Here is a 121,896-nt window from a genome sequence, read left to right as displayed (position 1 = left end):
TTAGTGTCTTGACAGCACTCTGTTTGCCTGCTTAAATTCCAGTTTGGCAATCAAGGTTGCATAAGTATTGGTCCAGTGCCTAGAAAACATTTTATTTTAAGAGTACTCTGACCTGCCAAGGTCTCTTGCACATCCCTTTTGCTCTTCTTTCAGAAAAAAAAAAAAAAAGTAGTGATTTATAATACCACAGTAGCAAGCATTTGCTCTTTTTTTTTTTCCTAATCTTTTAATCTGTTTAAGCCAGGAAAGCTTCATAATGTACAATTTTAAACTGTCAAAATTTACAAAACAAAAAGAGTCAGATTTAAAACTGGTCACAACGCACAAATATCCCCATCAAAACTGTATAATACAGACATTAAGCTTCTTGTATAACAAAATTAAACCACAGGTTACTTTGCTATTTTAAGGAAAGTATGCAAAGAGCTAATTGTATAGTACACCTAACTGTTAAAAGTTACACCATGTTAGCAGGTCTGCTCCTGCTGCTATAAAAATATACAAATATAAAATTACTTCTACAAAGTTGTTTCATTGGTTTTGTTGCTTGTCATAAAAAAGTAGACTTTAAGAACTTTTCTTTTCAACAAACAACAATATTTTGAAACCAGTAACTGTAGCTGTTATTTACACTGGATGAAACCTGATTTAGCTACATCAGAGATGGTAAGGAGAACTGCTTCTTCTGGGACATACATTTGAATGCATAGGTACACTGCCTGGTGGCGTACTTTTTGAAGAACACAGTGATTATACTACTGCAGGGTGGGATGAATGCAGGTGTTTCACAACTGCTTTCTCTGATATCACGAAAGACAACCTAAGGACCACAACACAGTCATTGAGCTACTCAAAACATCACACCTTTCTTTGCCATTTGCACTGATGCACAACCTTTGGTGTTCACTAAACACTTAATGGGTAGAGGGGACGGTTCCTACAAAAAATACTCAGTTTGGTTTGGTCAGCAGAGAAAGAAGAGGAAAAATGTTCTTTTTTTTTTGAGGGGGGGGTCCCCTTGGCTCTGTCACCTTCCCAGATGGCAAACATAGGCCAGCCACATGCTCAGCCACACACACAAGCACACGACTGGTCCTCAGCACCGCGATTCCTTTCCTGTCACTTGGTCCCACACGTGTTGATGTTCTTCCCATCAGCAGCATCCTCCACCAGCGAGATGTGGTAGTCAGTTGACAGCGTGAAGTGGGAGATGCAGCCCACCAGGCCCCGCAGGTACTGCCTGTTCGTGTGCAGGGCAATTTCCTTCATGCCACCTGGAGGAAAGGCAGCGATGAGAAGCTCTTCATGGACATGGAAGCCTGCTCCTGCCTGGCAGACTGCATGCCTGGTAATGTCATTAGCCTTCCTAGCGCACCTCAGAAGTGAATTTTAATTTACAGATTGCTCTGTGGGGTTTTTTTAAATACAGCTTTTAAGCTCTGTAAAGTACAGAGGGGATAAGCAGGAGATAATAAACTAGGATGACAATTATTTATTACAGAAATTATGGCTTCAGTAAGAGCTGAATAAGCTTGTGCCCAGATTCCCACTAAGGTGCAGGGTATGCAGATGACTTTTCCTGTTTCTCTCTGTACCTGTTCGGGCTAGCACAGTGCACCCCATGGTGCTGCTCCCTTCTCATGGCTGTTGCCCCCATCCCACCCAGAGAGGCCTCCCCACAAAAACCAGGCTGTGGAGGACCAGAGGCTGCCACATGAAACCTTCACCTTGAGATGGATGGAGCTGGGGTGCCCTGCCTTGCAACCAGCCTCACGAACAAAAATGCACATGGGTCTTGAACAGGAATGGTGAACACTCACCTACATAGAGATCTCCGTTGATGTTTAGCTGCCTCATCTTCCCAGGGGATTTACCAGTCCTGGCACCATAATCATCCACAGTTACTTTGCCAGACTGTCCATCCCTGAAAGGAAAAACAAACTGTTCTCATGCATCCAGCCTACAACTGGGCAGGAGGAGAAGCAGCAGCATCTCCTCCTTGCCAGGAAAGCAGGGAGATAGAGTGCTCAGCAGGGTCCATGGTGAAGGCTTGGGACTGATGCTGGGGAGCAGCAGTGTACTACAGCAATCCAGACCCTATAGGGTGTTTAATTTCCAAGGACTAGGATGCCAGAGTCCCACAAAGGCTGAAGGACATATTTGCAGAGGAGGAAAAAAAAATGGAACAGAAGTAAATTGCGCAGGTAGGGGAGAAGATGTACAGGTTCTAACATGTTGTTAAAAAATCAAATGTAATATAAAAAGTAAACAGCAAAAGCTTCAACATGAGGGAAGAAATAGGCGAGCTAAAGCAGAACATACTTATTAGCAGTTTTGTTTCTCACTAGAGCGTTTATGCCGCTTTCATTTTATATATGGTCAATAATTGCATTAACAGAAGAGCCACTTGATGGGCTCCTCGCTGAATTTGGTGACAAGCTGTGCTAATGTTAGCCTGCGATTTCCAGGGAACTGACATCCATGGAGAGAGGGACGCATGCTTTCTCTGCTGGGCACACTTGCCTCCCATGAGGTAGTGAGTTATAAATATGAGTTATATATACACTGCAAGATGTCTGCACCTCCTCCAAATAGAAAAAGTAGGCATATACAGTCTGCGTTCCAGTGCTTGTGCCAGCCCACAAAGTGCTCACTAGGGAATTTCAAAATGCAGACATTAAAGAAAAATACTCTTAACCCAAACGGTATGGGTTTAAGAGAATGTCTGTCACAGCCCCAGAATAGCCCTGTGTGACTTTGGCAGCCTGCCTTGAGCTGTGCAGAGTTTCAGAGTTGGCACTGTCAACTCTAATACAATAATCTTTGTGTATATCATCCTGAAACAGCCAAGTTGCTAACAGTTCAACTCCTAAGCAATGTGAGAGCGTGGAGCCACAGTGATTCACACCCAGCCAACATCCAGACGCACCAGCCAGCACCTTTAGCAGCAGGATGGCTCCAAAACATCTCCCAGATGAAGCATGGCAACTTACCGAACAGCCTTGACTCTGTGCCACCGGCCATCGCTGAAAGAGCCATTCACCGTGATGGAAGCAATACCGCTGCCCAAATTGTAGCTACAATTACAAAAAAAAATTTAAAAATGTTATTGCCTCCCTTGCAAGGACTGTCTTCCTACCAAATTGCTCAGACATCCTTACTCTGTGCCCCATTCACCTCCTCAGCCCCCAGAGGCAAAGCTTACAGCTCAGATTTTGGGGGGACTGGTGGATCCTCTGGAAGTCCAGCAGTGATGCACTTATTTTGCAAAGTCAGGCTCACAGAGGAACAGGCAAAACTCCTTCCTGCCCAGGTCAGAGTGACTACAATCACCATGATCCCATGGGAACAAGGAGGGTGATTCTGCACAGAAGTTCCTCCAAGAAACAGGAGGTTATGAAGGTCACTGACCTACAGACTTTTTGCCTAATGGGAGAGAGCAGCGGGAGGTTGCAAATAATGGTTAATAAATAAACTATTGCAAGAGCAAATAAACATGTGACCTATAACAGAACTACAAATCATCTGAATTAGAGGGAAGGTTGAGACCTGTGATGTTAGAAAGGATGAAGTCTAATAAATAAATGCAGAGACAATAATGAAATTCCCTGCTTCAGTTGCAGCGCTGATTATTTCTTTGTGTTTGCTGCTACTAGAATTACTCAGCAGATATAATGTTCTTATCATGTTTACACTTCGGGATCTTAATTTCTAGGTCCCAGAAACCCGGTTCAACCTTCACAAAGGGGAAGCAGATGCCACAACACAGCCAGCTGTTAGGTGCTCAGATGCCTAAACAAGCAGGATGAACCAGCCTGATCTGCTGGCCTTCTGTCTGTACCAAGCTTGAGAGTTTAGAGCCAACATCATTACCTCTTCAGAAAAGACTGAACTGGGAATTAAGTTCATTGCCAGGGTTAGGTGCTTGAGAAAAGCATATTGTTAGCTGCCCAGAGCAATATGGTTGTTCTGAATTTCACTCCTCCCCAGAGGCTTCAGTGAGTCTCAAACAAGCACCTCCTTTAGCCCAGTATGCAGATACTAGTCTTGATTGAAAGCTACAGAAGGATGTGGGTGTTCAGGATTGTGTCCAAGTGTTAGACCTTTGGTTACAAAAATGAGATTCATGTCCCTAATGAATGGGGATCCCCTACAATAGTGATAGAACCTTCTACAGAAGCAGGGAGCAACAGAAAGAATTTACAGCAGCAGCTGCAATCTACATGGAATTTACTCTGCTAGGCCCAAGGAAATGAGAAAGAAATGGTGCGGTTTTGACTTTACACTGGCCCAGAGCACAGATATCTAATTTTGGGCTGCAGGAAAATATTTCTGATCAATTCACAGCCCTAGATATCCTCCTGACCCGATCAAAAGTTACAAAAGTAGCATGAGGGTCAATCCTTGTGAAAGAACAGGATGCTTTTTTTTTCTGCATTTATTTTTTCACTGTCTTCTTAAGTTCTTCTTTTCAGTATGCAGTAAGTGTCTATGAGAGTTTTTATTTAGTATTTTAAATTTTGCACCTTCCTAAATGTGTGTGGAAGGTACAGATGTTTGAATAAAAATCGGCTGTTTCAACATAAAACCTCTGTGTATCTTCATCTTTTGGGGATAGCAACAACCCTAATAAAAATGCGGTTTGCCTAGAAAAGAGACAGAATAGACTGACCAGTCACTACTCAGCATTCTGGAAATCCAGTCTCTCTCAAAGATGTTTAAAAAATGCACCATTTCTGCAGAATCAGTAAGGAAGCTAAGAGTTTTTGCAAAGTTAACCACAGAAAAACACATTTTAAAAAGCTTTAAAGAAATGAATTTAAACAGAAATGTGCAACTTTACTGTGTGTCCACAGTACCAAACAACAAACAGGTAAAAGATAGCTTAATAGGTAAAAATTAGCTTAAATGATTAACAAGATCTTTGTTATTTAATCAACAGTGTCTCACAACAGTCCATAATAAGGATGGCATTTGTAGTTTGGTGTTTCAATATTTGTATTACACAATTGAAAAGGCTGTCACGAGGAAAGACAAGGGCTTTCAAAAAGGAGGAGTCCCAAAAAGAACCAGGCACAAAGCTGCAAGGAGTCTGCCCATGTATCTGCATGGAAGAAAATTATTCTGGAGGGAGAGAATACGAGTTCAGCCATTTCCCAACACTCCCCAGTTTCAGCTTTTTGATGCTAATATTATTTGTTTTTCAAATAAGTGGTTCTGCGGATGCTGGCAGTAGCAATGCCTGGTGCCAACTGGGTTGATGTCACAGGATTTTGAGGAGGTGGGATGGATAAAGATGGATGTTGCATGAAGACTGAGCCTGCGGGGAGCAGGGGCATCAGCAGGTTTCCTTCCTTGAGCCCTGCTCTCTCTGCAAACCCCACACCTGCTCTAATTTACTGACATGGCAAGGGCTTCAAGAGGCATGGGGGCAGTCACTGACAGCACTTGCACCCTCATAGGGTGGCTTTTAGAAAACCATGCTACCTACCTCATGTTTTAAGAACTGGGAGGGAGGTGGTGGGAACGATGCAAAGCTTGCAGCATATTACCTCTTCAACTCACAACCTTTCCCAGAGAACAATGGGACACAGCACTGAAAAAAACTTTGAGGATATAATTGTCTCACACTATTCTGAAGGACAAATGGTTGTGTTGTGGCAACTCCTTCAAGCCCTGAGTGTACTGCATGCAACACAAATAAGGGAGTGACAGTTTACCTGAATATTAATGCTCCTTCTTGAAGGCCTAGAGAAATGAAATCACTGTTAGGTCGCATGGGACTGTCTCCTCTCCACATCAAAAGACCTTCCTTCATAGTGGTTTTAAACCTCATGAACACATTTGTTCTTGATCCTGACACCCTGTTTAATGCAGAAGGAAATAATAGTAAAATATTGAACTGGGACAGTCTTCTTTCAAACAAACCTAAAAGATGATGCAGTATTTTTTCTCCACTGGTCTTGCTGGTTGCTGTCTTACAACTTTGCTACATGTTGATGTGTGAGTGACTCTGATTCACACCCCCATTTCCAGCATTTTCGAGTGGGGAAATTTAACTTGTCTGTCCAGAATCTCAAATGCAATAGCTACTGGGCTCCTTCACACAAATAAGAGGAAATTCTTTTTTTTCTCCCCAAGCCTAGTGTGAAATCTAGTCCAGCAGGCAAATTTTAAGAAAGTCCAGTAGATGGTACCCACAGAGGCGAGTGGAAGAAGTATAATTAGGGCAAACTATAAAGTCCTTGTAGAGAATAGGTACCAAGCTGCAGGTGAGGACATCTGCAAAGCCCCCCCTAAGCCAGTGGCTGAAATACAGGCATATTTGTTGGAATAACCCAAAATTTGCTGGAATTTTGGCATCTTCTTGGGTACAGAACAGCCAAAAATAAGTTTGAGGACCTACATTTTAGGGTACAGAAGGGGTTAAAATCCTTAGTTCCTTTACAGATACAGGCTCTGTGAATCTTTCTTTGTTCTCAGAAAGCACACACCAGTCCTTCTCCATGTCAGACGTATGTTGTTCATGTCATTTCTCTAAAGGCTGCAAGATGCCCAGATATTGTAACAAACTAAACCATAAGCATACACACAAAAAATGTATTTTTTCCTAAAATTTAGAAATATGGCAAGTATATCTTAAAACACCTAAACATACAACATCTATGTGAGGTTCCTAGCATTACAATGGCAAACAAACAGCACAATCATTTATGTTCACAGGAGATAAATTACCTTTTCAGGATATCTGGATTATCATATGTGAGGTAGCTGCGACCAATAAACTGTGGGATTTCAATTGCTTCTGTGATGGCTGAAAAGCATATAAAAAACACCACCGACCAACCAAAATCAAACAAAACAAAACAAGGACAACAAAAAAACCCCACAAAACAAACAAACAAACAAACCAAACCAAACAAACAAACAAAATTCCCCCCAAACCACAAACAAACGACAACAACAAAACAAACAAGAAAAAAAAAGAGGACTGTCAGTTAGCTTACATGGAAATGGAAGGAAAAAAAAGACGAAACTATTTCATTGATTTACTCCTGCACTGGCAGGTACCTGCTGGTGGCACAAAACTGAGCTGAACTCACAGCCAGTTTGTATCTAAGTGTCAGGGCATTAGTTAAGGCAGTTTAAGCAGCCAACAGTCCCTCTACTTATGGCCTTCGTGTCATGGGCCTAGCGTATTGCCCCACCACAAACGTTAGCACAGCAAAATATGAAGTACTGGGAAAATGCTGCAAATTTTATTTTTGTCCCTGTTTCCACATCCCTTGATTCTCCGTGTGGTTCAAGCCACCTTCCTGCCAAATCTTATGCATTATCCACCCTTTGTTCTTCATCTAAGAAACTCCTCCCCAGCTCCTAATGGAGCATCGTGTGGAGAGCACGTGCTGGGACCTCTCAGCCCTGCAAAGCAAAGCTGGGGAGCAGCACAGGCAACCGTTAAGCTCCCCATTTTTTCATTCAGGGTACGTGACTTTGCTCGGAGCAACTGCTGCCACACAGGGCTTACCCCTGGGGAGCAGTGCAGGGGAAGGTTAACTCTGGGGAGGCCATACAGGGTGCACCTAATCACGTTAGGTTTATTAAAAGCAGATGAGACTATGCTAAAGGCTGTATGCCAGAGGCTGCAAAGCCTCTTGGCACATGCATTCGACATGCTGCAGTGCTGCCTCTGGGGTGTTTTGCTCAGAGCCTCCCCAGAGTCCCCCACACAGCTTCTCTCATTTCTCTAGGGACAGCCCCTGATAGAGCTGTAGTGTACAGTTGCTGGGATGGCAGCACGCACTGCAAACAGACCTGGAGCTGGAGTACTGCCGATGGAGGAAACTTCAGCAAAATAACTCACATGTGTGATGTAAATCACTGAACATCCCTGATACACAGCCTTTGGTAGGCTATGAGCACCGGCCTGAGCAAATTTTCTTCCAAGTGAACATCCTACAATTTGCTGCTGACCACTCATAACTGACTGCTGCATTAATATAAGCTAGTTTTATAAATTCCTTAAAATAGCTGCCTTCATCCAATTTTCTTGCTGAGAACTAATCCCTTTAACCCACAGCTAATCCCATCTATATAAATGTCAAGCTTTTCACTGCACGGATGCTTGCTTTCTTTGTGCAATGCAGAGAACGGCTTGGCTTTAAGAGCTCACTGTAACATAGATATGCAACAATTGGTGTAGTCTGCCAGCCAAAACCAGCAATATGAAATTTAGATTCAATTGCCAAGACTGAGAATTTTAGATAGTGACAAATGCCTGTTTCCATCTGTGCTGAAATCAGGAAAGCTGCCTAATGTGTCTAAAGAAACCACCACAGGCGGCCTCCAGCCTGCAGCCTGCCAGCATCACTGGAAGATTGCAAAAGTCATGTTACACTAGCAAGGACATTCCTCACCGGGTCTGATGCTTTCTCCACTGGGCAGTCTCTGACCATGGTGGGTGGTGGCAGAGTGTGAAAGGAGCCCTTCTTCCCCGTGACACCCCACAGCAGCCCCACAGCCTTGCTGCGCCTGCCTTTGGCAGGGGAAGGTGCCCATGCCCTCGCTGTAGCATTCTGATTTCCTCTACAGAGCTTGATGGGCATTTATCTCCGCTTGTTTTTTTCATATGCCCTTCACTTGCTGCGTGGAATTTGATCAGAGAAAACCAAATAAATTTTAGGAGCACCCTTGATGCATGTAGGGTCTTTCCATCTGGCAGGGAACAGGGGCAGTAAGGAGATCTAGGACTAAACACTTTCATTCTCTGCTCATCATGGTTCAGCAGAGAGGCACCTAAGCTCTCATGACAAGGAGGAGTGAGGTCTGAACTGGAGGACAGCCTGACATAGCACCTACCCCTACAAAGTGCTCAGCCGGGTCCTGGCCCCGCTGCTATGTGAATGCGAGGACTACCTCTGCAGCCACTGCTCTGCACTTGGCAGGTGCTCTGGATACAGTTTAAAATATCAACAGAACAAGGTTTAAGGAAGTACTGTATAATCCCAGAAAATATTTTCACTTATTGACCGAAGCTTGCCAGGCTGAACAGAAATCCAGCATCCAGCTTGCTGGAGCAGACACAGACACACAATGACAGAGCAGTTTTCACATCATTTGCAGTACTTACTGTTTAGGCAGTAGCTTCCACACTCTGCAGTGAGTCAGCACAAAACAAAATAAGAACATTCTGGTTTTATTTTTCTATAGCATAGAAGCTTCCTTTCCAATGACTGTCGAGTTTCATGCCCACCTTTCTGCAGATGTGTGATCCCCACTTCCCTTTTGCATAGGCAATTATGACCACCTATGAAGGCAGCACTCTTTTATTAGTGGTTTTCCCAAGTATTTATATTTGCCCAGTCAAAACACAGAAAGGTGTAGACAGGTACAACAAGCACCAAACCCCTTTACTAGTTCTAGTTTTCAAATTCCAGGAGCCCTCCGTGGTTTATGTGGGGATCTGCTCTAATGAGGGCAAAGCAACAGTTTTCTGTTCCACTCCATCTTACAACTAAGTATAAAAATACCTTTCAGCCTTCCCACAGCTTGGACAGAAGATTTAAAACCCACCAATGCCAGCAAAAACTCTATCGAATCGTCAGCCAACGAGCCATTATATTATAGATCAATATCTCATATACCTCATAAAAACACCATTTAAGTTGTATAACTTTGGAGAAAGAGGTGCAGTCCCTCACAAGGACTTTGTTTTTTAAGAGTATGGCATTACAGAAGCCCACCAGCAAACAAGATGGAGACTGCACCTTCAGCCTCTCACAGACCCTCTAAATGCGCAAACCAAAACCCTGTTCTGAAGGAGAAGCAGACACACACATGCATTCTGCCTTAAATGTGCCTACACTCTACCGAAGTGACCTGAGGACTATTTTAAGAAATCTGCTACAGGTTTATCAGAGCTATCCTGGGCTGACTTTCAGGACGAGGTAAGGAGGGACATCCATGCTCTCTGTGCATCCAGCAGCAAAAACTTGGATTTTCAGTGCTAGCTGAGGCTGCACAAATGCAGAGGGGTGTTGAGGAACAGCAGCCACAGGCAGCAGGAACAGAAGGCAGATGACTCATGCTTTTGGACACTCTTAAAAACGAATTAAGGTTGGATTCACACAGGAAGCAACACCCAGGATCCAGCCTAAGCCAAAGGCCCTTCAGACTGTCTTTGGAAGCACAGGCACTCGTTCAGGTTATGACAGGGAGGAGAGCAGCGACACACCAGATGAGCAGCAGCTCTCCCAGTGCCACTAGGCAGCTCCAGTGATGGGCAGCTCAGACCACTGCCTTTGGGGATTAGCGTAGGTCAGGAGCAGACCAGCAGTGAGAAGCTGAGGCCCAACCAACATGCCAAAGCTCATTGAAAAGGTCGGGAGCCACACACCCAAGCTGCAAAGCATTCACTTGTTTTGACTGAAGACCTTAAAGCAGCCTTCCAGTACCAAAAGGGAACCTACAGGAAAGCTGAGGGACTTTTTACAAGGGTATGTAGTGATAGGACAAGGGGTAATGGCTTTAAATTGAAAGAGGGGAGATTTAGATTAAAGAAGAAATTCTTCCCCATGAGGGTGGTGAGGCACTGGAACAGGCTGCCCAGAGAAGCTGTGGTTGTCCCATCCCTGGAAGTGTTCAAGGCCAGGCTGGACGGGGCTTTGAGCAACCTGGTCTAGTGGAGGGTGTCCCTGTCCATGGCAGGTCCCTTCTAACCCAAACTGTTCTATGATTCTATGATTTTATAACTCCCCCTGGAGATCTCAGTGTTGCTGCAGATACCATCTTGAAGTCAGGAGTTAGCAGCCTGCATGTACCTAGAAAGCCAAAACTGTAATTCTGCCTCCTCCCCACAGAGAAGGCAGGATAAATGACGTTGGTCCAACTATTAGTTAGACCACGAAAACGTAAGCAAAGGGCTTTCTTGCATTGTATTTTAATAAAATGTTTTTGTTCTAAGATATTTTATTTTTTGGAAGAAAAGGCCAATCTATTCATCAACCAAAACCACTACTTTTAAGTTTGTGCCTTTGAGAAATGAAGGAGGGGGTGAAGACAATAATGTCAGTCAGCTCTTCTGAGTTCCTGTTACATTACAAACCCTTCCCTTAGGAATTCTTCAAGAACAAGCCTGACAGAAAGGAAACATCTCCATCTAGTGGAATAACCTAAAGTGCAGTTTTTTTAACATGCCATCTGAACACTTTCCTGAATCTAAAGTTTGAGCTATTACAGCAGCTCTGAGGAAAGAAGAATAATGTGCACTTGGGCAGGTTTTCTTCCTTGGTGGTCTCCATTAATGTGTCAAAGCACAGTTTGTGCAGATGGTGAAATTACCATCAGAGTAGTCAGTGCCTAAAAAAGGACTAGACCTTTCTGTATATGAGAACAGCATTTGTTGTGAGCCCTAGGGAGTATAAAATTACAAGGGTTATCAATACTCATGCTTCAGGACGTAACATAATCACTGGTTGGAGGTCGTTGGCAGGAATTCCCCCTTTGTATAACATTGCATAATTAGGGAGGTGTATAAAGTGTTCAGTGTTGGCTACCACAAGCTACTGGATACCAGGCTGCTATCTATGGATCATGGGTTTGTGCTGGGGCAACAGTTATGATGTTCCTAAATAACAAAATGAATTCTTCCCTGGGCATGTGGGATGTGCACAGATGCAAAGGGAGCTCTGGTTTCTATTTCAACGGATGTGTACAACAGCAGTTGTAGGTGCTAAATCTCTCTTATTTTTGTGATCAACCCTGGATCTCTGAATTTAAATGCAGCCATTGTTACCTTTTTGGCAATGTTGCCCATCGAAGCCCAGAGGACAGTCACATTCATAGCTGTCCTTCTTGGGAACGCAGGTGCCTCCATTTGCACATGGTGAGCTCACGCAGGGGTGGGCAGCATTCACTAGGTTGACTCCAAAAGTGAAATCACGTTTCACATCAATTGTCCGGTCATTCAAGATAATCTGTGTTTAAAAAAAAAAAAAAAAAAAAAAAAAAAAAGAGGAAAAATTCCTGCTGAAACCTAGCAAATTTTCAGTATTGCAGTGCTAGTCAGGAGACTTCTCAGAAGTTTTGCACCCTCAACATAAGAAAGACATTGAAGCACTAGAGAGAGCGCAGAGAAGGGCAATGAAGCTGCTGAGGGGCCTGGAGCACAAGTCTGATGAGGAGCAGCTGAGGGAACTGGGGCTGTTCAGCCTGGAGAAAAGGAGGCTGAGGGGAGACCTTATCGCTGTTTACAACTACCTGAAAGGAGGTTGTAGCATGGAGGGTGTTGGTCTCTTCTCCCAGGTAGCAGGCGATAGGACAAGAGGAAATGGCCTCAAGTTGTACCAGGGGAGGTTTAGATTGGATATCAGGAAAAATTTCTTCCTGGAAAGGGTTGTCAGGCATTGGAACAGGCTGTCCAGGGAAGTGGTGGACTCACCATCCCTGCAGGTGTTTAAAAGGCATTTAGACCAGGTTCTTAGGCACATGGTTTAGTGCTAGAGTTAGGTAATGCTTGGACTCGATGATCCTGAAGGTCTCTTCCAACTGAAATGGTTCTATGATTCTACGATTCTAAAAGACTTCAGACAAAGGTAAGCCTCAAAACTTGGCCAAAAGCCTATATCTTGTGATGAGTGTTTTCCAGTTGCAGAGGTCCAATTCATTCTATTGCTCATCCTGACCCAGTGGAGATGAATTTTTGTGTTTTGTGACCCAGACTTAAGCAACCCGCACACAGGGTGAAGCTGTGTAGGATTTACCAGTTGTGTCCAAACACCAGCACAAAGCTTTGTAGTGCAGCCATGAGCTAGGACTGTAAAATTAGACATGTACTGCTGTGTACACTCAGGAGACGCACGCTGACAACAGAAATACTAAGCTTTTTCACATTTTCTGTTGCTTTCTAGTATGTCATCTTGCCTGAAAGAAGTGAGAGTTAAGAATGGAGGAAAAACATAATGACTTCACAAAACTGTTTGTATATAAATTGAAAAGAATTGTTAAATATTGGGGTTTTTCCAATGTGACAGGAACATATGTTTTCCAACACAAACTGTCATTTGTATAATCTCAGCTGTTATCTTGGCAGAGAGATTACATGTAGATATGGCTTCTGATCTCAGCCAAATCAAAATAAGAAGCCCATCTCCACAAAAAATACATTTTTAAGGCCAGAAATAAGAATGGCAACAGTTACTTTGGCTCCTGCATAATTCAGACAATGTACCCCAGGGGGTGGTCTATTGCAGGGACAAATTGCATCAACCTTATACTCTGTTTGAAACAGCAATAAATAAGTTTATCAGCAGAAAAACATGCAGTCCTATCATAAAGGTGAATCAACAAAGCATCCACTACCTTTTCAGCTTCTTTCTAACTTCTGGCTATATTGTTCCAGCTGATAACAAGCCCCCCCTCTTAAAAATGTGTCTCTTATTTTCAGGCTTAAACTTACCTTCAGCTTCCAGCCATTGTCTCTCATTGGCCTTTCTCTGCATCATCTCAGAGCCAGGTACTCAAAAAAAATCTCACGCTCGTGTAGGAACTAGCAGACCACAATAAAGTGACTTAGCCTTATCTGTGTAAACTAAATATGTTCTATACATGGCATGCTTTCCAGTACTTGGTGATGTTTGTAGCTTTATTTCTACACAATTCTCCAAAATCCTACTATGTGTGAACACAGCAATCAACTAATCATTCATGTCTCTGGGAAGGTAAATCCATCTTCTTAACTACATCACAGAAGTAATTAGATCATACTCAGCATTTCCCAAACCTTATCAGTGCCTCTGTACTCTGGGATATAATTCTCTACCTTGCAAGTGTGACCTATGTTAATTGCTCCTAGGCTGCCTCTCTTGCGCTCCAAAATGCAATGTATTTAATCAAGCCACCTTTCCAAAGATATTCATGTACCTGACTTGTTCCCATCACTATTACACACTCCTCCAGTTTTCTTGAAATTCACATTTTCTACTAGTCAGCTGACAAAAATAGTGACAAATGTTGGACCAAGTGATGAAACCATTTACATTGAATTGTGATTACCTTTCTGTCCTTGATCAATTGTTCTGAGATGCACGATTAATTTTGTTGGTTTTTATATAAATTTGATGCAATAATCCACTCACTTAAAACTCTTTCAGGGCTAAACTTTCAGCTTTATCCAAATTATTTTAAGTATGCCTAATTTATGGAAAGCAAATGTTAGATAAGTTTTAACTTTCTTTTGAATACTTATTAGGACTTATTATGAATTTGCAGATTTGTTCTCCAGAAAAGAATCACACCCGTGCACAGCTGACCCCACTGGAACATCATCCCTAATGTCTGCCAACAATGAAAAAGATCATCTCCCTTCATGTGGCCCATATAAAATTGGGAGAGGGGAAGGCAGTGAGGGTGTAACTGCTGTCTGGTATAAGAATACATTAGCTGGACTGAGATGCACTGCAATTTTCAGCTTCTTTTTCACTTATTACTCGGTTATATCAGACATTTAGCTGCCTCGTGTGCATACCTTGAAGTATTTGAACATTTGTTCATTTATTCACATATGATGCTGAAGGGCACTCTGAGGGCTCTGATGTTGATATAACTTTACGTATTATTGTGAACTCAATCTTGCTTGGCTCCTGCTCACTTATTTGTACAGTATGGAAATTATGGCAGTGATAATATTTACTGGCTATTAAAGTTAGAATGGCTGTTCAGTGTGAAATATGTGTTTAAGAAGTTTGTGGTGAGTTCCTGAGGTGAAATCCTGGATTATTTTGAATATTGCCAGTGGTATAAGGGCAGGTTTCCACCCAGAGTGTGCACTGGATGAAATGGAAATAAATGCCTCCATTGCATTACTCTGGGCACTTACCTTCTGGATGCTCCCACTGAAGGGCCTGAGGATCCCAGAATTCTTCTTCACGGCATCATAACTAGGGACTCCACCAATAAATATTTCAGAGCTGCACTTTATCTGTGTGAAAGCCCCCTGCAAGAAACATAGGAATAAGATTTTATTAGAGTAGCTGGAACCATGCTTGTATCTTCAGATTAGTTTACATGAGATGTAATAGCTTACTTTGATCCTTCTTTACTTCTGTTAATTGCGTTTCTTTGTACAATTCTCTCAAGAAAGCCATTGCAGGACACTCTCTACTCATTGTGTTTTATCCTAATCACAACTAGCTGAAAAATGTCAAGTATTTCAAAATGGGAATACTGAAGGAAGAAAGAAAGGAGACAGACCCATTCTGACTTCTGACTGCGCATCTAACTCTATTTGCAATGACTTGAGGGACATTGATGTGAACCTAGAACCAGAATGAGGTTCATAAATTTAAAATCAGAGCAAAGTCCATGGAACAGAGACTCATTTATTGTTTCCAACATCTGAAAATTTTAACCCATAGCAAGATATAGGGCCAAATGGAAAAAACATTGAGTTTGCATCAGTTACCAGAAGCAGTTGCTCAGGATACCTGTGGAACCAGTCAGGGTCCTGGAGTGAACTGGAAGACATTTAACAGCTAAGGATGGGATAGCTGTGTAATTTCAGTCCTGTAGAAGCTCCTGTGATTTATTTGTTGGCAGCTCCCAGCCAATCTCCTTCTCTAGCTGCATTGCAGCACTTAGAGAAAAAAATGACTCTTCTACATTGACTCAGCTATTTAAAATAGTCTCGACTGCTCAGTTTGAATGTTTACCACTCAAATGTGTTTCTTGACAGACAACTGGAATATCAATTTATTTAGATTTTTCAACTAAAGTTTAAGCATTAAACACTTTCCTAGTTTGCAGAAAAAGCTGCAGATTCTTCTGCTAACAAAATCTGGAGTTGGGGTTTCTGGCCAGACTTTCCACTAGGAGAGAGTAAAAGACATTTTCTAAGCAGTTCTAACCTCAGGTTCTTGGGATTAAAAAAGCATGTCTGCATATGCATTTGAATGTTTGGAGTGAATATCCCGCTCTGGACAAGCAAAATTTCACCTTATTAAAAACTTGACCTCTTGGTGAGTGAAGAATAAAATGCAAGTCATAAACTATCTGGCTATTCCAGCCCTTACTCTGTCCTGAAAATTACTTTTGGAAGGAAAAGACAAAGAAACAATTATATTTTGGCCTCCTTTTCAGGACAATATCCAGAGAAAGGTAAAACCAGGACTTTCTGCGCATAATGTTTGATTTCATCCTTCTCCGGATGATGCATTTAATAGTGCATACGTAGTTCAATGGACTTAGCCACAACCAGCAAGTATCATGAAAACAACTGCAAGAACACGTATGAACCAAACATAAAAATGTGATTCTAGGTATATCGCAAGAGCAGGTAAATTGTGGTTTCAGCTGCTTTTACAGGATCCCTGTCCTCAAAGGGAAGACTACATGTGCAAATTTCCAGTTTTGGGCTCAATAAAATTTTGTTCTAATATATATACTTTTTTTGAGCTTTTTTTGAGCTTATAAGAGCTTTAAAAGCAGCCTGTGTAGTTTTCTACTAAATCATTCTATAGTCTTAGCAGCCGTATTCATGACAACCCATGCTGTATGCTCACCTCTGCCATTCCTTCCACTGGCTTTTGTTTGTCCACTTGTAAGATACCATTCTTCGCTGTGCGAGACACTCGCAACTCATGCCATTGACCCAGACTGACAGGTTCTTCGCTCCTGTTTTAAGGGGAAGAAAACTGTCAAGTATTTAATGCTTTTGCCTTTCTGATATTTTCAAATATTGTTGTCTGTTAAAAACTAAAGTCCTCTGGGATTATTTTCTAAATAAAAAACTAAAAATAAATCACTGTGTTTCTTTCCTTATAAGGAAGTAACATTTTCTGAGTCCAGTCAGCAAAGGAAAATAATACTATGTTCCTGTAGCAAATAAAAAGCACTCTGCTTTTACTCGTAAATGAAAAAATTTATAAACAGCATGTGTCGCATCTACCTGTGATCCATTTTTTTGGCTCAGTGATTTATAATGCATAAAGACAAAATTTTTGTCTCAGCTGTACAACCTTATTTCACAATGACATAAGCCTAGAGATAAAGCTTCTCACTTGATGGTCAGTCTAGTCTCACATTCTTTGTCCTCTTTTAAAACAGAACTTTATCAGCTCTATGTATGCAGCCTGTTACACTGACACCATGCACACACACATGCACAGAGCCTGTCTGCTGTACATTAAGGAGAAGTAACTAAAATATGATCCTAATGATGTGATGAGATCCTGGCTAGGAACAATAATCCCCAGTTATGCTAAGTATTCATCAGTCTCAAAGGAAGCATTTTAAAACTGTTCTTACAATCTTTATTGGTTCAGCACTAATACGAAGAGCAGTCAGTATAAAAGGAAAAAACAAATTCCACTTTATAAGTTCTACAGAAATTTGTATCTTGTTTTCAAATGTCATTTACTACACTGGTTAAAACATTTTGTGACTAAATATTATCTTGTAGTCTTTCCACCAGAAGTAATGAAAACTTGTGTTTGATTTGCTGGTTAAGCTGGAAAAATCAGAAACTGCATTATCTGGGATACCTGGAGACTTTCTAGCTTTCAATCAAAAAATACAAAATTGTTTTGAGTGAAATAATGTTTTGTATTTTCAGGCTACTTACATACAAAACTGAAAAAATATATATTTCAAAATGAAATAAATTTTAAAAATTGTGATTTGAAATAGTGAATCAATAGTGCTGATTACAAAAGGTGTGTCATTTTTAAAATGTGAAAATAAAAAATTCATTTTTTTCTTTTTTTTCTGAACAAACAACATGAGCTTTGAAATCTTTTTGTTGTATCTATTTTGCTCCTCCAAATTTTCTCAAAGCCCATTTTCATCTATTTGGGCAATGCTGGCAATATTACTTTGACACTTGGTACAGAAAACCCCATCAAAAAAATTCGCAGAGCAATGCCATTCACTTGTCCTTTTTCATATGTAGTGGCATTTAGGGTTTAACTACCTTGGGTAAATCAATAGGTAACAGAATTTAATCACCTTGAAGGAGTCAATATATACATATGAAGGAACCAGATAGTTTTGGCTGCCTAATAGGTGGTAATGCATACATTTTATCTCCTCTGCTGAAGAGGTCATCATCATGCTAACCCTTCTGCTCTACTAGATTTAATTACAATTAGGGATGATTAAGTCTTGCAGAGTCATCAGTTCTGAATTGCACACTATTTCTTGGTTTCACAGGCTTTTGGAAAACAGCCTAAGCTTGGCAGATATTTGAATGCTTCTCGCTCTTCAGTTGCTGTAGGTTAAGGGCTACTTTTCCATGCATAAACTGAACCTTAAAAAATACACCAAATGATGAATATCTTGATCCTGCCGATGACTGGCCCAGGGAAATCCCAGGGGAAAACAAATTCTTCTCTGACGCATCTTGGTAAATAGCTCAGGTTTTGCATCCATCTGTCCATCTACTTGGCATCCCTGCTTCTCTCTCTTGTGCACAGTCCCAGGACACTTCAGGCAAAAGCTTCACCAGCGTCAGCTTTCCTACTGTGCTGCTGACATCAGTAAATGAGTTTGCCTCATCCTTAATTATAAAGACAGTATAATTGTGTTCTGATCATATTATAATATTTAGCAGCCTGGTCCTATGGAAGAGATAGTCAGGATGACCAGAGTTATATCCCTGTTTAGGACAAAGGGTAGGCATGAAGCAGTATGATGAAGATCAAGGCAGATTCTTAAGTGGATATTGGCTAAGCAGGCACGAAAAACAGGGTATCTACCTATCTTATTTAATCACTGAGAGAGCTGATGACAGAGTGCAAGATGCACACATCTAGAAAAAGGAGCTGAACAGGACATCCCAACAACTTTCAATGAAGCCTGTCAGACTCATGGGTCTCCTCCATGACCCAGCTGTCACACCACACTTTTTCCTCGATGCACAAGACCCAATTTCCAATACAAAGGGGCATTTTCCACTTTCTGGGCACACGCTTCTGGCTCTTGACACTTTTCACAAGCCAATATCAGTTAAACTTTTGTCCAACATGTTTTGAAACACTATAATATTGGGGGGGAGGGAGGGAATGATGTCTACTTTAATGTCTTATGGCTGCCAGAAACAGGAATTAGACGGCTGTAATCAGAAAAAGATTGAAGGCTGTTGTAAGAAGAGCCATTTTGGGTCAGAGCAAAGGTCTTTGACATTAGCTATTTCTGCTTCTTTTCAGCAAGAGAAAAGAAAAGGGCAAGTATGGAGGGATTCTTCCCTTGATATATCCTCCCAGCTTCTGGCAACTCATCATTTAGCAATTTCCTGAGTCAGAGGCTGCATCCGTACAATTGTGTTTGATCTCCCTCAATGGAGCTTTCTTCAAATTTGTCTAATTTTTTTTAACCTATTTATAGTTCTGGCATCTGTAACATGCTGTGACAATCAGTTTCCACAACCTATTTTTATGGTGGCTGAAAAAAAAAAATCTTATTTTCTTAATCTGCTATTTTTTGGTTTGTAATTTCACTGGGCTCCTTCTAATTATTCCATATTGAAAAATACAGAATAATCATTATATCCATGTCATTCACAATTTAAAAATCTTTATCATACTTCTACCAAACACTTTATTTTCCAGGTTGAAGAGCCCTGTTGTATTTGTGGAAGATGTTTCTTTCTCTCCTCTGCGTATCGACACTACTTTTTTTTTTTTTTTTAATTTATTCTGAAATGAAGTGACCAGAATGGCAGTAATTTTTCAAGATAGGGTGCATTGTGGATTTTTGAAGAGGCATTGTTCCTTATTCCATTCCTGATAATTCTCTGCATTGTACTTGCATTTCTGTATTTTTCTCCAAGCCATTAGCTGTTGCTTCCACAGAACCATTTTTGATGACTCCACGATCTTTCTCTGTCTGATAAAACTAGTTATATTGCCACAGCTGTGGATTGATAGGTTTGTGTATTATTTTGCATTTGGTCCCTTGAAATTTCATCTCTCACTTCGTCATCTGAAACGGTTTATTTGCTTGAGTCCTCATTTAGTGGAAAATCAGTACATTTCTTCTAATCACAATATAGGCAAAATTCCTGACATTCAACCACAGGGAACATAAGGTATGCAAGACTTGCAGGCACTGTACACATTTTCCATAAGCTTTATATAGATTATTTATAAATATTAGGTCAGCCCACTCAAACTGGCAGTGTCTTGGACCATATCCAAGGCGCTGAGTGCCTCTGTTCAGCCCATTGCCTTTCCAGAAGAGCCCAGGGAACAGCAGCCTGGAAACAGGGTACTCTGTTACACAGAGAGAGAGAGCAGCCTTTTTTGAGGTATTTCATTGCTCCTATACTAGATATCAGTTTTAGGGTGTGATGAACCTTTCTCAGAATGTCTGTCTTTGTCTGGGAGCCTGGATGACTTGTTTAAACCACATATTTTTTTCTTAGACTGCTTAAATTAGGTAATTTGGATATTAGGCTCAGATTGCCTCAACAAACAGCACTATGAGGAAAGAGGGGACCTGGAGGTATATCTTCCAGTGACACCTCCAGCCCATACTTATTGCCTGGAACTGGACACCAGGCAGGAGGATGCTCACAGAAATGCCAATATTGTGCAATCCTGTGGCTAGAAAGTATATACATAAAATATTATAGATCCCCTAACTAGCAGTGATACTATGTTGTGGAGGCAAGAAGGGAATAGCTGCAATACCATACAGAAACAAAAGTAACATCCTCAGTAAGCTGGTGGTATGACACAGTAACACTGATAATAAAGCTTTGAAACATCAATTTATGTAGGGCGGAAATCCTCTCCCCTTGAATACAGTTCTAGTGGTCCTGTGCTTCCTTAGAAGAAGTAGGAACAAGAGATGGATGGGCTCCCATACCTCATTATAGGCTATTACTCTTTCCAGCCCACTCCTCTGCTGGATCAGCACCATGACACTTGGAAAGGAAGTACAAGCAATGCTGTTTACCTGATAACAGCTGTTCCTGAACCACAGTCGAACCTGAACTCCACGTAACCAGCCACCATGTTAATAGAGAGGAAGTCCTTGCTGTCTGTGTCATAGCTGTACAAAAGGACACCAGTCTCTAAATCTGGACGAAATGTAATCTCAAACTCCATGAAGGACAGGTAATTCTGTGGTTCCAAGGGCCAGGGTGTGCTAGCAAATGACCTTAAGGACTCGTTGAACTGAGGTATGGCCAAGGTGAGTGCTGGAAATACAGAATACACAAGAAGGTCACATGAGGCTCCAAGGTAAGGGATTGACTCCTACCAACCAGTATCAGTTCCCTTTGAAAGGTGTTTGAAGCTAATGTTAAGAAATAACAACCTAAAAATTTCACCTTCTAAATTAAAATTATTTTTTTATCCTAGCCAACACTGTTTCCCTTCTTAATCCCTTCTTTTTCCAGGAATCCATTTGTATTACAAAGCTTTGTGCTCTTTTTCTTTAGCGATTCACCATGGTGTTTTCAAAGTAGCAAGCATGTAAACAATGGGTGGTGTCATGAAAAGTTCTGCAGCACAGAAAATAATGCTGTATGTATTTGACTATTCGTTTGTACCTCTGTGATTTCACCAGAAATTTGAGATTGGGTGCCTTACATTTCAGAATGTAGAACTGACGCTGGTTTTGGGAGAAAAGCTGGGAAATTTTTAGAGTTAATGCCCAGTTGTGGAGTGGTACATTATTTTAACTTCTCAAAAGTAAGTTTAAGATGCTTAATTATAGTTAGGCTAAATAAGTTAAGAGGTTTGAGAATCACTGATTATGTAGGAGCTGAATGTAGCCCCAAAGCAAATGGTGGGGAAAGGTTTCACTATGTGATTTTAAAAAGATTAAGTAGCAGGTAGTCTTTTCAGTCAGTGTAATAGTATAAGACCTCCTTGTATATTGTTATGTGGAAAACACATTGAACACTAAATAACATGCAAATAAATACAAGCAGCTCAGCATCCTCTCACCTTCTTCACAATGATGACCTTTAAATCCCAGAGGGCAAAGGCAAACGTATGAATCTGCTTTGTTTGCAGTACAGGTACCACTGTTGATGCAGGCAGCCTCATCACAGATGCCACTGCTACACTCACCTAAACATAGAGGCAGAACACTCGTTTATCAGAGAAGTTTGGCAAAGAAGAAATCCGGCTGTTGAACATTGCTACTAACCAATAGAATTTGCTCTCCTGCCTAGATTATTTCCCAATGTTTTAAACAGTGTGCAATTTAGACAAGGTAGCTTTATTTTTAGCATTTTTTTTACTACCAGACCAGGAAGATACCTTAAAACCAGCAAAAATTAGCTGTTACTAACAAACCATGACAGTTGTAGCTTTCAATCATTCCCTGGATTACTTTTTTCCTGCTCTTGTTCCTATCTTTATTTTCTCATAAAATAGAAATCGCTCCAGCTTGTCTACAAGCATTGTGGCTTGTTTAATTTCAATTACCTTAAGTGCTTCTTTGTTCACTGGAAGTGCGCGCCATTGTAAGCATGGAAGGTGTTAATCACCATCAACTAATCTTATTAACTAAAATGAGGTTGCCAGCCCTTTTGTCTGCACTAAAAGGGATCCATATCATCAGCATATGGGTTTTTTAAGAAGCATTTCTACCATGCCGGCACATCAACTAAAATAACAAGATTATTTCTTCTTGCTGGAATTAAGCTGAAATTGTTGTAGAACAACTGATTTTCTTTTTTACTTCTTAAAAATTGTATCTGTAAAGTTAGATTATGCAATAGTCAAATGAATACAACAGTCATAACACAGAGCTCCAGGGCTAACCCAAGGAGCACCAGCGAAATATAGAAGTCCTCTGGAAGGGCATACATACTTCTTCTACATGGAAGGGGACAGTTAGCCCTTCAGATGGCTGCCTTATGCCCAGCCACAGGAGTAGAGGTGCTCACAGTGCTCACAGAGACATATTTTTCCCTTTGGGGCTACACTGTAATGGCCATGGAGAAACAGAGCAGGACAGGTTATCTGGTCTCTGAGATCCTTCACATACTCATGAATTATCATGACGGTGACAGAAAGAGCACTAGCTCTGCTTTATAGAGGAGGAAACAGAGTCAAGACATGTAGGTAAACAAGGACCTAGTGTATCAAGTTTGAGATGCAAACAGAAAACTAAGACAAGGCTCATCTTTACTGCATCTACTGTGCTGTTGGTCAATGTTGGCAATATGTTCAAAGAGACCAAAGTTAAACAAAGTCTTTGAGAAACAGAAGAGGAGAAGGAAGATGACAATAACAGGACAAGTCACAGGCTCACTGGTTTGAGGGCCAGCCTGAACGGCAGAAGTCTTGGTATTTAAAGACAGGCTGCTCTCATAATAGCTCAGTGACTTATTACTGCCTTTGGGCCAGCACAGGTGACTACACCGAAAAGGCAAACCACAGGTCTGATGGCTGCATCTGCTTTGGTGCAGTGGCAGATGAGAAAGGAGGGAAGGGGTCATGAGAGCACAGGGTTCTGCTGTGCCTCCTCCAAACCATGAGCACTGCCTCCTCCGTCAGAGCTCACAGTCTGGTGGGACTTCTGCAGCTGGCAGAGGTGGAGCAGGGGTAGGATGGACCCTTCTCCTCCCCACCCTCAATTCTGCAGTCCATGTACCAGAGCATCCCTAAGTTATACACTACGCTAACAGGAAAGAAGCAAAAGACTAGCCAGTAAAAACCACCCCTAAATCATAGTACAGTTCACCTGCAATCTATTTAATTTAAGCTTGAATTATATGTCACATTGTTTGCAAGTTTCTCCTGGTACAGTTTCATATAAGCATGTGCAGCCAGGTAAGGATAGTAAGTCTCTATCATTCAGTTTGAGTCACACATGGCAGAACCCAGTATTCATTTTCGTTGATGTTGATTGTTAATGCAGTAGTAAATGGAGCATTCGTGGATGGGAATGAAGATAGCTGCAACCCAAAAGGCAATAGAGATTAGTGCTTGGAGAACTTCAGCAAGGCTTTCATCTATCTATCTAAACTCCATAGATTCTCACTCTATCGTGAAATTACTCTCTGCTTCCAAAGTCTGATTCTTTCCAGCATCTGTTTCTTGGGCCACTTTGTTCTCCCCTATATGGCACAGACGTTTGGTCATGTTATCTAGAGTAAACAGTGCAATTGTTAGGAATTTTCTCATTAATCGGTTCCTTCTTGAAATGTCAAATGCCCAGCTATCAAAAGGAAGAAAGATGACTTTGTGGCTGAAGCATGACATGAAGTGTTCAGTGATATGGGATCTATTTCCTGCCTTTACCACTTGCTTTCTGACTTGGGTTTGCTCTTAGTCTTAAACTGTTTACAAAGGGAGCTCATTAAAGCAAGGATTTTTATGCCCTGCCTTTTTTTCAATGCCCATTACATGGATGAAATTTAGCTTAATGAATAAGACAAGACTAGTTAATTAACTCCCCTACTTCTCTATCTTTTTATCTGTGAAGGGGAGATAATATTATAATACCAATTCATAAATTTATTCCATGGTATTTTTCAAATATACTGAAAATGAAAATGGAAGGTCAACATGAAAGCCTATTCAGCTCAGTAGTAAGGGAGTTTCATGGCGAAAAGCCCTGTGTAATGGCCACAGTACTGCTGTGGATTTGAAAGATCCCTGCATTGCTTTAGACAAGTGCAATGATGCCTTTAGGCAAAACACATTTTGTTGTGTCCACAGTGTTTTAAATACACACATAGTGAACGTACTATTGATTTCTGATGATATGACTGTGTCAGTCAGGAGAATGAAGAAGCATCCTGAGAGACGTTGGCAGAAATACTGGTGCAGACCTAAGCACATCGGCAACACTGTCTGCTCATGGGAACTGGTTTTAGTGTTGTGCTGGATAACTGTGTCCACAAGGGGTTTTGGTGTACTTCAGGGATGTTTACTTGTACAATGTGATAAAACTCTCCTACCACAGACTCAGCAAAAGCAACGTGCACAGAGAAATACCATGCTAAAAATAGAGACCACACCATCCATCTCTCACACCTGGACCACTGCTCAGTTTTTTTCAACAGGCAAAAAAAAGTAACCCCTGGTTTATCACTGATGAAAGACCCTATGCCCCTGCACTTACCGACATCAGCACCACTGAGAGCTTTCCCCAAAGGCCAAGGTCTCATATCAATTATCTTTCCGTTGATGCTGAGTGACTGAACGCAGCCCTGAAAGCCACGGTTGGTGCCTGCGGCTCTGACCAGCCAGTACACGCTGGGGGCACCACCAACATAGAAGGGAGTCCGGAACGTAATTTTACTATATTGGCCCTGAAGGGAAAACAGAGGATGACATGATGTAGAACAGATATGACACAGGACAACTAATTAAGCCACACTGTATAATCAATATTTTTTCTCCACAAAGAATTGTGTCGGGATATGCAGGTTGCTCATCAATAATTCCTTTCCATTAGTCATTCCTCTACTCAGTCTGTCACTTTAAATGTTATTTTTTGCACCCAAAATCCATCATGATAACATAGACTATTTCATGCAAAATGAAAAGCTTAAAAATCACTATGTTCTGAGGAGGGATAGTGATCTGTCTTTTGCTGCAATTTCTTCCTTTACTTTTGCAAAATTTGTTTGCCTTCTAAACTCCAAGCGCTGAGGCTTAGACCAAAGAGATAGTGCCTTTTGGACAGAACACAGCAAGTGCTTAGTGTTAAATAATATAACAATGAAATGACAAAAAACAACAGTAAAAACCATGTCACAACTACAGTTTCAGTGGGTTTCTGCTCACTTTGCCAGCACTAAATTTATTCCCCATCTTTTTTTTCTTTTTTTTTTTTTTGATCTTAACCTGCCTATATAAACATACACATACAAATTTACTAACACTGCTATATTGCTCAGGAAAGGAACAAAAAAAAAAAACAAACCCCAAATTAAACAGAATGTGCTGGACCATTGGGTCAAACTGCATGCTATTGTATGCAATGGAGTCATAATTCCTTCCACAAATTGATCAAAATATGTCTTTTGCCTCCTACTCAAAGGCTGTTTCATAACCTCACTGCCCTTTAGAAGAAAATATTCAGAACTCCCACATTTACCAATGTGTCCTTCTGCCAGCAATGACCTTAAGCCTAAAAGCTCTCCGGATTTTTCACCCCTGCCCTGCCTCCCTGGTATTTCTAACAATAAATTATATTCCCATAGCCCATATTTTGCCAGGATAAGTAAGCCAAGGTTATTGAGTCTAGAGGTGTTCACTGCACAGTGCACTGCAGAAATACATTGAACATCTCAGTTTCAGCAGGGAAAAATAATTCAGGTGGAGCCTTTGGTGAAAGAGAGTTCAGATGTCCACAGGATTTCACGGTAAGCTTATGCTAGGGCTGTGAATACACAGTTATCCAGCCTCCTTGGTCTGTCAAGCTCCACTTCTCTAAGACTGTTTAAGTCAAAATGAAGCAGGTCAGAAAGGACTACCACTCTGCTGAGACTAAATCAGGTAATTCTAACTAGGAAGGGCTGAGGAGTACTCACTGGAGCAACAGTACTACAGGAGCAGCAAGTTCTGGTGGAGAGCAGCACCTGGAGCAAGTAACAGTTTTTTTCTGGTATAGCTGCAGCTAGAAAAATGTGTGTCTACTGTCAAACTCTTCTTGTAATAGACTCTGTGGACCATAACCCCCCTACGAGCCATTTGTTGCACCTTCTTTGACTTCATCTTTCTTGGCTATGGGTGATCACAGCCATGCATAGCCAGATGCAGTCTTACCAAAGTGCTGCATAATGGCATTAGTCTTTACTGAGCATATCTTTCCTGATTCACATTTGCCCTTTGCGTGGCCTCATAGCACTGGTAACACAGCAACATGTGAGAAGACATTGAAATTTGTTCCTCTGTCATTTTCAACTCATGAGAACAAAATGTGCAGCATTTTTTTTTCCCTTCAGTGGCTGCACGTGGAAGTGTATAGTAATAAAATGTCTGAAGCCACTTTTTTCAGGGCTAGGGATAGCATGCTTATAGTGGCTATCAAAGGAATGAGGGAAGACATCTGAAACAATTTGCAACTGTCTTTCTTTTCAGTGCCTTAATTTCACTTCTGTTTTCTGGCCTGGCAACAGATGATCAAGTCAAGACATCTTCCTTTATTATATTTTATCCTGTCATCCTTATATGAAATTGTTGGTGTTAACATAAGACAGGGCAGAATGTCTGTCTCCATTACTGTGCTTAAATCGATGTCCATGGTGTACATGTAATTACACTTCTGTATACAAACCTTGTGTGGCTACATGCATATTATACATAAATATCTACACATTTACACATATGCATCTAATTTTCTGCCAGAACAGCTCTGTGAGGCTTGGAAAAGAAGCAATCAGGGACGGCAGGTGTAAAACCTGGCAAACTTTTAACAGCAGCCTGCATCTAAGACTAACGAAGTGTAGCAGAAGGGCAGCAGAGCAAGCATGGAGGACGATACGAAAACGGTGATGGGATTCAGCACTTGGATATTCGTCTAAGAGACTTCTAGACTACGCATGTGGAAGAGTGATCTGTACACTGATCCTGGTTCACTAAATACCACAACACTGATAAACAAAAATGTACCTTTTAAATCTGATCAGCTTTCTGCTGGTAAGAAAAAAATGTCATCATAATCTTGAGAAGCCCAAGGTCAAGCTGCAGGGAGAGAACCACCTACCTGAGATTTTCCTGTCACTGGAGCATCATTGTCCATCCTGAGCCAGCCTTCCATCCCATCTCTGAACAACGTGACACTGTGCCAGTTCCCCAGTTTGATTTTGGTTTCACTTGTTATGACTGCAATTCCAGTGCCACAGTTGAACCTGGGAGCATGAGACAGAGAGGGCAAGGTGACGATTTTACATTAACCAAATAACTGAAAGTTGTTCTTAGAGCCCAAATATTCCCTTCAGTCCTGGGAACCTCTCTGTTTCACATTGCATATTAGCAGACCACAGGAAAATTAGGCAGCAGGTCTACACATGATCTGTTCTAAGTTTCAAACATCATTATCTGGTTTTCTCCCATGGAGAAGATTTTCATCCTCTGGCCGTATCGAGTGCATTGCAAAGCTTGCCAACAGCTGAAACTGTTTCAAGATGGAGGGTATTACAATTCCTGCTATCACAGTAATTTCTCTTGGGAATTCTTCTAGCTCCTTGGTGAAAGGCAGTGTCACATTAATAACTCTCTGATTCTACATGAAACTGAGTACTGATTGACAACGACACCTCCAGGAGAGTCTCTGTTGAGCTGAATATGCATAAAAAGTGCCATTTTCTCTGACTGCCATTCAGTGCAGGTGAAGAGAACCACAACTAAGGTAAATCACCCACTTTGCTGTTTCTCACTTTCAAAGGACTCACCCTCCCAAGTAAGGAAATTCTTGAGATATTCTTTCACATGCTTCATATCTATGGGACTGCAAGAAACCTCCTCCATCTTCATCTAAAAACTTACGACTTCCATCTAAACAAGGGATATAAGATGAAGTTCCAAACCCCTTGCTGGCATTAAATGCTCTATTTTGCTACATTATCTGCAGGTCCTTTTGCTGTGAAGCAAAAACATTGACTATGCACAGCTAAATATAGCATAAGCTTAGCAAATGTAATGGCTCACTAGCATTTCTGATAACATAGCAATGAACCCCAGACTAATGCCTTGACAAAAACTGATCATTTTGTCTTTTAACCAAGGTCTGACTAGAAAGAGTTCAACAGGGCACATGTCCAAACACTAAAGAAGGATAAGAGAAAAAAATGTTGAAGAACTATTAAATGAAGTAATACTGTCCATTTTGTGCACTGCACGCAGCAGAAGTCAAAGACACAACCGATATTCATCACATATAGCAAGATCTGGGAGGCAGCAATGGCCTCTTTTCTTTACATTAGATTTATGCTGGAGGCTTTACCTGAACTGGATGCTACGTCGGATGATTGCTAGTGACATAAAATCACCGCGACCGTGTTCATTTTCTCCACAGTATAGCAGCAAACCATCTTCTGATTCAGCCTGCAATCAGAGCACCAACATGAAAAATCAAAGTCTAAGCCTCACAGTGACAAATAAATGCAAACAGCACTGGATCATTTTTCTCCAGAAAGGGGACAGCATTTTTCAGATGGAGTTTTTAACTTGCAGAATCAGAAATTGTTTGATCAATTTTGAATTCTGCATTTGAAGAACCTAGAAAAACACTGCCTTAATTCTTAAATTATTTAAGACGATGTCTTCTACTTACAGTATGGTACTAACTGGCCTAAAGACAAGCCTGAAAGCATTATATACTGTCAGACATGTCCCATATGAGAACTCCAAATACAAAGCCTAGCAAGGATGTTCTAGCAAGCCTGTTAAGTGTAGACACATCAGACTTATTGCACATGAATACGCATACTCTGCTTCACACGTTCAGTCAGCCTGACACTTTCCAAGCAGAACAACCTGTGCAGGCAGGACTTCTCCATATGTGCATAGCAGCTGACACAGTGGCTTTTTGCAGCCATCCTGTGTTTCAAGTCGACAAAGTGCCAAAGGAGTGTCAGATCACCATGGGAGGCAACAGACTGCTGATGCTGTAATGACAGTCTCCTACCTCAGCTGTGAGACTGGCAAGTCTGCCTTACATGGGGGCAGGGGTGCATCCGACAGCTCAGCCACCATCCCTGTAGGCAACCCTATCAGTTCTCTCCTTAATACACAGGCAGCATTAAGACAAGTCACTGTGGGATTACCCCATCACTTCAGACCTCTGGTTTGAGTAGTCCAGTACCTTGCATGTGTTAATAGCCAGTGTCCCAAACTTCAGAGCTGCAAAATAATGCCTACTTAAATTCTGCAGGGCGGGAAAGGAACTCTGAATATAGAGCAGTATTTTGCTTGCTGAAAATGATCACATTTTCTTATGTGCAAAGATGCTGCATGCCACTTCCAAACTGTAATTCACCGAAAATTCCAGGTAAGCCTGTTGCTCATTCACACGGCCATAACCTTGCCAACTTACACTGCTGCTAGTCTGCAACAGCAGTATTACTAGTTCCAGGGATTCCCTCATGCACTGCCTGCCAATAATGGATGCAAATAATTTATCTTAATTTATCAACTTCTTGTGCATTCATTCAGGGTGAAAACAGATCTTTAGAGAAGGCTATGTATAGGCTCACCACAATTACATTATAAGCTATATTGAAGCTAAGTTATTGTTCCATTGTCCACAGCATCAGAATCAGAAAATAAGATTTAAGGCTCCTGGGTGAGTTTGGAATTGCTTAAACTTACTCTGAATTCAAGGGTAATTTGAAATGTCTGATAGGAGTTCTTCAGTGGTTCAAAGGTGAGGTATGAGTAGCCAGAGAACTGAGGATACTGGATAATAATATCTAAAAAGCAAAGACAGAAGAATGTTATTTAGCAGTTTTCTACCATATAAAAATCAATATACACATTTAGCACTAGATAACATCAAGTGAAAATGCAAGGTAGATGTCATCCAGAGACAACCATTAGTCAGCAGCAGTCAACAATCAATTAACCTATGGTCCTCTCTTCCCATGACCTTTCACAACTAATTCCTTCATTCTGAAGGACCTAGTGAACTTGTAAAGGAACAGGATACTGAGGGCCAAACAGTTTAACTGCTGGCTTCAGTGGAAATTTCTCTAGATTTTCACATGTCTTAGAGAAGACAGAACCCACCAACTTTATATTTATCTCCCTTCAAGAATTAATATAACACAAAGACAACGAAATAATTTTACATTTTGCAGGATTCTAAAAACCCATGCGGGAAATGTGGCCAGACTCCACACCGCATTAGTCACTGCTGCTCCATAGCTGCTGCGTCCAGCATCTGCAGAATCTGAGATGGCTCATAAGAGCCCAGGAGCTTCCAGTCCTTCCCTCAAGTCAGCTCAGGGCAGAAAGTAAAGAGAGTGAGGGAGAGAAGAGAGTCCCTGAAGGCATCCCCCTGTTGCATCCCTGGCTGCAATAGTGATGCTTCATATTGTTCTTGTCAGCTGGCATTATCAATCCGTACTCTTTTTTGTCTTATGTTAGAGGACCATCCTGTCTTCAGCACAGAAAAAGAAAATCAAAGAGATGGCTTACTGCTACCTTTGCAGCTCATTTTTCTAAGCAGCACTCTGGACAGACACAGTTTCAGGCCTGAATTCTTATTTTTGCAGTGGATCCAAGTCTAGTGAGGAAGGAAGGATGAGGCATAGTATTCTTTTTTGCTCTTTGAATACTGAGTGGGTTTTTCTTGTGTATTTGGATTTGGATACAGCTCTCTCACTGTTTTTGTTTGCAAGGTGTACATTTTAGGCTGAGGTGAAGAGAAGTGGTGCTATAAACCTGAATGCAACTGCAGCAGACAGCAATTAACTCATGCCCTGATCACAAGCAGAACTGACTGGACCAGAGCACCATGCAGCTGTTGATTGCAAAGAATAGTCTATTTTCATTCAGATTAATATACTGTTTAACAATATTGGCTGCTGTGGAGAAATTCAATACAAGGCAATATTGGTACATGATGCTACTGCTTACCAAGGAATAACACACTCCCTTGTGAAAATGGTGGTTTTGGACTGACGTTAACAAACCCAGTCCACAAGCTGTATACAGTTATGTCAGTTCAAATAAATCCTTGACTCTTCATACTTGATCAAGGCCAAAAATCACATCTGCAGATGTTCCATGTGGCTGAGTCACAACAGATTGTTTTCAGAATGAACTCTCTTTACTCCATCACCAGGAGGAGATCAAACACCCGTAGTGTCTGAATCCCCAATGCATGACATTGTGCATCATGAATGCCTAACATGAGCCTGCAGAAGAAATGTGTGTCTCCAATGCTCTGCTGTGCAGAGGGATGCATCAGCTCTTTCTTAGCTGGTGGGACAACTCCACTACAAGCAAAGGGACACTTACTTTGCATGAGCTCTGGCATTCGTCTGACCTTTCGGTCACCAAACTAGACAAAAAATAAGTCCAAAGGGAAAAAAAGGATCTGCTTAAGGCCTGGTAAGGGAGCTGGACTGGCTTACCAGGTAGTTAGCTCAACGTCAGACTCAGCAGAAGGGCAAGGTTAGGTCTGCAGAGGGAAAGGACAGGAAGGTGGCAAGGAGAAGCAGGACAGTTTCCTTCAGCTCAGTGAGCTCTTGCCCTGGCTCAGCTGCCCTGCAGAGAGGCAAGAGAACATGTGGCAAGTCCTAACTGGGACAACCGCATCTCCTTACATTAACTCAGGCTTCAGGTCATGCTTTCTTAACCTGGGAGGGGGTTTTGTTCCTCCCTTGCCCCATGTTGCCTGACACAAATGCTTGGGCTACCACTTCAGTAGTTCTGCCCTGCAGACCATGGGGAAAGCCTCTTCCAGAGATGGTTTTACAATGGAGGCTCTGTCTCACATCTGTGCTGCAGGATCAGCATCATCTGATGGACCACACTGGAAACATGGGTGGTTCAGGTCTTCCACTGCAGGCAAAAGGCAAAGGGGGTTGAATGTCGCTGCTGGAAGGTGTGGATGTCATGGCTGGATCCTGTCAGGCCTGTGTGCCCGCCAACGTACCTTGCTCCATCACCTTCCCACTCGTAGATGGGGGAAGGAGCATTAACCTCCCCTGTGTACCTTCACATGGGGTCTGCATTCAGGTTTAGTAGAGAATAACTTCTTCAAACCTAGTTGAGGAAAGACAAGCCAAGAGGATGATGTCTGAACTGGGATGTGGAAGCTGCTTCTGTTCTTAGGGATCCATTAAGCCCAGCCTGCCATTCCAAAAGCGCACTTTAGATGGTTTACCATGAAGCTGCCTCTTGCTCCAGACAAAGAGAAACCAGCAGCAGCAGACACACATAAACCTACCTTCTGCACATGTTTCTCCTCCTTTTCCCAAGTTGCAGTGACAGCGTGAGCCGCCCCGGTCGTAGTCATTGACACAAAAGCTGTCTGCAGAACAGATGGCCTCATCACAAGAGAGATCAAAGAGACGTGTTGCAGAAGACATGCCACCCCTTCTTGCTGCCCGAGCTGTAGTCGCCCTCACTGTGGTGGAAGGTCGTGGGGTGGTGGGAGTGGAAGTGGTGGGTTCCGAAGTGGTTGTAAGGACCCGTGAGAGGAGCCTGGAACTAGACCCTGGCGCGACCTTAGTTTCAACCAGAAATTTTCTGTTGCCTCCTTTGATGGCAGGCAGTGGTCTGAGCTGAAGATAAATAGAGGAACACAAATTCAGTAAAACCTAAAATGCTACATGGAAATGAAACTAATACTTTCCAAGCTACAGATCTGAGACAACACTCATCCTCATTGAAGAAAAAGAAACAACCACATTATTATATTTCGGCATATAATATTCCTGACAAGACTGGACGCTTTAAAATATCATGACTATAAAGAAAATAGTAATGCCAAAATGTAATGAAATTTACCTCTTCTATGTAAATGTCGTAGTCTGAGTCATCAATATCAAATCCATCATCATCACCAGTCACTGTGTCTGTGATATACCGATGCCCATAGCTTCCACTTCCTAACTCCTCAGAGCCTAAAAAGACACAACTGTTCAATTCATGTTTTTTGTATTGTTTTGTTTTGTTTTTCTCTTTGCACACTAACTCAGATCTTACCACCCCTGATTCACCACACTGAAATCTGAAGTGGTGTTATTGTTCATCCTGTACAGACAATGCTAGCGTCAGCCTGAAGATGGGAGATGCTGGCCAAGCGATACACATGCAACTTAAAAGAAGACCTCAATTTAGTCACTCAGTGTGATGCCCAAACAAAGCAGGTAAAGCTCAGTTCTCCTACTGCAAACTGACTTTTTATCGACCATTCTTTCAGGAGAACAGCTCTGAACTTTTTCAGCATTTTAATAACTGTATTGATATTAGATCAAACTTTTCCTTTTTAAAAATACACAGTCCTGTATCCTCCCTACCAGTGACCAAAAAATTGGAACAGCAAAAGAGATGCTTCTAGGTAAGGTTTTTCTGGCACACTTTGCTTAGGACTTTTTCTGCCTCCACAGGCTCTAACGCTCCTCAAATTAGCATCCTAAGTGTATTTTTAGGCTATTTTTTAAAACACAATTTAGAACCTCAAAAAAAGTAACGTGCACAAAGCTCTTGTTTTCTGGGTGTGTGGAGTGTTGAACTGTGCTGTGAAGGACTCCAGACTGAGAATGGCCAGTTTAAACAGTAAGAGGGTCCTTGCAGAAAATGTCCATGCTTTTCTGCACTTTACACAGCAAATTCTCCTTAAATAATGGTTTATGCTTGTCATGGTTTTCTTAAAAACGAGTTTCTCTTTTAGTGAATTTCCCTGTCAGCTGAAGTCTTCTTACTAACTGCAGTTTTCCTGAAAGTTAGATACATGTTTTGGTAGACATAGCAATGGAATGCATGGTCATTGATAAGGATGGATGCACATCCCGCAAGAGCAGTGAACTGAAACGGGTGACCAAAAACTGACCACCTAAATATTCCATCCCGTTCACATGATACTTCATATAAAAGTGGGAGATCACGAGGATCTTGTCTCTTTTCCTTATGGCTGACATTAGGAGAGGACCTTGCGAGTTGTCCCTGCGAGTTGAGGCCTAGTGACAGACTGAATCCAGCTCCGGTTGGCTGCAGAGTCCAGTCCAGGGCTTCGGCTGCCGGCCCTACATCTGCCGGAGCAGTTGCTGGGACTTTTAAGATTGGTTTTGTGTATTTTGTATTATTTTCTCTATTTTTATTGGTAGCATTAGTAAAGCATTTTTAATTTTTCCGACTCTCTTCTCTCTGTCCTTCTTTCCCTCCCAATCGCCTGTCCTTAGCAGAAAGGGGGGAGAGGGAGGGGCTGAAGGGGGAAGCTGGGGGAGAGGAGGTTAACAATGCATCTGCCACCGTTTATTGTCACCCCGCAATCAAACCACAACAATGCTTTTTAGGTATTACAATTTAATAGAAATCTTGAAGAAAGATAATATGGGCAACTTCATCACTATTATTACTTGTCATTTAAGCAAGAATTGACGAACATTTGACAACTATTAAAACAACAGATTTCATAAACTTGCCTTTACCATAAAATATTTTGGAGTCACTTAAAAAGAGCATAGGTAGCCCTTGCTTTACAAAACCTCTGTACGGGTTGACCATGTGTGCTTGTTTATTTCAGCAGCTGCAAGCTGTCTATATTTTCTCCCAAGTTAGCAGATCCTTTGCATTGCAACATGGAGAGACACAAAGTCTTGCTGGGCAGTGGCTGTTGGGGGAAAGGAGACCTGACAACCCAGAAAATGCCACCTGATAGTAGTGAGAATTTCACTGCTAGCACTGAACAACCCAATGGAGCCAGCCCACAGTAACGAGGCTCAGCAGGCTTTCAGAGGGAGCAGGGTGGGCACAGGGCTGTCAGACCGTTTAAGCCAGTCTCACTGGGGCGAGCCATCTCACACCTCAGTGGAGGATAGAGGAAAAACATCTCTCTGACCTGATTCAGGCAGGAGAGCACTTGTCTAAATCTTATGGTACGCTCTTTGCCGTGACTGCAATCCAGAAATTCTGGCAGAGAGTTATGAAATCAAGCGCATGTGCACCAGATACAAATGCAAGCCTGGCTAATTGGTTACCCACCATACACTCTGTCAGAGTTACTTATCAATGGGCTTTACATGTTACATGGGCATACAGAAAAACCAGAAGCAGATGAATAGAGGTAACGAGGCATACATATTTGAAACCAAACCAACATGCTAGGCTGGGAAAGAAAGTGTTTAAACTTTTCCACTCTAACAGGTATACCTAACAATCTGTAAATAATACAATTTAAATGTATATTAAACATAATTATTCAGCATAGAATCCTATTAGCTGCGGTAAGCAGAGAACTCATAGCCTTATCACTGGTAATGAGAGGAGGCTAACTGGACAAACTACATCCCGATAACTTCCACGGGTGACTGTGAATGCATAGGCAAAGGTTTACTACTGGAGAAACAGACTGCACATTTATGAACTGGTTACAATCCTGCATTAAATATTGAATACAATAGGTATTATCAAAATGTGGGCAAAATCTCTTCCTCTTAGTATTCACCTGTATAGTCACTCAGGTTCATCAGGACCACAGGACAATTTCAGTCCAAGTAGAAAAGATTAATAGAATAGAATAGAATAGAATAGAATAGAATAGAATAGAATAGAATAGAATAGAATAGAATAGTTACATTGGAAGGCACCTATAGCAATCAACTAGTCCAACTGCAAGGCTGACCTTTTCCATCCATCACTACATCAGAAACTTCTTCTCTGGCAACAGTGCTTTTATAAGACATGCATTTTTACAAAATAATTTCAGTGTGCAAAACCTCAAACATAAACATTATAAATGTGACTTCCAGTTTAACAGCGGTTATATAAACAAAACAGAGCACAGCACTAACTTAGCTCCCAGCAGATGCAGTAATTTTCAGCTCAGTACAATACTGTTGCTTTTAAGTCAAGTGTGTAATATCACTTATTGCCTTTATACTGTGTGTCTGAAATGATTTCAGAACTAATTCAGTCCTTCTAATACATTAAACTGTAATTTCCCTAGGAGTAACAGAAGCCATAAAGCTAAGCTGGGAAAAGGAAAGGAAAAATCACAGTCCTGTGTCAGGAAAAAAAAATCTAACCTATACTTGTACAAGCTGTGATACACAAATTCCTCTTTCTAATTTAGAAGTCACGAGCTACAACATAAACATCTGTTGTACCCTGTTTCCCCAAAAATAAGACCTACCCCAAAAATAAGGCCTAGCATGATTTTTCAGGAATTTTGAGGATGCTTGAAATATAAGCCCTACTCCAAAAATCAGCCCTAGTTACAGTTCATTAAAAAAAGAGTGAATTTAAATAGTTCAGGAAGCTATACAGGTAGAAAAGTAAGCATCTTTTGGAGCAAAACCTAATATAAGACCCTGCCTTATTTTCCGGGAAACAGCATAGACCAAATTCTGCCACACTTTTTCTCTTCTAAAGGAAACTTTCTATTGGTTTAATGGGATTTAGGTTCAATAAGAACAGCAGGATTTAAGCAATACAGATGATGAAGTATCTTCATATTCACATATAGGAAAATGTTAGGCCTCAAATTCACATTCAGGTGTGCACACCTGCTTACATATATATATATGATTTTAATGCCATGCCAGTTTTACGGAAGAGTTAACTGTCCTGATTTGAGTGGACTTATCACCAAACTACATCAATAACCACCAGCACACAGTGAGACCTGGTAACTTAGGCGAGACAGGCAGTTCCCCAAGTAGAAGATGTGTCTTTTTCATCTAGCAGACCAAAATATTACATGCTTTTCCAACAGAAGATCTGTTTTAAACCAGACAATGATTCCTTTCATCTCATTGCACTGGTACAACATTTAGAGCTTAGAGTGAGCAAAGAAGGTATCGCTTATCGTTGCTGGTAGAAAAGACTGCTTTCAGGCCCTTCTTCAAAGACCCGCTGGACTTAAGTTTGGCATCACCGGGAAAAGTATAACTTCAGAAGGTGTCCTAATATCCATAGTCTCAAATACTAGGTCCCAAATCTCTGCTTTGACTCCTCTGGCTCCATCTGAGTTTCAGCCAGCACGTGCTGCATTACTTGATGATCTGTGTGCAGTTTTAGTAACACATAACGCACCTGGGAGCAATGAAGACTTGCAGCAGTACTCTCTTCTAACTATGGCTGAATTTATACAGGTGAATACACACACAAACAATGAGACCATCTAACAGCTTCTCAGTCACCTTGCTCTGCCTTACATTTAGTGTTTGCTCACTGGATGTGACACGATACCCACATGTGACATTATGCAACAAAACTGCAAAATAAAAGGATGCAGAGAAGGTAACATGACTTTTTGTAGACAAACCCCCACGCAAGCCCACATCTTGAGTGCATTGTGTGGCTTTGGTGGAGAGCTCATCTCACAATGGGTGGCAAAACGGGGACAATTAGGCAAAGTGATACTCTGCAAATACTGAAACAATGACTACAGAGATTGTAAGTGTGCTATATTTCATTAAATCAGTGTTTCACTGTACGAGGAGATGAAGCCTGTCCTGTTTTATAATTAATTGTAAAACCTGTGGTAGGTCATGAACTTTAGACTGCTTGTTTTCCAATAATCAGGGATTAAGTTCTACCAAAGAAATCTTTCTCAAAACAAACAGAAAGCCACACAAACTTTTGTTTTTCCTACTAGGCGGCCACCAGCATACTGAGGAGGAGACACTGGAGAGCATAGGGGGTACATTACTGGTCACTGCAATGCGGACAGATTGAGTGGAAGTGTTAACAGACTGATCGCCTTCATGCAGAACCTCTCACAGATCTAAATCCAAAATACATTAGGGACATTTTAATCTGTGTTTTATTCTTGTCAGTCACTCACAGTGAAGGACTGCATATTGCTTGGCCTGTCTCCTGCTTTTTGTCCCTGTCTGTATAAATATGAACGCTGCCTTTGTAAAGCTTTTGGAGACCTGCAGGAAGCAGTTCTGTGGAAAACCTTCTCCATTTGCTATCTCCAAGACACATCGCCATCATCTACATCAAGGTTTGGGCCCAAGAGACTGTTCTTTTCCTGTGCCTGAGCCTCGGCAGACACATTCAAGCACCATGCAGAATATTTAAGCACCTGTGCAAATGCCTTGCTCAGTGTGAGCCTGGTGGTGATGGCCAGGGCCAGAGGAAGGGATGCACCCAGATTAAGCAGCCACTTCTGTCACATTTGCTGTGGAGACAAGCAGAAGGGTATTTTTAACAGAAGACCACTTCCTCTGTTGGTCTGGCAAAGCCCAAGGCTGGTGACCTTCCAGGCACAGTGCAAACCCCATCTGTTTCCCCAGGAGATGAAGGGTATTTCAGCAATGCAGGTGATGACACTTTGATTCTTTGGGATGGTTTATTTTGTTGTTACTAAACTTGATATTTGAAAACTTTTTTTCAAGTAAATTGCCCATGACACACTGAAAGATTTGCTATAGCAGAAAAACCATTCATATAAGTGAAATACCTGCAAACTCCATCTGTAATTAAGAAAAGCAACAAAAATTTATTTATTACAAGATTTTCCTCTAGAAAAAAAAAAATGAAACCAAATCACCAAACAATTAGAACCCTTGGGGAAACTTGCCCTTGCTTTCCTCCCTCAAAATGGAGCAATGTAACATAAACAAAGCATACATCTTTTACTAAGTAAGGGGGTAACTGCTTATAATCAAGACCGCGTGTGCTACTTGCACAGACCATGGGAGGTCTGTCACATAGATGATACTGTCAGCAACCCTTCAGAGGTACATTTTAGCAAAGGCAAGTTCCCTATGTTGACCTGAAACAATGCAGACAAGAGTACTGCAAAGCCAGCCACCTTCTAAAACCGAAATGTAAGAATTACATGTGAGAATGAGATAAACCCCATCAGCAAACACCCCCAAGTAGCACGGACTCAGTGTCTGCAAGACTCATCTCTGTCTCAGCCTGCCTAGAAGAGCTGCAAGAGACCCTATACAATGCAATACAGACCCTGAAGTTCCACTGCATTTGAGGTAATTCTGGGAACTTGTTCTTCAGTTAAAATAATCATCAGAAAAGTACTAATTATTTCAAAATAAGCATAAAAATCCAGGATATACAAACATAATACTACAAATTTTTAAAATGCAGACACACTAAGGACCTTAGTGCCTGCACTATTTGGACTAAATGTAATGCAAAGGAGCCAGACATCACATGGACTTCTGCCAGCTTCCTAAGATATTTCAGGTATTTCTGAGGAATATACAGGCATTCAGAAAATAGCATCAAATATCTGTGGCATGTTTCGGTGTTTACATGGAAGGAGGCACCATTTTAATGACAGTAGTAACTCCTACAATGCACACCCCAAAGAGCAAAAGTCCACCGTTTTCAGACATGTCAACTGCATGTTCAGTAGCCACAGGTGGCTGAGAGGTATTTGCTGGCACTTTGAGAGATTCAGGCATCTGGTGCCATCTGAGATGCATTACGGTACCTGAGACATCCCCAGAGGACTGCCAGGTGTCTGGGAGATGTCTGGGAGGCACTTGTCCTCCTGCAGTGACAGCTGAAAACCCACCAGACCTGGGAGACCTCAGAGCCGCTGGATATCTATACCTGAGCAACCAAAGTGAATTATAAACGTAGCCACTGGCTTTCTGGCTACTAGAAGGGAGAAGATACCCACAGATACATAATGTGAACAAGAAGTGGGTTTCACTTGGTTGCTCTTAAGCTTAGCATGCATTTTTTTATTACATTAAACTTGTCAACAGTTTAAATCACACTTCAGAGTATTTTAGAGTTTGGGGGAAAAAAAAATGTTCCGCCTATGCATGGCTTTAATCAAGGACATTTTTTCACAACAGAAGTTTAGCTTTTCTATTAATGCACAATGTATTTGTGTATCTGGTTTACATCAAACCAGTTTCTTACACAGACATCACCACTAAAGCCAAGTGAGAGCTCCTATACTCAGTCACACTCCTGCTTCCAGAAAGTCCAGAACTTATTTCTGAAAGCATGCAAACTTTGCTGTCTTTGAACACCACCCCTTGCTCTGCAAAAAACCTGGGTTTTATGAAGACAGGTACCCAAAAGATAGCACAGGTTTTCATGGACAGTGCCTGTATGTAGTTTTAAGCCTATTTGCAAAAATCCACTCTGGAAACTAAGAGCAGGCTAGCAAAGGAACAACATTCGCATTTGCCAAAGGACTCAGAGTTTGCTGAAGTAGCCCTAAGCACAAGCAGCCTGGTGCAGGGCTGGAGCGCGTCACAGACATGACGTGGGCCGAGGCTGCGGGAGATAAGCACACTCACGAGGGTCTCCTCAAAACATTGCCAACCCCTTGGTGCAAGGACACCAGCCTCTCAACCACAGTGCCCACCATGGACTGGCACAGAGTTTTTGAGCCTATTCAGAGAGCAATGCAACATAATATATTCAATTTTCAGATCTGATCCAGGCACAAAGCTCATGCCCGCTATGAACCCCTCCAGAAATCGATGTTTATAAACACCAGGCATGAATTTGATTCCTAGCTCTACTTACCAAAATCTATGTTTTAGAGCTATCTTGACAAGTCTCTGCAGAACAGGCGGTTTCCAAAGGCAAAGCGCCTTTCCCAGAGTACCCCAGTAATAAGCACAGCATGAAGACTACTCCGCTCTTATTAACAAAGCTGAAAAACTTGATCTTTTCTGACCATAGAATGTAGCCACTCACATCCAAAGACAAACAGGATACCAAGGAGTACAGAAGCATGCCTGAGGCAGCAGGAGCTGACCCTTGAGGATCCTGGAGCCAAGGAACCACAGAGCATGCCACACCTTTGTAATTTTCACAAACATTTGCTTCAGAAGTTAAACTTAGGAGTTCAGCAGTCATAACAAACTTCATGCAAACTGTTCATGGGACTGAATTTATGACAGGGGGGAAAAAATAATGGAAACTGCCCTAGAAGAGTCAATGAAAAGAAGGAATTCCAAGATAGCGAAGCAGTTCAGAAATAAGTCCTTAGCAGGTTAAACTGGTGGATGTGGTCCACATTTCCGCAGCATGAAAATTGTTCTTGCAGAGCACACAATCCTACGTGAATATCAACTGCTCATTTTCTACCTGTTAACTAAAGATGATTTGCAATTGAGCAAGCAGGTGAGAAAAGAAGTTAGTTTGGTTGTTCTTTTTTATAGATCATTAATTTGTTATAATTATATCCAGGCATTTTCTTGCGTGGTATTCTGTCCCCTATAAATGCCTTCAAAACTGGAACTTAAAAGTGCTGACACCTTTTAAACATAATAGCAAGTTTGGCATATTAAGGATACACCTCAGTTAGTCCCCATACCCTGCCAGCCTTGGCTCTGCTTCCTGCATTGACTCTCTTTGTGACATTGGGTTTTTGCTGTGCAAGAGATGTGATTTGTACAAATCTCAATGTGTTCTGTGTCATGTTGATTTGCATTCTTACACACAGCTATGACTTTGGGGGTGATGAGGAGCAACAGCACCTCAAAGTCAGCCCATGGAGACATGAGCACTGACAGAGGATTAGATCTCAAGGAAGGTCATCAGGAGATGTGTGCAGGACCTACCTGTTATTGCAATGTGTATAGCCTACATTGTTAGACAAATGTGAATACAATTGTTAACAAGTTCTGATTATTCAAGTATGAACGCACTGTGTTGGCAGCTGCACTCCTCCCCCACACACCCTGAGAACTGGTGTGGCAGTTGCACATCCCCCTCTCAGAACTGGTGCCTTCAATGGGGCAGCTAATGGCGCTCTTTGTGGAGACCCAGAGTCAGTGGGCAGGGTCGTCAGCAGAGGAGGAGCCAAGAGTGCCCACAGCCCGGAGAAGCCGAGAAGCTTCTCGAATGCCCACAGCCAGATTTGAACAGACTATAAATGGGGTTCCCACCGGAGACCCCCTTTGTGTGGTCTCCTCGGAGCTGCGGGTCTGCCATGCTGCCGGAGTCCCTCCCCTTAGATGGAGGAGCCATCTAAGGTAACTTCCCGGGATGGGGATCACCTCACCTCCATGTGTGGGTGAGTGATAAATTACTGAATATATGCTTTAATAAGTCCTCATCTGGTAGGCGAGTGTTAATTCCTCGTCTGGGACAGACGAGTGTAAATTCCTTGCCTAGCAGGCAAGTGTAAGTCCTGGCTGCAATAGGCTAGTGTTTCTCTCTTATGAGCAAAACGGGGCAGAGAGGGCTCTGGTTTTGTTTTCTTGTGAGTGCATGTATGCATGCCGTGGATCCTCATTATTCTTGTTTCACTGCACCCCAAATAATGTCCTAACCTGATATCCAAACCTGCATCTTATGTTATCAGGGTGCTAACTAATTGTATAAACCCCGTTTCTAATTGGTTTATTTGCAGTACTTTTCTGGCCAGAATAAAGTTTGGTTTGGACCTTGTTGTCTGCATAAACTTATTTTGGGGTGCCTCCGTGACATGCACTTTCACCTAATATTTTTGCTATGTAGCGTCTGATCAAAAAGGGATGCTTGTTTGTTTATATCATTATTTTCATGATTGTGCCTAATAGTTTAAGTGCCTTAATCTTCAGAAAATAGTACAGATTTGCTTAGGTCTTTCTGAGTTGTTTCAATTACAAATGTAGTATCTACAGTTCAGTTTCCAAAAACGTAAAGAAAGGTGCACAACAGACTTGTCTCTCTCATTTCTCCCCACAATATTCACTTATCAGTTCTGCATGAAGCCAGCACAAAAGTCAGTAAGTAGTGATTCAAAAATATCTGGCAATGATCTCCAGAGCAGAGAAACAGCATGAAGGTGCTTCTGCGTGGAGCTTTTCAAAACTCTGCTTGTGGCTTGACTTTCACAGGGTGCTGCAAGCTCCACGGACAGGACCGAGACATGTCCGACATGGGGTGCCTGTGCTTGGAGAGTGACCCTTTCCACCAGTAGCCCTCCACAGATCACCCCTGATACACTTTAATTACAGATATACTTTATTTTTATGTGGCTTTAATTACAAAAAGGCAGTTCTACTCACGGAATGTTCGAATGACATCGCTTGGTGCACTGGCAGGGCTCGATCCATAGGAGTTTGCTGCTCTGACGGCAAACTGATACTTGGTGTTTGGGAGAAGTCCCTTGAGAACCATGGACTCCATCTGGATCTGCTCTCTTATTACTGTCCAATTGCTGTCAAGGTCTGGCCTTCAGGATCAAAAAAAGCCAAGATCATAAATAATTAAAGCTGGCTGTAAAAATTAATTGCCTTTAAACTTTCCTGGGAAATGCACAAAATAAATGAGATATGAGCCTGCTAAATCATCACTGAAATCCTTTACTCTTAAGGGGCCGGTCTGTGCAAACATTACTAAGCTGCGAAGCCTATGATATCAAAACTACACAGTGAGACAAAAACAATATTCTGATTTTCCTTATAAAGCCAAGGAGGATGTTTAGAGGACAATTTGAAAAATCAAGTTCTGTTTATCTGTTTTCATGGATTTGGGGTTCACAGTTTTCAAGTGGAGACACATTTCTGGCAGCTCCTGATGCCCTGTTTGGCTGTATAGTTTGCAACAGAGGGAAAGATCCTGATTTACTACTAAGAGTTTGTGCTGTAATGTCACTAAGTCTCTTCGAACATATACAAGTACTAGGAGGATGAGAATCTAATATTTGATCTCACAGGCAATCAATCCACTCAAGCTGGAAAATCTGGATCCAAATGCTTCACTTCAGAAAACAAACACACACAACAAAACAAATAAACAAGCAAAAAATAACAACAAAAACCAGAACACTAATGCAGAGAACCTGGTCTACGTATGTGGATTTTGTAACAAAATTCCTGTGTCTGCCTTTGGACAATGCCTGGTTAACTCCTGATTCATACTGGAAATGAACTGCCAATAAATGCTTGCTCTAAGTGTGCTATAATCCATCTGAAATCAGTACAACCATTCACATGGCAGTTTGGTCTCAATGTTGAAGTTCATATGCAGAGGGACTTTGGAAAGCGGGGGGCTACTTCAAATATTTTGAGTATTCTGGTGCTTTCACACTATTTCCACTCTCTCTAAAAGTGGTCTCTTCTTATCAAAGAGACAAAGGAGTGAGAAGATAAACAATACAAACAGAATAAAAATGTAAACATTAGGTCTAGGCCACACAAAGTATTCAAATGGAAACCTATGAAAGAAAATAGGGACAAAAATTACTTTCAGAGAAAATAATTCCAGTGTCCTTTTCTAAGATGTCCTTGTGATATTTATTACAGGAAATAACCTTCAAGTGCTCCCTGAATCTACCAATGTTTACAAAGGACTAGCTGCAAATGTCTCCAACAGCCTTCCAGTGAAACTTATAGCACAAGCCAGGGGTTCTGTATGTGTTTATTTGCAGCTGGAAGGAAATGCCGAAGTTAATGTATGTTTTCTTTTACCAGTCAATACAAGATTTATTGATCACCGAGGTTTCGTTGCTTTATGCCAGCAGGGCAAATGCTGCGACAAAGCAGCAGCTCCCAGCTGCCCTGCTCCTGTGCACAAAGGCGCACAGGGTGTGAATATTTTGTTGGCTCACTAAAAATAAAATCAGACAAATGCAGAAGATGTAGTGACAGCAAAACTGACCATTTTAAGTCACCCTCCACCACCATTTCCTGGTAGACAGGAGGGCATTTATTTTGGCTACTTTTTCATTGTTTCCCTTCTCTGAGCTTTTGATGCCTGGGCCAAAATGAAAACATGTAGTGTTTTCCAAATGAAAGCTCTTAACATTGTTTCCTTCCACATGCTCGCTTAGGAGTGTTTTCAGTTTTTCTGTACGCATCTTTTTTGGCTCTAATTCCAGCCCAAGGAATTCCTGTTAGCTCTAGAGCTGCCTCACCAGTCCCTTTGCACCAGACCCTGCCGATTCCTGCACCCAAATGGAAACATGTATCTCTGACGAATCGACTCAAACCAGGTCCTGGCCCCTGCTAAGATTTAGGAGACAGCACAAACTGTAGGCTAGCCTTCAACTCCACCATCTCCTGCAGGATTTCCTCTGCAGAAGTGAATATTAAAGGAAATGCCTGCAAAGCTGTAAGTATCTGCAGCTGAAGGAAAGAGGGAGATTTATCACTTGACCTTTGCTATTTCTCCAGAATGCTCCCTGTGCAAGCAAATCGGTACAAGATGAAAAAATGGCAAACAGATGGGGAGAGGAACACAACAAACTCAGCTGGTGACTGCGTCTAGGGACAGTCAGCTCCCATGTTTTCTAAGCTGGGAACATTTTGTTGAAAACAGTCTCCATGGTCCTTTGTGCATGAAATTTCAGTTTGTGTCAACTCTTACACCAGAGGGGCTCATTCTGATGCCACTTTTCCCATCTTTCTGCAGTGTTACATTTCCTGATCTGGCACAGGTCTCTCTGTCTCTAGCTGAGACCTCTCAGGGCCACTCCAGATGTTTTATCTGTGCATGGGGAAATCAGACAAATTCCATGGGCGCTTTCTGCTCTTGAAGTTATACCTGTGTATATCCAACACAGAAATGCCATGTAGTAAGAATCTGGCCCATGATAAAGTCAGAGCGTTTTTAAGATAATAAACATACGGGCAGTCAATAGTACTGCATGGATATAAATTGAGGGCAGAATTCTGACCCAAATGTACTCAAACATTTGGATTATTGCTTTATGTTGTAACCTGGAGACTGATTCAACTTAAGAAAGGAAATATTTCTGATGCAAAGAACAATTTTATACTCACTTGAACTTCCTCTTAAAATCACCTGGAAATGATTTAACAGAGTGAAGCACCTGCTAGAAATCTAATTTTTATAAGGTTTTTGATCTAATCTCAAGAGGCAAATTCATCCCTACATTATTTTTTAATATTCTTAGAAATAATAAATATGGTGACAAGTACAATGCATTCTTATCTGCTATGGAAAATAGTAATTGCAGAAAATAACACACTATAGGATACTATTTTTAGTAATTATTATTATTTAGTTTCATTGTGACACTTTATACAAAATATATCAACCAACATGCCAGGCTGACTCTGAGGAAAAGAAAAGCAGACAATTTTCTAACCTCATTCTTTTGTTAAATATTATTCTGATGCTGTCTAACATTGTTAAGCACTTCTTCCCTAATTTCCACAACTTCCACTCCTCTTTCTTTGTTAATTTCCTTTTCAAGGATTTAACTTCCACAAACAGTGAGGTAAATGTTGCAGCAGATGTATTTGTTTAATGCATTAATCAGGAAAACTGTATTAGAGTTACTTTTGTTGGGCATTAGGAGGTGTCTCATTGGTCAGATCTATTGTTTCGGGCTCTTTGTGAACAAAAATGACTGCACAGTTCACTACAGCGTCTGACTACAGCATCAGAGACAGATCATTCAACATGGAATGGATTCAGGGATAAGCCTTTTCTGGGAGGGGGAATGGCAGGAAGATGTGCCAGGAGAGGTTTAGGTTGGACATTAGGAAAAGGTTCTTCCCCCAGAGGGTGGTGGAGCATGGGAACAGGCTCCCCAGGGAGGTGTCACGGCCCCAAGCCTGACAGTGTTCAAGAAGAGACTGGACAAGGCCCTCAGACACATGGTGTGAACTGTGGGGTTGTCCTGTGCAGGGACAGGAGTTGGACTCGATGGTCCTTGTGGGTCCCTTCCAGCTCAGGGCATTCTACGATTTTATGATGACTCTATGATACTGTAAGTCCAGGGTCTCACTTTAGAAGCTTTCATAAGAATACCATTTGTAATAAACCATTTCTCAGCATAAACCAACAAACCATTTACACTGAGCCTGCGAGCTTTCACAGACACCATTAGCTATTTTAAGTTTAGCATATTTTTTCACATATTCCCTATGAACTGTGCCATGAGCAGTGGGCCTAGTTTTGCCCTTCTGATTTTCAGCATTTAGCCAAGTTGGGATTATGGTCTTCTTAGCATCCTCTTACAGTTAACAGCAGAGCAGAGCCTGAGTTAGACCAGCTCATCCTACATCTGAAATCATCTGCAGCCCTCCACTGCATACGGCAAACCAAAACATTCCCAAGGAAACCCATGAAAGTGCCTAAATTAAGGCTCAAATTTAGACCCCAAGCAGAAACAGATTGGAGATTAGCTCTGATTCCGATTAGATTCTGGTACATGCAAACAACTAATGATGTAGTGAATTTTCACGAGGTTTTAATCCCCAGTATCAGAGCTGAGTAAATGAAATGAGTATTTTTCCCTCATCTCAGTCTCCCAGCATGGCTCTTCTAGGGTTAAAGCCATAAAGTTAGTTCTAAGAGGACTGAAATGATGTAAACAATGCCATAGTTTAGAGGTTTGTGCTTCACTCGAGAGAAATTACTGATTTGCATAAGAAAGTCATTAATTTTGCAAAAGCACAGGATAATATTCTAATTCTTTGACATAAGAGGATTTAATTCTAAATTTACTTGCACTGTTTTGTTTTGGTTTTATATTGGTTTAATTTAACAGCTTTAACTCATGTTAATACATTTTATAGTAATTAAAACTATATGCAGCAAAAGACAATGGAGCTTAAAGTTAAATCTTTACCTCTAACTGCTGTTAGGGCTGGTGGCTCATTGAACTTTCTCCAAATATATAAACAAGTTTCCAAGTCTAAGAGACCATAATCCCAAAATTAACAAATACACTTCCATCTTAGCTTTAAACCTCAAACTAAACAGTGTAATCAAAACATTGTGCTGTTATCAAAGTCTTTCCCTAAGTCCGAAAACAATGAAACACTGAAATTTCAATTACTCGCATCTTTCGACTTCAGCAGTGAAGGCAGCTTTCCACTCCCTGGCTGAACAAAAGCATTCAAGGGTGCAGTTTCAGTGTGTCAGATGGAGATGATGGTGCCCACTTCTTCCATTAGCAGTTTCCCATTGCTATGAAGAGGTGTACATAAACCTACAGGCTCCAATTTTCAGCAAAAGCACGGGGGCAGCAGAAGTGCGGCCAATCAAAACCCAAGAAAATCCCTTCCCCATCCACCAAGCTAAGAAGAGTGAAGATAGGGGGAGAAGAGATAAGGGTTCAGATAACTATTGTGTTCAAAAAGTAGATATTGGAGAAATTTCATGGTAATGCTACAGCAGAGTTTACATGATGGCCATAATGTATCTTCAGCCATCATGTCCTGTCTCCCAATGCAATGAACATTGTATGGTTTCTCACTAAATACAGAGCATTTTGATTCAAACACAAAACTGCAACATAAGTTCACAAGCAGGCTTTCAGCCTGGGAATTCTTTTCATTATATCAATTTCTTCTGGATTGCAACCAGAATTTGAGCACTGAAAACCAATAGATCTTTCTGTCTAATAATTATTTTTTTTAAAATGAATGTGTTTTTCTGAAGAACAATTTTTTGACATTTACAGCTCAGAGTAATTAAAGAAGCAATTCTTCTGACCCTACATATGCATCTTATAAAAGCAACTTGATTGGCAACTTTTGACAGGTCAGTTCTGTTACTGCAAACTTTAGAGAGTGCAACATAAAAGAAAAACAAACAAACAAACAAAACACCAACATTCCACCTTCCCCCCAAAAATCTAAACAGTAAAGTCAACATTTAATGTGAACTTGATTAGCATTATGATAGCAAAGCAAGTCTTGAGTCCTGCAAGCTCAAGACCCAAAAGACTTTCACCAGATAAAACTGCCCAACATACGAGTTTGCAACCTGTGGATTATTTCTTACAGCAGCCCAGAGTACTCCTTCTCAAGGGAACTGCTCTGCCACAGGCTCTTTTCTGTGTTTGATGACAAGAGAAACTTAAAACTTCATTCACCCATTCCTTTATTAGAGGGAACAGGTCAAATTAGACCTTATTTTCTTCAATCGGAAGGTATGAATTATTGGTGATTTTATAAAAAATTAGATTATTTCTAGATTTGCCTTTAAATTTTCATGGTAATTCAACATACATTGAGACGAAAACTAAGTGTACTATACACAATAAGTAAATAAATCATGAGAAGACTCTATACGCAGTTTAGTAGTGCAGTTTAAGCAAAAAAAAACCCCTATACTGCACAAACACTGAAATTCAGACTTCACTGGCAAACTTGCCTGATAAACTCCACCATGTAGTATTGGATGGGAGAACTTCCTTCACTCACTCCGGGCTTCCAGGACAATGCAACTTCTGAATCAGAAACTACCACGATCTGAGGCTGATAGGGTGGTGCAGGGGGCATGCACTTATCTAAGCCAGAAGAAATGCAAAGGGACAGCATTAGAGCAGCCGATGGACTAATACACAAAATGGCCCAGCACCCACAGAATTGGGAATCAAAGTCATAGGCTCCTCCCCTCATCTCTTTCCCCTCCAATACCCCACACTTGTGGAAAAACAGTAGTAAAATATTATGATACTGCACGTGACAGAGATTTAGTTGTGAGTGACCTGCTGTGTTACAGGTGTGTGTCCTGCCAGTTTCACAGCAGAAAGCCATGTATGCAGCCTTACCTGGGGATAAGGTTGTCACGTCTCTGGGCATGCTGGGTCGTCCTTTCCCTGCCCAGCCGTATGCTCCAACGCTAACGCGGTGAGGAGTGCCTGGCTTTAGGTCACCAATAACAACTTCCTACAAGAGTCAAGAGCGCAGAAGATAAGAACATTGTGAAACCTGTTCAGTGTAGCTGGGGACAGTACTGTGAGCTGGGATTCATGGATCTTAGACAGCATTTTCCATGTAACCTCCTAGGAGGATTGTTCCCAGTCCAGCTCAGAAGCAACAAACACAAACACAATACCACGTGTTTCCTCTCAAGCTGCAGCTTCACCCCGGGGGAAACCACAGAGATGACCTGGACCCATTTCTCAGCATAACTCACAAGGTTGCAGACTGTTTGCATTTGCTGGTGAAGTCAAAGTCACACACTATTCCCTCCCTTGAGCCTATTGCTGACATTTGGTATCAGTCTGGTGCATTTCTATTTTTTTAATTGTTTTTTGTTTGTTTCTTAGTTTCTTTGTTTTTCTTTTAAATCCAGAAACTGTAGAAACTCCTGAGAAAAAGCAAGTTGCTGTGGTGTGAACTGATAATCTTTCATCTCTCATGGAGCAGAAACCAGTCCCATTACCTCCCACAATTTTCCTAATCTAGCTAACTGTCATGACCTGAAGTATTTCGCTTATTTGTCCTTCTGCCATAAACACAGAAAGACCAACCCACAGACAACTACTATAAGGGAGGCGATGCAGACCTCCACTTGAAGAGCTTGTGCTGCTGAATACTGTTCAGAGAAGCCTGCTCAAATCTCCCAAAAATTAGCAAATGTCACCAAAAATTACATTTTATCACTGGTTGGGTGGATGTATCATGGATCAGCTTCAGACATTTAGATCTCATCTTTAATGCAGGATGTGTACATGTATATAGAAATTCAGAATTCTTTACTGCAGCCTGTCTGTAGAGAGACGCAAATCCCAGATTTACAAATTCTGACAGCATATACAAGTAAACAGAAACACTGGGATCCACACCACAGACTGTTTTGGCGTGGAAAAAAACACAAAAAACTCTTTTACTGAGATTTTTCTTCTGTTTTTCATTCTCTGATATTAAAAACATTATTCACAGTGCATATGAAAATGCAGAAATCTCCTTTCTCTTCATGCTGGAACAGACTTTAAATCTGCATTTCCACTTGCAGTAAAAATAGTAAACAATCCCAAAATTTTATTAACTGCTAAATTTCCTTATGACTGTCTTTTGGAAAAACTTTCTCTATTCTTTGGGGAACTTATGTTATTACTACAACATTGTCTGGCAACACCCTGCCATCTGTCTTTTCTTTAACCACAGTTTTGGAGGTCCATCACTGATTTCCTATTAACATGGACCACGTGACCATTATCCTGTTTTTCCATCATTCACCCATGATCTGTTTGAATGATTTGGATTCATCTGAGAGAGATGACAACAATGCTGGAAAAGTAACTGCCCAGAGAGAGACAGCAAGAACACTCACACCAAAAGATTTAATGGCTTTAAACTGGAAGAGGGTTGATTTAGATTAGATATAAGGAAGAAATTCTTCACCATGGCAGGGGGATTTGAACTAGATGATCTGTAAGCGCCATTCCAACCCAAACCATTCTGTGATTTTATAATATGATTTACCTGAGTCTTTCAGTCTCATAGCTGAAAGACTGAGTTCTTTCAAAATGTGATCTGAAAAGCCAGTTGCTGAAAACCCAGCACCTCCTCCCAAAAACAGTACTGATGATCCTGCTCCTGCCATTCCATCCTCTATGCCATAAATACTGTCCGTCTGTATTTAAACTGTGTGCATTTTTTCCTGACAGCATCCCTCTTTATTACATTCATCCTTATGAGAAAAAGTCCTTCATTATATGTCTAATTGCTTTCACACTCTTCAGGAACTTGGCCTCTGCAGAGACTGGGATATTAATGTACTTGCCTCATATTATTATTTCCAGACTCAAGTCCACAATAAACTAAGCAGAATGAATCTCATTGACTACAAGGCCAATTAAGATCAAAGTCCTAATATCTACTTAGCTTTGAAGTTCAACATGTGTACCCTTCAAACCTCAGCAAGGTGCTTTCTTGCCTTACACACATGGCTATCTGCTGCTTTCTTCTGACAATGACATCTCCATGAACACAGCTGTTGGACATACAGTATCTTTGAGATCAAGCATCTTGTAACCTTCTAGGATCAAGATCTAGGTAAAGGTTCAGGACATTATCAAGCTACCCTGACCCATGGCAATCTCAGGGAATACCCACGTCACACTAGAACACTTTCAAATGAGATTCTGGAGAAGAAACACATTTCCTTGTACCCACTGTCCATGAACCTGGGAGTATATACTTCATCTCTCTTTCTGCATGTATTTGGGAGAAGGGTCTTAAACCAAAGCTTCTCCATCCCAGAAGAAAGATAATGACCTCAGAGCTAAGGAATTTAGGTGGTATGTGAAAGAGTTAGCTCCCCATAATTTTTGTAGTCTTTCTCTCCACTCAGATTGCCTCTATATTTTGAAGAATGATACCCCAAACAGGACATTACATTGCCAATGAGGCTTTACTGGCTACCAACCTCACTTTCTTCTCTTACACAACACTCTTGCTAAAACCCTGCAAAATTATATTCATTATTTTCATTACAGTCTCACATTCCTGAATGGGGTGAAGCAACACGATGCCTTTTCTGTGGTACAGGAGTCAGGTGTACATAGAAACCATATACCCCTCCCCGCCCTGCCACACAGCTTGTCCTCCCTCCAAGTGTGCTGAAACTGCTTGTGAGGCTGCACAGTAAACTGCCTCACAGAAACATGGATTATAAATTATTTTCCAAAGAAAATCTCTTCTCTGTTTTGTTTCAGTTTAATCCAAAAAAAAAAAAAAAAAAAAAAAAAAAAAAGAAAGGAAAAAAAAGAAAAGAAAAGAAACTGGATTATAGCACAGCTGCAGAAACTGAGCTGGGTTTACTGACACTTGATCCCCTGACAACTCCTTCCCTGCACTACTGGTCTCAGCTAGTCACTCGCCAGTTCGTACTGGTGATTTGATAGGGAGCACTACTGCTCTCTAGGGCTCTATGCCTGACCTAAAAGCTGCAAACTTTAAAGCCTGCTAATTTTTCTTGCTTTTTTTTTTTAATATTTATGCTCAACTTCATGAATATTATGCCCAGTAGAACAAATGCCATATTAAATTGTACTGCATCTGCACTTCTCCTGGCTGCTCTCACTTAACGTGTTCTCTATTATAAGATGACATAATACAACTATAATAGATTATCCACTTTTGTAACGCACAGACACATGCACACAGACATATACACAGAAACAGGGGCCCTAGTTCAGTTCTTGCTCCGTCAGTCTCACGTGGTCCAAAGAAGCCTCTGAGAAAGCAGCAGGGTCATACTCAGCACCAGCAGAGGAGGCTTAGGGATGGAAACACAAACTGTGCACACTTAACCACAAAACTCTTGCAGATTTCTGTTGAGTTTGGTATGAATATGACAGAAAACATTTCAGTGAGAACAAGACTTCCTGAGGATTAATGACAGCTGGGAGCTGATTAATCCCAGTCCATCATACTTCTCCACAAGTACTCCTCAGAAGTGTTATTTTTATCAGCAGAAAGAAAGGGCTCAGCATGGAATTTCAACTCTAAAATGCCATAATCCAGACTCAGCTCAGCTGCAATCAAACCTGATAGTCCTGGTTCAAGTGCATCCTGAGGTCTCATCTGGACATCAAACTCTGACAGTCCAGCCAAAGTTCCCTTAACTCAGACCATGAAAGCTATGTGAGATCCACCAACTTTGTGGGATTCCTTCATTCCTAAAACAGATCTCAGAGGAAAAAAGTTTGCAGGAGGTTGCTGATGTTAGAGACTTCAGTTAAACACTGAAATCACTGCCTTCATCCTACCCAAACCCAAGTACCTCCTGCTTGTTTCCCCCCTCACAAAACGCCTGATCTGTTTACTGCTCATAGGAAGCAGACTGGACTGAGTGCATGACTGGAAATAATTATTCTGAATAATTCACCAGCTGCAAAGCCATTAAGAGTGTTGGTATTTCTTTCAAATCTGTTTTATACGGTTGTTTGCCTCCCCCTCCTTCCTCCTGAGCATTTCGTGGCTGGTCTCTTCCTGTGCTCCTCCTCCTAGGCTTTTGCAAGACTGGCTCGGGTTTTTTCCTCTCTGTCCTCCCTCCCACCGCCAGACTGTTTTGTTCTTCCCTGTCACTCTGTGTCTGCCCTGTCCCCTGTAAGTCCTCGCTGCCTGGATATAGCTCATTTTTTACACAAACTTCCTCCAGCAAAACAAGCCATCCATAAATATTTTTGATGAACAATAGAAAAATTTATCCGTTGCTAAAAAGAGAGAAGGTATATCTACACGTGTCTGCCTTTTTCACCTCTGGATTTTGAGATTGAGCTACTATTTGTAACATTTTTACTACAAAAGATCCTGCATAAGTGCTAAGTAGGATCAACATTTGAGATCAACTTTTGCATGTGAAGCTGTGGAAAGACCAGGTCAGAAACATTCAATTTCATTGTAAAACACAGCTGCGACCAAGTTTCATGTGAAGCAATACTTACAAAAATTGCTTGTCCTTCAAGTCGACCCTGGGAAAAAGCGAAATAGGACTTGTTAATGAAGTAACATACTAAAAAGTGATGGCAAAACCACATAAATAACAGGTCAGAGAATTAAATCACGGCCAATGTTTCAGCATATAGTAGGCTATGTGGCTATTATCCATCTGTGTGAGTACAGGGAGACAGACTCTATTCTCCCAGTGACTAAGAATTACTGCTGTCATGATTAAGATTAAAAAAAATGTGCTGTTTGATCTTTGTTGACACTACCAGGAAGAATGGTTTTTCAGGGGAAAAAAAAAAAAGCAAGTGAGGAATACAGAGATAAAGATCAGAAGGGAGAAAATAATGCATAAGTAAAGAAATAATATAACCTCAGCAACAGGCTTATTTCTTTTGCGATGATCCCAGAAACCTGCAGGAGTCAGAACTGGCAACCAGAGTGACGGAAAACTGCAGGGAACCTGAGCATCCCTCTCACTTACACTTCTCCCAGAGAAGGTTTCTGAGCACTGCCCAGCAGAGATGAGGAAACATCAGTGAATGCAAGCCATTGAACATCAGGTGGGGAGGCTGAAAGAAGGTTGAGGAAATGAAGGAAAATGAAGACAAGTATAAGGAGGAAAAAAAGTTAATTCTGAAGACAGATCACCAAATGAAGATTATAAAGCCTGCAACGCTCCTCTGTGCACATACGTAAGCCTTTTATTCCTGTGCTGGTAACGTTGCTGTCTCATGGACAGACTGCCCTTTGCAGAGCATGGTATGAAAGTGCTTCCCTTATAGCACCCAACCTGCAACACTCCTTCACTTTCTGCCCAAGCAGAGGAGAGAAAATCTCTATTTCTGTCTTGCCAAACTCAAAAAGTAATTCCTCCACACTGAGGAAGCACCAGCACATTTTGAGCATACCCTTTAAAAGCTGACAGTATTAAAACCATCCAGAAGCACAGAGGAATTGCTTTAATCTCAGGACTAATTGCTCAGCTGTGCAGTTGAAGAGAATGACCGATGTTGATTTGCAAATGGAAAAGGAAGGGGAAATGAGACAGAAAAAGGGAAAGAGAAGAGGAGACTGAAATAAAGCAAAGTAAGAAAGCAAATCAGTGATAAAAGCAAAAACAGAACTAAAGGAAAGGGAGAAAATGGGAAGCAAGGAGGAAAAGTGGTGCTTTCAAGAACAAAAAAAAAAAAAACAGAAGTTGAGGGAATTTTCTAGGAGATGGACTCACAAAACTGCAACTAAGGCAGCGCTATTAAACTTTAAATTCCATATTTCAGGAGGCCACAGACTCACACGGAGACAAAAATACACTGAAAACTGTGTCTCTTTTAACTCACACACTTACCTGTCTCAGACACTGCAATACACATACACTAACATTGTGACTCTGTGCACAGAGTCTTGCAATTCCCTTTCAATGTGTTGAAGTCCACAGAAAGTGCATATTCAAAATAAAAAAGTTCTATTTTAGTAGATGCCAAAGGTCAGCAGTAGGAAGATGCAAGTAAGTCCCGACAGCTTTACGTTATAAAACTAGTCAGACAACAAGGAAAAAAAGTTTATCACATGGACAGGATTACACAAAAACATTGTGATTTCCTTTTGCTCAATACCCAGAGAACATTTTGGGCTTGGATCCTTGGCATAATTCACAAACCAGCAGCAAGTAGACAGTTGCAAGTTCCCACTTGCAAGCTCTGCTCCAGTGCTCTGACTGTTGATGAAAAGAAATACTCACCATACTAAGCATATCCAAACTTAGGGGAACATCGTGCGAGAGCTGTTTAACTGCTTTGTCATCTTCAACCTCTGAGTAAAAGACCTTGGGAAGAAGATATAGTCAAATGGGTTAAAGCAATAATTCAGTGCTTCAGAATTACTCAAAAACAAGTGCATTATCGCATTGTGGACAGCATTTGAGCCTATGATCCCCTACCTTTTCCAAAACCCTTGAACATTTCCTTCATCTTTGCTAAAAATTGTCAGTATGACCAAAGGACAACAGTGTATACACTGAACTGAGGTGAAACACAGCCTAGCTTTCAGGGCAGACTTGAACTGACAACTTTAATTGTGCACCATTCAGGTACAGTCAGCTTGGGCAGCTGAAGATTCATGGGACTGGCCTGCACAAGTTAGGCATTTTACTTCATATAAGGAAGATATCAACACCACGTGATTATGTCATTATAAAAATTGCTATATCACAAATGTCTCTCCATGCCTTTTTCCATGTACTGGAGACTAATGAGCCAGGGAGAGTTTGATTTCCTGTGCACAGAGACCCTGAGATGCCAGAGGGTCAAAAGCTAACATGAAGTGAAGACGGTTTGGGTACAGCACTATCAATGCTGTTTGTCAAAGGTTTTACCATCATGACACACACCATCTCAGGGCTTAAAAGTACACCGGGGCTTGGTTGCTTGATGCACTGCATGAGCAGTGAAAACTATTTATGACTTCTGACTATAAAGTATTGCAACTGTTTGAAAAATATCATGACCGATAGAAAGGCCACTTACTCCCTGCACCTTTGTCTTCACACAAGAATGAACCCAACTAAAGACAGAGCCCAGCTGAGGCAAGTTCTGGACACAGCAAGTACTTCTCGATGTCTAAGACTAGAAGCACTTCCACAACAATAAAAACAACCCTGCAGCTGGGCTGCATTAGTGTCATTTACAAGTCCATGGCATGAAGGGGTATGCATACCAGAAATACCTGTTGCATGAATTTTCTCCTATAGCGCACACTAATAATGAAGGTAGTCAGGAGCTTTCTGCTCCCACCTTTTTGTGTAAAACCAAATTTTGGATTTTTTTTTCCTGGAAAAATCAAATCCTTCCACAGAAAATGGTAACAAAAACTGCTATTTGTCTTTTGCTGAAGGGCAAAACAGTGAATTCTTAGTCAATTTCCCACATCTGTGTTGCTAATTCCTCACTGACTAACTTCCGCTTTGGGACTGAGTGTCATTGCCAGGGAATACCTGTTAAAGCAATACCTAACAGAAATGAATGAATGGCAAATTAGTGCTCTCTGGTTTTCTGCTTGCACACAATACCTAGTTTAGGCTAGCCACTGTTTTGCCAAACAGGCAGAAGGTAACATGGCAGAGGATTGGAGGGGGTCGGACTCTCCCCTATGAAATTTCTGGGTAAAACAGGAAAATTACACAACTTCTTTAAGGTAAATTCACCACTGAGGTAGGGGAAAATAAAATAAAGTCTGTTTTGTTATTTAAGGCTGTGGCTGGGCTCCCAGGTATGCTATGCAGTACAGTAGCTATCAGGGGAAGAGACACCACGAAACTCTCCTTCCTCTGTAACTGCTGCCAGTCTGGGAAGGTGTAGCTGGGAAAAGCTATTCCTGCTAAAGCAATCCTCAGGCTGGAAGTACAAGTCAAAGGATCTGAACAGCCCTGCAATCACCATGCATCTCCTCTCCCTTGCAGAGCGTAATATTGATCTGCACTGCTCAATTGTTTTATCAGCTGTAGGGAGAGTCAAGATCCTTGCATGAAAACCACAATAGAAAAGCAATCTGTATTCACTGCAAGCCCTTCGTATCTAACCCAAATTCCCGTCATAGTTTGCTTCTAACAAATTAACTGCTTACTTCTTAAAGTTACAGCTCAATCTGTTCAAGCCCATTGTCCCTTGACCACTTTCTGGGCAATGGTACCATTTGTTCCAAGAGTGATCTCTCCTGTTTACTTCACCACACTGTGTGCACGGTCTGAGGCCATGTAGGGTATTGCAATCCCCTGCTTGCAGCGTAGAGGATCACTTACTGTATATCCCGTGATGGTGCTCGCATGCTGCTTTGGCATCCTCCATTGCACGCTGAGTGCTGTACAGTTCAGTGAATCCAGCAGTATATCAAGAGGAGGCCCCAGTCTATCTGCTCAAAACAAAATGGCATTGTATAAGAAGCCATAGGCTGTAAAACCTCTCCTTTAGCCACCTGGCAGGTATGGATTTGAAGAAGAATAAACATGCGCTGCCCTCATTACAAACTGTCAAACATAGCCCACTGCTCAGATTTACTTGGATGTACCTTTTCCCTCTCCACCTTTGTCCTCCAAGGCAGTAGCGGGATGTCAGGAGAGAGGGAGTGAGGGAGGACATTCCTTCTCTCAGTGCCAAGGAGCTGTTGATCAGCTCAGCTGAGGACACCTCATGGACACCTTCAGCCTCTCCCTTGCCCCCTGCCCTACCTATGCTTCACATCCAACATGAACAACCCAGTGTGAAGAAAACCAGACCAAACCCAAAACATGCCTTGTCCTCCTCAGCTCTTTGCAGCTTTGGCGCAAGCCAAGAAAATGCCTTGACGGGCCACCGAGAGGTCTTCCAATCACCACTAATCTCTGCAACCTCAGTTCCTTCATGACAGCTATGGATGGGAAGGACAATGACTGAAGTAAGACAAAAAATTTAGCCTGATGAGAAAAGCGTGAAGAACCTCTCATTTCCTGCCCAGCCCTCTCTGGACTCAGGTTATGGTAATCAGATCTCGTCCCGCCATCCTGCTCCCAAACAGACTCTCAGTGCCACCACGATCAGTCCTGTGTCTCACCATCTGCAATGGGGGGAGGGCACTTCCACTCAGCTCTACTGGTCTCGGTGACCTACTTGTCTTCTTCTCTTCCCATGGCACAGGTTGGTGTTTCAGTACAATGGCTAATTCAACTACTGCAAATAAAAAAGTTTGGAGAAGGAAATCCTGAGCTCCATGTCTCCAGTAACCTTAGCAATTTCATTTACTGTCTGAGAAAGGAGCAGGCAGAGGAGTGTATCTTCTCTGTAATCCAAGCAAGACTTTTAACACAAATTCACCATACCACCAATGTTTGTCCTCTTGAAACCAAACCCACCTAATGAACAACTGCAACAGAGAACTGATTCAAGCACTTTAAAAACAACTTCTTTTTTTTCAGTTTTACTATATTTAGGTTTTCACATGCCCTTAGCTATGAAAGTTTTAAGTAATGGTTAAGAAAACCCGCTTTCCCCCCTTTTTTTCCACTAGCTCTGACAAAATAGCAAGTGAAAACAAGCTACTGTAAAGGTCATTTTTAGCTATGAAGCAAGCCTACATCAGATTTATACTTGTCACTTCCACCAATATATTTGATTTGAAGCTAAATACAAAACTTAATAGCTCACAAATTCTGCACAGTATCTATCAGCATCAATACCTGAGTATTTAAAATAAGAGCAGAAGTGATATTGTGGTTCATTTCAAATTGACCCTGCATTTTTCCACTGCTGGAAACTTTTTGGTTTATGTTTCTTAATTTGAGCAAGCAAGTGTGGCCTGTTGGGGTCCACACTTCTTGGTTAACACTGATGATTCCTTGTTTTGCACTTCTTTTTATTTATTTATTTCTCTTCAAGACCAAAAGAAATCCTGGGCAGTGCTATGTGGAATCATTAAAGGAAAAATACAAACAAAGTTTAAGAGATGCTAACTTCTCTCACCATTCGGTCTTTACACCTGAAGCTTTAGCCACTATCATCTAAAAAAATTCTCAGCATGGAGGGGCTAAACATATCCTAAGTGGATCCTCCCGTAAATGGATAACCACTTACTACTTTGAGCAATGCCATTGAGCAATGTATAGGCTTTTAAACATGTTCCTGGGATGTTGGAAACTACCCCGGACCCAAAGACAAGGACATTCACACATCTATCCTGCCTGTACAGTCTGTGGCACAGGTTCAGCCTCCCAGGAAGGTCTCCCAGGCATGGTTTGGAACATAGCACAGTTCACAAACCATGCCCATAAGTTAGTATAGACATCTTTTGGGAAGGAAAGGAGTTCAGCCATATGGATAAGAGCCAATCCATGCCATGCTACTTGCTTTCTGAGCCCTCACATGTTTTTTTTATTATTATAGCACAGACTTAGTCTCATGGATCCCTGCTTGGTTCAGGGGTGCTGAGCACAGCAGAGTACCACCTTGTGCTCGCTCAGCTCCTGCCCTATGTTCAGCAGTAGCTGGACCATACACCACCACATACTACCTGCTACTGAAAGGAGAAGTAGGGAAGGGCAGCCAGGGCTGGGATATCACTGTCTACTTAGGCAGCATTTCACATGCAAAAAACACCTTTCCGATCTTCACAATACCCAGTGAGGCAGATTGGTGTTAGAGCTGCAACAATAGTAAAGGAAAAAAAATACCCCGTAAACATTCATTCTTAACATATTTATGCCATCCTTGTATTACTTCCTGGGGTGACTCTATAAGACAAGTTTTCCTGGGAAGTGCAGTTGCTGAAATAAAAATTTTAACCAGCAATGACAAATATAAGGCATGTTTCAAATTCATATTCCGAATGCACTATAGGCCAATAAAATTATTTACATAAAGCATTTGGTGAATAATTTGGAAGAAACAAATTTGAAAAAAATGCATTCCATTTGCAGACTATCTGTAAACAGAGAGGCAATATCTGTTTAACATGGAGCTACGCCACAAATTATTTACCCAGTCCTACTAAACACTACTATCTCCAGTTCGCAGATGATGAAAGAGATACAGAAAGCCAAACACTGACCTCAGATACATTGGCTTATAGATTATCACTGGAGGAGTAAATACTAACTTAAGCCATGGAAAATGAGAGTATGGAGCCAGAGATGTTGATATCTCCACCACCCTTGTTTAATTCTCCCTAAAAGTAAGGGAATTTTCCTAACACTACAAAAACAGTGGCAAGAGGCATGCTTGGGAGCCAAGTATAAGCTCCAGCAGCACCTGGCACTGTCTTAGTGAGCAGACTCAGATGGTGCTCCGTGGTCAAACGATGGTTTGGGGACTGCACAGGATCTGCTCGCTGTACCACTGCATCCTTTCCCATGACAAAACTGCGTGACGAGCAAGCACGTGGTGCTCACTCTGCCAGGATCCACAATGCTGTCTGCTCAAACCAGGAGTGAAGAGAAAAAGGAAAACCGGGGCCAGCCCTGCTCCACATGCAGAGTTATTTCCTGGGGAGTATAGAGGGCAAGGCAGAGAGGAGCATCTCAAGCGGTATAACAGTCCTCACAGTTCAGTGTCACCGCTCTTGACCTTGCAGCTTATTGATGCGCATCTGGCGATTCAGAATAATTTCTGGTCGCCAGAATCCAAATTTCACACAACCCTGCAGAAAGCAAAAAATGTCCATTTTTGGACCGAACATTCCCTTGGCAACTATTAGAAAGTGACTGCGTGATCTGACACAAGCAATGTTTATACCACTGAGGGGCAGAAGATAACATGGCTTTGAAATGGTTTGCCAGCTGATCACAACTTTTGCAATACATATTGCAGTTCTACTAACAATTTTTTTTGAGATAAACTTGCACCTGAGGTATTTTGCAAGATTTTGCAGATCATGTATTAGGCACACTAAAAATGAATACTAAAACTGGTTGAAACATTTATGTCAAAGGTTATGTTTAGACTATAAGAAATAAAAATAGGTTTCAAGGGTAAAACTCTTCGGGTATTTGTAGTTCCTCCTACAATTCAGGTCAGAAATACCTCTTTTCTCAAAATTCAGCAAGAAATCTCTGTTAATTTGGTAGCACCATGCACATTGCAACCCCACAACGGAGCCTGCTACCCTCTGCAACCTGCTGGATAAGAACCTGCAAACAAGGCAGGTACAATATATCTACCACTTGTACATACTCTGGAGATCTGCCTCAGTGATGATCCCACCTGCAGATGTCCTGTGCAGCTGTATCTGCAAATGCCCAAGAAGATATGGACATTAGCTCTAATTATAAAAACAAGGAGTCAATTTATAATAAAAATCCCACATTTTGTACAAACACAGTCATTCTTCTTTCTGACCTGTTAGGCAAAAATTTTGATATTGTCTAAAATTCTTTGATGAAACTAGTAATGGAGGCAATGACTTTGGTCCCATGCAAAGAAAGCCATTAAGCAAGGGGGAGCACTCTTACACACATCATGACTGTATATTGTAAAAGTATATCAAATACAAGAAGTTATTGAGGATTCGGCTGTAGATAAACAATGCTGAGCCGGCAACACTTTAATCACTTTTCTGCTTACAGCTACTTTCGTTCTTTTTTATAGATCTCTTTGGTTCTGTACTTCTAAGCATATGCAAAAACTGCTAAACCAGTAAAGAAGTCACAAAACAAGCTCTCCAAGTGAGCTGAAGAATAGATGAGCCCTCTCCATAAGCTGGGGTTAATTTTACCATTTAAAAATAATTACCATTATTTAAATTTTTGCTTTGCAAAAAGCAACTCAAATTGAAAACGGTGAAAAAGCTTATTCCATCGAAACAAGCATATTTCTGTTGTGGCTCCCACTGTGCATACAACAGTCTCTGCCTACATATGAAACGCCCACAGGCTACCATCAGGGTGTCCACAGGCAAAGTGCCTCCTGGGAATAATCCCCAGCTTGTGACAGTCAATGACGTAGTAGTGCCTCAGGATAATCCTTGCCACCACTGAATCTACAAGCAGACATGTCACTTCCATGTCTACCTTTGTGGTTTTAAGCAGAGCTTGCGTGGGTACCTAACAGGAGCACTTCAAACTAACCCATCCATTGCTCCCAGAATAACCATGCTGGCCTCATGCAGAGCTCAGGAGGAACCACTTAAGCTTGATTCTCTCCTTCAACTCCTACAAGAAAACTGCCACTGCAGAGACAGGCAAGTTCCTTCCTCCTTCCAGTCATGAAATGGCCCCAAAATCTTACTACAGTGATGCATAGTTATGGAAAAAAACTCAACTTCAAAACAAATACATTTTTTTATGTTCACAAGCTTCAAATCTGAAGCACTTTGGATGAGTTGGGTAAAGATCATCACGGTACTTCTATTTTGGAGGAAATTTCAAAACTGATTTAGATTTTAAATTACACAAAAATAACTTTGACTGAAAACAGGATTTCTTAAAAATATTCATGGGTAGAATATCTGAAAGGATTTGGGTTGGAATATTTTATTTTAGACTTTTAGTTATATTTTGCATTTCATCTTATTTTTCCTTTTTAGATGCTTATAATATTTCAAAGCATACAGTAGTCACAGGTACTTACAGGTCCTGAAATAATATACAAATAATACAACTGGTACAATCCACGTGCAATAATATTGTAATTCATTTAAGGGAAACCAGATTATTCATTTCATCTCCACTAATTTATGGTTTGGAAAACTAAAATATTTATGCTACTTATTCTGTACTACTAGTAACAATAAATAGGGCATAGGTCAACAAAATGAGATAACTATTTCATTATTTTACTTCTAAATCTCTGTGGGTAACAGCTAGGAGGTACTAACTGAAGGGCTGCTTATTTTCCCTGTTGATATGTCTCCTATTTGTGTCCCATAGAACAAGAGAAATTTATTGATGAAATGCCAGCTGTCACTACTGACATGTCACAATATAAGGAAATAGGAATAAAACCTCCATGAAAGACAACTCAAACTGATTCTAAATTGAAGTTTTCAGAAAAAAAATCTTCCAGAAAGAGAAATTCCTTTGAATTTCTTTTGTTTCAAATGTTATTTGATTCAATTCACTAATCCATTAAAAAAAAAATAATAGAAATAGCATTATATCATTGAAAAAGTTGTGTTCAAGAAAAAAAGTCTGTCCACTCCTAGAAGTGAAACGAAGTTGATTATGGTCCATTGATCCTCTCACTGAAATATTAGTGAAATTTGCAGTTGTAAAACAATGAACAGTGACAGGGTCTTTTCTTGTTTCCCTTCTGTTTACAGACTGATTGATGTTATGCAAACACCACAGTGGATTGAGGACAACATGACAAACTGAAAAAGGTCAGGAAATCCTAAATAAAAAATTGTGCCACCTTTTCATCTCTTTGAAGCATTTTCCAGCTCTACCTGCCCAGCATGGGTACGTAAGAGAGCAAGAATCTCCCAGCCACAGCAAATACAAAGGACAATGACTTGAAAGTGGAAAATCTCAGCTTCTGTCTCCTGGTCCTGCACTCTGAGTGGCAACATCAACATGGAAAACACCAAAAAATTGAGAAATCTTGATAGTCATTGCCATGAATGAATCACCTACCACTGCTAGGGCACTAGATCCTGACAAGAGGAAATCCACTGGATCACCTGCATGTTGCCGCAGGGACCACCGGTGCAGAGACTGCAGGTAGTATGGCCTCATAGAGGCATCACAGTTTGTGACCTAGATCGCAGTGCACAAACCTTTGGAAAGGCTAACGAAACGTCCACTCATCCTTTAAAAATACTGTAATAAACACAATTAAAAACAAACAAACAAACCCTCAATATTATAATAATAGTAGGCTTGGACCCATGTGATGTTTTTCTGATGCAGTATATAGCATGTGTTATATGCCCCAGGTACATCTGAGGTGACAGTCACTGGAGTATTTATAGCCCAAGGAAGAGGAATAAATGAGCCAAAGCTCAGAACTTAAGCTACAGTGCAGCACAGTGAATCCCATTAAAAACAGGCACAGACTTTATCACGGCTTTTCCTGCTTTGCCTTGGCCCTGCAGATTGCAGAAGAGAAGGGCAGAGGTGGGAAGCCCCGTTCCCCCACACACACTCCTCCCCACAGCAAGGCTCTGCACCCGGGGAAGGCTCTGACTCTACAGAGCAGGGAGAAAGAAGGCGAGCTCTGCACAGTGACTTCCAGCTGTGAGAAAGCAGAAACTGATTTTTTTTTTTTTTTTTTTTTTAAGATCTAGAAACAGAAAAGAACTTAAAGCTGTGGATTGTTACACACTGGAACCACTTTTGGGGAATTCCTCATGCTGAAGGTTATTTAAAGCAGGGGATGTCATTGTCTCTGAGCAAAGGTCTAGTTTATACCTGTCCTGCCTTTGTCAAGAAGAACAGATAAGGAAAATCTGGATAAGTCTTACAGGCTTGTGTTTTCAGTAATTACTGATCAGAAGCCAGTCTGACTAACACAAGTGCTGTACACTGTACCTGAGATAACTTGGTAAAATATTTCTCCTAATGGAAGCTCTTTCCACTTCCAGTACTTCCACTTCGCATCCCTAAATCCAGGCTTGCGCTTCACCTGTTGAGGCCCCAGTGCTAGGGCATGGCTGCCCTAATTCCTGACATCTCCTCAGCATTTTGGCCTGGCAGAGGAAAACAGTAGCCAGGCCATTATTCCCAGAGAAGAGGAAGCACTAGGGCTCCCTGTTCCAGCCTACAGCCTGCTTTGGTGCAACATTTTCCTGTTTTGGGATTTCCTGGCTGGGCTCAGACCTGCCGTGTCCCTGCAGATGTGTCCAGTGGCTGGCGGGCTGCAGCTGGCCCTGCCTGCTGCCACAGCCCTGCCTGCCTTCTCATCAGCTACTTCACCAGTTTTCAAATAATATTAAAAAAATAAAAATATCTCTGGGATGCTTAAAGTATGTATTAGAATGTAGCTGAAAACAAGAGACAGCATGTTAGCATGTCTGTGCAACAGGCTTCTGTCCTCAGTAGGATGGTGTGGATATGAACCCAGCATGCCAAGCGCATCTCCTGGCATACCCTCCAACCCCGTCTCCCTCCATGGTTTTCTATAGTGGGAATACACTTAGAACAACAATCGGTTAAAAAGCCACTCAGCTGACATCCAGTAGCAGCTTTCCAGCCGGCATCCCAGTGGGTTTGCACATGCTGCCCAGGTGAGACAGAGCCGGTGAGCCATGGAGGAAACTTTGCACCCAAGGAAAACAGTGCCATCCAGAGGTGCAATTTCATCCTACCACTGAGCAAAAGCAGAAGCTCATTGCGAACAGCAAAGGCAAGGTCTCATGCCTTCTCCTGCCCTGCCACCTCGTAACTCTTCCATCCCTCTCCCTCCAGGCATTTACCTCCACCTTCCTACCCCAGGGCTTCTCCCTCCCCTTTTGCACAGATTTGGGTGTCATTGTAAGAGAATTTAGCCCACTTCCACTAGGATAAAAAAAAAAGGCCATTCTCTTTCCTCTCATACGTTACGCATCTGAGGTGTTAGGAAGCACAAACACTGGAGGAGCTCGAGAAAACATGATACTCCAAACACTACTGGAAGCAGAAACAGAAAAACATTAGCCAAGTTGATCACACAGTGCTTAAAGTTCCTAACTGAGTCTTAGGCATTGTTGGTGAAAATAAACTCTACTAAGCAAGCTATTATGGTTCTGAAATAAAATTATAAAAAAGAGGATAAAAGCCAGCGTGGTGTATTTTCTGAGCATTTATAGCATGGGTAAAATACATAAAAGAACAACATATCAAAGACTTTATATTTATTATCAAAAAATACAGATCAGTACATATATATAAAATATAATTTAAAAGGGCAGTTAAGATTTAAAAATACCAAATAAATCAATTCAACCAATATAACTTAAGCATATATCTTCCAGGTGTTTGCTTTCCAAAGCTTATTATATTCAATGGGAATCATGGCAAAATTTTTCATGCTACTTGAAAAATGTTGTCCTTGAAGTCTCTGAATCTCTCTGCTTTATCTAGTACAAATTTATTTCTTACTGATACACAGTACAAAACTGAGTTCTTGAAGAAACAGCTTACTTGGTATAAGAAAAAAAGAGGAGCTTCTGAAAAAGTAGTAATATAGAAAAACCTGACAATCACACATATTTACAGTCACACACACAAAAATTAAAGCATAAGGAGGACAAAGCTGGCCATGTGACAAACAACAGATGTGCAGAGTGAGGACAGGACATGCAGCATCTTAGGTTCCCACAATCCCTACAAGTCCTGAGTAATTGTTTTGAAGCTCATTAGTGTTGGACACAAATGATCCAGTCATGCCCCAGAGAGTACCACGCAAATAAATGTGTGGGTTGGTTATCCCGAAGGTTTTGACACAGGCGTCATATGGCTACACCATGTGAAACGGTAGCAACCTCCCACCAAATACTCAGTTTCAAAAGATACATGTGGCACTTTGCAAAATCACAGAGAGGATGAGGTTTGAAGGCACCTCTGGAGATAACAAAGTCCAAATCCCTGCTCAGAGCAGGCTCAACTATGGCAGATTGCTCAAGACTTTGCCCAGTTGGGTTTTGAATGTGTCTAAGGATGGGGACTCCACAACTTCTCCAGGCAAGTGCTCAGTCATCCTCACTGTAAAAAAGATTTTTCTTATGTTTAAATGGAATTTCCTGTCTTTCGGTTTGCACCCATTTTCTCCAGCCCGTTCACAGGGCAGCACTGAGAAAAGCCTGGCTGCATCTTCATTATTCTGCCATCAGATATTTATACACATTGATAAGATCATCTCAAGTCTTTTACTCTCCAGGCTGAACTGTCCCTTTCTGCCCATCCTTCTCCCTGAGATGCTCTAGTGTTTAATTATCTTTGTGGCCCTTTGCTGTACCTGCTGCAGTATGTCCATGTCTTTCTCATACTGGGAAGCCCAGAACTGGAACAGATCCTCCTCCAGGTGTGTCTCATCAGTGCTCAGTAGAGAGGTAGGATCACCTACCTCAACCTGCTGGCAACACTCCTCCTAATGCAGCCCAGGATGCTGCTGGCCTTTTTGCTGCAAAGGCACATTCACCAGGGCTGCCCCCACACGGCATTCCTGACTTGACTGGAGAAACCAGCCCAGTTGCAACTGTGATTTTATTGAAGGCTGCTGAAGGCCAGGTCAGGGAGGAAATCTGGCATCTTCTCAAGTAGCAGGAAATTCTTCTCTGACTCAGTTCCTCCATAAGAAATGGGATAACTTCACTACCTTCTTCAGTCAGCAAGTCTCTCCATTCACCAGCAGTATCAGTAAAAACCACAGAGGAAATTCTTTTTCTCTATTAAGTGACAGAAATAGATGTGTTTTTTAAACTTGAATCCCCACACTAATGTAGTGTGGGACATGGGCTTGTGTCTCCAAAGAGCCAGGAGCAAGCAGTGGGATGTGAATGCTGGGAGAATGACTGGGAGGGAAGAAACCTTCTTTGCTGCAAGAAGCAATGAGACATGGAAATACATCTCAGCATAAATAAAGACCCAATATGTAAGGGAACAAACAGCAAATGACCGAGGTGGAGTTATGATGTCCACGAAGCTAGCATGTAATACTCCCAAATCTACCAAAGCACTCCCTGATCCATTTCAGTTTGCAGAGTCCAACCCTTTGGCCCAAACCCTTACCAGGGCTGCCTCACCATGCAAGCCATGCCCTCCTCTTGGCATCAGCCAGTAAAACATCTCTTTCCTTTCCCCTTTCAGCACATTTTAGGTGCTGTCTGGTCCTTTGTCCGGCAGTGGCTTTCTTCCCCTTACATTCTGCAGGTTTCTTCCATCCTCCCTATGATCACAAATGATCCCTTATGACTCCACAGAGGTAAATGGCTTGAATGCTCTCATCTCAGCCTACTGAGTCCCTTAGCTTATGTAGGGAGAGAAATGCAGCTCTTGACTGTACAGTTCACCATACAATAGTGCTGTTCAATTAAGATGAGAACAGTAGCAACCCACACGCAATGGGTTCACGCAGGAATGGGACTGTCATGAAATGGGAACAGGAATTAAAAATGTCAGCAGGACAGTGGTCTCTGTATTCATGGCTGCAGTACAAGCTGCAATGTCACCATGTCTGTAAATAGTCATCTTCATTAAAAGCCTGTCTATTTTTAGAAACATGTTTTATTTTCCTGTGATTATCCAGAAAGTAGAATATGAAACAGAGCTGAAACATTTCTGTTCCAAGTAACAAATGCTGGCTTCTGCTATCTCTAATTAAAACACAGAAGTTCTGTCCTAGGTGCTTACTTTCCATTGTTTGCAGTTTGACAGGTTTTGTTCCGTTTTTGTCCTAAATGATCTTCTACTTGAAGTTTCTCATGCTTGAAATAATTTAATTTGAGTGAAATTCTCTATAATCTTTACCCTTAGGATTTTTTTCAGAAGATTATTGAGCTCAGCAACACAGTATTGGTTTAAACTTTGTATGTGCAATAATACCTCTGATACATCAGAAGAATCAGAATTATTTCTCTATTTTAAAGAAGCATGCTCAGCATTCACAAGATGCTCATTTCCCCTCATTTTAGAAAGATGATTCAAACTGCAAATTTCAAATGTACACAGGTGTTGATATTTGATTGTGCCATCATTTTCACAGGTGCCAGCAATTTTAAGTGAGAGGTGCAAAGAACAATTTGGCTTGGCATTCTTCCAGCTTTGGAGATCTCTCTGTGTGAGTTACACCACTGACTATCCTCTGAGGACACAAGGAAACTCCGAACCTCTCAGTGTCTTTTTGTCAGAACAGGTGCTCCTGACATGGCTGCTATCTGCACTGTTATTCAAAAACTGTTTATTAACTACAAGGTTAATATATATAAATGGAAAAACACCCCATTTCCACTTGGTGATACACTGAGAAAGCCAGGTGCAGGATGTGTTAGAACCTGCATATAGTCTATCTCTTCTAGGTCTAAAAATTATCCAGCATAACTTTTGGAAATGCTTGAATGAAAGATCTTTTTAAGAAAACAAAGCCAGTGTATTTTGACCATCCAATTACATGGCCAGCTAGTCACTAACAGAACAAAGAGTTTCTCACATGACGTCATAGTTGCTCTCTTCTTTTTGAATAAAAGGCTTCCTGGGTCAATATTCTGTGAATTTCTCTTTCATCGGAGGCTGACATCGTGAACTTGCCTCATGAGTAGCCCTTACTCCTGGGCGTAGTTACACTGCGCTCAGTAGAACTGGTGTGAACTTGGTGCGTTTCACACCATACACCTCTCACCTGGAGAGTTTTATGGATCACCACACAGCGTATCGTCACCTAGGATTGAGTTAGCCGCCCTTGTTGTGATAGAGCTTTTCTCCTAAGCCTCCAATTTTCAGTCGTTTGTGCCCTCCTAAAGCAGTTACTTTCAAAGATGAATTCAGCAGTGCTTGTTTTCAGCTCAGCAACTCTGCAAAGTCTGAAAAAATAACGTTCATATTTTGCTGTGGTTTGGATGTTCACATTGTATGAAATAACTAATTTGATTTTCATGTCTAAGCATCTTCACTAAAAGTACAAAATAAAAGGAAATAAAATCTTGCCTATTCTTATCCAAAAGTATTTCCTTTCAGTTGGAATTAATTATGAAGAACAGGTTTTGGGTTTTGTTTGTTTTGTGGGATTTTTTTAGGCAGATCTTTCATTCGCACAGAAAACCACTAGGAAATTTCATTCAAGATCACACAGCTAACAGTCTCCTATGTGCCTATGGTTTAGAAAGTCTTTTATTACATGATCACAGACCACTGTTGCACATTCACTGATAAATATAGCACCAAAATGTACACTTTTTAATATAAGAAATAATAAAGGCGGCAAAGATCTCTTCATGGTAAATTACTTAGATGGCGGGCACCTTTTATATATTTTAATAACTTTTTAATATGAGAAAAACTTTCTATAACCATTTATTTTAGTATTTCACTTCATTGTGGCACAAAGGCTTTGTAAATGTCCTAAAGGTTCTGAGTCTCCATCATGAAGCAACAATGTTAGACACCTATATTATTTTTTTGTTGTTTGGTTTTGGTTTTGTTTGTTTGGTGGGTTTTTTTGTTTGTTTTGGGTTTTATTTTGAGGTTGGTTGTTTTCAGTAAGACCACATTAAAAGGATAGAAGCAGAATCAGGCATAAGGAAACTCAATACAAGCATGATTTGAGGAACAGGAAAGTCCTAAGTGTACTCTCAGCTAACTGGTGAGTTTCTGGGGCACTGAAGAGAACCCATCCACTGAAATTTTCTGGTACTTTCCTGCTCCTCACGGTGTCTTTTGGGTGACTGATGCTCAGAATCCCTGCCATTCACAGAAGCCTTGACTAAAATTGAGGTAGAGCTGTCCTGAGTACCCTACAGAAGTCCTAGTACTGTCTAGTATGGCATGGTTGGAGAAGGATAAAAGCACAAAACCACTCTAACCCCACTGTGAAAACTGAAAATCTGGTCAGGGAAGGACTGGCAAAACCTCAAAGCAAGTCTCTGACAGCCTCAGGACACAAAATTTTCCCAAGGTTCACTCTAGTGCTTTAACTGCAAAACAATCCCTCTTCTCCAAAGCATCACTGGCAACCCCAATATCTGCTATCAGTATAATTCCACCAATTTTTTGAAATTTCTTGGCTAATTGTACCTTTCTGAACACTGGTGGAAGTCTGTATAGTAGTTTTAGAAATGGCATTGGAAAAATGGTGCCCAAGAAAAACATTTAGGGCAAGTTTCTTTTTACAGAGGAAGATAACCATGCTGAAATGCATGGAAAGGACACAACTTGTTTTGCTGAGAGTAAGACTAACTAAAATCTAAAACATACTTGCGAATGAGTGACTAACAGTGACATACTAGGTAACATGCTCAAGTGAAACAATTTAGTGCATTCCCATTGCTGCTCCAGAAGGCATTATGGGAATGCTCATATCTGCACGAGGTAGTGACGGCACTGAGTGGCGCTCTCAGGATTTACCAGAGTACGGACTTTTGAGGTACAAGAGTGAGTCCAATCTAAATGAAAATGTCATATAACATTGTGACACAACTTACACCTAAATTTGATGAAGAACAAATAAAAATGGAATCAGTGCTTAGTTGATTTTATTGGCGTTGAAGGCATCGAACATCCGATAGCCCATGTTTGGCCTGTGTCTGAAACAATAAAAAAATATATATTAATCTTCCCCCAAATAAATTATTCACATCTCTTTGTTAGTTTTAGCTCACTGATACACACCATTTCTGCCAGCCCAGCAGCCCTTGCATCAGAAATCATTCAGCTTCAGACTCATTCCATTTCTCACACGCTTCGTATTCAGCAGCAGATCAACCTCACCGTTGCACAATTTACATATGGGATCTATTATGGCAGTGAATTACAACTTATTCTATTGTTCCAAAAAACCACTAATAAGCACCTTCTTTCCCAAAGACTGCTACATTTTCCATATTCGTAGTCCTGATTTTCAAGGTACTTTGACCTATTTTGACACCTAGAGGGGTCTAGATTTTCAAAAGTGTTCCATATCCAGCAGCTCTTATTACAGTCAGATTTTCTAAAGAATTCAAGTATTGCAGTGCCAAATTCTTTGGGAAAAAAGGTAAATTACTGTAGTGCTGACCAGGGAGCTGAGCTGTTTCGAAAATCTAGCCCTGATATTGAGTGCTACACTCTTGTAAACTCTTCATACTTTAATAGGTCTGATTTTTCCTGCATTTATACACAAAGCCAGTGACGTCTACTGTTATGGACATCTGGGAAATAGATGGAATACAAGCCAAATTCTTTGTTTATATTAGTTGACAAGCATAACATATACATATATATATAAAGAGGATTCCTAAGCATGAGATATGAACATTTTATTTTCTCTGTGCAGACCAGCTAAACAGTTTTAATATTTTACAGGGCACTGAAACTTTACACTCTGATACTAAAACTGGAACAATGCAATATAGTGCAACAAGTTCACACCGTGAACATCCATGGGAAAATGGCTAAGTGGTCGTCTCTTTCTCCTATAGTTCACTAAAATCACAGAACACTTAAAATGCAATATTACTGTGTTTACATTAGTATTAGTATTTCACACTGGAACCTAGTTTTAGGCTTTCCAGCCTTCAATGAGTTGACTGAAATAGAAGTGGCAAAAATCTGTGTCTTTGCAGAAGGCAAAACCAAGAAAACATTATGGAAGCAGCAGCATGAGTGCCAGCTTCTGGGAGTACAAGATTTAGAGAATCCCGGCCTAATCTGTTCCCAACTACGCAATTTACCACACAGTGTCTAAGGATTTGTTTTAAGCCCTTCCTAAAGTGTCTGTCATCCTGTTTCCTTGTCTCTAGCAAATGTAACTGTAAATAAATGTTCAAATGAGCTTAGTAGTCATCAGGATGTTTTGAATTTCAGCATGATGGCTTTTTTTCCCTGATGTTTAATTTAAGCAGTTGCATTTGTGGGCATCTTACTATTTATTTTTAACTTCGTAGACAGATTTGTCATTCTACTGCTTACTTGGGATTACAAAAATGATACTTGTAAGGTGAGCCTTGAATGAAAAGCTGGGAAAATGGAGATACATTTGACAGTCTTTTTTTCTTTAGACCCAGAAGACCTCCCAGTCAGCTCCCTTTATTGAAAATGAACTGGTTTTATCACTTCTGTCTCAATACAGCCTTTTGATTTCACCTCAGTAAAAAATTCTGTACAAGTCTGACTTCTATTGCTATTAAAAGGGCAAAGTGAAAGAAAAAAAAATCTTAATGAACTTTTTAGTATCTTATGTCTTCTTCACCCATTAATTTTGGATGTGTGAGTAAATGACAGCTCCCTTTAACTCTTGACCACCTGGCAAGTGATACACTGCAGAACAAGGCAGAGCTGTGAGGTACCTGGAACTATACCTGTTCTCAGTGTTCTGACAGCAACATTTCACAGTAGGGAACCAGACATGGGATTCTCAGAAGCTCTGCAATTCCAATAGCCGTTGGCAGAATGTAGATAGGATTTAAATCATATAATGCTGCACATGAACTCTCTGGGGGATTCCCCTCTTCAAATCTCGCTACGAGTGGATTTTCAAATGTTTTCACAGATTCTGGAAAAATTGTTCCCATATAAAACTGGCTACTTCTTCCACAGCCAAAGAAGTACAAAAGAAATTATTGAATCCATTAGTGAAACTGAAATAACACAAGTTTTATATATATATATATGTAAAAAAAAAAAGAACGTAAAATATGCAGCTAACAAAAGTAAGGTAAATGTGATGTTAGCATATTAATTCATCTCCTCCACAATACTACAAACAATTTGTTTCCAAGCTTTAAACTCTTTTAATTTAATTCACAGAAATACATTTTCCCTAGGTCTGTCATTCTGCCATGATTAGGGGAAACGAGCATGCCAGTATGGTAGAGGAATCTTTAAAAAATATTTGCAGATTTCCATGTCCAACTTCACATATCTAGTATTTTAATGCAAGTTACTGGTCACCTCATTCACAACTACATGTCTGCCCAGTTTCCTCCAGTACTTAATGGTAGCTATTAAGATAACCAAGGATCATGGGACTAGATCCCTAAGAGACAAGGTCAAACCTGTAAAATTAGCCATCTGTCCAGTAAGGGCTTTAAGCTCAGGCTGTATTTAAGTATTAAGTTTCCAACTGTACAGGCATTTGTGTTTTTTACTCACAAAAGCAAGAGAATGAACGATGCTGATTGAAAACAAATAAGTAAACAAACCAACCAATAACAACAACAACAACAAAAATCCACGCAGAAATACAAATCAATTAACACTTTGGAATACATAGAAAAAGGATCTGAAGCTGCAAACACTTTGTAAGCTGACATAATTTACTAAACTTGTTATATTTTTCTGTTGATCTGATCCTAGTGAACTCGGGGATCAGTGTTGGCCTCAAAGACTCCAGGACACTCCCAGCGTTTGTGACAGTTTTGGGCATGTATTTTCTCTTAGCACAATTTTTTAAGTATGCAGGATGTCAAACTTCACCATGCACTGCATCCCATCTCACTGTTTACATTTTACTGTTTCACACACTGCAGACTGCAGTGCCTGTAAAAGCTGCTTAGAGTCACAGTTTTTAACTTTCAACCACTAAGGACCACCTTGATCAACATGCAAAATCCCGCGACAGCAGTAGGAACTCTCCTGCAGATCATAGGTAATTCTCAGCCAGAAGCAGGACCTTGAAGCACCCCACGTCATGCTTGGTACAGAATAACTATATTTTTGGATGAAAGTTTTGCTTCCCTAGCCATTTTTTCTTTCACATTTTCTACTATATGTCATATGCTATTCACTACCATGCACACAAATGTCACAGCCAAAGCATAGCCTTGCTGATCGGAAACCTCTTGACTGGCACAGAGGTTCACCTGGCTTCTAACTCTGCTCACGCAGCACCACAGGTTATGGGCTCCAAGGGAAAAAGGATAAAATGTTTGCCAATTCCTTCCACAGCAGCAGTCGAGTCCTGGTCTGTAATGTGAGTGAACCCAAAGGCATCGGGTGGAAAACGCCAGAAAAAATGGATCGCACATCAATTTTGCAACTTGACGGCTTCCAATGGCACGTTCCCTGCCACTGCCTGGGCATCCTCTCCCACCCGCGGGTGGGAGGACGAAGCACGGGCTTGCAGGGAAGGGCAGGGGGCAGCGACCACCTCGGCGGGCACCTCTGCGCCCCGGGAGCTCACGGACGAGTTCACTTCCCACAGCAGAACGCCACCTCACACCAAGCGCCCGCAGCCGCCCGAGGAGCAGCCGGCGTCGGGCACTGCCCCGCCACCACTGCCCGGTCAGCCGAGCTCCCCCTGCCCCGCTGGAGCCTCCACCCACCCCGCGGCAACGCCAGTTTTACAGGGACGAGAAACTTTGCGGGGCGCAAGCGTGGCGCTGAAAGGGCGTCTCCCCACCCTGGCACAGCCGCCCGCCCTACCTTGCCGGCGGGGGATGCTCCTCCGCGGCGCCGCGGCGCACCCGATGCACGAAGCCAGGAGCAGCAGCCAGGCGAGGCAGCGGCGGTGACAGCCGCCCAGCACCTCCATGTGCGCCGCGTTCCCCCGCCGCCTCCCGAGCGGGGGAGGTGGGGGCCGGTGGCCGCGGGCGAGGGCGAGGGGCGCCGCCGCGCGTCCCGTCTGGGCGGCAGGCGGGCGGGGAGTGGGGCTGGGGCCGGCGCGGAGCGGAGCGGCTGGGCTTGTACCCGCGCCGGGCAGGGCCGGGGAGGGAAGGAAGAGAAGGGAGGAGGAGGCTGGGTCCGGCCCTTTGATGGGATTACCACCGCCCGTGGGGCGGCCGCGGCGGCGCGGGGCACTGCTCGGCACCTCCCCCGCGGGGCGCTGCCCCCGGCCCCGGCCCGGCCCTGATGGACGCTTCAGGGCGTCCCCTGCCGGGTGACACTCGTGCCGGCCGTGCCCCCTCGGCAGACCCGCCCCGCCCGAGGGCTGGACACTCGGGACCCCCCCGGCTGCCCTGGGGCGGTGTGTCACCCCTTCCTCAGCGGGGATCCCCTGCCATCCCTGCCCACTCGCTGCACAAGGGGCTGTCCTGGGGTCCCTCCCGTGCTGCGGGAGCCGAACTCTACCTCTCTACCCAGGGGGCATTGGGTTTGACACTTGGGTTCAACACTTGGGTTCATGGTTTCTTCCTTTTTTCCCCTGGTTTCCCTGGGAGGGACGGAGATGAAATGGTAGACAAGAGCAGGGGTGAAGGCGAAGCTAGGGAGAGAATTCAGTGAGGAAGTTGTTGCTGAGTTAAGAGGATAAATTAAGTCTAATCCCCCCAGATGGAGGCTGAGACCAATCCAGCCACTCAGACTAATATAGAAACTCCTGGGGCGATTAGAGGGGATAGGGAGGGCTGGGGGAGGAAGGCAAGGAGAAGCCATGGAATTTGAGGATCCCATGGAAAAACAGGAAAGGATGAGGAAGAAGGAACCCAAAGCATCCCTTCAGAACAATATAGCATTGATGGGAAAAAAGGCCAGGTCTGTTTTGTTCAGTATCCTGTCTTTGAAATTCAACAGACAGAAGAAGGTGTGAGAAACTTCTTATGAGGCAGATGTGGGATTATCTACCCTCTACTTTAGGTCTCATCCTAATCTTGGTTGGTTAGAGATCAGTTTAAACCCTGAAACATCAGAGTTGTTATGTCTCAAGGGTTTGTGTGGGCTTTGTTTTGCAAATGAGGTTCATTTGTTTGTTTTGCTGTTCGCTTTGGTAACTTTGAGTGGGTTTGATGTCCATATAAATTATGTATGTTTATACAGTCCCTTTTTGAATTTTATTAAATGCGTAACACTAATACTCTGCTCAGTGAGTTTCAGGCTGTAATTTTATGACATGTGGGGAAAAAACAGAAGGAGATCAGAGGAAAAGCTGTCTCTGTGGGAACGATGCTGAAACAGTAAAATAAGGAAAGCTATACCCTTTCGCAGTAAGAGACAAGACAAGGAAATGGTGCTGAAGTCCTTTTGGACAGAAGATCAGAGGAACGGAGTTGGAGCCCATATGCTGTAAAAGCACTGCAAGTTCCTCAGAAGGAAGTTGAAGGGGGAAATCAAAGTCCTCACAGGAGATGGTGGACAGGACAGTCCTTACATTCCTCAGGGCTAAGGCAAGGAAACAGGAATCTGGTTCCCTCAGAAAGGGCAGCGTGTGAATTTCAGGGTGATCCCTGCCAGGAGAGCACACTCAAGGCTCTAGGAATTAGAGATAAAGAGTAGTACTGTTAGCGTATTTGAGAGGCCAGTGGTGTCTCTCTCACACCCTTATCAGCCTGATTTGCAGAGCAGTGGGAATTGCAGTACATGTGGGAGACGTGCAGAGCCCATGGAAGGAATTCCTGGCAGGGTCAGGGGCTGCAGTGCATTGGGTAACTGCAGTTAAGGCAGAGAATGAACTCTGGATTCCACATGTGCCCACAAGTCACATGGGGCTGCTCTCTCTTCAGTAAAAGATGGTCAAAAGATTATGGCAAGGTGAGAAAAGTTAAGTCCATCCTTTATATATGGTCCAAGCAATTGTTATTTGTACAACATGCTGTCATGGCATACATTGCTACTTCTGCTTTTCTTCTTCCTTGATCTTCTTTCTTCCTTTTTTCATTCCTTTGTCTAGTGTGTTCTTTCCTCTGACTTTCTTTTCTGGCAACACTCACATTGGCCACTGTTGCAGTTCATCTTTTCCCTCACATACACCTATCAATCAAGAGTAATCTCTGATGAAGTAGTAGTTGGACATGTTAAGGCCAAATTGATTGGATCACAAAAGTTCATACTGCTGCGTTTCAGGTAGTTGTAAGATTCAGAGAGATTTTTAAATTTTAATTACAGTTTTTGAGGATTATCTGTGCAGCCATGCAAGCTGAAAGCTTGCCTTCTGCTAGGATGGAGTGAGATTTTCAGTTCTGGGTGTATGGACAGGTGCTCTTCTTGAAAATTCTACCAGCAAAGTTAATCCACCAGAAGCCCATTGAACTCTCTCTGAATGAGAGATGAATCACAGTGGCTTTCTCACTGTTAAGGTTTTTACTGTCTTATTGTCATAGTCCCCCATTATCTTCCAGTAGCATACTGTTTAACATGAATAACACTTGGCAAACATTTGTTATTGCAACCTCTCTCCAGAGGGAAAAGCATTTTAGTGGAGTTTCTAGAATTAAAACTTAGAATAACATTTAAAAGATAAATGTATGCCTTGCTGTTCATTGATCTAGGAGAAGGCAAGAGAAGTGAAGTGTACCACATATTTCTGACAGTCCGGAGTTTTGGGAGGGATTGATTTGCCAGTCTCAGACCAGCCTGAGATACATCATCCTCTCACAGATGAAAAAATTACCTTTATCATGGAGGACCCTGTGTGCCAGAGTAGCACGGTTGTTACTAATGACACTCCATGGCTACATAGTTATCCAGTTGCTTCTCCTTGTCCTCGTCTGAAACTTTCTTTGTCTGGATTCGGCTTTAATCAGTGGTCTGTGATTGAATCCAGCCTCAGAGCTGTCTCTGTGCCAGTGATGAGAATTCTTTGCCATCAAGAGTATGTATAATAGATCTGTAAACTATCCATCATGTTTCTGGTTCACCAGTGGTGGTATATAATTATTGATAAGGACCGAGACACAATCTTTTGGAAGTCCATAAGCCCAGGTGTTTAGTGATGGTGGGACCAGTTTTCCATCATTATCTGTTGAACGTTCTCCACTGGGGAAGACACTAAGCCAGCACATGAATTTGCATGTACTAGACCTGTGTTCAGGTCAAATATTCCAACCTTTCATCCCATACTGTAGCTATGGGTTGGAATTGGGCTCCAGTCCACATAGTTTCTTACTCTGGGAAGCACATACAACACAGAGCGGAGACTTTTTCCCTCATATCTCTTCTCTAAGAGGCAGCACATGGCTCTTCTCTGCATGCAGGAACAGGAATGCAAGGAATGATGTCCCGGGAAGGCAAGAGAAACAGTCTTTCATACTTCGGTGTACCCAGACCCTTCTAAAAGCTCTACATGCAGAAGGGTTTTCTCAAGTCAGCTTGCAACTGCATTGCACTGGTATGTCACACGTGATTTGCAAGTGCTGAAATCAAGAGCCACCCCTTTTCTTTGCAGAAGCAACAGATAAAAATAGGATGAATGTAAGGCACCAAATGTTCAAACATGGCCCCTTTCAGGTTTTGGAGGCCCAGCATAACATGAATTCATTTTGGGGGTAAACTTCACAGCTGGTACATCAAGTCTTATGATGAAACAATGTGTTTTTAGCAGATTTTTTAGACCGTTATTCAGTCATAGTAAAAATTCAATCCCTACAATTATTTTCAACACTTCATTTTACAATAAACCACTGAGGAAGCAGTTTGCTCTTAAAGGAGCTGAAGCACGATATTTACCCCAAAACCATTTGGTAAAAATGAGGAAGCTTTTTCTGTGGTCAGTTAAGTGAGCAGATGGAGGGCCTGGAGAGTGTAGGAGCCTGGCCAGTGGGCTTAGCAGGCTTTTCCACTGTGATTCACGGCAGGGGAGGAGAAAGCCACATCTTTGCCTTGGGGCTTGCCTTCACTTAAAAGATATCTGGGATAAAAGAAGAGTTTGAATTTATAATGTTTTTCAGAGTACCTCCATATGTGGACATATTTAGCCCAAAATAAGTTTAAAAGAAAACCGGTGAAGAAGTCTTGAGGCAGAAGTATAAAAATGGAGGCATATATGATGGAATGCGTATTTTACATCTTTATAGTTCTTTTTATGATGACACTGTAGGGCTCCATTCAGGAAATAAGGAATCAGTACATTTTCAAAATTATAAAGAATGGATTTTTATCTCTTACACAGAGCCTCAAAATTTTTGTTTTTCTCCCTCTTTTTCCCCTTAATTATCCACAACTTTTCAAAAGACAAATTCTGAATACATGGCATTGTGCCAATTTGTCCATAATCCACTATAGACTTTTTTCAGGAATTTTCCTGTTGAAAGAAGTACATAAACTCTTGACCTTTTAAGGTCCTCTTAGTATACCAAGGTCATTCTACTTATTTTACCATCCTGATATTCATTCCAACATAAAATACTGACTACAAGTTATACCAATCTACATATGTGATATATAGAATTATATAGAAGTGAAGACTTTTTCTTGAGTCTAGTAACTTCATAAATTTGTTGAAAATGGAAGGACCATTAACTTACTAGTTTTCAAGTACAAACCTCATAAATGTAAATGTAACTAAAAAGCACTAAACTTTATTTTGGCAGGGCACATTTAGCTTTATAGCAATAACAAACAAATCACAGTAATTTGTATCTTATTATAATTTAATTAAAAACCAGTAATGTTTCATGAATGTATGTTTTTGTCACTTCTACTACTCATTATAATAAATCATTGTCTAACTGGTAACAAAAACCAGATAATTATTACATTGCAGTATAATAGCTGTTTACATTCTTTATATCATTTATCACTTACAAAATGTCATAGATGTGCATAGAGTGCATATTACAACATGCCATCTGAAGGCATTACTCTTCTGCATACGCTGTTTCTTTCTGGCTTAACTAAGTAGAGTGTCTTGGATAAGACTGCTTTTGATTTGAACAGAGGATGGTAATTGAGAATTTTGTTGCCTAGGACACCCAAGAAGTCTACAACACATACTTAGAGCACCCTCATAATTAGGCTTTATCCACATGAAAAAGTGGCCTTACAGCCAGCATACATCTGAACAGGTCAGGAAGGGAGTTCAGGCTGCCCAATGAACTCAAGGAGCAAGGTTCATGGAAACTCCAGTTTCCCTGCAGAGTTGGTAGGGTTTGTTCTTTAGGATATTATTAGGAAACGCATAAAGGTTAATGTAAATGTAAACTACTTTGAAACAGTGAAGGGATGACTGTAAACTATAAGGTTCTTAACTTTTGACACTACTTACTTATTTTGGGTCTGGGTCTGAGCTGAGCCTTCAAGGCTCTTGTCCTCTCCTTTTTTTCCATCAGACAATCTATGAGGCCAAGATTTGATTCACTCGTATTTTAATATAGAAACAACAACTACAGATCAGAGGCATACAACATGTTTACCCGTATTAAATGCTGAAAATGCAAACCCAAACAAAGTAACATTGGTTTTCTGTCTTGTCACACCAATAAATATTTGCCATATATTTTTTCACCAAACATATGAGCAGCTCATACATTTGCAAGCAACAGCTGTGCTAGAAAAGGGCCTCTGATGACCACATCTGCATCAGATGAGAGTCTTTATGGTCTTCTTTCTTCATGCTGTCTGCTCTAATCCCTAATCTCCCAGCTTCCTATTGCATTCCACGTTATTTTTATTAATTACATTTCACTGGTTACTAGTACTGTATCAGGACTTACAAACCCCAGTCATGACTAGTAGTTCTACACACAGAGACAAACAGATTACATAGAAGTCCTTGTTGTGCCAAAAGCCTTTGAGCATGCAACAAGTAAACATTGAGAACAAAACAGAGGAATGGGAGGATAACGAGCAGCCACATAAATAATAGTCGTAGCCCTACAGTCACCTGGCCAGTATAAACCATTATATTCCTCATTGTTGTCTCACTTTTTTGCCCTCAATCATTTTCACTTTTTTGACGTCACATTAGTATTTATGATGTTATAAAGTGCTCTTTTCTAACACTCTATATATTTTTGTTACTCACAGGGTAACACTTTGCCAAGCATCAGCAGTGTATTTATAATTAAGAATTAGGATGGATTACACTGTTAGAACAATAGGATTATGCTGGATAAACATTTAAAGTTGCTTTCTTCCACTTGTGGGCCAACTTTATTATTTTGTTTAAAATTTAAAATAAATGTGATTAGCAATAAGTACAATCATTCCTTTGTGCCAGTACTCCAAAATGGATGGGTTTGTTTATGTGTTCAAATCCTAAAGTTTAGTACTTTTTTTCACTTGTATAGCAAATAATTTTACAGCATTTTGGCCATGTTTTATGCCACTATGATACAAATGCCCAAGATAAACTCCAAAGATCACTTAATCTGAGTAAATGTGACCTTAAGATGGACAGATTCATAAGCACAAGGAGTCACTTGGAAATATGGCTAGCAATGTGAGTGATAGGTTGTAAAAGCCAAACCATACACTTGTGGTTTATGAAAAAGTTTTTGAGCTATTCTTGCTATCAGATTTGTTTGTGGATTTGAAGGTTCCAGTTTAAATAACTTCGTTTTCCTTCTCCTCTTATTTTTCTATGGCTAGGATTTGGTAAGGTGGAGAAGGTATTGTTTTGAGCTCAGAGAGTTCTTTCTATTGAAGAACAGAGAATTAAAGACCCAAATTCCAAAAAATTGTCACCTAAGAATCTGAGTACATTGTTATGCGTCTCTCTTATCTCTTACCTCTCACCTTCCTATCTCAGATATATCAACATTTGCCAGTTTTATTCCTGGTGATTTAATGGAGCATATTCTTCTCTTCTTGTTAACAAGTCAGTTCTCGCCAGACTCAGAACCTATGGTAAATGTAAGGCAAAGCAGTGGAAGGAAGTGAGCTCTTTTACAAACCTGAGTGTTGCTTTAGACACTCATAAAGTTTGTTTGCACCAAATATTACATCTTCAGTATTTGCAAGTGTGAGTGGCATTGGGAAAATTATGTATTATGCGATTAAGACCTATTTTTTTCTTTTCAGTTTGTTATGACAGTATAAAGAAAAATGAATGATCCACAGTGCTCTGGGTTGTTCAGGACACTGTCTTCATGTTCGTTTTCCCATTTTTGTCTTTCCACTGCTCTCAAAAAATATGACTTCAAAGATTAACTTTCTTTGGTTTTCCATTTAATGTAATATGTATGCTCTTCCCATCCCCTTATCTGTTAATCCCACAGACTGGTACATTGCTAATGTTTATTGTATAATCTGCTGGGGTATTTTCTCCACTTTCTTTATCAGGATTTCAGAATGAGGAAAAAAGAGATGGATCACAAAGAACCATCCAGATTTTAGAGTGAACTCCATGCATCTTCCGACTTGTATAGTTTATTTACAGTGAATAAGAGGGAAAGGGGATGAATTCTGCAGAAATAACACATAAAAACTACCACAATTCACATTTTTTTAAAATCTGATGGTAATTCTCACTCTGTTGGAAGAAGTACCCATACACTAGAGACAGGTGTGCAATTGTCTGCTTCTGCTCTATGTGCAGAAGGAATGCGATTCTCATTAATCTCTGCTAGGGAAAAGTGAGGTCTGAAAGTGAGAATACTGCTCTCATTTTTTCACTTCCCCCTTATGCTGATGCCAGTCCTGTGAGACAAGTGACAGGGAGAGGACGAATGTATGCAGCTTCATTTCCTTTAGTCATTTGTGGGACATACTCACTTATATCTGTTCATTGTTTCCCAGTGAATTACTTGATTCTCCATTACATGATCCTCCACTCTCCTTACTTGCAAGAAAGAGCAGTAAAGGATGGATTTGCAGAAAGAATGACACTTCTGGAAGGCCATTGAAAGAGAAGTGGAAGACAACAAGATCTGCCAGTTAATTCAGTAAGCTTCTTCTGCTCCTTCCACAGGGAAATGCAAGCACTGAAGGAAATAGCAAAAGCTTTAAGAAGTTGAATTTTTCTTTCCAAGTCAGAGGATTAAGGAGAAAACTGCAGAGTGAACACTATATACCTTGGAGGAGCCCAGTCATGTTCTTGAAGTCTCAGTTTTTCAACAGATCAACCTGGAGGCAACATACTCCATCACATACTACTTCACCTCCAAACTTGACATTAAAAAAAAAACACTTGTAGGCATCACATAGTGCCCCAGCTTGGATGAATGTAAAAGATATGAGGTGTCCAACTAAATTTGTTCACTGATTCATCCCAGATGCCCCTCCTCTGTCTCTTTTCAAAGATCATGGAAAACACCACTTGCCACAGACTAATTCACTGCCTCAGAAACACAGAGAGAATACTGCAGAGTTAATTCAAGCTGTCCTTTAGTTGATAAGCCTCTAAGAAGATTTTGAAACATCATAAAACTTTTAAAAGATCTTTAAAAGCAGTTTTTCATGTTTGCCCTAACAGAGAAATAATACTTCTTTAAAAATACCAGTAGCAAGATCCAATCAACAGACCCTTAAGATACTGACAGCACCAAGATAGGATTACATGGTGAAGAAATTGTGAAACCTTTAGCTTTTTTGGTTTTGTCCAAGAAAACACAAGGAAATTGCATTATTTGTTTCATAAGCCTAAACTGAAATAATCTTGCCTCTTTCTTGCCATCAGAAAAAACCCCTGCTTGCAAAAATATGAAACTAGTGTGTTAGTGAGCCACTCATTTTATCATAGAACCATGATTCTTATACTTTGGGTTGAAAGACGTTTTACACAATATAGGAACTTGGCTTTGCTTCACCTGCATAGGGTAACACCAAGGTTCCACCAGATTCTTGAGAGGCAAGTTCATCTGTGGTTATTAAGAACAATAGTTTAGAGGCAATTGCTGGCACATGAACTGCCCAGACTGTTAACATATGGGAGCTGGGAGGCTCTTTGTTTCCCAAAGAGCACAAGACCAAATGAACTTTTGAGTAGCCACAGAGCAGCATATTTTACGGACTATTCATGCATCTCAATTTCCTTTGTCTTTGACATACAAGACCAGATGTTTTCTAGCACAGTTGTCTAACATCAAGGATCAGTTTTGACACATGCATTTCCACTCAGTGTTGCCATCATGGTGTGGAGAGGGTAGGGTGTAGGACAATATGCCACTAACCCCCTGTCCATCTGGAGCTCATTTTCCCAGAATTAACACCCCAGTTGCAATGTTGATGATCTTATCCTTGGCTTCTCTGCTGCCCGCTGCTGAGAAACATGACATCCCAAGCAAACTGGTAAAGTTGTTGTGAGAGAGTGGTTTTGGACTCAAAGTTATGTATGAAACTCCTGGAGAAGACCATGCTGTGTCCTCCCAGTATCAACTTGCTGCCCACCTCCATGCTGCACAGCAGAGCATGATGCCACCAAGTGCAGATGAAAACCTACTCACCTAGTGAGGATAAGAGAGGCACAAAGAGCCAGTTGTCCCCTTGCCATGCCCTACTAATTTCATTTTTGTCAGACAAAGTGAAAAGAAAGGTATATTCGGCTTGCAATTTGAATGTGAATTCTTCCCTTATCTGAGTTAGCATCTGTTATTATTTATCTGATATTAGTAGACAAATTGTAACTTGGAGCACATAATTCTGCAAACTTAATAAATGCAATTGCCTTACTGGGCTAGATCGAAAGCTGGTAAAGTCTACTGAAAGACTTTTAGTGACCTTAGTGGACTTTCCTTTTTTCAGGTGCATGATGAGGTGTTTAGGCATAATTTATAGAATCTCTCTGCCTGGAGCTTCAGGAAGCTGAAACCACGCTGCTCCTATTGCAGTTGAACTCAAGGCAGAAAGTGCAGCTGCTACCGCCAGGAAACTTCCTTTCCTATATTTTGATCTATGCACATATGTAGGACTTTCTGTTCAGCTAACAAACAGTATGAAGGCCTCTAAGCTACACTGCTCTCAACACAGCACGTAGCAAAATTCTGTGTGGTCTCAGTGAGTCCAGAAGTCTCATGTGGACACAGAAAGAACAACCCATCAATTTTACATTTTAATTAAAAGTTAGGAACCAACAAATTATGCTTTGGCTTATCAAGACAATAGAGAGGCAGCTATTCACCCCAGAGACAGCTTCCTTTAGTTCTTCAGGTGCACATGCTACAGATTAATACGGTTTCCTATGTAGTCTTGATATCTGCACAGATACAATACAACAAGGATGGTAACGTTAAGGATGACCTAAATCAGCTGTAATATTGACAATAAAGAGCTAAAGGGAAAAATAAAAGTAAGTTTCTCTTTTTTAAGAGACTGTGTTGTAAGAGTTGAGAACTTCACATTTTTTAGGGACTTTACAATATGCCACATATTTTTAAAACTGTTTTGGCTTACAATATTCTGTGATATTATAATTTCATTAGTACTGCTGTGGGTTTGTCCAGGTTTTCCTTTCAGAAACACATCTGCACATGCATCGTGTAGTGCTGCTCTGCTTGTATAAAGAGCATGTGTGCTAGATGGAATGTGATTACTTAATCAGCATTGTCAGACCTGCTGCTGCGTTTGTGATGGTACCCAGCAATCCTAGAAAATGTGCAAAAGATCTTAAATTCTGTCCAGACAAAATTTTCAGACAGAACAATAAAATGCAGACAAACAGTTGCTCTAACTACATCGAATAGCAGCCTACTTTACATTTATGTTCTAGTAAGTGATCAGTTCTATCAAAAATTAGATAAATTACCTTCTTTGGAGAAGGAAGTAAATATTGACCTTTACACAGCTTGAAAAATGAAAATACAACAGCTTATCCTCAGAGTAACCTATCCATCTCTACCCATGCCAGTGGAGATATTCTGGGTTTATACCACTATTTTTCAGATCAGAATCAGGCTCTAGACAGAGCAGTGATAAGGGGCATATAAATAACTATAGATAAAGTAGAATGAACTGAGCTGTTTTCAATATTCTAATTACTAAGTGACAGTATTATATTTTTTTTATTTGTATTTTTTCACAAAAGGACCCTCCACATAAAACAGTCAAATCTCATAACCACTGGCTGCAAGAAATCCAAGGATGTTATTAAGAGGTGATACTGAGTCATTTTTTGCTATTTCACTCTAAACTCATGGCTTCATCTGGACCTGCCATAGCAACAAATGCCACCAGTGCCTTTCTTTTGCAGACACCTTTCCTGATTTCAACATTGCCTCTGCCAAAGAGGCAGATGGCCAATAAGGATATAAATATATGTCCTCTTTACCTCAACCATATTATCTCTTGTAATATATTAGGTGAGATCCTCTGTAGGTTTAAGTCAGGACAGCTCCCTGGAGATGGCATCATCTCCAGAAATACAAAGCCTCCTACAGTGACCAAGGGTCTGGCTCCAGCACATTACCCTACAGCAGAATGGGAAGTGGAGACAAACAGCCTACTCATCAAATAAGATTCCAGTGATAATTTTGCTTGAGTTTTCCAAACTCTTCCTCAAAATCTTCAAGGCTATTTTTTTCTCACCTCATCCAGGTCAAAGACAATGATGACCAAGTCTTCCTACTAATTAAAAGTAACCTAACATGATATTTAACATTGCAAACTATTTTCACTTTTTATTTTACACAGAGAAGATATGTGTGTGTTTATTCTACCTTTTGCTACATTCGGAAAAAAAAATCAAAATAAAGAAGCACAGAACAAACTTAAGCCCATAAAAACTTGTCAGATCTTTACAGGCTTCCAGATGCACTATGTTAACAGAAATAATAGAAGCTTGTATCCATTGTATTGTATCTGTGAGACACTGTGATGCTTCTTGGATTAAGCCAATTCAAAATGTAGTGAACCCTGTTTTGCTGGTGTCATACTTAGGTCTATTTCCCCAAGATTACAGTTCTGTAGCTTTCTGAGAAACATTTTTACTTAATTTATTTCTATTCCTGCACCAATCCCAGATGTAAGCCATGCTATTTTCTGTTAAGACAGTCACTTGAATCCATCTAATGCTGGCTTCTTTACATGCAATAAGATTTCACTTTCTCCGGGCTCACACTTTCAACTTCCTTGCCCAATAAACTGTGTGTTTTATTCTTCATAACCTGTCAGTTTGTCAAGATTTTGATTAACTAAATCTATTCTGTGATGTCCATGTGGCACATAATTAGGAACTTTAAATGGTTTCATCTTCATTTTGAGAAGTATCACATCAATATTTACTGCTGAAAACCAATACTGCAACCTTCCCATTCCGTATTAGACTGATGCTGATTTGATGCAGACTTTAATTTTTAAATAACTGCTATTTTCTCTGTCCAGCACAGCCAAAAAGCCACAGCAGGAGGAGTGTGTCTGCAGTGCCTTCCCTCCTCTGATCTCCCTAGGATGCTCTGGCTTTCAGGCTGCAGCTCACAGCCACACTGCAGCTCTGCTTGCTGCTACAGACCAGAACCCACACCAGGAAATCCACAGCTTGCACGCAAGCACACCCACACGATAGTAAACTGTTCTGCAATCAGGACCCTGATTTTGAAGCAGTTGTGATTAGCACAGACACCTGAACCATTGGCAGATCTCTCTCTCACCTTTGAGTGCAAAAGACTTGGTGTCACTATGGCTGTGTCAATCCTTCCAGACACGCTCAGCTGCTGGTTGTAATCACATGCTGTAACCACTTCTCCTGCTATTTCCAAACCCATTGTTCATGAACTCTAGAAAAACAAAAAGCAAAATTGTTTCAGGGCGTAAAAAATTTGCCAAATTGTCTTCTTATGAACAAGAAGGATTTCAAACAAAATATGGGACTCAGAAATGCAACCATGCACTGGGGGCTTGGGCTCACAAACTCTGTTTCTTTCTAAACACTTACGAGTACCTGGCCATGTTAAAAGCATTTAAATTCCCTGCCTGTGTTTTATGTGCACAAGATAGTTTGCATGTCACGCAGAGCACTTAGAAACAAGATGTAAACAGACGTTTTCAATTAGCTGCAGTGGAAGCATCAGAAATCAAATGCTAAAGTGCAGGACTATGAAAGCTGTAGGGGATCATTGGGGTTTATTTATTTATTTATTTGCTAGTGTGACATGTTGTTTGAGAACTAAATTGACACTGCTCCAACTTAGCTAGCAAAGGGAATAAAAAGACTTTCATTCTCTGCTTTACTTACATAAGCAAATGGGCAGTGGTAGAGTGGAGAAACACAAGTTCCTCCTGTTCCTGAGGAATCCAGCCACTGTTGGGGGCTGATGGCAAGCAGGGAAGCGGGGAGGTATCATGTAGGCTAGAGATATGAGCTTTTCCAGAACAAGGGAGGGAGCTGGAAGTAGGGTTAAAGTCTATACTTTGGTCTCCACCCAAGCAGATGCTGCTCCTCTTGTCTAACACAACTTAGATTGGAGATTCACAATCCAGCCCAAGGGACTGCTCTCTTTTCTTAAATGTGATGGGTCAGTTAGTGTCTACCTTGGAAGATGTTGGAGAGCATCAAAAGGCTGGAAAACTCTCAGGAAAAAATCCCCAGAAAATGACTAGCACAGAAAGGGAAAATGCAAATGGATAATCAGCAAAATTGAAGGACAGCTGCAAACAACGGGGACATTTGCCTTTTCAAGAGCAGTTCTCATAAACAGAGGGACTGAAACCTTCTACTCACTCCTATCTATGTAAATAAAACAAAGAGGTGGTTATAGATCTCCCTCTCCCTCATGGTCTGGCACTATCTGGTACGCATAGCTGATGCTGTCCTTCCTGACCTTCACCCTGGAGATCTGCAGCCCAGTCTGAGATATAAAACTATTACCCATGATGTTTGCTTCTCTTCCCATGCAACTGGGCAGAGAAAGGATGGGTAGAGACAGGGTACCACAGCTAAACTTTTTCACTTTGAAATGAAGGAAGGGCTGAGGAGAGAAGCCATATTGTTCCTCCCTTCCCAGAAAAAGATAGAACAATGACTTAGGCTAGACAGATTATTGCAATTTTTGTCATGTTTGCATGGTATTACATCTGTGAGATGTCCTTGACCTCAGCCAGATGACCTAGCTCTCTATTTCTTCCCTTGTAAGCCTGTGTAGCTCAGTAACTATTGTTTTGGTAAAAACTGACATATATTCAGATGGTAGAGATGTGAAATGAGTAACTTTTAGTGACTGAACGACACGATCTTCAGTGTAACTAGTTAAACTATTAAATATTGAGAGCCATCATTTCAAAGCAAGATTAATATTGTACAGTTGCCAAAATGGTATATGCAAATACACTTAATTAACCATGTGCATAGTTAATGCACAATCAAGGTAATTGCATACCCAACATGAATCACTAAGATGAAAGGACAAAAAAAATACTAGTGAGGGTTGCATTCAAGGAAGTGGTTCTAGCATTCAAAACATAATAATATGGCTTTATCACCCAAAGAGTCAGAAAATACTTGGTCAGATGGAAGGGCAAGATAGTTTAGCATAGCCTTGCCTGTAAAGGGGGAAACTGTACAAATACAGAGGTTAAAAGAAAAGAGGAAAAAAACTAACAGAGAAGACAAAAAACACTCTGACTGCAAGGCACAGATGAAAGTACATGGATACAGTCCTGAAATGTGTTCAGCATAACTGCAAACAGGAAGATTTGAGAAGGACATTCAATAAGAGGATGCATCTTGATAGACAGAGGAAGCAAATGCCAGATGGAGCAGGACCAGCAAAGAGCAAAATCCAGGGGGAAAAACTAGAGCCAAGTCTGTAAGCATGCAGGGTGTACAAGGTCAGAGGACATGGAACAAGACTAAGGAGAGTGCTAAATATAGGAAGTCAAAGACAAAGGTAAAGAAACCAGCAAAGAACTACAGTTCTCTTGAGAAGCTACAGGAGCTCTGGATCCCTCAATTTTTAAAGGAAATATTTGGGGTGACCGTAAAACCTGGGTATCAAAGTGATTTAAGGTGTGGACTTAATACATTTTTCAGCAAAGAAAAGGAATACCTGCAGTGCAGTGAACTAATCTTTCTGTGAAATATTTCATTTGAAGTGATTTTTTTCTGCTTGCTAAGGAAAGCAGAATCCAGCAGTTGACCTGAGATCGATATGGATGGGAAGAGAGAGCGGCATGTTCAGGACAGGAGGGTGGGAATTAACCACCCAAAAGACAGCTGTTTTGATACAGTGAAAGGTTCAATGCTAGTCTACACTCTAATACTCAGGTTGAGAGGCAACAAACCCTTTCTGGGAGATTTTTCTGACATTCTTCATGCTTTGACCTAATAACAACATTCTTAATACACCATTTTTTGGGGTACATTTTACTATCCCTCTTTCCTGGCCACGAAGGATGAGACCAGCTTGTTATCCAGGGCTGAGTCCCAACTCTGCTGCTGCCTGTCCTGAAGAGGAGGGAAGAGATTTTCCTTTTTTTCAATGAAGTACACCTTATATATTTGTCAGGTTACCCAGCTTGTTCATGTGCATCATAAAGCTTCAGCTTTTAATTACATGACCATGTGAAGAAAGAAGGGTTTCATTTTAAAACACATTTGCCATAGTTTAAATTGGAGGAAAAAAAAGTGTTCTGCACAAATCCTGAGAAATTCAGCAGGAAATGCCAATCAGTGGGAAGCAAATTGATTCTTCTGGGTATTTTTAAAATAACTTTCAAGCCAATAATATTATTTCTGAACATTCACAGTGCCCCTGCCTCCCGAGCCCCACTTTAAGGACAGCCATTCAGGAGAGTCAGGAGAAACCTTTCCAGTCCTGTTTATACCCCCTCACAGCCCAGCAATGGATGCAGCAGTCTTGCCTGATGTTATAAAGATAAGTGTTATTGTGTTTTACATTGGAAGCAGAAATTACCCATTTGAAAGCCTGGTAAGAATCACAGAATCATAGAATCCTTTTGATGGGAGGGCACCTTGAAAGCTCATCTAGTCCAACCCCTCTGCAATGAGCAGGGACATCTTCAACTAGATCAGGTTGCTCAGAGCCCCATCCAGCCTGGCCTGGAATGTCTCCAGGGGTGGGGCATCTACCACCCCTCTGGGTAATGGTTCCAGTGTTTCATCACCCTCAAATTAAAAATAGTCTTTCTTATATCTAGTCTAAATCTACCCTCTTTTAGTTTAAAACAATTACCCCTTGTCCTATGTTGACAGGCCCTACTTAAAAAAAATCCCTCTGAACATAACATCAATGTAAGAATTTATATTCCTGAGGTTTTGCCACTTTTCCAGTGTGAGCAGAGGTGTACCATAATGGAAATCACACACAGACTCCTTTGAGGCCTGGTGGGGGGAAGTGAGAGGTTGTACAAGTTTCGGGTTCTCCCTTATCCAGTACAGCTTCGTGCTCCCCAGAAAGTCAGAAGTCCTTATGGCTTCATCAGCAGGTGTTTGTGTTATCACAACATCACTGAAAGAGAATGAGCAAAGAAGAAAGGGAATGTCTAAGTGCCGTATTGAGCTCATGCAAGGGTGCCTTGCGATCTGAAGTTGTCTGGCACCTGCACAGCTAGACGTGGCTGCGCTCAATCTGCATTTGCTCACAGGGCAAGATGACAGCAACGTGCTTAAAAATGAACCTTCTCCCATTCCCTGAGGAAATGAGAGGCTAACTTGGGGTGTCTGCAGCAACAGTTAATTCAATTTACTTCTCACTGTATTCCAGGACAACAGTCTGATTTTCCACCTGGTTACCAGCATCAACCAGCTACTAATAAAAAAATCAAAATAAGGTCCGAACTTGTGATTTCACGCTGTGAAAGTGCAAAGTTTGCAAGCCAGCACCTGAAGGGAAGAGGCACACAATCCCAGAGGAAATTTAGATTTTTCTCTGCACCAGAGAGTCCATACTGGTTTCTCGGCTGTAGCACACAGCAAAGCACAGCAGAGTGTAACATACGGAGACATCCTATGCTTTCCTACTAGCATGTTCAGGTTTAGGGGTGAGGGAGCTAAAAAGCAGAGGCACAAGCAAGAGCACATGTTGCTTGCGTTGTGGGCTAGGCCTGGTGCAGATCCCCACACAGCATGTGGGAAGGACATTTGAACAGGCTGGAAAGCCAGGTTTAATGGCGTCCTGCATCTCTTTGCTAAATCAAGACTAGGAAGAGGTGAGACACAGAGCAGTGTAGTTTGGGAAGGGGTGAGTTAGCCTGTCATTTATTTATTTATTTTATAATAGCAGCCCTTGTGCAGTCATAGAATCATTTTGACTGGAAAAGAGCTTTAAGATCATCCAGTCCAATCATTAACCTAACACTGTCAAGTCCTTACTACAAGGGCAGTCCCAGTGTGTTACCATCACCACTGAGGCTAGGAGGCACAGCTCTGTCTGCCAGTCGTTAACAATCTTGTCTTGCAGCTCTTGCACATCTCAGGTGTGTCCTTAGCATGTCCAGCTGTCAAAAACAACATTTTGAAACTAACCAAAGTGCTTAATGTCAAAATGCTCAGGTTTGAATTGCTGGTTTAGCTCCGACTATCATTTAAATATCACTGTGCAAGAAAATACCAATTTAAATTCGAATGTTTCCATCCAAAGTAGCATTTGTGGAGGAAAGTTGATAGCAACTGGAAGGAAATGCATACCCTTCAAAGGACAGGTTTACCAGCAACAGTCTAAAATTTGATGGTATTGTTGCAAACCTTGGAAAACTTTCAAGACTCAAAATCATGTTACTCATTTGTCTTAACTTTCTTTAATGCAACAGGGGAATTACTAGAAAGAAAATGTCTTTTCTTGATCTTTGGTTTTATGGAAATCTGCCAAAGAGTGAACTGCAAGGATATATTACAGTTCAAGAACATATTCTTTCTGTAACATACAACGATTAGATTTCAGATTAAAATTTGTGTCCTTGTTGTTTCTTTTTTCCCTTCTAACATTTCTATGAGACACCATTCAGTTAATAATCTTTCCTCCAACCTATCAGACAAACACAGATTTAGATTAAAGAGAATGGGAACTTTGCTGTCATCGTTGATAAGTACAAGGCACAGCCTCAGGTTCATTGCCTTTATATTTTTACCTTACCAGTGTGGTTCAGCCAAGTGTTTGAACACCACCAGCCTCACAAGCTGATGATGCAGGATATGTAGATTCCATCATTCTCCTAAATTCAGTCCATCAAACTGTGAATTCATCAGTGAAAAGCAGGTGAAGTTGTGACTGGATTTAAATTACTGTAAAAACCTGTGTGTTTTTGTACTAGGAATTAATCAGAAGAGTGAGCCTAGGAATACATTCTCTTTCCACATTTTATTAGAACATTTATATTATTGTTTTCTGCTTTTCTGTTTTATCTCCCCCTTTCCAGAAAGGAACTATTTTCTGAGGTATTCATGCCATATAAATCTCATCTTTCTCATACCATTGATTGTCAATTCTTTTATTATTGCACTGTATTTTAGATACTAGATTCTCCAATGCCCATGTACAGTAGGTGAGACAGAGACAAAAAAGTGAATCCTAGCTACAGAGAAACTTTTCCATTGAGTGCAAAGGGCCACAAACCTGTGGGTGGTGTAATCATATAAATAATTTTAAAAGCAAATAAAATAGATTGGGAATGTAATTGCTGAATATATACTTTCTGTCACAGATGTTTAATATTTTCCTTCAAGGGAATGAAATTAGTTTTATTCTACCCCCAAGTTGTTAAAAATACACAGACAAACATAAACACACACACCAGCCTGTGAGAGCAATAAAGGATGAAAGTACTTTCCTGTAACAGCAGTACTAGTTCCAGCTGACTCAATGTATCTTTGGTCACTGTCTTTGTGGGTGCATCATTGTTATATTCCCTGAATTTCTGCTCATTAAATACATTACGCTAACAGGTAATGTTACTACTGGCACATGTATGTGAAAAGCATCTTCAGTACTTGGGGAAACATTTTTCCTCTCTCTGATGCTCTCCTAAAGATACAGGCCATGAGTCTGGACCTGCATCCCTGTATGGCAGCAGAAGGGTCCTGTACACAGATGCTGGGAAGCTGAATTTATGGCTTTGTGCAGCTGTTTTTGCACTGTAATTATGAGCAATGAAGAGAAACCTTCATGTAAAGGCCAGCATATGGAAATGGAAGTTTATTTCACAGACTGGGAGAGCCAGCAGGGTTTTGGACACACAAGAGATGTGGCTCTTTCCTCTTCTGCCCAGAGGAGCCCAGATTTTGAAGATGAGCAAAGACACTGCACAGCCACACTCTATCAGGACTCCCAAGAGAGGTACCTTGCTGACCAGACTTGTCCATACATGGGCCCTCTTTAGCCAAGCTCAAGTAAATTGCTCTGTGGACACTTGTATTTCAGTGTAGGATAGGCTTGTTCCATGCAAGCCATTAAAGCAGCCCTCATTTACTGGAACACCAGACACAGCTGGTCTAAAGCAAAGCATTCCTAAGCACACATTTCACTTCACTGGTTTAAGATCACACTGTGAAGAAGGTTTGCCTGCCTGGAGGAGTGACTGCCTGGTGAGGCAATTTCAATATCTTGGTTATCTCATGTTACTTCACCTGGAGATGCCCATCTCATCTACTCCCTGTAGAGGAGATAGGACACCTTATAACCACAATGTAACCTCACAGGATAGAGAAACTCCCACGGCACCCAGCTGGATGTGCTACCATCATCAGCAGAGGACATCTCACAATCACTCTGCACCTCCCATCTTGGATCCTTTAGAGAACTAGTCCGGTTTTGGAAGAAATAATAGAAGCATGGGATCTACTGGACTGATCTCATGTGGAAAGTGAATCAGCAAATAATAACTGGAATTTAGGAGCATTTATTACGAAGAATGGTCTGTCTGAGGTCTTCAGTGTCAGACCTCTGCCCAGACTGAGAGAAAAAACAAGGAAACTCCCAAATAAATCTTGTTTCTCACACTTTATGTGGCACTGGTGTAGTGACAAAAAGAGATTTCTGTGGGGTATGTGTGGAAACCTGCCATTAAATATGGGCATTATATTACACACCTACACATCTCATGGATCGATTGCCTTCGCTGAAATCTGTGACTTTCCAACACTCCAGAGCTGATTTCTCAGAAATTGCAGGCATTACTCGATGATCCTTTCTCCTATAGCACAGGGCCTTCCTACTGCAAAAGGACTGAAAGCTGTGCTGTATTCAATTTACCACGTAGTAAATAGGATTTCTGTGTCAGAACATTTCCTGTAATGCATCTTCGGGGGGATTGCTTTTACTGAACGGGTCTTTGCATGACGAGCTTAGCTGCTATGAGATTTGGACTCTGTATCTAAGAACTAAGTTTTGTTCTCAGTCTGACTTTCCATGCCCCACTCCCCTTTCCGCTGTCGCCTGTAGTTGGTAAAGTGCATAGTGTTGTTCTGTTAAACAGCTCCTGCACACAGTCTGACTTTGTATTCTGCACATCCATAGGCATTGCCTGATGAGAGAGGGCATTGTGCTGCCAAGAGCTGCTGGTTGGAAAAATACTTCTGATGATGTATAGTGCTATTGTTGTTCAACATCACTGCTTGACCAGCAAAGCTGTATCCTAACTTCTGCTACAACATTCAGGGGAAACATGTATGTCAGCGACGGAACCTGGCACAAAATCCCTAAAGGCTTAAGAGCTAGTGAGTGGTAGGGTCCTGTATGAGATGTGAAGCTCACCCCCTTCCAAGGAAAAGATGCACAGGAAGATTTAGAAGAATTCAGAGGTTTAACTTCCTTTTCTGTGAACATCACGTCAAATGCTGCCTAGTGCAGTTTAATACTGATTAAGCCTGTAGAAGTAAGTCTTCTGCAAGAGATGAGAAAAAGACAGCAGCTGAACACAGCAGTGAGCTGGGGAAGTAATTGAGAGGTCAGAAGAGCAGCAGAGCACAAGGACACAGAAGCTGTGAGGCAAGAGCTGAGATCTGAATTTATTTCCAAGTGGGACTGAGATGTTTAAAATTACTAATTGTGGTGAACAAGAAGGAACCTTTGGAAGAGTAGGTAAGCTTAGCAAGGAATGATCACAGGTGGAGGATCTGTACCAGTAAAAAAACAACTCACTGTCATTTCTTGTGCCCAAATTAAATAGCAATTAATCTGATCGTCATTTGTCCTGCCAGAGTATCTGGTACAACCCCTATTATAAATATCACAGTCCCTCACTGAGAGGCACATCTACCAGAGTCATGAAATTAAACCAGCAGTGCAGCCTACATAGAAAACAAATAAGTTTCTAGCCTTTGCAGCAAGAAGAAAAGCTTATGAGCATGACTGAAGGTAACAGATACAAATAGCTGGAAACAGTAGTAATGAAGCATATGAGCTACCCTTGTATTTCAGCAATAGCCCTCACTTCACCCTACCGGTTGTGGCAGGAACCCGGAGTGTTGTAGGACAAAAAGAGCTCTGAAGGGCCCCCAGGACAGTGGCTCATAGGACTGTGAGAGGTGTCCTGTATCATTCTTCCTGGGTATTATAGGAAACCATTCAAGGAAATTTTGATGTGATGACACTAACGCTCCTTGGCTACCTGGGGGGAACTGGCTACCAGGAGTCCAGCTCTGCCTTGTCAGCATGAGAGTTGATAAACACAAAGTCAAGCCTTTCAAAGAAATGGAATTGTTATACACATTATGTTGTCTTTAGAACAGCCTTTTTGCTTGCTCTCTCTTCACTGTAGAAGAAAACTCCCTCAGATCAACCTGAACATGAAGTTATTGGTGAATGTTTTCTACTATTTTTGCAGAGTTATTTTATATAAAGTGTGTACCTGCAATGTCACAACAATATGGTGGAAACACCCTCATGCTGCATTACAGTATTGACATTCCCCAGCTCTGAGACCTCCATCAGTGGAGCTGAAATACTTTTATTAGGAAGGGGTTACACCTGCATAGCTGATGAGAAAACTAAGCCCTAGAGAAGTGACTTTCGAAAGCCTCTCAGCCATGCAGGGTCAGAACTACTCAGCAGAGTTCAGATCTCTGGGGTCTTGTAGGTCTGGGTGGTGCCTCTGCCCTATCTGTGCCAGTGGAGCAGCTCTAGGCATTGCAAAGGCCACCTCAGAATGTCTTATGTTGCAGTGGGTTCCCCATCTTCAGCATAGAAGAACACAGTGCAAAACAGGCACTGGAAGGCATGAATATAAGAATTTGGGTTAGTACAAGCATTTCTCTGTAGCTTAGTGGAAGGGCTCTGCTGCCTGAAAAGCTGCCACAACAGTGCTTATAGTCGTTATCCTGATGCTCTGCCTGTTCCTTTTTCTGTCTTGTTACTCCTTTAAAACTGTGAAACTATTTTGATAATAACTCCTTGTCGTTTAACCCAAGCTAGCAATGCAACCACAATAGCTGACCGCTCACCTCCTCCCTCTCCCCACGCCCCAAAAAGGGAGAGAATCGAAAGAGAAGGGAGAAACTTGAATTGAGGTAAACACAGTTTAATAAAATAACAAAACACTAATACACTACTAGTAAATATATATATAAAACAGAAATAAAAGATACTCAAGGCAATTCCTCACAAACTCCGTCCATAACTGAGCAGCCAGTCACAGCAAGCCATAACTGGTCCTAAAGCAAATCCCAGAGAGAGAAAAAGAGGAAAAAGGCAGAAAGGCTCAGAGGCCTCTGCATAATAGCAAAAGGCCAAACTAAACATCCTGACCAAAACTCCCCCAGCTCAAGAGAAAAATGTAAGAGTGGAGAGAAGAAGAGAAAGAAGAACCAGAGAGATCGGAAGAACCCAAAACCAGAAGTTCCCAACTCCCAACTCTCCTTAAATAATTACCATGACACTAATGGGATGGAATACTCTTGCTGATCAATCTGGATGTCAGTCAAGCTCTGCCTCACCTCTGCCTTGCTGTCTGACACCTGTGGGCAGAGCACTCAGAATGTCCTTGGCTCTCAGACCAGAGCAATTAAAAACATTAACTCTGTGCTGGGGTCTTATCTGCTTGTTCTCAAACTAAGTCCAAATAATGAGCATGCTGACTGTGAAAAAGAAAGGTTTCTAACGGCATGAAGAAAATTTACCCATTTTCAGTCAAGCCAGCACACTCCTCAAATCAACAGAGACAGCAAAGTATAGACAAGACTATGTCTGTTGGAAAAAAATAGCTAAATTACCCTTAGGTTGTTTTGCTAGCAAGAATGGAGGAAAAAAACATGGAGAAGCAGCATGAATTGGAAAGGGAAACTTCATTTCACTAACATCCAGATAGCCATCCAAGTGCGGGCAAGACACTCAAATTGAATTCTTAAGGCTTCTATGGTACATGTGTTTGATGATTGTTGTAGGAACAAGCAAGAGGCTGTTCTAACACTTGTGTGTCATCTGCAAAGAAGTCACATCAACCTTCATTGTCAAAGCTAGTCAAGTTGTATATCTAAATCAATGGTCTGGCTATTCAAAACCATTTCATTAGATGTCTAAATACAATTTAATTTCATCTACCTCCACTTGAACGTATAACTCGTCATATCTGTCCATACTGAGATCTCTGGGTAAAAACTGAACTAAGGGCCATATTCAATGGTAGCGCAGTTCTCACTTTTCTTTTTTTTTTGTTTAATGCAACAATACAAATATGTTATTTACTCTGTGGTAGATTATGGATGTGCAACTGCTAGCTAGACAGTGTAATAAAAATTAAATCTTTGCCCAATGGGCTTAGATGGAACTTGCAGGAAGCAATATAAATAAAATGTATTATTCATTTCTTCCTTACTTATTTGCTGTAAGGATGTGAAAGTTTGCTGTTGAAGTGGCTTATGATTTCAGAGTGCAATAAAAATGAAATCAATGGCCAATATGTCCAACATTTAGAAACAATTCTTCATGCTATAAAATTTATTTCCCATGGTGCCTTTCATACCCACTATATCCCAATACGTTATGCGTACTGAAAGAATACAATTACAGAGATAAATAATAAATAGTAAAGGGGGAGTGCAATTAAAGAGGTACTGGTAAGGGGAAAAACCTAACTAATATACTACAGAACAAATGTTTCTCTTACTTAGCTTTGTAAGAGGATATTGGTGCATAATGATTAACTTGGTGAGTTCCTGTTAGAAGTGGTAAAACTCCCAGCATACTCCATTTTCAAAGGCCACAATCAGCAGCAGTTTATCAACTACTGCACTGGAGGATATGCTGATGTGTAAAGGGCATCAAATCAGGACCATAAAAGCTATTGGAAGTCTTTTGCTTTCACTGTGTTTTGGATCAGGCTTGAGTGTACTTATTAAACCAATAATATACATCTGGTTTTTTCATCTAGTTCTCTACACCAAGAGAACAAAACCCCTAAAGGCCTTTTTCAACAATGACAACAACCCACCAAAGGAAGAGAAAAACAGGATTGGACTAGACATATTAAGAAAATGAAGACTGAGAGAATGATTTCTGTCTATGATTGTATTCTGATATTAAAACAAAGGAATGAAAAAATTTATTTAAAATAAAGAGTAGTGCTGACATTTAAAAAAATGGTTGCAAACAGGGTCAGGGTAAATTTAATCTGTAAATCACAACATTAGTGATCAGCAAAGGAGTGAATGTCTGAGCAAGTCCTCCAACACAGCTATTCAAGGGGCAAGAATAAAGTAGTTTGCAGATGTGGCTGGACTGGATCTAGGTGAGTGGTGTCCCACAGGAGGTCAGACCTACTGCCCAGGAAAGCCCCTTCCAGCCATTGTCCCACCTTCCTAAAATACTACTGAACTAAACAGCTGACTCGAGTCTATTCAAAATCTTCCCAACTTCAAGAAAATCTTCTTTCCATTCCTGTCTCAACCATCTTTCACAAGCTCTTTTCTTCCTCAGTTTCCCAAATTTCCTTCTGCTGTCCCAGATTTAGCTCTTTCTAACTCAAAAGTCAGTATCTACCACTTCCTCAGCTGCTTTCCTATCACTGCACAGCAAATCTCCCCTCAGTACACATTGTGCAGCCAAAGTTTCTAGTGCCTCTTTCACCCCAGGACTGCTAGAAAGTCTCTCCTGAGACATGGTGCAAGCAGAAGCATGAAGTCAAAGAACTCCAGATTTTGGCAGCAGCTGCTGAGAACATGCTGAAAATACGAAAGGTTTTTCATTCTGCAGAGGGATGACAACTTTGTGATAAGTTTGGAGAAAAAAGGGACCACTAAAAATCTTGTTACCAACAAGGAAGACAAACCTTATTAGTCTGTTTTAACACTGCAATAGCCATAAATGTTGGGATCATCTGACTTTATCTGATTATCTGTTTTTACACAGCCACCCACCCCCCAAAATAGACTGTGATTTCAGAGAAACATTAGCTATAGAAGGCAGCTCTTACTCCTCCTCTGAACTTTATCAAAGGCTCTGCCAGACAGGGCTGTGAAAACGCAGTTGTTTCCTCTCCCAGCAAAAGGCATTTCTAAAATACACTACTCTAAATAATTTTTATATTATTTTCTCAAGCTCTAACTGAGCAGATAGGTGGAGGGAGAACCATTCCAAAGGTTGTAATAGTGAAGACTCTTGAACATAAGCTTCTTCCTAGTAATCTGAATCTGGTTCCTGCAGTCTCTCTTCTACATCTCTTTATAAACTTGTACCATGTAGACACTATGATGGGCCTTAAAGTTTATCACCATATATAACAGATACAGTAACCTTGTTCCTAGGCCTTGATATCAGTCTGGTAGTCTTTAGCCGAACATGGAAAGGCATAATCAGGTCCAGTGTCTAAGTAAAGCTAGACAAATTCGATGTGGAGAGACAAGCACATTTTTGACTATGAGAGTAATTAGTTATCAGAACAACACACCTATGATCATAGTAGATTTTGCGGTCTGTCACTGAAGATTGGGTGTCTTTCTAGAAACTATGCTACTGTGGGCAAAGAAACATTCCACTCCACAGCTCTAGAGACCTTTCTGAGTGTGTGCATTAGCCACAGTATCGCCTGTATCTCTGGTCTCTATTGTAAATGAAAGGATGTCAGATAAAATGTTCTTACAGCTCTCCGCATTTAGTAAAAAAAAAAATATCTTATTAAGCCATTTCTTGAGCAGTATTCCTACTGCAAAAATAACAACATTCATCTTTTCACTGTGAATGTAGTTTATCAACTTCTAGAGCAGGGGCTCCAAAATTTAGCTGCCTAGATACCACAGAAGGGGAATTCCAGAGAACAGTGCTGGCTGTAGAGTCAGTAATTGCAACAGCTTTCAGCTCATGCATCAGGCACTGTTGTCTCTCCTGATGTAGGAGCAGCAGCTCTTGGCTGTGTGTAGAAAAATGAAAATATACTGATATTCAGGCAATAAGAACTCCATATCTTCAGTGGAATAATTTAAAAGGAGATCTTTCTACATTAAGCAGAGTAACTTGAATGCATGTGGGGACTTCTATGTTAGATCTTACATATGTTTACAGAGGGAAGAGTTGGAAATTTGAGAGCAAAAGCCTTCCTTACAAAGGCTGTTCCCTGCACCAAACCAAACAAACAAAGAAACAAACAAGCAAACAAAACCCACCATGAATAAAAAGATATTGTGACCAGCTCTGAAAAGAAGCCCTGTGTTGTGAACTGTGCAGAATCCCATTATAGCCCGAAGAGCACTAGTTCCTAGGCTGGTTTGTTCACTCGTGTCCCTTGTGGTCCACTTAGGTATTTACAACTTGATTGAAGTTACAACTTGAAGGGAGACCAGCTTGCAACAATAAATTCACACTGAAGTCTAGATTAATAAATGTGGTTTGAAATATTAAGTTTATCACGCTGTACTATCTCAAGTATCAGCATACAGATGGGTAAAGCATTTATATTTAGTAAAACTATGTATTTTAAAGACAATAAACTTCTGTGGGTGAAAGAAGTGCAAGTTGAGCAGGACGACTGCTCACTGGCTTTGTGTGACATCTAGTGGAAAAAAAGCTATTGTCATGGATTTTCAGTTACTCATACACACACTAATACAAGAGATAGACGATCCTACAAACACATTAAGGAAAATTCTTGTGAGAAACACAAGGGAATTTGCACCTGAGTGCCTGGTAGAAAAGTCATCTGCTACTTTGAGTGCGTTTCCTAGAGCACAAACTCTTTCTGCTCTTCCTTTGCAGCCTGGCAGCACTGGTGCAGCAGAAAAGGCATTCCCTTTGCTAGTTATCGCATCATCTGGTATGTTGATATGGCGTAAAAGCCGCAGTGAAAGTAGAGCAGTCCAGATGTCAGCATGGCACCTTCGGCATGTTCCTGGGGTCGTATACAGCCCATACTCTCTGCTTACCTTTTACTCTTCATTCCCATTGCTACTTCTCCTGGCCATAAGGATGTATGTAAGCTATAGTGGGTCACACTGTAGATTTAACCAGTTCAGCATTCCTCTCCAGAAACAGCCCCTGAAGAGTTACAGGCAGTCCCAGAGTACTTTCCCAGCCTCCAGCAGTTTCTGGCCCAGAAACTCCTCTGCCAGAAATGTTACCTTTGTTACAAGCAGCATTTTCTTTCTCTTTCAATTCAACTAATTAATAATATTTTTTAATCCATGCTAACTCTTGGTATTCATAAACTTATGACAATGTTTCCACACTTCAGTGCTTGTGATGAAATACCTCCTTTTGACTGGCATTACCTTGTTTTATTTAACATCTCCCAGTTCTGGTATTATTATGAAAAAGAGTGGACCCTCTTTCTAAACACCTTCTCTATATCACTCACAGTTTTATAGCCACCTTTTCTGTTCTCCCCTCTAATGTATCTTTTTTGCAGGCAGTAGAAACCTTGCCTATTTAGTTGATTCTTGTACAGATGCTATTGCAAATATTTGCTCATCTTTGCCACCCTTCAAAATATCTTTTTTTTTCCCTTTTTTTTTTTAAGTTCTGCGATGTTCTCTCAGCAACATGAGTTCTGAACTGGAAACAGTGGTCAGGATACATTCACATCACACATTTTTGTAGTAGCATAATGGTATTTTCTTTTTGCTTGCTTTTTCCTAGTAACTCTTACTATTCTATGCTTAACAGACTCTGCAAAGTAAGCTGACATTTTCAGAGAAATATGTTATGAATCTCCTTCCAGGGAGATAAAAACTAGTGTTGATTCCATCACTGTGCCTGGTTTTTTTTTCTCCAAATGCATCGTTTCATGTTTGGCAGCACTGGATCTCACTGGCTATTGCACCCTTCAGCATATCAGCAGCAGGAAATCTTTCTGCAAGGCAAGTAATCCTTCATAGCTCCTTCTTGGGTTTAGGCTTTGACTAATTTACTACCATATACAAAATTTGTAATCCCCTTCTCACTCCTTTTTTCTACATCATTTATGAATACGTCAAATAGTACAGGTCCTAGGACAGATCTGCAGAGGACTGAAAAAACTGACTTCTAGCTACTCTTTCTTTCTACCTGTAATCAGGTATGACTCCATGGAGGACCTTTAATCTCATTCTGTCATACATTAGGGTTGCAGTTATTTTTTGTCACATTGAGAAATCTTGTCAAAAGCCTTCTGCAGATGAGCATGTGCTCACACAACCGAGAGATTTTTCAAAGAGTTCCAACACTTTCCTGAGGTGCTATTTTCTTCCAGTAAAGGCACACTGCTCTTTCTCCACTATGGCATGTAAACCCATGTCTTTACCATATCTAAGTTTTTAACCCAGCATCTATCAGCTTTTCAAATAAGACTCATTTAGGCTCACCAGTCTGTTGTTGTTTGGTTCCTGTGCTGCTAACGTGTATCTAAATGCCAGACGCACCCACTTCGCAAGCACAATCAGGTGTAAGCTTTGTGCCCACTGTTCTAAAATGAGTTTGACATGAATATGAGAGACATAATTAAGATGAAAAAGCCCTACTTTTATAGGATCATTCTTGTGAAGAAGAAATAAGATGAAGGCCATTTTGCAGTGTTGTCATGGAGCCCAGACTGGGCTCCCCTGCACTCTGTGTTCTGTCATGCTCTTTTGTATTATTCCTCATCCTCAGCGCTTGCTCCAGTGCAAGAGTCGGTCCAAAGAACAGTATTTGCCTCAACATTGCCATCAGGGACTTGGATGCCCTAAGAGAAAGAACTGTGCAGAGACTTGGAGAAAAAGAACTGCCTTGTACAGGACTCTCTGACCTGGGACTACAGGTAACAACAGCTGCTGTCCAGAAGATGGATTTCATCTGCTGCCTCAGCCAAACTTGCCCCCACCTCCTCCCTGTGACTAAGGCCAACAAAGAGGAGCATGCACAGAGGCTCGCAGAGGGTCTTGAGGTAATAGACCTCCGAACACAAGGCGGCACAGGCGCAGAGAAGTTCTGGCAAGCAAAGTGGGGACTTTTTGGGCCTGCGCAGTTAAATCTGGATTGAGAAACAAAGGTGGAGACTGACATCAATCCATAGGAAAGAGGAGGGGTGAAGAAGCATAAAAGGTGGTTCCTGACTGAACATCAAAGAGATCTCCCCACCAAAGGATCATGGATCACGATGGAGGACCAGCAGGGTGCTGTTCGGAACCTGGGACCATAGGGACGCCTTTGGACCCATGGTGGTAGCTAATCCTCTTTCCCCTGTAACAGGTCTGTAACAGGGGTAGGAAGTTTCGCTCCAGCCGCACCTGGCCCTGCATCCAATAGGTGAGAGGTGTCCAGAAAGCAAGAGGGGCGATTCAAATTTCCCGCACACCACACAGTACCTGCACTCCTCTGCTTTCTCAGAATCCTGTCCATGATGCCAATTTAATATCACGGTCCATTCGGTGATGGACTCGTGGTGGTTCGTTCACCTTGATCTCGAAGTGCAAAATTAAGGTGACCAAAATGCCAAGGGGTTATAATTCAATCAAACAATGTAACTTTATTATTTTGCCTGTAAAGTGGCACGCCATAGAGAAAATGGAGAAAAGGGAAAGAGAAAAAGAGGGGAAAAGACTGACTGACACTTACACCCAGGCAAGAGCAAACCCACCCTTGGGGGATATAACAATCGAACAACAGAGGGCAAACAACAACCAGCTTGTACAGCCCTGGGACTAGGCTACATTAAATATGGGTATTCTTGTCTGAATGCATATTTTATACCTCTGGTTCTTTTAAGGCCCACATCACATGCCTATTAGAAATAACTTACCATTAAATCAATGACCACTGGGAACAATCCCAGCTTGGGACAGGAGCCTTTCCTCTGATTTCAGTGAGCTCATAAAACATTTGTCAGGTTAAACACAGGTAAATGAGAGCAAGCTAAAATGAGGGGGACTGGTTTCTGTTCTAGTCTTCACACAATTCTCCTTTCAGTCTTGTATATGCCTGTTCTCCTTTCCCGCTTTTCCTGACCCTAAATCTCTCTTCAAACACAATTCTTTTAGAATCAGCTCAAGCTTAACTTCTGCAAAATTTCTTGAGGTCCCCAGGGTAACATATGTATTGGGATGCTCACCTGTCTGCATGAAACAGCTAATAACTGGGGACAGAGCCCTTAATTTTATGTATATTGTTAAGTCAAGTAAATACAGACAGGTAATTTATTTCATTCTTATTTGAACAATATGTCCTGCAAAGATCTTCCTCTCCTCCTTTAAAATACAGTTCATTAAAGAATAGAGTTTACCTCATTTTTAATTATCACTTCACTATTGAGGTTCATTAATAAACACTGATGTATTAAGACTAAGCAAGAGCACAGCCTGAAAGATCAGCTTTGTATCATGCGTTGAAGGCTAAAAACACCTGGCTATGAGGGATTTCCAGAGAAATTCTGGGATGGTTAACAGAGGCTACCCTGCCTCCAGTTACAAAAAATATTCATTTGCAGGCAGCTAGCAGAAGAAGAGAAGAATAAAGCATGTTACATCTGCCTTCCTGATACTGGTCGCAAAAAAAAAAAAAATTGTCTGAGAGATGTATTAAAGAAGTTAACAGAGAGCTGCTTGTAGTAAGAAGAGACACAAGACGGTTCCTTTAATGCTAGAAGTTAGCCATGCTACTGCTAGTGAAGTGGAATTCAGAACATGCCCTCATACATCAAATCTCTGCTATGTTGTTTATGAGCAGCAATTTGAGATTGGGATTGAATTTGCAGAGGTATGTGAATTGTAAACAGTTTGCAGAAATGGCAACCAAGATTCCAGCAAGCTTACTGTAGGCCTGGAGAGGTTTGTGAGGCATTATTGTTCTTTAAACTTAATTATCAGGTACAGTTAAATCCTAGGCCAGATTTTTATCTTATACCATGCAAGTAAGGCTGAATTTGATCTTTTGAAGGCATGTCAATCAGTTGCTGGGGATATCACATGCACGGTCAGCATCAGATATGCCCACTTATGCTATTTCAGCACTGCTAAAGGAATCCATCTAATATCCTATGTTCAACTCTGAGACTAATTCAAATAACTGTGACAAGGTCCTTGTGTAAAGCCCTGTGCAGGTGACACTTCTTGGTAATAAAGCTTCAGCAAGAATGTAAAATAAGAGCTCACTTATAATGCTTTGGAAGAAACTGAAATGGTTTTATGCACTACTACAACATCAAAACTTATAAACTCACAAAGTATATGATCTGGAGAAGCAACAAGACCCATCTGTACAGTATAATCACTTTAATCACAGCAAGTGCAGGAGTTCAGACTTGCAGTTCATTGAAAGACTACTAAGGAAATCAGGCCTGTTGCCAGTGGGTTTAAGTTGCAAGTGAGAGGTTCCACATATCAGAAAAGTCTGAAAACACTCGTGTTAACATATTACCAGGCTGAGCAGCCCAGGAGCAAAACTCCAGATTGAGGTCAACATTTCCCAAGTTTTGGCTCAACAGAAGCTGGCAGCAATTCCTAAAGATGTGAGCTGCCCAAGAAATTCGAATCAGGATTCAGAATTTGGTTTGCGCTAAGAACAGCTTTGGCCAGAGACCCTCTCAACACTTCCTCTCTCTCTAAAAATCTAACGGAAGTGTGCTATGGCAAGAATATTCTGCCAATAGATGGGGATTTGTAAGTTTAAAATAGCGTTAGCTGGAATAGCAAGCTAGCATCACATAAACATTTTTGCACTTTAAATTCTAATGTCAGGCATTTGGCTGCTAGTACAGCCAACATTTTCCAAGTCACTTATATAATGCAGGGTAAGTACAGAACTTCACAAAGAAGTGGAAAATGAGTTTGACACCTGGAAGTCGCTAAAGAATCCCAGAATGGTTAGGGTTGGAAGGGACCTCTGGAGATCATCTAGTCCAACCCACCAGCTAAAGCAGGTTCAGCCAGGGTAGATTGCACAGGAAGGTGTCCAGGTGGATTTTTAATGTCTCCAGAGAAGGAAGCTCCACAACCTCTCTGGGCAGCCTGTTCCAGGCTCTGTCACCCTCAAAGTGAAGAAGTTGCTTCTCATGTTTAGATGGAACCTCCTGTGCATCAGTCTCTGCCTGTTGCCCCTCATCCTGTCGTCGGCACCACCGAAAGGAGTCTGGTCCCATCCCCTTGACAGCCACCCTTGGGGTATTTACAAACATCGATGAAATCCCGTCTCAGCCTTCCCTTCTCCAGGTTCGAGGTCGGGCTTCCCGCTCGCACGGCCCCGGCTCGCAGGGACAGGCAGCGGCCGGGGTGGTGCGCGGCAGCGACCACCAGGGGGCGCTGCCGGCCCGCGGTCCCGCGGGCCCCCCCCCGGCCCTTCCCCGGCCCCCGCTCACCCCGGGGGCTCCCGCGCTTGTTCCCCCGCAAAAACTCCCTCTCCTGAGCGCTTTTTACCGAGCAGGGAGGATCTGTTCGTGCTGGTTTCAAACGCCAGGACGTTGTCTCAGAAATCGGAAGGCTGGATGAGGCGGGAGAAGCCGTATAAAAAAGGCCATGGGAGAAAAGTGCAAAGGTAGACCTGAAATAAAACAGCCAAAAAGAGTAAAAAGTCCGAGGGCATATCCTGAATGGGGGTGAGGGGTGAACAGCGCAGCAGAAGTTTAGCCTAGAGTGCTGATTTTTCCACTCTTATTAGAAATAGTGACAAAACTAGGAGAAAATATGAGCAAGAGTATTATCACAGAATTCTTGCAGTTGTTAAGTTTTAGGATGCCTGTTTTCAGCTAGTTGTAAAAATGTTACCCTTCGTTCTAATTTTTCTTATGTTAATTAGGAGAAATTTTTCCTAAGAATCTTATGAATTGCTGCTGACTATTAGATGGGAGTACTTTGCAGATATTATATATGACGCTGAATAATTTCGAGATGGTTTGGGGTTTGACTTCCCATGGTTGAGATTCTCATATTACTGACAGGGGCTTTATTTTCATTATAACTTGTTTGAAATGAATGGAGTTTTTCCAAATTAAAATGAGTATGTTCAGAAAGAAAATGCGGTCTTTAGATCAGAAAAACAAAGTTAAAAGTTATTAGCAGGATTTTGTGTATTCTGGTCTGATGTTCTACTTATGAAGCAGCCTGTTTGGGTCACAGAAGTATGCCCTTCACGGTCCAATGTTTTTTAAATGTTATGCTAATATATAAACCTTGCAGTTCTCAGGAAAATATAGTGAAGATCAGAGCTGAGTAATGCAATGATGTCTTCTGAAGTTCTTAAGGTTTTTTCCCCACAAGTGAACTTAAAAATTAGTTATCAAAGGTGTTAATTGCCCTATTTACTTCAACAGACTGAGTCTGAAATCTGCTGTCAACACTTGACTTCATGAACCTCAGTGAACTTCAGTGCTGGCTGTTTTAGATGAAATAGTCAGCAACTGCACTTATCTCACACTGCATGAAGTGCCAGCAGCACTACCTGCCAAAATTTCTCCAGCTTCACCTCTTTGTCTTTGATGTTCTAGTTACTGCCTTCTAATACAGAAATACCTGGGTTTACTACTACAGTCAGACTAGTCTGGTGAAACATTGTGGAGAACCTACCTTAGATATAGTATTTCCACCAGGCATAGAGCTGAGTAAAGTATGAAGGATTATGCTTAATTTGAAAGCCTGCACATGCTCTCACAGTAGTGTATCATACAATTAAGTGCTTCCTAAACCTGTTTCTAATTTAAGAGCTCTGAACTTCTTACATTTTTGCAGAGATTGGCGACGCAATAAAGACTGAAAGTAGTGTAAAAGCACAGTACTAAATATATCAGGAACGTCAATAATGCAGTATGCAATTCCTTCGGTTAATACTGCCTTTCACAGATATTTGTGGTACCCATGCAGCTGAAGTCTCGTTTAACACAGAACAGAAGAAACACTGGATACAGCTTTGTATGCATTGTTTCTTAACCACACTGCCCACTCCAGTCAGTTTCAATTTTTTCGAATGACGATTAACAGGTGTGAGAAATGCTACTTCTTACCCAGAGACCGATGTCAGCATAACAGCGAGACTATTTTGGCAATCCAGTCTGCAGCATAAATATCATGGTGTCTGAGCCCTTGGGGCCTGTGGAGTTTACAACTATGCTGTCAAGATCTCTTCGTTGGGATAGTCCTTGAAGTCCTGCCAAGATGTAGGGGACTCCAGTGCTTTTATGTTCTCCCAAACACAGCTCTGGCTCCAGGAGTCAACACTCTCGTCAGGCTGAGTGATGGTGTGAATCTCAACCCGCGAGATGAGATTCCAGCAGGGAGTGTGACAGTGCATGCTTGTATGATGATGCCAGAGAAGCAGGTGATACTGGCAGATAGCTGCGAGGAATAGAAACTGAGTGGCTTCTTGTTACATATCCTCAGAACTTCACAGGATGGAATTAGAGAGAGAGGAACAGTTATAAAATGAGGTTACAAAATCCGGATGTCCTGATCAATTCGAGACAGTTGTAAGGTACCTAACACTGCATGCACAGGCAAGAACAGCATTCAGCACTGGGTCAGGATCTGTTTGCATCATATTTTGACTAATCCAAGGATTAATCACATTGCAAGTCAATGAGCTATTGTGCTCTTCCAGGCTCTCCAGAGACTGCCTGGAGAGAAAAGAAGGGGTTGGTGTGTCAAAACGGTGACACAAAGAAGTGCAGAGCAAGTATGTTTTCCTTGTAATAAAAAACTAAACAGGACCAAAGTATCTCAACACAGCTTGGAAAGAAAAACAGGAGTTAAAAGGGTGAAGTTTATCTCAGCCACACCCCAGAAATCAGCAGAGTTGCAAATTTGGCCATCCTCATATACAATAAATGGAGAGAAACCAGCAGTTCGGAGTCTGAAGCACTTCACTTTTGGTAGTTCTCAGGAATCCCCGAAGACTTCAAAAATGAACCAATTCTTGCAAAACATGGCACCACTAACAGGTTTTATGTGCATCACCTGCATTTCTGCTGCTGTTAAGCCATTAATATTGAGATAGCATACCTGCTTTTAACTTGGGACAGAATTTAAAGGCAGGTCCAACAGAGCATTTAAATGGCAGTGTTCATTCTGCTGACAGCTGTGGCTGATGTTGTAGCTATCCTCAATCTCTACTACCAACCACAAATAAATGAGCTAAAATCTTTTAGCTCAGCCACGGAAGCTCTGCAGAGCGTCAAATGGTTCTGCCACTGTCTCGGGTTTTAGACTATTTATCCAAGGGTAAAATTTAACCCTGTGACGATCTTTGCAGATGCCTGTGTCATCACCAGCAACCAGCCTTGCAGTCCCAGAATGGCTGCAAGACCACTCACTGCTGCTGAAAAGCTTTTCTCCCGTGGTTCACCACTAATACACGACACAGTATCCAGATGAAGCAAAAACCAACAGCAGAAACCATATCTGAGAGATATCATTAATGGACATATTGTTCCTTTCCCTGTGCTGACCTTCAGGAACAAATGCATTTAGATAAGTGTTCGTTTGAAACAGTTTTTGCAGTAAACAAGGCTGTTAAGTGTCAGCAATCTCTTTTAAGACTCTATGAAATAAATACATGTTCAGGGTCACTTCTGCAATTTACTGAGTATCCTTAACCCCTGCTAAAGAAAGACTGTTCAATCAAACGCTTGTGACAGGATTGTCCAGACTCTTCTTTAATGTTCAATACTCGAAGGTGCTGCACATCTTTCTGTTCACTGAAAGTAGCAAAAATTCACATAAATAACAGCTTCAGAGCCAACATGCTGTGTTCCCTGATAAGAATAATTTTAAGCTGAATTCTGCAAGGTGTTGTCTATTTACTGGAAACCTATAGTTAAAATGCAGATTTGATGGTATTCAGTAGCTTGGCCTTGTAGAATTGAGCTCCTATGAAAAGCACTTTAAGTGCTGATCTCTTTATAAAAATTGAATAAAGTAAATCTTAATTCACCTGTCAAAGTGGTTCCTCCATATAGCATCATGAAAATTATTCAGTTAAGTTAAAACTGGGAACAGAACTTGGTGTTGTACTACTCAAGAATAATGAAAGTTACACCAGGCTTGTGAGTAGGCACCTTTAAATTGCATTTACAACTTCAAAGGACTGGTTTGTTTCTAATCACAGGGTTCCTAATGAAACAGTCACATACTGCCAGACCCAAGATGGAGAGGAACTATTCCCTGCAGAGACAAAGGAGGTTCGTACTACAACATCCTGTATTTGTAACATTTCAGTTGATGTTCACAGTAAATACACGTAGGCTGGTCACTAAACATCCGCTTTTCCCAGTGATAATCACTCAACGCATTACACTTATAGGACTTGAAAGAGTGTCCGCAGCACTCTTGAGAGATGGAAGGATGAGTTTACAAGTTGACAGATTTAGCTAAACCCAGATCTTCTGTGAAGTCATGTGAACAGAAGATTTAGCCTCACAAAAATCCCTGGTCAGGTGGTCCTGGAGTTACAGTGGTGATGCCCACGGTGAGGAGCTGCTGCACCACCTGGCAGCATGGCCTTTTCTGCTGTCACTTGCTCTTGGGCTACCTCCATGCCCGCCCAGCACAGCTCCAGGGCCAAGCCACCAGATTTGCTTTTACATCTGCAGTCAATAGAAGATCGCACTGTGCTGAAACACATGGAACGGAGCTCTTTCCTGCGGTAAAGAAGTATTTCATTTTTTCCTTCCAATCTTTGAAGAATTTTATATGGAAAATACATTCAGGTTTAGTTTCCCTAAAGGTGTTTGCAGAGCAATCTCTGCTGGCCCTGAAATTGCTTCTATTTCATTTTCAGGGTATATGTATTTATTAGCACATTAAAAGCATTTCCTTAAGTTTCTTCATAGCTACCAGCTTGTGTTCTGCTGTGTTGTGCTAAGTAAAGCATACTGAATTCAAATATTTTTAGACAGAAGGCAAAACCAGCAGCCCACTTTCTAGCCTCCTTCACATTTGAGCAGCTTATGGACTCAGGTGGCTGTGACCAGCAATTTGCTCTAATCCCATGCCTGTGTGGATCACAATCTTGGGCAGACAACTGCTACTGACACTGCTCACTGTATGGTGTGGTGACTCCATCCTGATGGCAGTGGGTAAATGATACTGCCACCCACAACCACCTGTTCTGCCCACATGGCAGCCTGCTACTAAGGTGGTCTGTAGAGACATGGCAGCCACCTCCAAACACAGGACAATGTGCCCTCTGGGACTGGGGTATGTCTGTCGTTATGCAGTCAGACATGCCAGTATGGATCTCAGTTCAGACATCCAGTCTCTAATGCAACCCAGGCCATTAAAAACATGTGCACCACATCTTGGAAATGCAGATGAATTCTCTGCAGCAATGCCTGCAAGGCTGAAGGAGCCATGGCTAATCTCCATTTAGGGCCCTAGTTAGGTCTTGTAAATCTTGGTTTCCTTCTCAAGCAGTCCTAGGACTTCAGAGGCTGCTTTACAAAAAGTTGTTTAGAACTGCTGTGTTCAAGCCTGCCAGGGCAGAATAAAGTTGTAGTGAGGAGACACCACTGAGCAAGGTGAAGCTGCACCAGAGGCACTTGGCTCCTTGCCTTAAGAACCTTCAGGTATTCCTTCTGCCAAGAGAACTGGAAAAGCTATTTGCCTAGAGACATCAGAGTACTGTGACAGTCTCACCATATCATTCTAGATGTTCCCAAACACAGGACAAACCTGTTCTCAACATTAAGGCATGACCCAGAAGAGTGTTAATACTCATCTTTGTGCCTGCTATCATTGAATGTACTTCTGAACCTAAGTGAAAAGATCACATTATTAAGAATGTATTTTTATAGAAGTTTGCAGGTTTCTCTTTAGTTAGGACCTATATTCAGAAAAGTGAATACTTTGCACCACTGTGTCGGAAAGGCAAGGAATATGCAACTATATAAGCTTCCAAAATGAGCAGGTCTTACCATCAGATACTTCAGGCTGTGGTTCCACCATTCCCAGAGACAAGCATACAGATTTTCTAGCACTGGCCTTGGGTGACATGTGGATATGGAGAAGAAAGCTGAAAGGTGAAGGTGAATGAGAAAGCAGAGAAGAGGAGTTGAGGACATCAGAATTTACTTCTGATGATTACTGAAACTGCACTGTACTCACTGGAGGGAGGTAAAGTATTTTGGGATGTCTTTTATTCAGCAAGTGTTCCTAAAGTTTCAAATGCTATGCCTAGCCAAAATCACTTTTCATCCAGCTGTGACTGAACTTCTGTAAGACGATATTAACCAGGGAGGATCATATTACTGTAATTATAGTGGCTGACATTACTTCCTCCTTGCAGGTGTGCAAGGTGGTCCTTTGAACCTGTCCAACCCAGTTTGGTCTAAGCCTCAGCTCTCGGGGACACTGCCTTCCCTTAAGAGCTGGAGCAATCCCAAAATTTAACCTTTCCTAAGAGTGAGTTAGGACTAGGAGATTTTCTGAACTAGGAATTTGATTCTGAAAACAGCCAAGCAGCTATAGGGTCTGGGATCTTTGGGCCATACCAGCTAGTATTGGACACCATAGAGGAATGGTGAACCAATAGATGAGTAAGAGTTTGCTTTAGGGTAATGTGACAGGGAACAGTTGCTTTTTTCTTACTGAGAAAAGAAAATCATCCCTAGTGCAACCCTGCAGTTGCCAACATAAGGAAATTCCTTTACTTTCAAAGCCTAATGATGTTTGGCACTTTCAGAGTGGAGTCGTTCTCCATACCATCTGCTCACTGAGCACATTTCCATGAACAGCTAGTGCAGAGCAGTAATACAACATAAATCACACACTACCTCAGTACACAGTATCTTCCCCACCTACACCAGCCCTGTGCTGAAAAGGATGCTTTGCTGCAGTCAGCCTCAGCAGTTAGCTGGTGTTAGAAAAGGTGATCAGGTCAGGAAAACAAACTGGCTGACTGCAGAGATGGCAAGAACAGCCTAGTCATCAGCTAGAGATAGGTCTAGGCAGGGTTTTATGCTTATAATGCAAGTTTAATCCTTATTAAATAAATATATATATATACACACAACAATGGCCTGGACTATTGGAGAGAAAACCAGGTACCACATGCACAGTTCAAAAAAGCCCCCAAAAAACTCCATTATTTCAGTAAGAAGATGAGGTTTTGACTCATTCTGTGCATCCAAAAATAAATGTAAGTCGAGCCTTTTGTTTATCTAGTTCTGAATTATTACTATTTGTTGCCTACTGTGTGTTGTCTTACTGCAGTAAAACATTTAACTTGCATTTCTTAGAACCTGAAAAAAACCCTCCTAATCCATTTTTCTTCCTAATTCAATTCAGAAATTTGCATTCAGTTCCCAGAAGTGTTCTACCTTTGAGCTTTAGGAAATTAAGAAAGTGTTTGAACTTCAGAAATTCCTTGCATCATTAGTTTTAGCAGATGCACAATACAGCAATCATCATGAGTGCTGAAACACTCATGTAGCTCGCATTTTATTAAAAAATGGAAAGATACAGATGGGCTAATCCCTGCAAAGTGCACATATATCACCACAGATGACTTTTTATTCTTAGGCCATGGTGCCCAACAGAACAAATGTGTGGGCATTAATGATTTCCCCTGCAGTGTGCTCTACTAGGTCATCATCCCAGCAGAGTGTTTATTCTGGTTGAATAAAATGCTCTGGGCAAGGAACAACAAAGAATCTACAAGGCCGGTAGTTGGAGCTTTTTTCCATTCTAAAATGCACCCAAAGGATCATTATTATCTGCACACATACTTGTGTGGGATAGCCCCTGGTAAAGTTAATGCACAGGCACTGAATGAATGCTTAGATCTCTTATAGAACTGCTGCTGTGATTTTCACACATGCCTCCTGACTCTTCCTAAGATATGGAGCAGATATCAGATGTACTTAAGGATATCTGGTCTGTGAAAAATGCAAACATGAGTTAAACAGAGGTGCTGACTTTTTGTCTGACATCGTGGATGACACAAGCAGCCAGATCACTAAGTGAATAAACAGATCTTTTTATTTTCCCTGCAGTTATATGAGCTCTGGTTATTCCTGACACACCTGCAAAGCCTCTGTGGAGCTTAAAATAAGTGTCTCACAGGGAAGTTTGACTCAAACACGCTTTTGCCTGTGGGATCTGATTTTGGAAGAGATGGGCCAACAGTGCTATTAGAAAGACATGCCAAAGAACTGCAAGCTTGAATATGTACCAGTTAACATCAAATCCTTTGTTCATCAGAGAAAGTGCTTGTATGTACTCCTCATAAAAAAGCAGGGCTGCATATTAAAGTAGGCAAAACCCGTGTATAGCTTCATTTGCTCTCTATTTCTGAGAATATTTGGATTAGAAGAGAGAATCTTTGGTTTACCATATTGTCTATTCCACAAATAAAATAATCACCGCTTGCATGAAGATCAGTTATAAAGAAGCAGTTTTATTTCTCATTAAGAGTCTCTGGAAAATATTGACACCATAACCTGTGGATAAGATGCTGCTTCTGCCCAGAGCCATCAGCCTGCATCGTGCACTGCTCTTTCCAGCACAGTTCCTGATCCAAGCAAGGGCAGTGGGTTGACCCCAGCTGGGGAAGAGTTTTTTCTTCTGCTTCACTAGAGGTTAGTCTGAAGGAGTAAACAGAGCCAAAAACAGCTGAGCTCCTCAGGTTGGAGTGCCTGTTCCTGAGTATGCCAGAGAACGTACCAGACGGGCCTTCTGCCTAAGGAAAGATTATCATCCCAATATATCAAAAAAGATTTGGTGTCAGACAAACTTTCCACCTCCCTAGTCATAAGGGAAAAAATTTCCTTTGAATTTGCTTATTACTAAGAAACCAATTATTTTTGCTTGTAGTAAAAGGCAGAAGCACCTTAATACATGTATTATTCAGTTCCAGTTCCTTTACCATCCAGAGAGAAGAAGGCTTTTTAATGAGGTGAGAGTTAACTAAAATTTGTTTACCCATTAAAGCTTGTGGGAAGCAGCTTGAGCAGGCAGGAGGATTTATGTTCATTCGGGCTCAGGTGCAAATGCTGCTAACTCTTCTCTCATCAGATAAAGATGTCAGCCAGGAATTTCAAATGTGTGGTTTCTCCATTTTTTAATTCATACCCTGGAGAATAGGCTATGGGTACTTTCAGGACCTGGGGCGAGGGGGGCTCCCAAGCCTCGAGGTGGTGTTAGCTGCAAAAACACAGCCCTGTCACTGGGCAGCCTGTGATTTGGACCCGTGCTCGCCCTTAAAACTATAACCAGTGTGTGTAATAAATGTCAGGTCCCTGAGAGTTTAATCTAGTGCCAGTGAAGCCAATGAGAGCTCTGCTGTCATTGTAGACCAAGTGCCCTGCGTAAGAGTACTGACTGTGTCATTATTAAAAAAAAAAAAGTTACAAACTGTCTCTTTATCTTCACTTTTATATACAGCCTGGCAATGACCTCTCTCCATGGGAGGCAGGCAGCACTGCCTGCAAGATAAAACTGGTTGTGACTGAAGCTGAACAAGGAAAGAGAGGATTGAGCCAACTGCAATATTCATTCCCCAGCAGTTCTGCCTTTCTTCCAACATGTCTGTTATTAAGAACTTGGTATTTTCATAACAGCTGGATAATGGGCAGCGGGTGTTTCTGTGGCGACATATTGAGAGCTCAAAGATTAATGTGTCATTTTACTATTTCCATTCTGATATCTCTATGCTGATAAATGCTTGGCGATCTTACCATCACATTAGTAATATTAAATACCGTAAACCTGGGGTTTGGGGAGATCTAAACCAGTTTTTAAATTGAATGTGACCAATAAAATGCTCTCTGGGCAGTTTTCCAATGCAAGCATTCTCCAAGCTTACTATCAAAGTATGGCATAGAAAAGAGCTACTAGATATTTCTTTCAAAATCGAGGGTAAGAGATGTGAGCTTTGGGGTAGTCTGTTATGAAAATGCACAGAGATGAAGATGGAGATATATCTGGTTTCCAATAATATTACAGTATGAATCAGTAACATTTGGAGGAGCTTCTTTTAGATTTTCCCATCAATGTCGGATTGAATCTTTGGCAGATGGAAGCCTCTCTATTATATCACTCTGTTCTGACAAACTCTGCTCCTTCCATCCATAAAAGATGGTACTGTTTTCTTCAAAGAAAACTCACAGTAAAGTCCAACAGTGAAAAGAGCTGAATAGGGTCCGGGTGGGGGTATCTTTTTGACACAGAAGCCCTTTTACCAGTACAAGGCTGAGATGGGTTAGTCACCAGCCTGATGAAGTCAATCCCTGTTCCAGTACACTTTCCCTGAGGTCATCCAATGAGTCAATGAGCACACTGGACTGAGAACACAGAAGTCCTGTCCTATGAAAGTAATAGTTCTACTATATTTATCGAGACCCTTGTGATTCTTAAAGTTGGGGTTTTTGTTGATTTTGACATTTTGTTTTTTGACTTTTTTTAATGGTGGACATCAGCAGGCAGTCCAAATCAGGAATTATTTGAAATCTCATACAAAATAAGTTATATAGCAGGTCAGCATCAGCAAACAGGGAGCAGGGAGGTGGGAGTGCTGCAAAGGGCTTTAGGAAGGGCACAGAAATTCATCCAAGACTCACAGTGAACTTCAACGTTTAAACATTTGCTGAAGGGAGAAAGGAAAAAAAGGATTCAATCCTCAAATGAATGGCACTAGAAACTGACCCCAGGAAAGGTCATTAAAGCACAGAGGCACTTTTCCACTCTGTTTGGTTTAGGCATTAGAATGCAATGAGGACGCTTGACAGCTCTGAGCTTCTACAAGCACCTTGGTAGCATTACATTTAGATGTATATATCCCTGCTATGTCTCAGCCATAGCAGGATCTTTTCTCTGCCCTGAATAAACAAAGCCTGATCTTTTCCCACATAATTTCTATTTCAGTAGAAATACAGAGGTCTGGTTATTGGTCTTGACTTCAGTAAGCTGCTTTCCTCTATACATGGGCTGAGGCACAAAAAATGCTGAGCTGCTTCTGGACACAATCTGAACCTGGACTCAAGATGACACAAGTAGAAGCGAATTTGTTCAAACTCACTTTGTAAGGAGACTTCCAAGGAAACTTCAAAGAGAAAAGCAAGTGTTTTGAAGCAGCCCAGAAAGAACTCTGCAAAGCAATGGTGACCACCAGCACCTGTGAGGTCTGACAGTGAGAGTGAAGGTGATGGGCATGGGGATGAAATGGAGATGGCTTAGCAACTCAACTGTACTTGAGTTTAACTAGCCAATACTTACCTTCTCCTCTCATTTACCTTCCCTTATAGTCATGCAGGGTCTTTACTTGAATGCAAAGTAGAGTTTGTTGCATTAAGCCCTCAACAAATGCAGTTTAAGAAATATCACTGGTGAGAATAAGAAAACATGATGTAACAAGAAATCTTTCACACAGACTCTAAGGCCACATAAAGAAAACTTAGAAGTTTGTAGATTGTCACAGGATATTAAAAGAAGGAAAAGTATCACAGCAATGTGAGCATTAGCAAAGGTGACATAGCTTCAAACCAAAAGTACCTTCAGAAGAGCCACCAGTCTGGAAAACCATTACAATAAAACAGGAGGCCATGTGGACAGCAACACATGGGTCCTGACTCACCTGTGCCCCCAGATGACTGCCTAAATGTGGAGCTTCTAGACATTTAGATACAGTTAAATATCAATCAGTTTGGCTGATTTCTTAAACCCACAAGATTCTAGATGACCAGACATCTTCATGTCCAAGCATTACTCTTTAGAAAGGTCTCTTTACAGAGGCTTGTGGGAAAGGGTTGTGGGGTGAGAAGCAGAGCTGCTTACTCTTGTCCTACACATAAACTTTCTCTAGGACACTCTACCACCCTCTGAAGATAACCACTGGATTTCAGCTATTTGGACAGCAGAGTAACCTGACTTTGAATCTGCTGTTGCCATTCAATAACTGTTCCATCTCCTATGTCCGTTAGTCATTGTTAATTGAAGATGTGAACAAGATGGATTCCTATTTCTGTCCTCCTTCATGACCTATGAATATGAATTGCTTTGATGACTGACTCAGCCCTTTTCCAGAAAGAGGTGTCCCCCGTGCTGGCCTCTCCCAGTCTCTTCCTGCCTTTTAGGGCAGGACTGTGGTGGCCATGCTAGTTCTGGCATTGCATGGGGAAGAGATTGTGGGAGCTGGGTGACCTCACTGCACACAGAAGAGAACACACAAGGAGGCTTCTTGCCTTACCCTTCCCTCCTGAAGACAAAAGTGCCCAGGAGCCAGGTGAGCTCAGTCACAAGCCAGGCTCAGCCTGTTCGGCAAAACCGTCTCATGGCAGAACATATTCAGTTAAAAACTGTGCAACACACACTGAACTGCCCGCAAGTTGGCTGGGACTCAGGAAGTCCCAAAGCTGGGCTTAAAAACATGTTCTCACAGCTTGAATGTAATGCTCTTAAACCTAGAGACAGTGTCAAATGGGGACTGATTAGCAGAAGTTCATTGCTGATTTTGGAACCTAATTGCCTTGTATCAGTAGAGGTTAATTTCAGTTAAATAGATCATAGCAATATCCTTTGAGACCGGGTAAGCTGATCTAAGATGAAGCTGCCAGTTCAGTGATTTAAAATTAGAGCAATTCTCTCCCTCCTTCAGGCCCCCCCAGCATCATTCTTGCTACCACATGCTAACTCCACTGCAATCTGATGCTGTACCCGACAGAGAATTGCTATGCTCAAGTGGGAGGCAACGAGAACACAAGCACCACTGCTACAAAAACCAGATCAAATTTGCTTTATTACAAAAAGCATGAACAAACATGAGGGTCTGTTTCTGTGGCACATGATGGCCCTGTGCGCATCTCCTATGTACTACCATTTCTTTGTCAGACAGGGAGGTGCCATCTCTTGAGGAAAACGAGAACTCCCCAAAGATAGTGATATACAACATTTGTAAAGGGCTCCTTACCATCTGGAAAACAGGAACAGGCAGACAGGCACTAAAGGGCTGGTAGAGGAAAAACACTGTTTCATTTAAAACAGATAGTTAAAGAAAGCGAGGAGAAATTATTAGAAATTATTAGAAATCATTCATAATCTATCTGGTTGAAAGGCAAGTGTTGCTCAGGCTTGTGGTGGTCTGATGCTCAAGGAAGGACAGGTCTGGTACCTTTCTCCAACACGTCAAAGCCCTCATCCCCTGCTCCCCAGGGTTTGCTCAGCCCTACCTGGTGAAGCCAACTCTGCTCATCCACTAGCAAAATAACAATGTCACGGCTGGTCATCTGGACCTGCAGACTCAGCCCTTAATACCTAAAAACTGAATTTCAGCCAGGAGAGGACAAGAGATTCTGGCTCTTGTGCAGA

At 41.4% G+C, this 121,896-nt stretch overlaps 1 protein-coding gene across 2 annotated transcripts; it reads right to left on the bottom strand.

Annotated features, from left to right (window-relative positions):
* Window positions 1-236: 236 nt before the first annotated feature.
* On the bottom strand, window positions 237-76,530 carry EGFLAM (EGF like, fibronectin type III and laminin G domains). 2 transcript variants are annotated; one of them, XM_065655893.1, is made up of 24 exons: window positions 76,185-76,530; window positions 58,491-58,600; window positions 56,436-56,519; window positions 54,694-54,720; window positions 50,065-50,182; window positions 49,665-49,800; window positions 43,595-43,761; window positions 33,435-33,550; window positions 32,872-33,208; window positions 30,285-30,385; window positions 28,918-29,018; window positions 27,679-27,823; window positions 25,087-25,276; window positions 21,951-22,076; window positions 20,953-21,196; window positions 16,557-16,668; window positions 14,876-14,992; window positions 11,795-11,975; window positions 9,131-9,154; window positions 6,736-6,814; window positions 5,721-5,864; window positions 2,994-3,077; window positions 1,821-1,924; window positions 237-1,274 (listed from the first exon to the last, which is right to left on the bottom strand). In XM_065655893.1, exons 1-24 carry the CDS (start codon window positions 76,291-76,293, stop codon window positions 1,120-1,122), a joined length of 3,111 nt encoding a protein of 1,036 aa, XP_065511965.1. In that variant the 5' UTR covers window positions 76,294-76,530; the 3' UTR covers window positions 237-1,119. The 2 variants fall into 2 exon arrangements, with proteins under 2 accessions (XP_065511965.1, XP_065511966.1); XM_065655894.1 differs by lacking the exon at window positions 9,131-9,154.
* Window positions 76,531-121,896: the final 45,366 nt, after the last annotated feature.

Source organism: Caloenas nicobarica, chromosome Z (genome assembly GCF_036013445.1).
Source record: "Caloenas nicobarica isolate bCalNic1 chromosome Z, bCalNic1.hap1, whole genome shotgun sequence".
Lineage (NCBI taxonomy): Eukaryota > Metazoa > Chordata > Aves > Columbiformes > Columbidae > Caloenas > Caloenas nicobarica.
This window is presented reverse-complemented; position numbering and strand designations above follow the sequence as displayed.

Bases quoted from the DNA above. Each gene is read 5' to 3' on its own strand.
- EGFLAM (XM_065655893.1), bottom strand. From the start codon at position 76,293: ATGGAGGTGCTGGGCGGCTGTCACCGCCGCTGCCTCGCCTGGCTGCTG. The intron at 54,721-56,435 runs GTGAGTATTTCT...GCTTTTTCCCAG, and splicing joins GTTTGGATATGCTTAGTATG to GGTCGACTTGAAGGACAAGC. The intron at 11,976-14,875 runs GTAAGTGCCCAG...TTTTAAACACAG, and splicing joins TCAGTGGGAGCATCCAGAAG to ATTATCTTGAATGACCGGAC.